Source organism: Bos grunniens, chromosome 12 (assembly GCF_055505025.1).
Source record: "Bos grunniens cultivar Pamir isolate PY7600 chromosome 12, Bosgru_T2T1.0, whole genome shotgun sequence".
Taxonomy (NCBI): Eukaryota; Metazoa; Chordata; class Mammalia; order Artiodactyla; family Bovidae; genus Bos; species Bos grunniens.
Genome location: NC_141176.1, coordinates 16,114,719 through 16,258,897, shown reverse-complemented (window position 1 = coordinate 16,258,897; position 144,179 = coordinate 16,114,719). Strand labels below are relative to the sequence as shown.

Genomic DNA, 144,179 nt, shown 5'->3' with positions numbered 1-144,179 from the left:
TAGCTTCTCCATCAGGACTCCTCAGGCCATATTATCTGGCAGCTGAGGCCTCTGGGCACACTCCTGGCATGAAGTAGGATTGAAGAGAAGGTGAGGGCAATGGAGGTTCTCCTGAGTATCTCACTGAATAAATGTCCTTATCCTATAGAGCCCTTTGAATGTGAGCCCCAGTCAATGAACTGGAAACCCTTTCATTTCATTGCCACAAATAACATATTTTCTCAGTCTTTAGTGATCGGTCCTTCTTTTTGCCCCATCTTATCCATTTTCCTTATAAATGATCTTAGTTGTGACCCTGAGCTACTAATAAGTCAGTTAAACACTGTGAGTTTTCTGCCTCCAGTGGTGCTATAGAAATTGAGGGTTCTGCTGGTAAGTTACTAATCCATCAGAATATATTAATTACTGCATGAACTATTAAGAGCTTTGAGAACATCTTAAGAACATTCTAAGAATATCTTGATAATGAAACGTCTCTCCTCCATGATTCACCTCTGGGTAGTCAGGAGAGTGTCTCACACCAAGGGAAAAGCCTCCACCTGTGCTAGACATTCAAACAAGAACTCAAAACAAGCACTCAAAAATGGAGACCGTGTGAATGTGCTTGTATATTTTTATCCATGAGGACTGGTCAGGTTTACTGCAGTAAAACAGCTGCCCAACTCAGCAGCTAAAAACAACAAGTTTCTCTCTTGTTCATGCTGTTTATCCTACGGGCCATGTGCTGGGTCACCCTGGTATTGGGAGGAATGCACTGGCATGAATTATGCCTCCTTCAGTCACATCAGGGCAGCTGTGGATCAAGGTCATGTGCCAGTGAGGCAGAGGAGCACAGCCTGAAGCACTGGGAAGAAGACCTTGAGAGACAGACAGGTTTGGGTTCAAGCTCCAGCTCCAGCATGTCCCTGCACGTGACCTTGGGCATGTCCTCCATTTCCTCTGAACCTCAGTTCTCCTATCCAGTGAGATCAGTTGCATCTCCTAAGGCTGATGTGAAAATTTAGGAGATGATACTTGGAAAGCGGAAAAGCATTGAGTTCCATGCGTGGCAGGAGACAAGCACTCAGTCAACGTAAGCATCCTTTCTGCTGCTCCAATTTCCTCTGAGCCCATCTACACACACACAGCATCAATACCACCACCAGGCAATGAGACAATCCTGAGTTTTATTTTAAAAAAAATTACCTTAGGAGTCTTCATTTTTTTTACTTTACTTTTTAGTTGGAGTATAACTGCTTTACAAAGTTGTGTTAGTTTCTGCTGTACAACAATGTGGATCAGATATAAGTATACATAAATCCCCTCTCTCCTGTGCCTCCCTCCCTCCCACCTCCCATCCCGTCTCTCTAGGTCATCGCAGAGCACTGAGTTGAGCTCCCTGTGCTATACAGCACCTTCCTGCTAGCTATTTCATACATGGTGGTGTGTATATGTCAAGGCTACTCTCAATTTGTCCCAATGTCTCCTTCCTCTGCCCCTGACCTTAGAAGTCTTTAGGCTCATGCATTCCAACTCTTAAAAATCACAACACCCAATCAGAAAAATATTTGAATAAAATCATGTATGAGCTGGTAAGGGGAAATAGGTACAAGCCCTGAACTGCACCTCACCAGGTAGAACACGCAAGAATCACAAACCCAACACCTGTCTCTTGTGTAGCCAGAGAAACTCCTTTGCAAGTGTGCCAAGGAAATGAAGGAGAAGGTTCATACTAGCACTATTTGTGAACACCCAATCTGGAACCATCTCCATGTCCCCCAGTCCTGGGGCAGAACATGGATCATGATACAATCATAGGAAGAAAAGCACGCAGCACTGAAAACAAATGAACTCCACTTATGGGAATAAATCTCCCAAATATAACATGGGGTGAAAGAAGCAGATCAGGGAAAACTCTTATGAAGGGATCAGAGACAGACCAAACTAAACTGTTTTTCCTGATGTATAGATAGGTGCTGAAACTATAAAGAAAGCAAAGGGGTTATTATCATAAAAGTCAGGACAGGGGCTACCTCTTGGGACAGGGAGGGGAATGAAGAGAGGAGTCTCATTCAGATGTTTTCTAGAAGGTATTGGTTCTGTCCTAGTTCTTAACCAGAGTGATGGGAATTCAGGATTTGGCTTAGTCTTTAAAAAACACGAATTGTGTTTCAGGCGCTTCTGCACATGTCCTGAGGTGATCTGCTGCCTAGCTGGTTCATGCCAGGAACTCAGGTCTGAGGCGCCAGATGTGTGGCCTCTGCATGTGCCCCCTTAGGAACTAAGCACAAAGGAAAAGAGAAGAAAAAGGTGCTGGTGCGAATGGTCCTCCTGCCTGGCTGGAAAGTCCCCGGAGGGGGATTTGTGGCAGCAGAATTCTCACATTCTCTAGGTGCTGAGGGGGTGTGGAGCTCAGTACGTAGAAAGAAGAGTGCAACCAGATCAAGCACTGAGCCTCTGGAGTGGGAGCACAGACTCCAAGACCCAAGACCACCAGAGAACTAACCCTGCTGCTACTGCTGCTGCTAAGTCGCTTCAGTTGTGTCCGACTCTGTGCGACCCCATAGACGGCAGCCCACCAGGCCCCGCCGTCCCTGGGATTCTCCAGGCAAGAACACTGGAGTGGGTTGCCATTTCCTCCTCCAATGCATGAAAGTGAAAAGTCAAAGTGAAGTCGCTCAGTCGTGTCCAACTCTTAGTGACCCCATGGACTGCAGCCCACCAGGCTCCTCCGTCCATGGGATTTTCCAGGCAAGAGTACTGGAGTGGGATGCCACTGGGGTATCAAATAGTGAGAACTCACACTAAGAAAACCTCTGGAATACAAGACCCGGCATCACCCAACCACCAGTAGCACCCTGTGCACCCTCATCTAAACAACAAACAAAACAAAAATACAAACCCAGTCATTAGTAGACAGGATTACCACCTCACTCAGCCTCGCCCATCAGAGGAAAAACAAAGAAGCAAGCAAACAAACAAAAACCCAGCACAAATCTCACTCTATATGAGGCTTACACAAACCACTGAACCAACCTTAGGAGGGCAGAAACCAAAAGGAAGAAAGAATTCAACCTTGAAGTCTGGGAAAAGGAGACCTCAAACACAGTAAGTTTAAAAAAATAATGAAAAGGCAGAGAAATACTACACAAATGAAGGAACAAATTAGAAACATAGAAGTTCAAATAAATGAAGAGGAAATAGACAAACGACCTGAAAAAGAATTCAGAATAATGATAGTAAAGATGATCAAAAACCTTGAAAACAAAATGGAGAAAATGCAAGAATCAATTAACAAAGACCTGGAAAAATTAAAGAATAAACATATAGAGACAAACAATGCAATTACTGAAATTAAAAATACTCTGGAGGAATCAATAGCAGAATATCTGAAGCAGAAGAATGAATCAGTGACCTGGAAGATAAAGTGGTGGAAATACTTCTGAAGATCAGAATAAAGTAAAAAGAATGAAAAAAACTGAGGATCGTTTCAGAGACCTCTGGGACAATATCAAATGCACCAACATTCAAATGATAGGGGTCCCAGAAGATGAAGAGAAAAAGAAAGAGTATCAGAAAATTTTTGAAAGAGATTATAGTTGAAAATTTCCCCAACATGGAAAAGGAAATAGTCAATCAAGTCCAAGAGGTGCAGAGTCCCATACAGGATAAACTCAAGGACAAACAGCCCAGACACATACTAATCAAACTAACAAAGACTAAACACAAAGAAAGAATATTAAAAGCAGCAATGGAAAAGCAACAAGAAACATACAAGGGAAACCCCATACATTTAACAGCTGATCTTTCAGCAGAAACTCTGCAGGCCAGAAAGGAATGACAGGATATATTTAAAGTACTGAAAGGGAAACATCAACAACCAAGATTACTGTACCTGACAAGGATCTCATTCAAAATTGATGGAGAAATAAAAAGCTTTTCTGACAAGCAGAAGTTAGAACTCAGTACCACCACACCAGCTTAACAACAAATGTTAAAGGGACTTATATAGTCAAGAAATACAAGAGAAGGAGAAAGATCTATAAACTCAACCCCAAACAATTAAGAAAATGGCAACAGGAACATATATATCAATAATTAGTTTAAATGTAAATGGATTATATGCTCCAACCAAAAGACACAGACTGGCTGAATGGATACAAAAACAAGACCCATATATGTGCTGTCTACAAGAAACCCACTTCAGACCTAAAGACACATATAGACTGAAAGTGAGATGATGGAAAAATATATTCCATGCAAATGGGAAGCAAAAGAAAGCTAGAGTAGGAATTCTCATATCAGACAAAATATACCTTCAAATAAAGGATATTGCAAGAGATAAGGAAGGACACTACATAATGATCAAGGGATCAATCCAAGAGGAATACACAGCAATTGTAAATATCTGTGCACCCAACATAGGAGCACCTCCATACATAAGACAAACACTAACAGACATAAGAGGAGAAATTGACAGTGACACAATAATAGTAGGAGACTTAACACCCCACTCACCCACCAAGGGAAAGATCATCAAAACAGAAAATTAATAAGGAAACACAAGTCTTAAATGATACATTAGATGAGATGGATCTCATTGCTATCTTCAGGACATTCCATCCAAATGCAGACAAATATGCCTTCTTCTCAAGTGCACATGGAACATTCTCCAGGATAGACCACATCTTGGGTCACAAATCAAACCTCAATAAATTTAAGAAAGTTGAAATCATATCAAGCATCTTCTCCAACCACAACGCTATGAGACTAGATATCGATTACAAGAAAAAAACAGTAAGAAACACAAAAACATGGAGATTAAACAATACGTTTCTAAATAACCAACAGGTTACTGAAGAAATAAAAAGGGAAATAAAAAAATTTCTAGAAACAAATGACAATGAAAACATAACAACTCAAAACCTATGGGATGTAGCAAAAGCAGTTCTAAGAGGAAAGCTTATAGCAATACAATCCTACCTAAAGAAACAAGAAAAACATCAAATAGACAATGTAACTTTACACCTAAAACAACTGGAAAAAGAACCAAAAAGAAAAAAAAAAAACCCAAAATTAGTAGAAGGAAATAAATCATAAAGATCAGAGTGGAAACAAATGAAAAAGAAATGAAAGAAACAATAGTAAAGATTAATAAAACTAAAAGCTGTTTCTTTGAGAAGAGAAAAAATTGACAAGCCTTTGGGCAGACTCATCAAGAAAAAAACAGAGAAGAATCAAATCAACAAAATTAGAAATCAGAAAGGAGAGGTTACAACAGACAATGCAGAAATACAAAGGATTATAAGAGACTATTATGAACAACATATGGCAATAAAATGGATAACCTGGAAGAAATGGACAGATTCTTAGAAAAGTTCAATCTTCCAAGACTGAACAAGGAAGAAATAGAAATTATGAGCAACCCAATTACAAGCACTGAAATTGAAGCTGTGATCAAAAATCTCCCAAAAAACAAAAGCCCAGGACCAGATGGCTGCACAGGATGATTCTATCAAACATTTAGAGAAGAGCTAGTGCCTATCCTTCTAAAACTCTTGCAAAAAATTGCAGAGGAAGAAACACTTCAAAACTCATTCTATGAGGCCACCATCACCCTGATACCAAAACCAGACAAAAACAACACAAAAAAAGAAAACTATAGACCAATATCACTGATGAACATCAATGCAAAAATCCTCAACAAAATTTTAGCAAACAGAATTCAGCAACACATCAAAAAGCTCATACACCATGATCAAATTGGGTTTATTCCAGGAATGCAAGAATTCTTCAGTATACCCAAATCAATCAATGTGATATACCATATTAACAAATTGAAAAATAAAAACCATATGATAATCTCAATATATGCAGAAAAAGCCTTTGACAAAATTCAGCGCCCATTTATGATTAAAACTCTTCAAAAAATGGCCATAGAAGGACCCAACCTCAACATAGTAAAAGCCATATATGATAAGCCTACAGCAAACATTACTCTCAATGGTGAAAAACTGAAAATATTCCCCCTAAGATCAGGGTCAAGACAAGGGTGCCCACTTTCCCTACTATTATTCAATGCAGTTCTGGAAGTCCTAGCTTCAGCAATCAGAGAAGACAAAGAAATAAAAGGAATCCAGATCAGAAAAGAAGTAAAGCTCTCACTGTTTGCAGATGATATGATACTGTACATAGAAAACCCTAAAGATAGTATCAGAAAATTACTAGAGCTAATCAGTGAATTTAGCAAAGTTGCAGGATACAAAATCAATATATATTGATTTTGCATTTCTATATACTAACAATGAAAAATCAGAAAGAGAAATTAAGGAATCAACCCCATTCACCACTGTAACAAAAAGAATTAAATATCTAGGAATAAACTTACCTAAGGAGACAAAAGAACTGTACACAGAACATTATAAGACACTAATGAAAGAAATCAAAGATGACATAAACAGATGGGGAGATATTCCATGTTCCTGCATAGGAAGAATCAATATTGTGAAAATGACTATACTACCAAATGCAATCTACAGATTCACTGCAATTCCTATCAAATTACCAATAACATTTTTCACAGAACTAGAGCAAAAAATTCCACAATTCATATGGAAACACAAAAGACCCCAAATAGCCAAAGCAGTCTTGAGAAAGAAGAATGGAGCTGGAGGAATCAACCTTCCTGACTTCAGATTATATTACAAAGCTATAGTCATCAAGACAGTATGGTACTGGCACAAAAACAGAAATATAGACCAACGGAACAAGATAGAAAGCCCAGAAATAAACCCATGCACCTATGGGTGCCTTGTTTTTGACAAAGGAGGCAAGAATATACAATGGGGCAAAGACAGCATCTTCAATAAATGGTGCTCAGAAAAGTGGACAGCTACACGTAAAAGAAAGAAATTAGAACACTTCCTAACACCATACACAAAGATAAAGTCAAAATGGATTAAAGACCTAAATGTAAGACAGAAACTATACAACTCTTAGACGAAAACATAGAACACTTGATGACATAAATCAAAGCAAGATCGTCTATGACCCACCTCCTAAAGTAATGGAAATAAAAACAAAAGTAAACAAGTGGGACCTCATTAAACTTAAAAGCTTTTGCACAGCAAAGGAAACTATAAGCAAGATGAAAACACAACCCTCAGAGTGAGAGAAAATAATAGCAAATGAAACAACTGGCAAAGGATTAATTTCTAAAATATACAAGCAGCTCATACAACGCAATACTAGGAAAACAAACAACCCAATCAAAAAGTGGGGAAAAGACCTAAACAGACATTTCTCCAAAGAAGACATACAGATGGCTAACAAACACACGAAAAGATGCTCAACATCGCTCGTTATTAGAGAAATGCAAGTCAAAGCCACAATGAGGTATCACCTTACACCGGTCAGAATGGCTGTCATCAAAAAGTCTACAAACAATAAATGCTGGAAAGGGTGTGGAGAAAAGGGAACGCGCTTGCACTGTTGGTGGGAATGTAAATTGATACAGCCACTAGAGAAGACTGTATGAAGATTCCTTAAAAAACTAGGAATAAAACCACCATATGATCCAGGAATCCCACTCCTAGGGATTCCCCACTCCTGAGGAAACCAGGGTTGAAAAAGACACATGTATCCTATTGTTCATTGCAGCAATATGTACAATAGCTAGAACATGGAAGCAACCTAGATGTCCATCGACAGATGAATAGATAAAGAAGTTGTGGTACATATACACAATGGAATATTACTCAGCCATAAAAAGGAACACATTTGAGTCAGTTCTGATGAGGTGGATGAACCTAGAATCTATTATACAGACTGAAGTGAGTCAGAAAAAGAAAGATAAATATCATATTCTAATGCACAAATACGGAATCTAGAAAAAATGGTTCTGAAGATTTTATTTACAGGGCAGCAATGGAGAAACAGAGAATAGACTTATGGACATGGGGAGAGGGGAGGGGAGGGTGAGATGTGTGGAAAGAGTAACATGGAAACTTACATTATCATATGTAAATTAGATAGCCAACAGGAATTTGCTGTATGGCTCAGGAAACTCAAACAGGAGCTCTGTATCCACCTAGAGGGGTGGGATGGGGAGGGAGATGGGAGGGAGGTTCAAAAGGGAAGGGATATATGTATACCTGTGGCTGATTCAGGTTGAGGTTTGACAGAAAACAACAAAATTTTGTAAAGCAATTTTCCTTCAATAAAAAATAAATTAAAAAATATGAATTGCATATATGTAGCTGGGAGTTTTATATATTTCACAATAAAAATAAAGATTAAAAAAAAACCCCAGAAATAGGGGACTTCCCTGGTGGTTCAGTGGTTGAGAATCTGCCTTGCAACGCAGGGGACGCTAATTCGATCCCTGGTTGGGAAATGAAGATCCCACATGACTGGGAGAAACTAAACTTTCAAACCTCAACTAGAGAGTCTGTGCACTGCCAGTGAAGATTCCAAGTGCTACAACGAAGACCTGACACAGTCAAATAAAAAATAAAATAAATTAATTTTTTTTAAAAAAAAGGGAATACATTTTAGGTCCTACCTTAGGCTTCCCTGATAGCTCAGTTGGTAAAGAATCTGCCTGCTATACAGGAGATGCCAGTTCAATTCCTGGGTCAGGAAGATCCGCTGGAGAAGGGATAGGCTACCCACTCCAGTATTCTTGGGCTTCCCTTGTGGCTCAGCTGGTAAAGAATTTGCCTGCAATGCAGGAGATCTGTGTTCGATGATGGGTTGGGAAGATCCCCTGGAGAGGGGAAAGGCTACCCACTCTAGTATTGTGGCTATACTGCACCCCACTATACAGTCCATGGGGTTGCAAAGAGTTGGACACAACTGAGCGACTTTCACTTTGACTTTTCAGTACACACATTTATAGACCTAGGTGTGTATAAATACATACCAGAACAAAAACTTTCCAGAGAACTCTACTTTTATTACATATTACATGCTGCTGCTGCTGCTGCTGCTGCTGCATCGCTTCAGTCATGTCCGACTCTGTGCGACCCCATAGACGGCAGCCCAACAGGCTCTACCGTCCCTAGGATTCTCCAGGCAAGAACACTGGAGTGGGTTGCCATTTCCTTCTCCAAAGCATGAAAGTGAAAAGTGAAAGTGAAGTCGCTCAGTCGTGTCCGACTCTTAGTGACCCCATGGACTGCAGCCTACCAGGCTCCTTCATCCATGGGATTTTCCAGGCAAGAGTACTGGAGTGGGGTGCCATTGCCTGTCTTGAGGTGTATTCAAATGTTTATTTTATTCTACTTGATTCAATTCTTTCTCTCTCTCTCTCTTTTTTTTTTTTTTTTTGGTTGTACCACATGGCTTGAGAGATCTTAGTTCTCTGACCAGGGATCAACACATGCCCTCTGCAATGGAAGTGTGGAATAAACGCTATGGACCACCAGGGAATCCCCTCAATTTATTTTGTGATGCTGGTTGTAAAATGTTGCTGTTTAGTCACTAAATTGTGTCCGACTCTTTTGTGACTCCATGAACTTTAGCCTGCTGTCCATGGGATTTTCCAGGCAAGAATACTGGAGTGGGTTGCCACTGTAAGCCACTCAACTGATTTTAGATCCCCCTAGAGGATCATAGGGCTTCCCTGGTGGTTTAGTTGTAAAGAATTCACCTGCCAATGCAGGAGATGAGGGTTCAGTCCTTGGGTGGGGAAGATCTCCTGAAAGACTCCAGTACTCTTGCTTGGGAAATCCCATGGACAGAGGATCCTGGCAGGGACTGTAGGCAAAGAGTCATACATGACTGAAGTCACTGAGCATGCAGGAAGTGGATCAGGACCTATAGTTTAAGAACACTGCCTTCAACTAATGATAAACACCAACACCCCACCTTGCTTAGATCAGAAAGGCTATTTGAAATATTTGGCAAAGCCCAACATGGCAAAGCCAGACCCTGTTCTTGGAAAAGATTTACTGCTTTTGATCAGCCATTTGCAATTCAACGGGCAAAGCTTTTCTCCCAGGGAGCTAGTCCAATAAGTGATTGCTGGTTATTGTACCACAGCATCAGACGCCCTTGACCTCTGATTCAAACAGTGAAGGGGAAAAAAAAAAAAAGGCTGGATGCAAAAAAAGAATAAAAAAAGGACCAGATGCAACAGTTTGGGGGGCTGTATTTCTGGGGTGGAATAACAGTGTTTTTCAAGAGACAAACCTAAGTGCATCATCAGGAAATGGGCAATGGAAACTATTTAGAGAGGCAGGAGGGAGTGAGAATTGCTGTGGGCACCTCTAAAGGAAGAGGGATGCTGAGATGAAAATGACGCACTAACACAGCCTCCTGAGGAAGAGCATTTTGTTCAGGTGCTGTCCTGTTGAGCTTGGCAAATTATATGGAGGGAGGGTTTTGAGGGAGAAAGCGCTTCCGGCTCCCCAGATAACAGAGCAGCAGTAGGAAATCAATGGACAATCAGCAAACACTCTTTTAGTGTCTAAATACTCTGAATGTTCCTCTTCAGGGCTTCAGAGCTAGTGTTGCTTTTGCTAGCTGAGCAGGACCCCAGGCAGAACAAGCCAAACCCCCTAACTCAGATCCACGTGAATTGCACATTTGCTTTAAGGAGACCAGATGCCTCTGGGCTTATGGCTTTGGGGATCACTGGAGTGAAGGCCCTGCTGCCCTCTGACTTTCCTATAGCTCCAGGTTCAGACACAGTGACTCCCTCACAGGCCAGAATGGAAGCCTATGTAATGCTCTCTCTGGGGACTCCAGCCCATCCAGCCAAGTCCAACATATGGACTATTTCAGATGGCCTCTAGTTAAAGCAGAGACATCACTTGCCGACTAAGGTCTGTATACTCAAAGCTATGGTTTTTCCAGTAGTCATGTACAGATGTGCGAGTTGGACCGTAAAGAAGGCTGAGCACCAAAGAATTGATGCTTTTGAACTGTGGTGCTGGAGAAGACTCTTGAGAGTCCCTTGGACAGCAGGGAGATCAGACCAGTCAATCCAAAAGGAAATCAACCCTAAATATTCATTGGAAGGACTGATGTTGAATCTGAAGCTCCAATCCTTTGGCCACTTGATGCGAAAAGCCAACACACTGGAAAAAACTCTGATGCAGGGAAAGACTGAGGGCAGGAGGAGAAGGAAGTGACAGAGGATGAGATGGTTTGCTAGCATCACTGATTCAATGGACATGAGTTTGAGCAAACTCTGAGAGAGAGTGAAGGACAGGGAAGCCCGGTGTGCTGCAGACCATGGGATTGCAGAGTCAGACACAACTTAGTGACTGAACAACAACAGAAACTGCCTTGGCCAGTCCCAGGTTGTTCTCCAGAGAGTAACCAGAGCATGTCAGGCTCTGGTTGCTTATAAGTACTTTGGGACACATTCCTTTTGAGCCTTGAAACTCTGACTGGATAAAGCGTCCACATGTTATTGCCAGGAGAGATCAGAGCTACGTGCTGCCCTGGTCCCGCAGGGAACTTGAGAAGGTAGAGCACAAATTCTGGTAAATACCCAGTGGGGAGACAGGGTCTGGACCTGTGACATGAGCTGTCAGGAGGCAAAGACATCACGTGGGCTCCAGATGGTCCTGCAGTGATGCCAGGGCGCCGAGTCATAGGGGTGTGCTGCCTAACCATTGGGATGGACTAGCTACCCTAAGACAATGACATGAATGAGGGAAAGTGAGAAAGAAGGAACGACAGATCTCTCATGTTCCCTTGTGTTCTTGACAATCACTGAACATTTATAGCCAGAATAATAACTCTTGATTCCCAGGCCCCTTTCACTCGAGCATTCCTCTTCCACAGCAGGAAGCAGAAAGGGTCCGCACTCGGGCACGTGTGCTCAGCTGCTCAGTTGTGGCCGACTCTTCTGTGACGCCATGGACTGTAGCCTGCCAGGCTCCTCTGTCCATGGGATTCTCCAGGCAAGAATACTTGTGTGGGTTGCCCTTTCCTCTAAGGGGGTCTTCCCGACCCAGGGATCGAAACGGCGTCTCCTGCATTGGCAGGTGGAGTCTTTACCACTGAGCCACCTGGGAAGAAGCGGTCTGCATTCTTGGTGCTTTATGAATCTTTTATCATGTGCAGAGAAGCAGACCAGCCCTGGGTACAGTCCATGTATTCTTGGCCTTCCTTCTGCAAAAGGGTTTACAGGAAGAGAGAAAATTAGCAACCTTCTCTCCTCTGAAAGAATCCACAACGGACGTCTGTTATGATGACATGAAACGTGTCCCCACTGTCCCCAGAAAACTGTTGATACGTCTTTGTTTGTGTTGTGGATAGGAGGCTGCTGTGTGTGTGTGTGTGTGTGTGTGTACACGTGTGTGTGCACGTGCTTGTATGCACAGGTGTTTGTCCACACATCACAGAGAAGAGAGAGAACAAGCTTTGGAGAAAGACCAGAAAGGGATGGAAACACAGTCTGGGAAGCAAATGTGGACATGATCAAGAACCAGGTATCACCTTCAGGGAGCAGGTTTTAGCTCACAGGCTCCTCTCCCCAATAGCTGGGGCTCTTGGCTCTTTGCCCAGCTTGTTGATCAGTAGCACTTGCTTCTAACCTACTTTGTATGGAGAATACATATATACATTTTAGGTAGCCCCTAAAAGGAAAATCGAGGTTTGAGAAGATAAATATGCCATAAAAGCTTTATGACACGAAGATGAGGTTTCACAGTAAGTACAGGCTTCTTGGTAACAACAGAAATTAAACTGCAGTGGGTTTTTCCTATCCTACTTGTAAATGCACCCAGAGGGTAATAAGCCATGAGCACATCCAATAACTCTAATAATTGAATAATAAATAAGCGTTGAGTGAAGACAGACTGTGCAAGGGAGTGATGCCAACAGGCTGGAGGAGCCCCTCTGCAGGTGGTACAAAGGCAGATTGAAACAGATCAAAGAGGAAGTACGAGGAAAACCCTCTATAGACTTCCTGACCTTGGCGTTTATCCAAGACACGTGGCGAAAACTCCTAAACGCACACCCAGCACACACCTCCGACCTCCTTGCTGCTCTAAATGAGCCTGCTGAAACTGTGGTTGTTCTGGCACAGGCTGAGGACGGCCAGTGGCTGCTGCAGGGCAATTGTCTGGAGTACCAAGACCATCACAAAATTGGATGGATTGTGACTTCAGCATCAATCAGTGTCTTCCCTGGGGTGGGGGAGGAGAGGGAAATGTGTGCAGGGGCTGGGCAGGGGATGAGGCTATTGAGTTGGGAGAATTAACATAATGGAAGGAAATGAGGAGCTCCAGAAAGTGAATGAATTCCTTGCCAGATAGCACTCACTCCTGGAAACATTTTTTTAATGATTCCTGGAGGATTTGACCCAGTGATTTCGGGGCACTTGAGGCTCCATTATGGGCTTTTCAGGTGGCGCTAGTGGTAAAGAACCCACCTGCCAATTCAGGAGACATAAGAGACACAGGTTCAGTCCCTGGATTGGGAAGATGCCCTGGAGGAGGGCATGGCAACCCACTCGAGTTTTCTTGCCTGGAGAATCCCATGGACAGAGGAGCCTGGAGGGCTACAGCCCATAGGGTCCCAAAGAGTTGGGCATGACTGAAGTGACTTAGCAAGCAGCAAGCACAAGGCTCCATTTAACTCTGAGGTGAGGGAGAGTGGAGCTCCCTCACTGAATAAAGACCTACAGGTACCATAGGAGGAAGGAAGGAAGGGCTAATGCATATAATAACATTTGCAGCTCATATTTCTTGGAGGAGCTCACGTTGGGGCAGCTGCCTGATTACAGAGGCAGCCTCCCTCTCCCAGGAGCTCTCAGTGGGGAGGCTGTGGCCACCTTTAACAGAAACACCCAGAGTTAGCTTCTGGCCATGTGTCTGTGAACCTGGAGACAGGGAGAGGGGCATGGGGCCAGCAAATCACTGTACATGCTTATTACCATTATTAGCACCTCCTTCAAAGAAGTGACAGAATCCCAGGACACCATTAGAAAGGGAAGATGAAGTCTCTTTCAGTCCACCATGTAAAATGACACCATGAAACACTGTTCTACGGATGCATATATATATTGATCCAATGGTTCCCGGGCTTCATTTTCTGCACTGAGCATAATACTTAGTACACAGGGCCTTTGGTGATGGTTGTGGCTGATGATTGGAAGGGGAGGAGGAGGGGGAGGAGGGGAGGAGGAGGAATGGGAAGGAAGGGGGAGGGGAAGGGGGAGAAAGGAGAAGGAAGAAGAGGGGATGTTGGTGATGAGGATGCCTTGGAATGGTTTGGTACAGTTTTTTCTGTAACAGGGTTGGATTAAGTGGTTTAGACTACTCCATGTACTCTATGAAAAGCCACTTTACTTTCCTACTCAGTCCAAAAATCCTATAAATATGAGTATTGTACCTTTTCAGGGTTGTGCATGTAATGGCTGTTCAGTCGCTAAGTCATGTCCAACTCTTTGTGACCCCATGAACTGCAGCATACCAGTCTCCCTTGTCCTTCACTAACTCCTGAAGTTTGCTCAAATTTATGTCCATTGATTCAGAGATGCTATCCAACCATCTCATCCTCTGTTGTCACGCACCCCTCTCCCCTCGCCACTGTGGGTCGATGGGATGAAACCACCAGATGAACATTTTTATGGTATCTGCTTGTGCTGAAGGCATGTGCATCTGAGGACCTCTTGTCTTAAGGGTAGGGAAGGATAATGTGGGTGGAGGGGAGTAGGAAAAGCTTCCTGGTGTCTTTGGATAGTAAAAGTTGTAGTTCAGTTGCTAAGTCATGTCTGACTCTCTGTGATCCCATGGACTGCAGCACGCCAGGCTTCCTTGTCCTTCACTATCTCCCGGAATTTGCTCAAACTCATGTTCCCTGAGTCGGATATGCCATCCAACCATCTCATCCTTTGTTTCCCCCTTCTTCTCTTTCCCACAATCTTTCCCAGCATCAGGTTTTTTTCCCAATGAATCAGCTCTTCTCAAGAGGTGGCCAAGGGATTGGAGCTTCAACTTCAGTATCAGTCCTTCCAATGACTATTCAGGATTGATTTCCTTTAGGATTGACTGGTTTGATCTCCTTGCAGTCCAAGGGACTCTCAAGAGTCTTCTCCAACACCACAATTTGAAAGCATCAGTTCTTCTACACTCAGCATCCTTTATGGTCCCACTCTCACATTTGAACATGACCACTGGAAAAACCATAGCTTTGACTAGACAGACCTTTGTGGGCAAAGTGATGTCTCTGCTTTTTAGTATGCGGTCTAGGTTGGTCATAGCTTTTCTTCCAAGGAGCTATGTTTTTTAATTTCATGGCTGCAGTCACTGTCCACAGTGATTTTGGAGTCCAAGAAATAAAACCTGTCACTGTTTCCACCTTTTACCCAACTATTTGCCATGAAGTGCATGTAATAGTTAAATAATATATATCTATGGAGTAGTTTGATGAACCCACTTCCTAGACTGTAGGTGGAAAGACTAAGCCTGATCCACCATTGGACAGCTTGTCACCAGTGGCATTCAAAAAGAAAGTGACCAGGCTGAGTCCCAGATAAGAACAGGTCCTTGAATAATGAACCCCTTGGATTGCATTGCTATTAATAAATTCACCTTCTCTGCTGGAAGGGGAAGTGTAAGAAAGCATCAAAGTGGTGACGTCAGGGATATCAGAGCCAAGTCTTCTCTGAGAAGAAAGAATCACACACAACCACCGAACCATTAGGAGATTGAAAAGTCAGCTTTCGTTTTTCCTAAAGAGCATCAACTTTGTGTTCTTTCTGTCAATGGAAGTGAGTAAATTTTGAGGGCTACTATCTATTCATTCATTCATTCATTTTTTTTTTTTTTTTTACTGAGTTATCTGGACATCATCAGCAGTAAGCCAATGTAGAAACTGTCAGTGCTCTCAGGGAGCTTGCAATTTACTTAGAGTCTACGAAGTCTTCATATTTTACTATAACACAAGGCAGGATAAGGTACATACTCTGAGAGAAATGCAAATAAAGACTAGTTCTGAGGTGGTAGAGATGTGGCAAGAGAAGAATCTGTCATCTCTGTGGTTGCATGAGAATGGGGAGAAGCAAGAGGCCATTCAGAACACTGAGCACCTGCCTCCTGAGCTGATCTGATGCTGCAGATCCAAGGGTATACACTCATCTTCTTACCTGCAATCCTATTCTCTCTCCATCTTGACTCATGACTTGCTGCCTCTTTAAGAAATAGAATGATTTGAGCCTTCTGCTTGGTGTTTCAGGATCTCAAAGCCTGAAACTACTTCAAGTGTCCCAACATACATGCAGTCAGGAGACTAAATCTCTGATTACAGGTCAACAGTGTAAAAGGAGAACAGGGTAATATGATTATACACTGGCATTTCTGCAGTGTCCAATCTGAAGAGTGCTGGCTGTTTTCTGGGTTACCTGCATATCTCAAGGTAAAAGAGCACTCAGGGTGAAATGCCCCAGTGTTATCAAGAAATAGCATCATTTCAAGTCCTGCCATTACATACACTTAAAATATCAGCTCACATGGTTGGCCAAACAGAAGGAAGATTATCAACCCTGCTCACAGAAACACACACACACACACACACACACACACACACACACACACACACCTATCAAGGTTCCTCAGTGTCACCTTTGTTTATGTTCCTGACTTCTGGTTTTTACCATTAACCCCAGAAACTTCTTGATGAACTTTTGTTAACAACCTCAAGGAACTACAGTCTATGTGACAATATGGTGCTCTTATGGAATTAAACAACTGCTTTACCTTGAAATGGTCCGTGATCTAGACTTGGTAGAAAGAGCTATGCAGTGTTGGTGTCTGCTCGAATTTTCTTTTTGACAGCACAGAGAATATCAGTCTGAGAGCTTATTATCAACATTGATGTTAAAATGCCAGTGGAAGGTGAAAAATAACAAATAATGCCAAGAACAATTTTCCTCCCCAGATGTCCTAATGGGCCTAGAAATACACAGCACTCACCCTTCTAATCAAAGATGAGCAGACCAGAGGGCACATAGGAAAGGCATTTTCCCCCTTTATATTCTTAGTTATGTAAGTAACCATATACTCAATAGTTAGAAAAGGCAGAGGACCCAGAGCTCAAACTGCCAACAACATCTGTTAGATCATAGAAAAAGCAAGAGAATTCCAGAAAAACATCTAATTCTGCTTCATTGACTAGGCTAAAGACTTTGACTGTGTGGATCACAGCAAACTGTGGAAAATTCTTAAATAGATGGGATTACCAGACCACCTGACCTGTCTCCTGAGAAATCTGTATGTGGGTCAAGAAGCAACAGTTAGAACTGGACATGGAACAACAGACTGGTTCCAACTGGGAAAGCAGTACGTCAAGGCTGTATATTGTCACCCAGCTCATTTAACTTATATGCAGGGTACATCATGAGAAACGCTGGGCTGGATGAAGCACAAGCTGGAATCAAGATTTCTGGGAGAAGTATCAGTAATCTCAGATATGCAGATAACACCACCCTTACAGCAGAAAGCGAAGAGGAACTAAAGAGCCTCTTGATGAAAGTGGAAGAAGAGAGTGAAAAGGCTGACCTAAAAAAAACAAAGATCATGGCATCCAGTCCCATCACTTCATGGTAAATAGATGGGGAAACAATGGAAACAGTAACAGACTTTATTTTCTTGAGCTCCAAAATCACTGCAGATGGTGACTGCAACCATGAAGTTAAAAGACGCTTGCTCCTTGGAAGAAAAGTTATGACCAACCTAGACAGCATATTAAAAAGCAGAGATATTAGTTTGCCAACAAAGGTCCGTCTAGTGAAAGCTATGATTTCTCCAGTGGTCATGTATGGATGTAAGAGTTGGACCATAAAGAAAGCTGAATGCTGAAGAATGATGCTTTTGAACTGGAGAAGACTTGTGAGAGTCCCTTGGACTGCAAGGAGATCAAACTAGTCAATCCTAGAGGAAATCAACTCTGAATACTCATGGGAAGGGCTGATGCTGAAGCTGAACCTCCAATACTTTGGCCACCTGATGCAAAGAACTGACTCACTGGAAAAGACCCTGATGCTGGGAAAGATTGAAGGCAGGAGAAGAAGGGAACGACAGACAATGAGATGATTGCATGGCATCACTGACTCGATGGACATGAGTTTGAGCAAGCTCCGGGAGTTGTTGAAAGAGAAGGAAGCCTGGTGTGCTGCAGTCCATGAGGTTACAAAGAGTCAGACACAACTGAGCGACTAAACTGAACTGATACATTCAATATAGAAAATACAGATACTAAAAAGAGTTAATCAACCATTCTATTGGTTGAATTCTATTAATTCTACATTCTATTACTCAGAAAATGACAGTAAATATTTTGGTATATATCCATTGCTATAGATTGAATGTGTATGTCTCCCCCCAAATACATTGAAATGCTAACCTCCAATGTCATAGGATTAGGAGGCAGGACCTTTGGGAAGTGATTAGGTCATGAGGGTGGAGGCCTCATGAATGGGTTTAGTGTCATTATAAGAGAGACCTCACAGAGTTCCCTCCTCCCTTCCATCATGTGAGGAAACAGTATGTAAAAGACTTCCATCTTCAAATCAGGAAGTGGGTCTTTAGCAGACACTGAACATGCCCATGCCTTTAACTTGGACTTCCCAGCCTCCAGAACTATGAGAAAAAAAATTTCTGTTGCTATAAGCCACCTTGTCTATGGTATTTTATTATAGCAGCTGAAATGAACTAAGACATCATCAAAACTCTTTCATATATCTGTGTATATATTTTAATGGAATTAAATCTATAGTTAATATTTTATGACTTACTTTTCCCCTTAATGTATCATGAATATTTTTGTATACACATGCCCATGATCATTTTATTATTTTTAATGGTTAAATAATATTCTACTCTCAAAATGGATAATAATATGCAGTCCTAGATGGTGGTGTTCAGTCACTCAGCTGTGTCCAATTCTTTGTGATCCCCTGAACCATAGCCCACCAGGCTCCTCTGTCCATGGAATTTTCTAAGCAAGAATACTGGAGTGGGGTGTCATTTCCTACTCCAGGGGACTTTCCCAACTCAGGGATCGAACCCACATCTCTTGTGTGTCCTGCACTGGCAAGTGGATTCTTTACCACTAGTGCCTCCTGGGAACCCCTGGATATCACTGGATATTCAGGTTGCTTGCAGTATTTCACTTTTAAAACTAATGCTGCTGCTGCTGCTAAGTCGCTTCAGTCAAATGAGTATGATTCTAATGAGTATCCCTGTACTTATATTTGCATACTTGTCTGTTACATTCTTAAGGATAAAGTCCTTAGAATGGAATTACTAGGTGCATACACATTTTTGAGGCACTTGCTAGAAATTTCCAAACTGTACCCCAGGATTTGTACCAATTTACACTTTTAGCAAGTGTCTAAGAGTCTTTCCCCCTCAATGCATGAGAGGCACTTTGAAAATCCTGTTTAAAACCTTAGCCCTTTGAACTCCCAACTAGGACATGCGCCCTTCCCGACAGCAGCTTACAGAAAGAGCTCTGTACCACTCGTGGGCACCGAACAAAGAGAGGTGGGCCGGCAGCCACAAGAGGAACAGCTGAGACTGCTGTCAGGACATAGCGGGATTTCACTCGAGAGAAAAGAGTGAGGTGTCAGCCTCAGAGATAGGTGGCTTGCTTCCCTCTTCCCTTACTTGCAGTGTTAAAAGCAGCAATACTTTCTATTCATACAGCAAGGTTTCAGCTTTCAAGCCTTTCCAGACTCAAGTATAATTGATATCTGTGCACTTTGGTATAGATGATCGTGGTAAGGCCTCTCTGCTCCCTGATTTGGTGCAGGTGTAATTATCCACCTCACTGTGAATTAGGACATTTGCCTAAATGGTAGGGTAGAGTGTTGAATCTCTGGTCCCCAGTCTAGAGCTCCCTTTAAGTATTATCCTCTTTCCCTTAATGTTTACAATATTTGGAATAAATACATATTAACCCCAGGACCTGTGGTGAAAATTACCTTTTCGACATAATTCCTGCTATCAATTTTTGCTGTGTTTTGATTTTTTTTTTCTCTCCTAAAGAAGGGTATAGCACAAATAAAGAAAAAATAAAATAGCTGGTCCCAGCTCTTCTGCAGATGCCATGAAATTAGCTACCTTCATGGAACTTACTTATTGCATGAGTGACTCTTTGGGGTCATGCTTACTGGCTTGTGAGGAGGTACCTGTGTTTGGACAGGGCAAAAGGGGGTCCTTTCATGGTCAATTTTATCTGTCAACTTGGCTAGGTCATGGTACTCAGATATTTGGTCAAACATAGCTCTAGATAATTCTGTGAAAGTATTTTTTGATGAGTTTCACATTTAAATCAGCAGTCTTTGAGTAAAGCAAATTACCCTCTATAATGTGGGCAGGCTTCATCCAATTAGGTGAAGGCCTTAATAGAAAAAACTGATCTCCTTGACGAAGAGGAAATTCTGCCTGTGGACTTAAAATTGCAGCGTCGGCTCTTCCCTGGGTTCTAGTCTGCTGGCCTGCCTGAAGATTTTGAACTTGCCTGCATCCATTATGTATGAGCCAATTCTGTAAAATAAATTCCACCCCCGGCCCCTTGCTGTCTCTCTCTATATATAATACATAGAGATTATAGATACATATTATATAATTATAGCTATATATGAGATAGAATAAGTAATATATATATTATATTACATAATATATTATGTAATATATATTATATTATATATATACATATATATATATAAAATCTGATGATTCTGTTTCTCTAGAGAACTTAATACAAGTCCATTGCCAACTTGTAATAGAACTTTCTTTTTTTCCTTTTTTAAAATATTTATTTATTTGGCTGCATCAGGGCTTCCCCGGTAGCTCAGCTGGTAAAGAATCCACTCGCAATGCAGGAGTCCCTGGTTCAATTCCTGGGTCGGGCAGATCCCCTGGAGAAGGGAATGGCTACCCACTCCAGTATTCTGGCCTGGAGAATTCCATAGACTGTATAGTCCATGGGGTTGCAAAGAGTCGGACACGACTGAGCAACTTTCACTTTCACTTTTCGTCAGGTCTCGGTTGTGGCACAGGCTTCTCTCTAGTTGTGCTGTGCAGGCGTAGCTGCCCCGCAGCACATGGGATCTTAGTTCCCCACCAGGGATCGAACTCGTGTCCCTGCATTGGAAGGCAGATTCCTAACCACTTGACCACCAGGGAAGTCCCGGGACAGAACTTTCTGATCAGGGTTTCTACCTAATCTGGTGTCACTTTCAAATCCAAGAAGCAAACACAGGTGAACTCCATTCCTTCCCACTTTTCAAAGATATGTTCAAAGACAAATGAGAATGACAATACAGGAAAGTCCCAAGCACTGTGCCCCCAAATTCACAGCCTGCCACTAGGAAGTCGGCCCTCGTAGCCCACCAAAAGAGAGGAAGCTAAGGCCTGGGGAGGCTGGGTTACCTGCATTTCCCTTGTAAATGTGACTCCAGTGAAATAATGCGTAATGAGTAACGTATAAGCAGCTGAAAGCGGTGGGCCTGGAGGGTCAGATTCAGGTTCCCCTGATTTGCCTGACTCTCAAGTTCAGGCTTTTGACCTCTGGAACATCCTGCCATGTCGTAAAAGCAGTTGCATTTGAAAAAAAAATTCAGTCCCAACTGGGCACAGGCAGGGGTCCAAATTATCTTTGTTTCTGAGCCAGTGAGAGCTACCCAGAGACTGTTTGCTTCAGGTTCTAAACACATGAAATGAGGTTCAGGCAGGAAAGAGCATCCTTCCCTGAGCCGGGCAACCAAGCTGAGTGTTTCTCCAGTTTGAGAACAATTTTGATGCTCAACATATGCCACTGAGCTTCTCCAGAGCTCTGTCTTCGTCTCCAGCTCCTATCTCCCTCTAAGGCCATTAGATGCAGAGCTGGGCTCCAGCCCCGCTTACCTTGCCCCTGACTCAGCTCTTCCCAGGCTCCCGGTGTCCCCACGCGGGCTGCCTCGTGGCCAGATAGCCTGTTGTCTGTTTTGCCCTCAGCTAAAAATATCTCTAGCACACTTCCCAGACCTGCTGCTCCATTTCCCTCCTCACTGCCACGTTGTCCTTGCTTCATCCTCCTCCTTTACAGGTAGAAAGATCTGGAGGCAGGAGCCAAGGGGAGGAGAAGAGGAGGAGGCGAACCAAGGCCATTCCTTTCCTCTCTTCTTCCCTTGCAAATCCAGACACAGTTGAAATATAATAAGCATCTTTCAGCCGCGTGAACAGATGTTGCAGTAAATGTCACAAGAAAGCATCAATGTGCTTTCACACTCAAGGGGACAGAGCTGTAAGAAAGCCCTGTCCACTGCTGTTAGGAGTCACAGAAGGGAAAATGACAATATTACAAGAGGCACGGGGCTCCTATTTGGTTCAAGGCAGATTGTAATATGAAAAACACCATTTGCCTTTCCCTGATGACACTTTAAGCATTATGGAAGCACGTTCACCCAGAAAATAGTCAATATCTTACAGCCTTCTTTCCTGTTTTCCTAGGAAAGATGTACAGAATCATTCTGCCTCTTTATTGCTCCTCTTTGCTCCCTCCTCCCACCCTCGGCAGTGTCAGAAGCAGATGCTGTTGCCTTGGCAACATTACAGAATAAACTTGTTGCTTCTGAACCAGCTGTACCCAACCCGGGTTGTGTCAAGGCAGTTTGTTTCCTTTTCCTGTTCATCATCTGCTGAAAGTCAGGCTTCATAATTCAGATACTGACCTTCCTTAACTGTCCCATGAGGGCTTACTTCTCACACCCATCTCAGAGTTAGAAGGGCTGGTGGTTCATTTGAATTCAAGTCTTTCCTAAAGGACCCTTAATAAAATATATACCTGTTGCTGGTGAGAGGGGACCCACCAACACATTACAATCCAATGGGATATGCCAGTGTTCTTTCTTACAGAAGACAATCTCAATGGACAGCATAGGGCCACCACGTGAAAAAAACAAGTGTTAATACACTGTCCCCTTCCCTCTCTATAGACATGCATTTACTAATTTATCTATTTGTCCTTATTTCAAGAAGGACAGTGATTAGAACAGTTATACTTGTGTCTTAAAACAGATTGGAAAAATACAGAACAATATTCCAAAATTACCAATAATCCTGCTACAAAACACTTTGTTTATTGAACATTTTTTCTCTCATGCTGTATGTTTATTTAAAAATCAGATGGCTTTGTTTTATAATTTCATATCCTGATTTCCCAATTTAATATACATTGGGCATTTTTGCACATTTAAAAAACTATTTGAAACATGATGTCTCTCTCTCTCTCCTTTCTACCATCCTTCTCTCTCTAAGCACTGTTTTATTTATTAAATAAACTGGTCATTTTTCCTGTAGTTTCCAATGACCTGATTTTGCTAATAGGACCTCCCCATTTTGTCATTTATCATATTCTATTTTGTCATTGATCATGTTCCTCTGTCCCCTATATTCTCTAAAAAATGTTAGCTACATCTCAAAGTTTGATCAGATTCATGTTGTTCCTTTGGTAGGACTGCTTTTTTGACACTTCCCAGGAGGTACCCAATACCTGGTTGTCCTTCTGTGAAGAAGTCAAAGATGATCACTGCCCAGATTCATTATTTCATTAGGAATTTCAAACAGATGAATATTCTCACTTTACCACTATTTCTACATTCATTAACTGAAGTTATAAGGAGAAAGTTCTCTTCATTGACTCTAATTATATTGAGGCATAGCTCATAGAAGGCAGGATAAACGTGTAATTTATTCCCTTTATTTGCCAGTTATCAAAATAATGAATTAAGTGCCAAGCACCATGCAAATGGAACTAATTAGTTTTTCTAGCATCATTATGAATGCGTGGATTTAAACATATTTGATGTGTTTCAGTCCATTGCAGTTATTATTCTTAATCATGTGCCAACGGTCCCATCTTCAGCCAGTAGGAGCCTCTTCACTTTGCTTTCTAAATCCTTAAACAGATCCTAGCTTTTTTTTCCTAGTGCTTTTTAAAAACTACATCCTTACTTCCTGTTGTTATGGGATGTTCCAGGCTCATCTTAAACATTTTCTGTTCCAGATCTAGAGCTAGTCATTTCTTTAAACAGATCCAGTTTGTTTGCTTCTAAGTGGGAAATTTTATATAGAAGCTGGGTTTTAAGGTATTCATCTTCAAGGTCTTTTCTGTGGACAGAATTAAGCAACTTTGCTTTGGCTTTCCCCTCCCCCTCCTCGTCCTTCTCTCCTCCTCCTGCTCTGCCTGCTCCTTAACATAAAATACTCCCTTGCAATGATTGCCATTTGAATTCAAGATTACAGTATTTTTCAGACCTCATCAATCTTATACCTGTGGTTCCTTTCTCTTACATCAATGACACCACCATAATTAGTCATTTGCTTCATCAACAATACACACACATTGAATTACCCCAAAACGAATGGTTCAAAGCCGCAACAAACACAAATATGCATCACAGTACCTGTGGATCAGCAAATCATAAGTAGCTTAGCTGCAGGGTCTGGGTCTAAGATTCTCAGGGTCTGGAGGGTCCAGAAAGCATGATTTCTGGCTTCTCTCAAAGTGAGCTGGTAAAAAATGCAAGGTATGAATGGCAATGCCTTGGGTAATCAAGCCTCAAAAATCCTACAGAGTCATGGCTATCACTTTCTATGGTGAAAGTTCCTTGTCTAGGCCAGGTCTGAAAATGAGTCTCCACAACTTTCAACTCCAGCCTCTGAGCTCTTGTTTCTACCCTGGAGGTCATCTTTTCTTTTTCATAAAAGGTAGCCCAGGTTTTCTGCTCAAAAGTTTTCTCAGTTTGCTTCCTACCAATAGGAGCTCAGGGTCCAAAGGCTTCTTATCAATTTTATACTAATTTGGCCCCTTTCAATCCAACCATGTTCAGTTCAGCTGCTCAGTTGTGTCCAACTCTTTGCGACCCCGTGGACTGCAGCACACCAGGCTTCCTTGTCCATCACCAACTCTCGAAGTTTGTTCAAACTCATGTCCATTGAGTCGGTCATGCCATCTAACCATCCCATCCTCTGTCGTCATCTTCTCCTCCAACCTTCAGTCTTTCCCAGCATCAGGGTCTTTTTCATGAGTCAGTCCTTCACATCAGGTGGCCAAAGTATTGGAGTTTCAGCTTCAGCATTAGTCCTTCAGTGAATATTCAGGACTGATTTCCTTTAGGATGGACTGGTTGCATCTCCCTGCAAAAGGGACTCTCAAGAGTCTTCACCAACACCACAGTTCAAAAGCATCAGTTCTTCAGCACTCAGCTATTTTTATAGTCAAACTCTCACATCCATACATGACTACTGGAAAAACCATAGCTTTGACTAGATGGACCTTTGTTGGCAAAGTAATGTCTCTGCTTTGTAATATGCTGTCTAGGTTGGTCATAACTTTTCTTCCAAGGAGGAAGAGTCTTTTCATCTCACAGCTGCAGTCACCATATGCAGTGATTTTGGAGCCCAAAATAAAGTCTGTCGCTGTTTCCATTGTTTTCCCATCTATTTGCCATGAAGTGATGGAACCGGATGCCATGATCTTAGTTTTCTGCCAACTTTTTTTTTTTAAAACTTAGTTTTAAGCCAGCTTTTTCACTCTCCTCTTTCACTTTCATCAAGAGGCTCTTTAGTTCTTCTTTGCTTTCTGCCATAACATTGGTGTCATCTGCATGTCTGAGGTTATTGATATTTCTCCTGGCAATCTTGATTCTAGCTTGTACTTCATCCAGCCTGGCATTTCACATGATGTACTCTGCATATAAGTTAAATAAACAGGGTGACAATATACAGCCTTGACATACTCAGTCCCCAATTTGGAACCAGTCTGTTGTTCCATGTTCAGTTTGAACTGTTGCTTCTTGACCTGCATAAAGATTTCTCAGGAGGCAGGTCAGGTGGTCTGGTATTCCCATCTTTTAAGAATTTTCCACAGTTTGTTGTGATCCACACAAAGGATTGGCGTAGTCAATAAAGCAGAAATAGATGTTTTTCTGGAACTCTCTTGCTTTTTCGATGATCCAACAGATGTTGGCAATTTGATCTTTGGTTCTTCTGCCTTTTCTGAATCCAGTTTGAACATCTGGAAGTTCATGGTTCACATACTGTTGAAGCCCGGCTTAGAGAATTTTGAGCATTACTTTGTTAGCATGTGAGATGAATGCAATTGTGCGGTAGTTTGAACATTCTTTGGCATTGCCTTTCTTTGGGATTGGAATGAAAACTGACCTTTTCCAGCCCTGTGGCCACTGCTGAGTTTTCCAAATTTGCTGACATATTGAGTGCAGCACTTTCCCAGCATCATCTTTCAGGATTTGAAATAGCTCAACTGGAATTCCATCACGTCCACTAGCTTTGTTCATAGTGATGCTTCCTAAGGCCCACTTGACTTCACATTCCAAGATGTCTAGCTCTAGGTTGGTTCTTCTAGTTCTTCTGTGTATTCTTGCCACCTCTTCCTAATATCTTCTGCTTCTGTTAGGTCCATGCCATTTCTGTCCTTTATTGTGCCCATCTTTGCATGAAATGTTCTCTTGGTATCTCAAATTTTCTTGAAGAGATCTCTAGATTTTCCCATTCTATTGTTTTCCTCTATTTTTTTGCACTGATCACTGAGGAAGGCTTTCTTAGCTCTTCTTGCTATTCTTCGGAACTCTGCATTCAAATGGGTATACCTTTCCTTTTCTCCTTTGTTTTTCCCTTCTCTTCTTTTCTCAGCTATTTGTAAGGCCTCCTCAGACAACTATTTTGCTTTTTTGTATTTCTTTTTCTTGGGGATGGTCTTGATCCCTGCCTCCTGTACAATGTCAGGAACCTCCATCCATATTTCTTCAGGCACTCTGTCTATCAGATTTAATCCCTTGAATCTATTTGTCACTTCCACTGTATAATCATAAGGGATTTGATTTAGGTCATACCTGAATGGTCTGGTGGTTTTCCCTACTTTCTTCAATTTAAGTCTAAATTTGGCAATAAGGAGTTCATGATCTGAGCCAGTCAGCTCCTGGTCTTGTTTTTGCTGACTGTATAGAGCTTCTCCATCTTTGGCTGCAAAGAATATAATCCATCTGATTTCAGTATTGACCATCTGGTGATGTCCATGTGTAGAGTCTTCCCTTGTGTTTTTGGAAGAGGGTGTTTGCTATGACCAGTGTGTTCTCTTGGCAAAACTCTGTTAGCCTTTGCCCTGCTTCATTTTGTACTCAAGGCCAAATTTGCCTGTTTCTCTGGGTATCTCTTGACTTCCTACTTTTGCATTCCAGTCCCCTATGATGAAAAGGACATCTTTTTTGGTACTTCTGTGTGGTACTTCCGCCAATTTACTTCCTTTAAAAATATCTGATGGGGTTGTTGTGAAGAGGAAAATAAGATATTTCACTGTAGAAGTACTTGACCTCACAGGCCAACTATTTAGCATGCTGCCTGATATCTACCGAGCATTTAAATAGTTTTTAAACGTTTTATTTATTTAATTTTGGTTGTGCTGGGTCTTTGTTGCTGTGTGGGATTTTCTCTTGTTACAGCAGGTGGGTGCTACTCTTCGTTGCAGTGAGTGGGCTTCTCCCTCCGGTGACCCCTCTTGTTGCCGAGCACAGGCTCCAGGGCAAGCGGGCTTCAGTAGCTGCAGTGCCAGGGGTCTAGAACACAGGCTCAGAAGTTGTGGCGCACGCACTTAGCTGTTCCCTGGTATGTGGGATATGTGGGATCTTCCACAACTAGGGTTTGAACCCATGTCTCCCACCTTGGCAGGTGGGTTCTTTACCACTGAGCCACCAGGGAAGCCCTCTATTAAGAATTCAAATGTTTGTTATTATTAGTCTCATCAGCAGCAGAGGAGAATGTCAATCTCAGTTAAGATTTATCAGCCCTGAATATGATTGTTTAAAAATAAGAAGTGCCAATTTGACACATAAAAGATGCTATCTTGCTTCATGGACTTCTCTAATTTCTAGTTCTATTGAACATTTATCATTCATTTATGAATCTGTTGTTGTTATAACTGCTACAAATATATCCCTCAATATTTTGAGTTTTTTCAATGTTAGTTGTTAGACATTATTTTGATGTAGAGTTTAGCATTTTATGTAATCAGTATTTTCCTTTCTGATTACTTCAATAGTCTTTTAAAATATTTATGAATATTCCAGTACTTCAAAATTTGATTATTTGCTCATCCACACGTTATTTCAATATATTTGGGGCAAATATCTCACATACAGAAAAGTGCACTGATCATTAGTTCATAGCCAGACTTCCCTGGTGGTACAGTGGATAAGAATCTGCCTGCCAATGCCAGGGACATGAGTTCAATCCCTGGTCCTGGAAGATCCCACACGCTGTGGAGCAATGAAGCCCATGCACGACAACTACTGAGCCCACGGGTTGCAACTACTGAAGCCCGAGTGCCTAGAGCCCGAGCTCTGAAACAAGAGGAGCCACCGCAGTGAGAAGCCTGCACAACCCAACGGAGAGTGGTCCCCACTGGCCACAAATGGAGAAAAGCCACAACAAAGACCCAGAACCACCCAAAATAAATAAATAAAAACTTTTTTTTTTCCACAGCCTAAAGAATTTCCACCAAATGGATATACCCATTGTATTGTTCTCTTGGGCTGCCATAACAAAGTATCACAGTCTGACTGGCTTTCACGGCAGGCATCTATAGGACAGTTCTGGAAATGTCTGAGAAGTCTGAGGTCGACGTGCCCTCAGGGTCAGTTCCTCCTGGAGTCTGTGAGGGAGAATCTGTCCCACGCCTCTCCCTTGGCTTCTGGGGGTTTGCTGCTCGTCATCAGATTCCCTGGTGGCTCAGACGGTAGAGTCTGCCCACGATGCAGGAGACCTGGGTTTTATCCCTGGGTTAGGAAGAGCCCCTGGAGGAGGGCATGGCAGCCCACTCCAGTATTCTTTCCTGGAGAATCCCATGGACAGAGGAGCCCGGCAGGCTACAGTCCACGGGGTCACAAAGAGTCAGACCAACTCTTTTACTGAGCGACTAACCCTTTCACCTTTCAGGATTGTAGGGTAGCCATATGTTTGGCTTTACTAGATGGTTCCAAGCAGTTTTCCAAAGTGGTTTCCAGCAGGGCATGAGAATTTTGGTTGTTCCACATGCTCATCAGAACTTTGGGTTGACTTGGACAAAAATAATTTTGATGGGAAGATGATAATAATGATAATACCTTCTCACTAAAGTTATTATTAAAACCAGTCATTGGGCTGGCTATTTTACTTATATTATCTCATTTCATCTTTAAACTACTTTTCAAGGGAGTTGTTAGCTTCATTTTTACAGACAAACAAAACTAAGCATCAGTGAGATCACATAATTTGCCCAAAGTAGCAGTAAGTAGCGAAGTAGGTTTCCAAGTCAAATCTGTCCAATTACCTATCTCTGAGACTTTCTGGTCCAGGTAAAATGTAAATCTGGTTGCTAAGGAGGTGAAGGGGAAACCTTAGGCATTGCGGAACAGCAGGAGAGGGTTGGTGCGGCTGCTGCCAAGGGGCCAACTTAGTGGCAAGAGGCAAAACAGCTCTAAATCTTTATTTGAAAGCTTGTTTGTGCCACCATATTTTGGGTACATCAACCATGAGAATCTGTTACCAGGGTTAGCTTCAGACATTTCCCAATGGATGATTATTTTGAGGACTGATTCTGAGAACAGATGGATAAGCTTAATATTCAAAAATAGAGTGATGCAAACCAGTTTGAGGGTAGAGAGTTAGAACAAGAGGTCAGGTTAAGAAAAAGCATCCTTACTAGCAGATCTGTGGCACTGCCTAGTCAGTCACTGATGTCAATATGCACTCCTTAGCCCTTCAGGCCTCATTCCCAAGCCCAATGTCCAGTTGATACCAAGTAATACACTTAAGGGAGAAGGCAATGGCACCCCACTCCAGTACTCTTGCCTGGAAAATCCCATGGATGGAGGAGCCTGGTAGGCTGCAGTCCATGGGGTCGCTAAGAGTCAGATACGACTGAGCGACTTCACTTTCCCTTTTCACTTTCATGCTTTGGAGAAGGAGATGGCAACCCACTCCAGTGCTCTTGCCTGGAGAATCCCAGGGACGGGGGAGCCTGGTGGGCTGCCGGCTATAGGGTCACACAGAGTCGGACACGACTGAAGCGACTTAGCAGCAGCAATACACTTAAGAACGTAGCAAGGGCTTCCCTGGTGGTCCAGTGGTTAAGAATCTGTCTTGCAATGCAGGGAACACCAGTTTAATCCCTGATCTAGGAAGATCCCACCTGCCTCCGAGAAACCAAGTCCATGCTCCACAACAGCTAAGCCCGCCCTCTAGGGACTGTGCTGCACAATAAGAGAAGTCACAGCAATGGGAAGCCCACGCACCACAACTAGAGAGACCCCACTCACCACTACAGAAAGTCTGTGTGCAGCAACAAAGACCCAGCTAGAGAAAAAAAGAACATAGCGAGAGTCAAGTCTGTTCTTATCATGCCCAGTGCTCCCATGGGTAAACATCCATGGGGGAAAATAATTCACAGAGCAGAAAGGAAAAACATTATGGAAATAATCACTCTTCCACTAAAGACACTCAATAGGCTCAAGAATTGAGAGGCTGCTTTGAATCAGGCACTGGGATGGATTCTTCCAGATACATCATATCTTAGTCTTCCCAGTAACCTTGAGGGAGAAATAAGTTGCTATTATCTCTATGCTACAGGAGTGGGAACTGAGCCTCAGTGAGGTTTCAGGAAACCTGTCTGAGGTTACCCAAAGGGAGAAACAAACTGCATAATAGTTCCATTCTAACAAAGGATGTAGAAAGAGAAAGTTTGGACCTTCTGAATTACGAACTGCGTCTTTAAGGACTCTATGGGAGTATATGCTAATTTTTATTTTTATATTTTTAAGGAAGACAATAAAAGAATACTGAAGGTTTTCCTGCTAAAAGCTTGTTCTGGAAAATGAAAACCATAGAAAAAGAACTCCAGAAGTACAGACCAGCAACTCTTATTTATGAATCGTACAATGAACAGGGCTTCCCCTGTGGCTCAGCAGGAAAGAATTTGCCTGCAATGCAGGAGATGCAGGTTCAATCCCTGGGTCAGGAAGATTTCCTGGAAGAGGGCATGGCAAGCCACTCCAGTACTCTTGCCGGGAAAATCCCAGGGGCAGAGGAGTCTGGCAGGCTACAGTCCATGGAGTCGCAAAGAGTCAGACATGACTGAAGCCCCTGAGCACATAATGAACACGTTGGTCCAGGGACTCATATCCTATAAAAGTATCACATTGATGAGGTTCTAATCAGTTCAAATGTTGTCATCTTCTAACTTTGCGCCAGTGCAATTATTTTAGAAAGTACAGTTTCCATTTTAATGGGCGCTTGGCTTATTCATTTCTGAAAACATTGGTTTGGTTTCAAACTCAATTGAAAATGAACACCTGGGTTTTGTCCTGGTTTCAGGAAACCCACACATTTTTTTTTCTCTCTATACTTTAATCAGTAGCTGTTTTAATTGCCTTACCAGGTCACAGACGTCACTGTCCCAGCTGTGTGTAAGCTTTACCTACATCACAACCCAAGCACGGCAGCCCGAGTGGAGCGAGAGCCATTCAGGAAGAAGCAATGTGCTCTCACACTCTGGGTGTAATTCACACCCAAGCCTGATACTCACCCAGGCTCGCTGGGTGCAGGCTGACTTCCCACCGGAGAAACAGCCAAAGAGGATGGGAAACACAGCACACGCCACTCTGCTGCGTGAGCCCCAGAGAATGACCAAGTCATCAGAGCTTGTCCGCCCCAAACTCTAAGACTCCTCATGTACTACTCACAGCCTTTCTCCCCAAACAAGTAGGTGGGCTTAAGCACCCCCAGCAGCCCAGTTCTGAAGAGAGACAGAGTGCCGTTTGAGGACTGGAATGCCCTCTGCCTGCTCCAGCACAGAAATGTGCTGCTGGCATTCACAGAGACAAGCAAACGATGTGGTATTGTGGTATGTGTGCTCTTAATCTCTATTTTAATGTCTCCAACAATCTAGTGGTTAATTAGCAATTTGCTGCCCACCAATATGCAAATGAATGACAAGCAAAAGCCCTCCGCATCTGTAATTATTTTGCTGATTTACAAGCCTCTCTCCTCTCCCTGTAGCTTTTCCCTCTGTGTGTGCATTCATGCACCAGGGATTTCATTATTTTTAGAAGCATACACTGTACACTTTTAAGCTTTAATACTTTCAGGCTTCAATAATTACAGTATTACGGATATACATACACATTTCCCCCCCTCCAACTCCAAATGCATGTCAGGAATGCTTTTCTCTTTGATAAAGACTGGAGAGTAAGATTTATCAAGCGGCTGAAATCCAAATCGCAGAGAGAGTCAGAGCTCAAGATTGAAAGATGCATGATTCTGCCGCTGCCAAATCCTTATCTGGAATTGGAGGAGTCTTGTAATATTTGATTTTCTCCCAAGCAGCTCTGGTGAATCGGAGCCACGATCTGCCTTATCCATCTGCCTACTTTGGAGCTGGGTGTTTTACTATTTGGCGGTTTAAATGCTTCACGTTTTTGCCAGCGCATTAAGAAAGGCTCTCATGTTAAATTAAGTCAATTAATAAATGAGACACATTAAGCAATCAATTTTGTCAGCCTATCTCCCCGGCATTATGTATGGTTGGCTGTAATCACAAGATAAATGCAATGTGCTGATCTATGGTAATGTTCAATAATACATTCTCCGCCAGGCTCAATTCATCAGGGAGTTTCGGTAGAGGAGACATTTGTTATTGGCTGTCTCTGCACCTCAAGGATAACATTTCTGTCCTTTTGATTGGCCGCCTCACTGCTGCAAGATTCTAACCGTCTTATTTTGATGATGAATATGAAGGCATGCTAAGCCGGGCTGGAGCGAGTGTCTCAGAGGCTGCGCGCCTTCCAGAGCCCAAGGACTTAACGGCTTCCTCCGCCACCTTCCTGTGCCAATCATCACCCAAAAAAAGTTGTGATGCTTTTCTTCACCCAGTGCTTTGGGGCTGTGTTAGATCTCATTCACCTCCGCTTTCAGCACAACAAGGCTAAACGGGTGTTCTCCGCCGCCGGGCAACTTGTCTGCGTTGTAAACCCCACGCACGACCTAAAGGTGAGTGGCTGGCTACCGTTTGATGTTCCCGTGGCCCGTGGCTCGGGTTCAAGTCCTTCCTCTGCAGGGGAGGGGGGCGGGGGCGGGGGAGTGGCGTCAGGGACCCTCCCACGGAGCCCGGGGCGCTCCAGGCAAAGGTCATCCCTCTGCTACATAAGGCGGTGTTGGGCACCTGGAGCCCCGCGCTGGGCTCCTTCTCCCTCTCTGGGTGTGTGGATGCTCTCGCGACGGCGTGTTTCCCTGCCTGGCGGGGGAGACTAGAGTCAGCGTCTATTTCTTTTACCCCACGCTGTCAGCCTAGGAGTCGGAGGTGGGGGTGTGTGTGTGTCAGAAGTGAGGGTGTTGGAGGGAGTAGGGGGCGTCCCCCTCCCTCTCCCAAATACTTGTGGGCAAGTGTTTAGGAGAAGGTTTGAAAAGTTACCCACATTGCAGGCTGTCCCGTGTGCTGGAAAGGCAGGCAGGAAGCACACGGATTTCTGAAGCCCCCTCTGCTCCTGAAGTAGCTGGGCTGGGCGGTCGCGAGACGGGACCCAACCCTCCCACACCAGACAGGGGTCTGGGAGCTGGGGAGGGGGCGCTTTCTGCAAAGTGTGTTTTCCCTGTGCTCAGACTCAGCCTGGGGGGCGCGGGGCGGGGGTGTCGGTAGGAGCTCGTCTTCTTTGCATCCTGAGAGCTGGATGCGCGATGCGCCTGGTGTATAAAGACGGGAGCAGGCAGATTGTTTCAGTAGCATTGTAATGAACCCCGCTCAGAGCCGCCACTGCTGGGATCACTGCAGGCGCTGCAGCCCTCTCATCTCTTTAGGTCAGCGCCCTTTAAGAGGACAGCCTCAACACGGGCTCGAGGGACCGCTCTGCATCCCCCGCCAAGATGACGGGGAAATGAACCGAGAGCCGCTTGGCTAGGGGAGGAGGGAAGATGGGCAGTGGGGGCGGTAGGGGGCAGTGCGAGGATGCAGCTGAACTCCCCCGCACCCCAGTGTGAAAGTCGCAGCCGCCTGGGCTCCGTCCCAGAATAAACGATGGACTCGTTTGGGAGTTGCTCTCATTATCGGGGCTGAGAGAAGAAGGGGAGGTGGGGGGAAAGGGCATCTGTGCCGCTAAGCAAAGGAACAGTCTCTGCGAGCATAGATCTGTCATTCTGACCACTGCTGTGGGGCAGGTCTTATTGCTTGTTGCTCATCACTTTATATACTCCTGCAGTCAGACTCTCTTCAGCTAGAGCCCTGCAGGCCAGTGCTAATGGGTACCTCCTCGCACCCCTACCCCCAACAATTCCTGGAAGTCCTCAGGAGGGCCAGCGGCCTGGAGCCCCTGGGCCCATATGCCAAGGCCCTTCCTGGATGGAAGGGTGATGGCCTACCTTGAGAGCACTATGGTGCTCTGGACCTAGGAAGTGATTTTCTGCAGGATCCAAGCTGGGATGAACACCATCTCAACTGCTCTGCCTCTCTCCTGCTCTGTCTCTCCCATCTCTCGCTCCACCCTCCCCTCTCCCCCTCATTCCTCTGTTTCTTTTTCCCTTCATGGCTTACTTTTATAAATGGGAATTCACCCCCAGTCATCCTTGGCAAAGTGAGTGTATGATGTACGTATTAAAATATGATTCTGAATTCCATTTTATGACTACTTTTGAGACCGCCTTCAAACTCCCATTATTTTGTCACTTTACATTTGTTTCTTCCCTGTGGCAAGAAATTCTGTTTATTCCTGCTTTGCATTTTAAAACTTTTACAAATTGTTTATGAGACTTAGTGTTTCCAAAGTTTCGATTTATATGGTTCGTTGGCTACAGCTGATGATGGAGGGGAAACAGGGTGCTAAGATCTTGGTAGGGGGTGGACTGAAAGTCATCTGTGCTTGTTTCTGTGATGTCAGCCTGGATTTTGACAGGCAGTCCTGCTGCCCAAACCCAGGAGTCCAGAGTCAGGGTTGGAGACCTTAGGTCAGTGCTGACCAGCTCTGTGACCTTGAATGACTCAGTGTCTCTGAGCCTTCCCTTCTTCATCTTCAGAATGAACCAATGAATCTCTAGCCTGCCTCCTCCGTGGCTCTGTGAGGCTGTGAAGGGATACTCAGGGTAGATGGGCTTTATTAACACTCCCTTCCACCCCCCAAATTATATTATTGCACGTCATTTGTAGGGTTCCATTAGGAATTTCAAAAGTTATTACTTAAAGCCTTCAGCCAACTTAGAAACTATATAAGCATGAATATAAAAATAGGTGACACGTGCTTTTAGAGGCTGTTTTCCATGGCTCACTTTGTCATGTACATACTCATTTGACTTTTTATTTCCCATAAAAAGCCACTTAGAGATTCTGCTCAGATGAGTGTCCTCACAGATAAACAAATCAAACTGAGGGATGCTTATGTTACCAGGGGGTACGACAGGACACACAGCATTTACAGAGGCTGTGCCAGGTACAGACAGACCTCTGCAGCCCAGGATGCCTCTGTGAAAGTCTCATCCATGCTCCAGGTGGCCCAGCAGGTAAGTTCTACCTGCTTCTCCAACCTGAGAGCTAACAGCTTGGAGCTTTTTTTGGAGCTTTTAAAGGCACAATTCTCTAGGAACACTGCTGCTCCATCATGAATATTAAGAAGTGTATAAAACCTCAAAAGAAAGTGCTCCTTCCAACCATTCCTTTCCAAAGACAGGCCACGGAAATATGCCTTGGATGTAAAAAGCTGCAATCCACGTAGGAAGAAAAAGTCTTTTTTTAAAGAAAAAAAAAATAGTTGTGGCCATGTTAAACCAGGATGGCTATTGATCTGCGGTGCTTCCCTGCACTTTGTACAACAGGCCGGTACATGATGTGGTGACCACGGACACAGAGACCGCAATCCCGCTTTCAAGTTTCTAGGTTGTGTGTTGCTCCCAAGAGGAACTGGGAAGCCTGTGTTTTTCTTTGTGGAAGCATTTTTACACTTTGTCCTTTCCTGTTCTTTCCTGAGAATGCTAGCAGTACTTCAGGATCTGAGGCAAGTGCTGAGTTATAATCAAAAACCACTTACTGAGCAGAGAAAACCGTGTATTTACCATGCTTCTATAGGTCACCTTCATTCTCAATCTCATTATGGCGCTTTACTCAGCAACCTGGGATTCCTTCAAGCAAGCTTGTTCTAGAAGCTTGCTTCTAAGTGGAGGCAAAGGCCTTCCCAGGGAATGCAGACAACCCAGTTAAACCCATTACACTCCTTAAGTCCACCCTTCTTAAAAGGGGTGTTTAGAGTCGCTGGCCTGAAATAAGAGGTTCTCCTTCTTCAAGAAGAATCCACTGCAGAGCTGGCTCCATGGACTGCAGACGGCATCCTGTGTTGTCCTGTGTCTGTCTGTCTCTGCCTGTAGAAGTGGCTCCTTGAAGGGATCAGGCCCCCCAGTTCTCCGTCCCAGCCTGTGGAAAGCGACCGCCAAGGAGCTGGTGATCTTGCCTGGCTGCCGTCTGCTTCCTTGCTCATGGAAGTCACTGAAATGTGGCCCAGGGGCTGCACCGAGCAGGGTGCAGGCTCATGTCCTGATTTAGCACCACTTTCTCCCTCCTGTCCTTCGCTTGTTTACAAACCAAGAAAGCCTTTCTCTCCCGGCTCCTCTCCCATCCACACTCGCTGCTTGGACAATGACCTGCCCCGGCAGCCCTCTCTGCTCCTGCCCCATCTCCAGCGGTGCCCTTTGAAGAGTGGACTGGCCAGTCTATGCACCCCGGCCTCTCCAGGGAAGGGTCTGCAGTGTCCGCTGGAGCCCCTCTGGGGTCAGAGCTCAGCACTTCCCAAGCAGACTGGCACTGAGCCGGGGCTGGCTAGGAGACTTCCTCCCTGTAACCACAGCGCTTGATAAACCAGGTTCTGAAACAAGTCTTGCAAAAGGCTTTCTGGCAAACTTCCCAAAGGCCCTAACCTCCCTACCGCTCCTGGGAGGCCATTCATGCCTCCATCCAGTGGGTCCAATCCCCAGAGCCCTTTTCTGTTGTAACCCGTTAACCTTGAGTCTATAGACAGACACACACATACACACACTCAGAGCCATGCGCACACACACAGTGGGCGGGACATGCGGGACAGTGTGGGCTTTAAGTGCCCGTACATGCTAAGCTGCTTCAGTTGTGTCCGACTCTTTTGTGACCCCACCAGGCTCCTCTGCCCATGGAATTCTCCAGACAAGAATACTGGAGTGGGTTGCCATGCCCTCCTCCAGGGTCTCTTCCCGACCCAGGGATCAAACCCAGATCTCTTGCATCTCCTGCACAGGCAGGTGGATCCTTTACCACTGGCACCACCTGGGAAGCCTAGCAGACACTAAACCCAAAATGAGGGCATTTTAGTACCAGGACTTGCAGCATCCACCTGCCTCTCATTCTGAGACCAAGCCATCTGGATGGATGTGTGCTGAGTGACAGTGGGGATGGGGTAGGGGCTGCATGGAGTTGGGGGAGGGGATGATTAAGGGAGAACCAAGGCAAACCTCACCTCAAGCGCCTCCACTGTTCAGGAAACCTTTGGAAATCCCATTCCGGCCTCAGGGCTTTCACTAAGACCTGGATGTTGTTTTTAGAGATGTAAAGGCGGCCTTGGAGTGTTCAGCCTGAACGCCTAGTTTCCGGCAGTTCAAGATGGTTTAGTAGCCGGCGTGTGGGTTTCTCAGCTCTTCCTGACACAGCCACCTCTGAGGGTCCCATCCCCCATTCCCTGGACATGTCAGCATCTTCCTTTGCTGTCCAGGCTGGAGGCTCTATTAGCGCCTTAGATGGGGGTGGTAGGGAGGGAATGGGGGGGGGGATGGGGAGACCAGTGGAGGAGGATAAGGGGGGCTGAAGATGGTCCCTGAGTCACTCTCTGAGCTTCAGTCTAAAGGCTTTCCCGTGCCGCCACCTCCAGCCCTTTGGTTTCTGTGAATACTGTATGACACTTGGCTCTGCAGTCACAGAGCAGTCATGCGGCTTTTCTGGTTAATGGTGATTGTAAATGAGGCTCCCGAGTCACATAACTGGAGGCTCCGGGCGGCCATTCGGGTAGCGGTGTGCTGTGATGGGGAGGGCAGAGGAGGCTGAAGCCGGTGTGGAGGTGAGGTAAGCCCACGACCTCGGCACTGCCTTTCTCTGGTAGCCCCCTGAAGCAAATTTTGTGGCCCTCCCTTCACCACGGTCCCTCAAGCAGCAGGGACTGTTTGGAAGCAAGGAGAAAACAGGGACTGAACGCTTTCTTTGAAATCCACAGAGAGGTCAGAATTATTTTGATGGCTTCCCTGAGGTTAAGGCAGAATATTTTTCTAGCAATTGACAATAAGAGAAAAATGAACTGTCTTGGGGTGGTATTTGACTCTTGGCAAAGTCACAGAGGATGAGATGGTTGGATGGCATCACCGATTCAATGGGCATGAACTTGGGCAAAATTCCCAGAGATGGTGAGGGACTGGGAATGCTGCAGTCCTTGGGGTCGCAAAGAGTCGGACACGACTTGGCGGCTGAGCAACAACAAAAAAGTCATCTGGATTCAACCAGCTGTGCTCCCCAGAGGGGAAAGCCGGCCTGTTTAGACACAAAGTGTCACGTGGAAAGGGTCCCACCCCAGAGAATGGAGCCCCACCCTCCCACGGGGATCGCCAGCTCAGAGAATGATGGGGAGGATGTCAGAACTGGGAGGCTGAATCTTCTTAGTCTACAGTCAAGGAAACTGAGGTGAGAGAGGGAAATGACTTGTATTTCCTACAGCTGCTGTAACAAATTACCACAAATGGGGAGGCACAAAATCAGAGAAATCTATTTCTCAAAGAAATCAGGAGGCTGTAGGTCCAAAATCAAGGTGCCAGCAAGGCCAGGCTCCCTCCAAAGTTCCAGGGAAGAATCTGTTCCTTGCTCATCCAGCTTCTGAGGGTTCCCTGTGTTCCTTGGCTTGTGGCCTCATCTCTCCACCTCTGCCTCTGGGGTCACATGGCCTCCTTCTCACCTCTGTGTGTCCATATCATAAGGACACAGGTGACTGTATTGAGGGCCTACCTGGATTGTCCCTACCTGGACAATCCAGGATTAGTTTTCATTGCAAGATCCTTAATTTAATCACACTTTGAAAGCTTTAGTCCCTCAGTCATGTCCAACTCTGGAACCCCATGGACTATAGCCTGCCATGCTCCTCTGTCCATGGAATTCCCCAGGCAAGAATACTGAAATGGGTTGCCATTTCCTTCTTTAGGGAATCTTTCCTGACCCAGGGATCAAACCTGGGTCTCCTATATTGCAGGCGGATTCTTTGCCATCTGAGCCACAAGGCAAGGCTAATCACACCTTTGGTCATATAATATTCACTCTGTTGCTCTTTAAGGTAATTCAGAAGTTCCAGGCACTAAGATGTGAATATCTTTATTCAACCCACTACTTCCCTCTTGCAGACTCAATCTATTTTGTGACAGAATTGGAACTGGAAGTTAGGTCGCCAAAGGTCAGACCTAGATCCCCGGCTGCCCCAGGCTGCCTTCCAGTTAGTCCAAACTAAACACCCCTTGCTTGAGTGCATGCTGTGGGAGCAGGAAATTGCGGGGACCCCCTTCCTGCACCCCATCAGCCCTAGACCAGCCAGTGTGACCCCATGGGCTGCACCACACACCCTGTCATCTCTCCTTTATCAGAGCCACATTTCCTTAGCAAATCAGGCCCTCTTCATCACCGCACGGAGTGCTAAGTCAATTCATTTGTGTTTGACTCTCTGCAACCCCATGGACTGCAGCCCACCAGGCTCCTCTGTCCATAAGATTCTCCAGGCAAGAATACTGGAGAGGATTGCCATTCCGTTCCCTAGGAGATCTTCCTGACCCAGGGATCAAATCCACATCTCATTATGTTTCCTGCATCGGCAGGCAGGTTCTTTACCACTAGCACCAGCTGGGAAGTCCTCTTTATCACCATCCTTCCTTATTCTCCTATCCCTTCCATAAATTTTCTTTCCCGTTTCAAATTCTTTTAAAAATAATATAATCTATGTGGATGCCTGCACATCAGACTTTAAAAATCAAATGATAAAGAGATACACTGTCAGAAGCATAGAGCATTAGATCTTGCCCTTGGCACGCAGTTTGTAAATCTACCAGATCAATACGGGGGTGAAGCAGTGGGTGTAGCGAAAACACACAGGCTTTGGGGCAGAAAGAGCTGAGCTCAAATCCAGACTGTTCCAGTGGCCGATGGGTGACTTTGAACAAATGACTTCGCCTCTCAGAGGCTTCATTTCCTTCTCTATAAAAAGCAGGAAAGAACGCCCACCTTCGATGGGGCTGCAAGGAGTAAATGAGCTCACAGAAGGAAAACGTCTGCCGTGGAGGAGAGAGTCTGTAAACAGCAGCCGTTATTGTCAACCCGGGTCATTACGATAAAAGCTAAAAGCCGCTCCTCGGAAGCTGGAGTCAGTCTCCCCACCACTCCACCTTCTGTCTTCCTCCACCGCCCCTCCCTTCCTTCGAGCCTCGGGCCTGCTGTTCCTTAGTATTTGTGAATTGCCCTTGGCCTTCAAGAGAGTTTTGAATAGAACAATTTCTTGCCCTAGGTAAAAGTCAGATTTGTCCTTATTGCCTAACTTCATAGAAAACCCTGAGCCCTGCTTGAGTTCCGAGCCTGGAAGTGCAGTGGGCGAGGGGCTGGATTGGGGGAGGATGAGCGTGCCAGGTGGGACACGGGCTGGCATGTGTGCCCTGGTGCCCAACATCAGCAGAGCCAGGAGCCCTGCCACAAGGTCCCCTCTCCTCCTGCCAGAGAAGGGTCCTCATGATGTATGCATGCTTTCTTTTCATTAGCGGCAGCCGAGTAAGCACAAGGGCCAGCGGGTCTGTGAGGGACATCTGATCGGGGTGAGGGTGTGAGGCTGAGTGACACCATTGAGAGACGCAACAGGGTGGGGAGAGGTAAGCGGGCAAAACCTGCAGGCTCCCTGGGAAACTGGACATTCATTTTCTCTCTGCCTGCAGTTCATTTTGCCCTGAGGAAGTCCCTTGCCTCTGAGCTAGTTGGGATGGTTGATGCTTAACGGAAGCTTGGTGTTCTTATTGAGCTGCTAAGTCGTGTCCGGCTCTTTGAGACCCTGTGGACTTGTAGGCCGCCAGACTCCTCTGTCCATGGGGTTCTCCAGGCAAGGATACTGGAGTGGGTTGCCATTTCCTCCTCCAGGGGATCTTCCTGACCCAGGGATGGAAACTGAGTCTCCTGCATTGGCAGGCTGAGCCACCAGCCACCATAGAGCCACCACTGGCAAGCTGATTTACCACTGAGCCACCTGTAGCCCCTGAAATCAAGGGAGAGAGAGGCTCTGGCCTTTCTAAGCCAAGAAAGAATTTCCTGGATCCTATGTTCAGGCAAGTCTATAAAAAGCACCGAGAAAGGCCACAGGGCTGGGCTCTTCCTTACTCTACCTGAGTTTCTACACAGACACAAACACACACACAGACACAGACACACACACACACAGACACACACACATACACACACACACACAGGGTCCATGGCGATTCTGAGATGCCAGCCTTTTTGGACCCTGAGTGGTCTCTGAATAGCAGTGCAAGATCAGAGGGTGTAAAGCCCAGTGGATGGGGTCCCCAGCACCCCCGTGGAGGAAAGAAGGGATCTTTCTTCCCCACCCAAACTGTCACTGACCTCCAGCCTCAGGAAAGAGGTAAAGGGAGAGATGGGAGAGAAAAGAGGAACATTCTAGTTGAGGCTTTAGACTCAGACCTAGCTGGGTTTGGATCCAGTGATGTCAGTTCCCTTGAGTAACCTCTTTGACCTCCCAGAACCCGCATTTCCTCAACTATTAAAATGCTTGTCATGAAGGTGAAATATAATGTAGATAAACTGCTTAGTACAGCACCCAGCACCTTGTACATACTCCATAAATGGTAGCTGTCGTCACTAGCAAGTGGAGCTCCTTAGAGATGTTCCTGATGCGCAAGATGTACCAAGATTCTTCTGCCCAACTTGGACAAGTGATCAAACTTCTCAGACTGGATGTTGGGGGAGAGAGAGGGAAGGGTCAGCAGTAAAAGGACCTGACCAAGATTTTGAAGCATAGTAGGTTCAAGCTCGGGCTTCCCAGGTGGCTCAGTGGTAAAGAATCCGCCTGCCAATGCAGGAGACGTGGTTTGACCCCTGGGTTGGGAAGATACCCTGGAGAAGGGAATGGCAGCCCACCCCAGCATTCTTGCCTGGAGAATCCCATGGACAGAGGAGCCTGGTGGGCTACAGTCCATGGAGTCGAAGAGAGTCAGACACGACTTAGCGACTAAACGACAACAGGTTCAAGCTCAGGGAACCAGACAGAGTCCAGGTCCTGGTTCAAACAGATGAGACCCAAAGGGGTGATGCCCAGGGTCACAACTGAGGCAGGGCAGGGCCCACTGCTCTATCTATGCTACCACACTGCTGGGGGCTGGGGCGTTGGATAAAGATGCTGCCTCTCTAATGTGAGCCACACATGCTGGGCATCTTCCCAGGGGGTCCTTGTCCTTAGGACCTTGGCAAGGTAACAACTAGCCAGGAAAACATGGGGTGTTTAAAAAGGCAGTGTTCCTCGCATCTCTACTGTTGGCATAAATACATAGCAAAGGACTGGGATGAGGCTGCAAGTGAAATCACCCAAGACACAAAGCCATAACCCCAGACTTTCAGATAGCAGGGTGGGTCAAGTTCTGCTACAAAAGGTGACGTTTTCATCTTGACCTGGGGCCCGGGATGAAAGCACCATCAGAAACCAATCTGTGATCAGCCCGATGTTTTTAGCAGACGAATAGGGTCCCTGTGGATCATTTAGAATTGTGGTCTAACTGGAAATGTCAGTTTTACTTGCAAGACGCTGTATCTCTTAATCATTTCTCGGTCCTTTAATGTATTTTTAATCACGAACCTGTGATTAGGAGGGAGCTGTGTGCTGCAGGGCTGTCTCCAGGCGGTACCAGGAACTCCAGCTGGAAGAGACTGGACTGTGGAAGGGGCAGGGCCCCCCAGGACAAAACTGGAGAGTGTCCTCTATGGAGGGGAAAGGCCACTGCGACCATTTTGGGGAGGGTGAGCATGGCATTAGGAAGGCTCCACAGAGACTGAACCGAATCCAGATCAATACAAGATTTTACAAAAGATGGGCCAGCTAGTCTAGCCATCTGCCCAGCTTTGTAGCCAGACGCCACAGTCCCTCAGATCTAATTCCTACGACTTCGCCAAGGATGTACCAGGAAGTCCAAGGCAGAAAGCCACTGAGAACCTTGTGTTCCCTTTCTATAAATTACAGGTATATTGTGACTTAGGCTAAGCTGGCTGCATATCCTGAAACCCACAGGCTGTGCTTTTCTGCTGTCCCAGTTATGCATACAATAATAACAATAATGATCAGAACAACCACAAAATAGCTACCATTTATGGCAGGCATGCTATGTCCAGGAACTGTGTTAAATGCTATGCATTTAATTCTCCCTAGGAAATAGTATATTATTATCATTCCATCAAAGCAGAGGAAAGGAAAAAAGCTTGCTCAGTGATACACAACTCTGTGCAGTGAAACCATTTAAAATTAAAATCCTGTGCTTGGGGGCTTCCCTGGTGGTTCAGTGGCAAAGAATCCACCTGCCAAGGCAGGAGGCTCGGGTTTGATTCCTGATCAGGGAAGATCCGACATGTCATGGAGCAGCTAAGCCCGTGCACCACAGCTATTGATCCTGTGCTCTAGAGCCTGGGAGCCACAACCACTGAGCCCATGCGCTGCAGCTGCTGAAGCTGACGAGCCCCAGAGCCCATGCTCTGCAGCAAGAGAAGCCACCACGATGAGAACCCTCGCACGTCAACTAGAGAGTAACCCCCGGTCACTGCAACTGGAGAAAAGCCTGCGCGACAACTAAGACCCAGCTCAGTCCAAAATAAATTATAAAAAAAGGAATTCTTTAAAAAAATCCTGTGCTTTTAAAAATTTCTTCGTATGTCATCCCTCAGCATTCCTATTTCACAACAAACAACTGGCCATAAGACTAATGTTGAGTGTATTATATTTCATTTAAAAATACTGAGCTGAGATCCTGGCTCATTCACTCTGTATGTACAGACATTAAACACACACAGATGCCCCAGCTCTTGGGGGACGATCCTGGGAGGCTTGCTCTAGGATTCCCTAGGCTGCCTCATGGGATGGACCCTGTGGCCAATGGCAGTGACTTTGTCCCTTCCTCCTGCCTCCTGGAATCTCTTCCCAAAGAAACCACTGTATGAAGTCCTTCTCTCAGGCTCTTCTTTGGGGAACCCAAGTTAAAACTACATATGTGTGTAGTAGTAGTGTTAGTCGCTCAGTCATGTCCTACTCTTTGCGACCCCATGGACTGTAGCCTGCCAGGGTCCTCTGTCCATGGAATTCTCCAGCCAAGAATACTGCAGTGGGTTGCCATTCCCTTCTCCAGAGGATCTTCCCAACCCCACGGATCAAACCTGGGTCTCCGGCATTGCAGGCAGATTCTCTACTGTCTGAGCCACAGGGAAGTCCACATATGTGTATATGTTTCCTAATTAACATATATTTATTGAGCATTTCCTAAGTGCCAAGTGCCATGCTAAGTGATTTACCCAAATTGCCTTTTTAACAGTTCTCAAAACAATGCTGACAGTCTATCTCCAAATCACATGGGGGGAAGCTGAGGTACAGAGAAATTAAGTAACTTGTCCAAGGGTGCATCCAATGAGTGGTAGAGTTTAATTGGTGCTTTTAACCTCTGTGTTAAGCTGTCTCTTCCACTCAATCACAGACCACCTACTTGGAAGCTTCTACAAAGAGCCTAGCCTTCCAAATCAGGCTTGATAACAACTATGATTTTGGGGGACTTCCCTGGTGGCCCAGTGGTTAAGAATCTGCCTTCCAATGCAGGAGATGCAGGTTCGATCCCTAGTCAGGAAACTAAGATCCCGCATGCCGAGGAATAACTAAGCCCCAGCACCTTCAACTACTGAAGCCCGAGCACCACAACTAGAGAGCCCATGTGCTGCCTCAAAAGATTCCACATGACGCAGTGAAGATCCAGCACGCTGCAGCTAAGACTCCACGTGGCCAAATAAATAATAAATATACACAGATTTTAAAAAATTACGATTTGCATAAAATACTTGAAGGAAATCTTGGCAACAACTTTACCTGAGTGCTTGACTCAAAATTATCTGCAGAAAAGGAAGTTCGTGTCCCATGATCATTTTTTTCAAATGGATTACATGATTGGAGGAGGACAGAGTGTCTGAAACTGGCGTGCGTGCTCAGTGGCTCAGTCTTGTCCGACTCTTCCTGACCCCATGGACTGTCTGATATTAGGTCAGACAAACCAGGATAGCAATTTGAGTCTCACGAAACAATGACTATGCTTTCTTTGTTATGTGTGTGTGTGTGTGTGCTCAGTCACTAAGCCGTGTCCGACTCTGCAATCCCATAGACTGTAGCCCGCCAGGCTCCTCTGTCCATGGGACTTTCCAGGCAAGAATACTGGAGGCGATTGCCATTTCCTTCTCCAGGGGATCCTCTCCAACACAGGGACTGAACCCGTGTCTCTTACGTCTCCTGCACTGGCAGGCCCTAGCACTGACCCCTAAATCCGGGCCACGTGATTGTCTTGTCAATACCTCACTTGCTTCTCAATGACAATGGGAACTACTCGACCGTGTCAGAATGCAAACACTCCCTAAGCACTCGGATATCATTAAACAGGGCACTTTTTCTCTGAGAAGAAAGGAAAGAAAGCTTTTTATTCAAAATCAAAAACATACTTCAAGAGAATGAGGCTCTTACCCTGTCACACCTGCTGTCTCAGAGATCCACAGAACTTTGAAATGTTCTTTCCCATTAGCAGCCATACTTTATTATCAAATTTATTTTTTTAAACTCAAATCAAAGAGGAGCGAACTTTTAATGACCATTTTCTACCTAATTTAACTCAGCCTCTACCTTGACTTCTGGTCAGCCCTTTTCCTGATGCTCTTCAAATGTTTCTTCTTTCCAAAGCTGATGTGAGAAGAACTGAGTTGAGGGAGGCATCGGGTTAGAGGTGGGCTTATGGAAGAAGGGCGGAGTGGTGCTTGTGGTCTTTGTTCCCAGTACACAAGCTGGAGCCATGCAGGGCAGCGTCTATACTGACTTCTGAGGAAAACGCTCAGCCAGGCACCATGGAGGGAGGTCACCAAGGTAGTCAACCCCAGAGTCACCTCAAGCAGCAGCCCTGACATCTGGGGAAACTCACAGAGGCTGCAGAGGGCTCACGGGGGAAGCTGACATGAAGGAGCTAAAGGAATTCTGGGAGGAAAGTGCCTCAGACTGGAGCCATGTGCCATCACCGCCATTCCCAGCCCCCGTGATGCCTATGCATCTCTGTGGCCCTCGGGCTGACCACCTGGAGGACCACAGTGGGCAGGGGCCTGCCCTGAAGCACCACTGCTGCCCCCAGCCCTGCACACCCCCACCCCCACCCCCACCCCCCCACCCCCGTAAGCAGGAGGGCTGATGAGCACGTGAAGAAGCTGCCCCACTGAAAAGTCAGCTCTCTTCAAGACTTCCCCTGTGGTCCAGTGGTTACGACTCTCCACCTCTACTGCAGGGCACAGGTTTGATCCCTGGTCGGAGAACTGAGATCCCACAAGCTGCACAGTGGAGCCAAAAAAAAGACAGTCTCTTCACCAAGTGATGCTGGGAAACCTAGACAACCTCATGTAGCCCAATGAAGTTAGAATAACCCACATACTATACACACAAATAAACTCAACGTGGCTTACATTTAACCATGACATCTTAAAAACCCTAGAACACAAAGCTTTCTCTGACATAAATTGTACCAATATTTTCTTACATAAGTCTCTTTTTACTTGCAAAAGTAAAAGCAACAAATGAGACCTAATCACACTTAAAAGCTTTTGCATAGCAAAAGAAACCATCCACAAAACAAAAAGACAACTCATGGATGGGGAGAAAATATTTGCAAACAGTGTAACTGACAAGCGCTTAATTCCTAAAATATATGAACAGTTCATACAACTGTATCAAAAAAACAAACAACCCAATCAAAAAATAGGCAGATGACCTAAATAGACATTTCTCCAAAAAAGACATACAGACAGCCAAGAGGCACATGAAAAGATGGTCCACAATGCTAGTCATTAGAGAAACGGAAGTCAAAACTACCATGAGGTACGATGTCACACCAGTCAGAATGCCCATCATGGGAAAGTCTAGATCAATAAATACCAGATAGGGTGTGGAAAAAAGGGAACTCTCTTACACTGTTGGTAGGAATGTAAATTGGTACAACTACTATAGAAAATAGTATGGAAGTTCCTTAAAAAACTAAAACTAGAATTGCCATAGAATCCAGCAATCCCACTCCTGAATATATAGTATCTGGAAAAGATAAAAACCCTAATTTGAAAAGATATACGCACCCCAGTGTTCAGAGCAGCACTGTTTACAGGATCCAAGACATGTAAGCAACCTAAGTGTCCATCAACAGATGAGTGGATAAAGTAGATGTGGTATATATAGGCAATAGAATATTCAGTTAGTTCAGTTTCTCAGTCATGTCTGACTCTTTGTGACCCCATGAATCGCAGCACGCCAGGCTTCCCTGTCCATCACCAACTCCTGGAGTTCACTCAGACTCACGTCCATCGAGTCAGTGATGCCATCCAGCCATCTCATCCTCTGTTGTCCCCTTCTCCTCTTGCCCCCAATCCCTCCCAGCATCAGAGTCTTTTCCAATGAGTCAACTCTTCGCATGAGGTGGCCAAAGTACTGGAGTTTCAGCTTTAGCATCATTCCTTCCAAAGAACACCCAGGGCTGATCTCCTTTAGAATGGACTGGTTGGATCTCCTTGCAGTCCGTGGGACTCTCAAGACTCTTCTCCAACACCACAGCTCAAAAGCATCATTACTCAGCCATAAAAAAAAACAATGAAATACTACCATTTACAGCAACATGGATGAACCTAGAGGTGGTCATACTGAATGCCAAGTCAGACAAAGACAATATTACTATTATATGATATCATTTATGTGTGGGATCTAGCAAACACCCTGTTCCAACAAAACCAGAGAAGATTCTACACATGGACATCACCGATGGTCAATACCGAAATCAGATGGATTATATTCTTTGCAGCCAAAGATGGAGAAGCTCTACACAGTCAGCAAAAACAAGACTGGGAGCTGACAGTGGCTCAGATCATGAACTCCTTATTGCCAAATTCAGACTTAAATTGAAGAAAGTAGGGAAAACCACTAGACCATTCAGGTATGACCTAAATCAAATCCCTACGATTATAAAGTGGAAGTGGGAAATAGAGTCAAGGGATTAGACCTGATAGACAGAGTGCCAGAAGAACTATGGACAGAGGTTCATGACATTGTACAGGAGGCAGGGACCAAGACCATCCCCAAGACAAAGAAATGCAAAAAGGCAAAATGGTTGTCTGAGGAGGCCTTACAAATAGCTGTGAAAAGAAGAGAAGGGAAAAGCAAAGGAGAAAAGGAAAGGTATACCCATTTGAATGCAGAGTTCCAAAGAAGAGCAAGGAGAGATAAGAAAGCCTTCCTCAGTGATCAATGCAAAGAAATAGAGGAAAACAATAGAACGGGAAAAATAGAGATCTCTTCAAGAAAATTAGAGACACCAAGGGAAAATTTCATGTACAGATGGGCACAATAAAGGACAGAAATGGTATGGATCTAACAGAAGGAGAAGATATTAAGAGGAGGTGGCAAGAATACACAGAAGAACTATACAAAAAAGATCTTCACGACCCAGATAATCATGATGGTGTGATCATCAACCTAGAGCCAGACATTCTGGAATGCGAGGTCAAGTGGGCCTTAGGAAGCATCACTACGAACAAAGCTAGTGGAGGTGATGGAATTCCAGATGAGTTATTTCAAATCCTGAAAGATGATGCTGTGAAAGTGCTGCACTCAATACGCCAGCAAATGTGGAAAACTCAGCAGTGGCCACAGGGCTGGAAAAGGTCAGTTTTCATTCCAATCCCAAAGAAAGGCAATGCCAGAGAATGCTCAAACTACTGCACAATCGCACTCATCTCACACGCTAGTAAGGTAATGCTCAAAATTCTCCAAGCCAGGCTTCAGCAATACGTGAACCGTGAACTTCCAGATGTTCAAGCTGGTTTTAGAAAAGGCAGAGGAACCAGAGATCAAATTGCCAACATCTGTTGGATCATCAAAAAAGCAAAAGAGTTCCAGAAAAATATCTACTTCTGCTTTATTGACTATGCCAAAGCCTTTGATTGTGTGGACCACAACAAACTCTGGAAAATTCTTAAAGAGATAGGAATACCAGACCACCTGACCTGCACCTGTTCTTGAGAAATCTGTATGCAGGTCAGGAAGCAACAGTTAGAACTGGGCATGGAAAAACAAACTGGTTCCAAACAGGGAAAGGAGTACGTCAAGGCTGTATATTGTCACCCTGCTTATTTAACTTATATGCAGAGTACATCATGAGAAACACTGGGCTCAGATACGCAGGTGACACCACCCTTATGGCAGAAAGTGAAGAGGAACTAAAGAGCCTCTTGATAAAAGTGGAAGAGGAGAGTGAAAACTTGGCTTAACACTCAACATTCAGAAAACTAAGATCATGGCATCTTATCCCACCACTTCATGGCAAATAGATGGGGAAACAGTGGAAACAGTGGCTGACTTTATTTTGGGGGGCTCCAAAATCACTGCAGATGGTGATTGTAGCCATGAAATTAAAAGACGCTTGTTCCTTGGAAGAAAAGTTATGACCCACCTAGACAGCATATTAAAAAGCAGAGACATTGCTTTGCCAACAAAGGTCCATGTAATCAAAGCTAAGGTTTTTCCAGTAGTCACGTATGGATGTGAGAGTTGGACTATAAAGAAGGCTGAGCGCTGAAGATTTGATGCTTTTGAACTGTGGTGTTGGAGAAGACTCTTGAGACTCCCTTGGACTGCAAGGAGATCCAACCAGTCCATTCTGAAGGAGATCAGCCCTGGGATTTCTTTGGAAGGAATGATGCTAAAGCTGAAACTCCAGTACTTTGGCCACCTCATACGAAGAGTTGACTCATTGGAAAAGACTCTGATGCTGGGAGGGATTGGGGGCAGGAGGAGAAGGGGACGACAGAGGATGAGATGGCTGGATGGCATCACTGACTCAATGGACGTGAGTTTGAGTGAACTCCGGGAGTTAGTGATGGACAGGGAGGCCTGGTGTGCTGCAGTCCATGGGGTCACAAAGAGTCAGACACGACTGAGTGACTGAACTGAACTGATATGTGGAATCTAAAAAGTAATAGAAACAAATGTATTTATAAAATGGCAATAGACTCAGACATAGAAAGCAAGCAAATTTATGGTAACCAAAGGGGAAAGGAGATGGGTAGGGATAAATTAGGGGTATGGGAATAACAGGGCTCCCCAGGCAGCACCAGTGGTAAAGAACTTGTTTGCCAATGCAGGAGACATAAGAGACACAAACTGGATCCCTGGGTCAGGAATGTCCCCTGGAGGAGGGCATGGCAGCTCACCCCAGTATTCTTGCCTGGAGAATCCTCATGGACTGGATTCCTGGATTCCTTCCAGAGAAGCCTGGCAGGTTACAGTCCATGGGGTCGCAAAGAGTCAATCATGACTGAATGGACTTAGCACACAAGCATGCATGGGATTAACACAACTGTATATAAAATAGATAAAGAACAAGGATTTACTGTATAGCACAGGGAACTATACACATTACCTTGTAATAAGCTATAATTGAAAAAGAATTTGAAAAAGAATATATATATATATATATGTAACTGAGTCACTTTGCTGTATACCTGAAGCTAACACAATACTGTAAATCAACTACAGTTCAGTTAAAACAAACAAATAAATAATAAAAGACAAAAAAAAGCTAGAAGCTGCCTCTTGAGGCCCAAGTGCTACATCTGTTTATGGTAATTAAAGAAATGCCAATTGGACCCTTCTCGGTGCGCCTGCCGAAGCCAGTGCTAGACACCTGAGGCCCTCCAAGAACCCACAAGAAATGAGAGTACAAAGGGGCTCTCCCAGGCACTCACCAGGGCTCCTGAAAATGCTCAGCCGAGGAGGTTTCCTCAGAGCTGAGAAGCTGCGCCAGTGGTCGGGCTCCGTGCCCATGGGGTCTTGCGCGAGTCACTTAACCTTGGTGTTGCCATCTGGCAGGTGAGAGGTGACACTTGCCCAGTGCCTCCCTGCTGGGCGACCCTGGTGTGCAGAGACGGTTCTGTACCGCTGACCTCATCCACACGTGGCCTCTTTTCCAAGGGGTTTGAGACAGTTTAAGCCAAATGACGGCGTGAACAGGTGAATAAGACAGAAGTAGAATGGAGGATGTGAATAGTTAACCGTACAAGCTTAACCCATTTATCATGAGTGACGGAAATTTAGTAGAAAAGTGAAATTCTACCGATGTGTCTTAAGTACCTCTCAGTGTACTAGAAAGATCGTGGCCTTTGGACTCAGATATGGCTTCAAATTTAGTTCCAATATTCATACCTAAGTGACTCTAGGCAAGTGACTATTAGAAGACAAACAATGTGAAGCTGGTGGAGGATTAAATGTGTCGAAAACACGCAAAAGCACCTAGATCAGTGCCCAACACATAGGAGTATCCTCTTGGAGGTTGATTTCTTTTGCCTTCTTCCCTTCCTCTTTTCATGTTTTTCTATGTATTTAACATGGAAATAGTTCATATTTGAATAATAGGTTAGAGGGAACTCTCTAGGATTGAGAAAGAGCTTGAGATTATGAAAGGGAGAGACTTGTCCTGCAGGAAAGGCAGAAATTTTCAAGATGGGAATGACTCAGCTAACTTATCCAAAGTCAACGGATGAGTCCTTCACATTCTCTGCGTCTCCATTTTGTTATCTGGGTATGGAATTATTATGACGGGTTCTCTGACACCTGAGAGCTCCCAAGGGTTTGTGGGCACAGAACAGGGAATGCTGGGAGGATGTTTTTTGCACTTTGAAGCGAGAAGACCCCAGGCACAGCCACTATTAGGAGGGCAAGGGGCACAGCTCCACACAGACACGAAGCTTTGCAACATCAGGATGCCTGGGTGGTCCAGGGGGCACTAGAATCTGCTGTTCCTCTGTTCCTGAAGCAGGCATTGGGACAGCAGTGTGTGTGTGTGTGTGTGTGTGTGTGTGTGTGTGTGTGCGTGTGCTTAGTCATGTCTGGCTCTTTGTGACCCCACAGACTGTAGCCCACCAGGCTCCTCTGTCCACGGGATTTTCCAGGCAAGAATACTGGAGTGGGTTGCCATGCCCTTCTCCAGGGGATCTTCCCGACCCAGTGATCAAACCTGCATCTCTTGCATCTCCTGCATTGGCTGGCGGATTCTTTACCACTGTAGCAACTGGGAAGACCCTTGGAATAGCAGCTGTCTGCACATTTTCTACTAAACAATTAAAAAGGAAAGATGACAAATGCAATTTTTCCTTGCTCTCTGAGGTCATGTGGGTATATGCAGGCAGGCAAAGAGACAACCAGCAAAATTCCAGGCAACTGGCTGGTATCAGGGACACACAGCAGCAAGGAGCAGCCCACACCACCTCTCCCCAGGGAGAATCAAACCTGCCTCACCCACCTCACTGATATACAATGGAATATTACTCAGCCATACAAAGGAATGAAATTGGGTTAGTTGTAGAGATGTGGATGGACCTAGAGTCTGTCATACAGAGTGAAGTAAGTCAGGAAAAGAAAAGAAATACCGTGTATTAACGCATATATGTGGAATCTAGAAAAAAAAGGGTATAGATGAACCTATTTGCAGGGCAGGAATAGAGATGTAGATGCAGAAAAGAGACTTGTGGACATGGCAGGGAAGGGGAGGGTGGGACGGAGTGGGAGGGTATCACCGACATATATACATATCGTGTGTAAGACAGCTAGTGGGAGCCTGAGATACAGCACAGGGAGCGCAGCGCAGTGCTCTGTGAGGACCCAGATGGGTGGGGCAGGGAGGTCCCTGAGGGAGGGGATGTCTGTATACATATAACCGATGCACTTCGTTGTACAGCAGAAACTAATACAACTTTGTATTACACTCCAATTGAAAAAAAAAAAAGACCATAAGTTTAGGGTTGGTTTGTTGGTGCATTCAAATGCAACCAGTGGGCCTTGTGGTTTAGGCTGTCTGTCTTTATATTCTGTCTAAAGGGGACAAAAGAACATTAAAAATCTCCTTTAGATGTTAAAGGAAAATTCCTTTTTGTTTTTAAATGCACACTTAATAGCTATTTACTATGAGCCAGGCATGCTGTTCTAATGACAAATATTAACTCACTTAACCTGCAAAATTTCCCTGTGAAATACAGTGATAACCATCACTGCTTAACAGATGAGGAATGAGGCAGGGAGAGGGTAAGCAGTGTGCCCACAGTCACGCAGCAGTGAGGGGTAGAGCCAGGAGCATGACCTCAGGACCCGGCCCCAGGGCTGCCCCAGTGTCTCCCATCACGCCACTCTCCAGAAGACCTAAGTGTGGGTCTGTGCACAGGAAGGTAAACAGGCCTCTCCCAGTCCAGGGTGGGCTGAGCTCCCTGATGGTCCAGGTATAGCTCTGTCTGTCCTACTGGACAGGGGAATCCCACAGACCCTATCAGACTCCCAGGTTGACTCCAAGTGGCCCAGCTTTAGAAGGGAAGCTTCCTCAGAAAAGAATCTGAGAACCCAAGCAGACAGTCCCCATGAGCTCGAGGACACTGTCTACTGGCCATGGGCCCTGAGTTCCCACGTAACCTGAGAGCATAGCCCTGTAACCTGAGACCTCAGAGGTAGACCACCTCTCCCCCTTGGTTTTCTGTTACCTCTCAGATGGGCCCAGACTCAGGCACAGGGCCTAGGGCCTGAGGGGCTTCCTCCTGCATCTGAGCAAGTGAAGGGAGCTGCACAGATACCGGTAAACAGGTCTACGTGATTGCCAGACCTTCGTAACTGGACAGCCTTCCCTTTCCCCTGATAGAGATAAATGTTGATAACTCAATGATGATGAAAACATTGTAAAGTGCCAAGCACAGCATGTTTAGTTACAAAAGCCAGGAATAATTGCTTCTGCCTTGCTGCTAAGAAAACCAGTTGTTGAGTCCAGGATAATTCTAGTAAGAAATTGGCATTCAGGGATTAATTGTTTAGGATGTAATGACCACTACAACCCAAACTAATGAGAACAGAAGGCAGTTTCCAATTTGAATCTCAGAAATGAAATAGGCCTTGCCAGGCTGGCTGGTGCAGAAAAAGAGAATGGAAGGGCCTTTTTTTTTTAAAACCTCACTACTGATTGGGCGAAAAATCAGAAAGCATTTTGCGAGAACAGCTTCTGAGAAGACTAGCCAAAAGTCTGTGTGGATGCCTCAGGAAAACTCTTGATTGATTATTAAAAGCCTGGCTGAGCTTCTTCCTGAAGCCCTGAGCAGGTTGAGGGCAGCAAGGCAGGGGAGAGTCACCACCGTGTGGGGGAAGAAGGAGCGGGCGCCTGGCCTGGAGACAGGCCATCCCTGGTGCTTCAGCTTGACCTTCAGCGGGTCTCTTTTTTCTCAATCTGTCCCTTCCTGCAAATCTTGGGATGGACTGCAGTACTCACCCCGCCAAACTCAATGGCTTAGGTGAGGAGCAAACAAGAAAATACCTGGCAAAGGGTTTTTTGATCTTTAAATCACAATGTGGGTGGACAGTATTATTGGGATGAACTAGCCCCGTCCTCATCCTTTTATTTGTCTGCTTAGCTCTCTTTGTTTTAAACAGGACTCAAGGCAACCTACCTATCTTGTCCTAATTTCTTGCAGAGCTATAAGCACCCTGTAGAATCATGGTCATGGCAGGCAATGTTCAGTTCCAGAAAAGACCCAGGATGGTTTGCTGGACCCACTGGACAAGAGCCTGAGGGCCCTGGTGGGAGTGGAACCCTTGGCAGGTCTTCAGAGCCTCGAACGCACTCCCTACTCCCTCCTTCATCTCTAGCTCATGATTCATCATCCACAGCACTTAAGTCTGTCTGAAACAATTTGAAGTATTTATTTCTTTATGTATCTATGGTATCCATACCTTCTTGTTAGAATGTAAACCCCTTGAGAGCAGAGACTTTTTCTGCCTTGTCCACTGCTGTTGTGCTATGCTTAGTCCCTCAGTCATGTCCAACTCTTTGCGACCCCATGGACTGTAGCCTGCCAGGCTCCTCTGTCCATGAGGATTCTCCAGGCAAGAATACTAGAGTGGGTTGTCATGCCCTCCTCCAAGGGATTGTCCCAACCCAGGGATCGAACCCAGGTATCCTGCATTGCAAGTAGATTCTTTGCTGTCTGAGCCACCAGGGAAGCCCGAGAATACTGGAGTGGGTAGCCGATCCCTTCTCCAGGGGTTCTTCCCAACCCAGGAATCGAACTGGGGTCTCCTGCATTGCAGGCAGATTCTTTACCAGCTGAGCCACCAGGGAAGCCCTTGTCCACAGTGCCTGCTATCGATATCCATTTCAGGGACTTCCCTGGTGGTCCAGTGGCTAAAAACCCAACTATTCAGAGTGAATTTGAGAAGGATAAGAACTGTCTCTTGATTGAGACAAATGGCCTTAATTTTGTAGAACCACCCTGGGACTAGACAAAAGGGCATTTTAAGCTCTGAGTTCTGCAGGTTCCACCTGGCCCTCCCCAGGCTGTGTCCAGACCTGTGGGGGTGAGGGAGTTGCAGCCCCAAATGAATGCTCCTCCCTGAAGCTCGTATCTTCCCTTCCAGGCCTCTCTCTGGACGTCCAGAGCTGGTCTCTCACAGACTGTCTTTTCAAAGATGCCCCATGCCACCAGCATGCTTGAGGGTAGGCCGGGTGGCCCAGTCAAGGCTTCCTTTTTGTGGACAGAACTTAGATGGACCGGCTGGGTGGCCACATACATACATCAGATATGGGATAGAGCCAGAAATAGGAAAAGAGCTGGCAGGCTGCCCAGCCTAGTCACAGCTGACACTCTACTGCCACGTTTCAGAATTCCAAGGAGTCTGGGTGCTCTAAATTCAAGCCTGGTGTTATGAAAAGTTTTACTTATTAAGATGGGGGGAGGGGAGTACTCTAACAGGCTTAGCTGTAACTCTGAAACATCTAGTCAAATGACTGGGACTTCCCTGGTGGTGCAGTGGTTAAGAATCCACCTTGAAATGCAGGGGATTCGGGTTTGATCCCTGGTTGGAGAACTAGATGTCACATGCTGCAGGGCAACTAAGCCTGCACGCTGAAACTACCGAGCCCAAGCTGCAACTAAGCCCCAACACAGCTGAAAACGAAAGGTCTGGGGGCCTCTCCTTGACCCTTGCCCAGGGTCTCCCTGATGTCAAGGGTAGGCCTGTGCCTCAGCAAGACAGGAAGGAAGTCCTTACCACCGGGATATGGGCATCATGAAGTGCGGGGCTCTGACTTGGATACAGAAGCCTCCAGAAATACAAGGTACTTTTTTACTCTGGGGATTTTACATATAACTGAATACATGTGACCCTGAGTCAGGAAGATCCCCTGGAGAAGAGAATGGCAACCCACTCCAATATTCTTGCCTGGAGAATCCCATGGACAGAGGAATCTGGAGGGCTACAGTCCATAGGGTCGCAGAGTCAGACACGATTGAAGTGGCTTAGCACGAACACATATGATAACATATGGATTTTATTAGCAGGGCTAAGAGACAGAAGCACCTCTTGCTTCTCTGAGGACCAAATGCAGGCAAAGTAACCAGCAAGACTGTTTTGCCTCCAACTAATTTATGTCAGAGGAGGAATTACTGGGAGCAGTGGGGGTGAGGGGTATTGACAGAAGCTTCCAGAATGCTGGAAGTGTTCCACATCTTGATTAGAGTGGCGGTTACTGGGTCCTGCACATATTAACATTCCCCAAGCTTCGCACTTGAGATGAATGTACTTCACACAGGAGCAGTTGGGGAGTCAGGCAGCCTGGGGCTAGCCGGCTCCATGCCCTCCGGCAATTTACTTATCCTCTTAAATCTGAGTTTACTGGGGCTTCCCTGGTGGCTTAGATGGTAAAGCATCTGCCTACAATGCAGGAGACCCAGGTTCAATCCCTGGGTCGGGAAGATCCCCTGGAGAAGGAAATGGGAACCCACTCCAGTATTCTTGCCTGGAAAATCCCATGGATGGAAGAGCCTGGTAGGCTACAGTCCACGGGGTCGCAAAGAGTCAGACACGACTGAGTGACTTTTCTTTCTTTCCCTGGTAGTCCAGAGGTTAAGACTGTATGCCCCCACTGCAGGGGGCATGGGTTCGATCCCTGGTTGGGGAACTAAGATCCTGCTTGTTATGCAGCCAAAAGGAGGAAAAGAAAATTTATTGACTAAAAATCAAAATAAGGCATATCAACTTTCAAAAACTTAAATGGGAAAAGTAACACATACAAAAACAAAAACCTTAATTCACTCACTGCGTAGTGGGTAAGGTCAACTCCTTACCTCACGACGCTGCGGGGGAGGGTGGAGGTGCGCTTCAAGAGTGCTTCATCGCTGGTGGTTATCAAATTATATCAGCTCCATTAACTGCTTGTGCATCAGCTATGTCAGCTGGTGCTTATTAAAATGCTTAAAACTTTAAACAGATTTGTTGAAGGTATATTTTTTCTAAATGCAACAAAATGTGTTATCTCTGTCCAAAACTCTCCTTCGTCTAACTAGTCTGTCAATACCACTCATTTTCACTGACTGATTTCTTGGAAACCACGCTTGCGGCTAGGTGCCGACTCTTCTGCCTGGCAAGCAGGTTGCCCCTTGGCCATCAGGCATCTGGGACATGACTGGAATTCAATCCTCAGGGAAACTAGAGCCCGCTATGGAAATGGGCTTATTGACAAAGACCTTCATTGCTCTTCTGGTGGAATTCACCCCGGCCCGAAAGAGGCTGGTCCTGGCCGCATTTCATTCCTTGTGGTAATGTCTCAGCTCTGATCTAATTCCACTCCGAAGCTCAGAGGAGGTAGAGAGGAGATTCTGACTGTTTTATATTAGGTCAGCCAAGCGAGGACAGCAAGAGGAGTCTCACAAAGTATCAACTATGCCTTCTTTGTTATGTGTACGTGTGTGTGTGTGTGTGTGTGCGCTCAGTCACTAAGTCGTGTCCGACTCTGTGATCCCATAGACGGTAGCCCGCCAGGCTCCTCTGTCCCTGGAATTCCCCAAGCAAGAATACTGGAGTGGGTTGACATTTCCCTCTTCAGGGTATCTTCCCATCCCAGAGACTGAACCCACGTCTCCTCCATTGGCATGTGGGTTCTTTACCACTGAGCCACCAGAGAAGCCACTTCTTTGTAATACTGCTGTTAAATTCTGCTCTTCTCTAAATTCAACTTCTAAAGGAGAAGTAGGCTTCTCCTAGAGTTCTAGAAGCTTCCAGAACAGCACCTATACATCATCAAAACCTTACCAGGTGATGCCAAGGACAAGGAACCATCCCAGGTGCCATGGAGGAAATAAAGAGGGTCTCAACCCTCAAAGAGCTTACCTGGCATCAAACTCCTAAATGACGAACCCAGAAAGTGAACTTCAGCATTGGAGACGGACATGGGTGCAATCAACCCCAGTAGGAACTACAACCCCAGTAGTTCCTCAGGCAGACGAGGAACTAGAACGGGGCACTCGAGCAGGCCAGGCATGGTGGAGCTGCTCCACTAATGTCTCAAAAAGTCCACCAACAACCAGGCAAAGGAGTGAGGATTATTCTCATTGTACAGATGAGGAAAATGAGGCTCAGAGAGCTAAGACATGGCCCAAAGTCGAAGACTGTAAGTGGAGGCAGGACTGGTTACATCACGTTCGAGACACAGATCAAAGTCAAAATCTAGAACCCTATGTTAAAAACTTAAGAATTTCTATTTTTTACATTTTATTTTTGGAGTGTAGTTGCTTTACCATGTTCTGTTAGTTTCTGCTGTACAACAAAGTGAATCAGCTCTAGGTGTACATACAGTCCCTCTCTCCTGTGCCTCCCTCCCACACAAGCAACAAAGATTCATAAGAGGGGGAATTATAGCCATTATCTTGTAATAAATGTTAATCAAGTATAATCTGTAAATAAAAAAAATACTGGAGCACTATGCGCTACACCTGAAACCAATATTATATTGTAAATAAACCATACTTTAAAAATAAATATTAATAGAATAAAAAAATTTTAATTTAAGAATTCACAGCAGTGACAGTAGTGCATTAAATCAAGGCCGAGACCATTTTAAGTGCAGAGCCCTGTGTACCTGGACATTTCTGATGCCCATGAAGCCAGCCTTGAGTGAAGGGGTGGCAAAGAACTGTGGAAGGAAAGAGGGCTTTATCACGGTTGGGAAGACTGATAAAACAAAAAGTTGTATTTACAGAGGTGGCAATGAGTTGGAAGGGGAATATCACTTTGGTTTCATGTAGTCAGACCCGAGAGCACCCTACTGGTGCTTTTTAACCAGAGCAAGATGTAGCCAGGAGCTTAGGTATCTCCTGAAGCCGATGGGACTTGGGTATCTGTCCCAGGAGCAAGCTGCCAGTTCTTGGTTTCATCCTCTGCTGTCTAGTACTTTTCCCAATCCCTCTGAGAATTCCGTGACCTTCTGGATCAGCTCCAGGCCTGGACTAGACATGTCTGTATAGTTCCCTACCCATTAACAAATAACAGAATAATTAAACATCAGTAAGTAGCCTGACTGGTTTGATCATCTTGCTGTCCAGGGGACTCTCAAACCAGTCAATTGTAAAGGCAATCAGTCCTGAATATTCATTGGAAGGACTGATGCTGAAGCTGAAGCTCTAGTACTTTGGCCACCTGATGCGAAGAACTGACTCATTGGAAAAACCCTGATGCTGGGAAAGATTGAAGGCAGGAGGAGAAGCGGAGTGACAGAGGATGAGATGGTTGGATGGCATCACTGACTCGATGGACATGAGTTTGAGCAGGCTCCGGGAGTTGGTGATGGACAGGGAAGCCTGGTGTGCTGCAGCCCATGGGGTCACAAACAGTCAGACACGACTGAGCGACTGAACTGAACTGAAGTAGCTTGAAGAAATATAGATCTATTTTTCTCACACAACAAAGCCTAAGAGTAGGTAGTTTGCAGCATTAGTTTTGGTTCTCAAATGTCAGTTTTGGTCTCTCTGTGATTCTCTTGCCCTTTGTCTCAGGGTATCGCCTCATAGTTGCAATATGCTTGCTGTAGCTCCAGCCATCTTGACTTCACTCAAGACAAATAGAAGAAGGGGTGACAGTGCACCCAAAAGGGAAAGCGAAAGCTTTCTCAGAATGCCCCCCTCCAAACAGCGGCCCTTGAATTTCATTGACCAGAGCTGGTCACACAGCTGCCCAGAACAGCCAGGGCATGGAGACAAGAACAGTACTTGGCTCCGAGCTGTAAATGGCCATTCAGCTGCCATGAATTGCTATTAACCATGAAGAAAACAAACTAGTATTATGTCTGAAGGCTGCTGGTTACTCCATGGACAAATCTAGTGCCCGGAGTTCATTCCAGTCCACATGTATGTCTCCCAGAAACAGTTTGAGGGAACCTTGAGACTATGGTTGGCCTGGGTATCAATCTGGGGGCATCCGTTACCCCAGGACTGTGGGCAGCTAGACAGACTTTGAAGCCCAGGCATGGCCTGTGGCCCTGTGTCCCCTCACCTCTTCCCTTTAGGGCACTTACAACTCACACAGAGGACTGAGGTTGCCTCTCCCCTCCTGTGGGACGGTAAACTCCTGGAAGGCAAATCCATTGTTCCGATTTGAGCAAGTGTATTTAAGGATGTCAATGGCTAAGAACTCTGATTTTGGTACAGTCCACTAATGGCTAATAAAGGCTGCAACACAGACAGGAGGAGAGTGATAAGAGAAAGCATAGAGTTCCTGTAATAACACAACTTGGAGAGCCAAGGAGGGCTTGCAGAGAAGGTGGTTGATTGAGCCATCCATCCATCCATCCATTAAAATATTTATTTAACACATAGAATGTACCAAGCATTGTCCTAGGCTCTGGGGACATATTAATGAATAAGATAAACAGGTTCTTGATCTCATGGGGCTGATCTCAATCTAGTCCAGGGAGGAAGAAAAATAAAATTCAAGTAAATAAACAAATGTATTAACTTGAGCAGCAAGGAGATCAAACCAGTCCATCCTAGAGGAAATCAACTCTGAATATTCATTGGAAGGACTGATGCTGAAGCTGAAGCTCCAATACTTTAGCCACCTGATATGGAGAGTTGACTCATTGGAAAAGACCTTGATGCTGGGAAAGATTAAGGGCAAGAACAGAAGTGGGTGACAGAGGATAAGATGGTAGGATGGCATCATCAACTCAATGAACATGAGTCTGAACAAACTCCAGGAGAGATGAAGAACAGGGAAGCCTGGTGTGCCGCAGTCCATGGGGTCACAGAGTCAGACACGACTTAGGGATTGAACAACAACAATGAACTGAGTCACCCCTTCTTTAAACAAATAGCTGCTGCTGCTGCTGCTGCTAAGTCACTTCAGTCATGTCTGACTCTTAGCAACCCCATGGACTGTAGCCCACCAGGCTCCTCCATCCATGGGATTTTCCAGGCAAGAGTACTGGAGTCGGGTGCCATTGCCTTCTCCGAAACAAATAGCATGTGAGTTCAAATTTAAATGAAGAGCAAGTTTCCAGAACCAGCCCTGCAAGGCTTGGGGGAAAACATCTTTGGGGGAAAGGCTGAGATGAAACCAAGCAAGAAAGCTTCAGGGCTGGGGTGTTGGGAGCCTGAGCGAGGAAGGCAGGGACCCCTGAGTGTCCTGGGTCTTGTCTGCGTGCGTGGGGAGCCTCTGGAGGAAAGCTGGGTCTTAGAGGATAAGTCCAGAAGTGAGGAGGGAGCAGCAGGGGGGCCATCCTATGGACAAACCAGGATAATGACAAAGCCCAGAGGCTGTGTGGCTGGGGCAGGTGTGACCTGGGGGAAGAAGAAGGTTCTCCAATAACTGTCTCTGGGTGGGGGGCCAGGAGTGGAAAGAGATGTCTTCAACTCAGGAAAGAGAATGCTGGCAGAAGGCCCTCTAGAAGCATCAAAAATATCCAGAAAACAAATGTCGAGGATACACACTTGGGAGGGGGCTGGGTGGTGGGAAACTCAGTCTACCTGGGAGATAAGTAGGATCTTCAGATGCTCCGCAGGGTCTACCTGGCACTTAACCTGTGACAGGTGTGCATTGATGGTAGTGGAATGAATGGACAGGTGATGAGAGGCTGAGAAGCTCCAGAAAGCAGCGACAGGGAAAGTCATTGCCCCAACAGAAAGGGCTGCCTCCTAAGTCACTTACCAAGATGTTTCATAAAAGACACTGACTTTTTCTTTCCCCCTACCATTACCTTCCCAGGTGGTGCTAGTGATAAAGACCCTGCCTGACAATGCAGGAGACATCAGAGACTAGGGTTCGATGCCTGGGTTGGGAAGATCCCCTGGAAGAGGGCGTGGTAACCCACTCCAGTAGTCTTGCCTGGAAAATCCCATGGACAGAGGAGCCTGGTGGGCTACAGTCCATAGGGTTGCACAGAGTCGGACATAACTGAAGTGATTTAGCACGCACACACCATAACCTTCAGTAGGAAAGTGAACTGGGAGAAGCGAGTCAGCTAGAGCACTAATTTACAAAGGTGTGAAAAGGTCAGTTCAGATTTAGCGCTAAGCACATCACTGTGACTTGGCTGGGAGCGAGGCTACGGGCTTTGGTGAAATCAGTTCCCCTTCCTGTGTTTAATGATGAGCAGTGTGATGTGAGGCTCTGTTATGGAGGCTGCAATCCCTTCTCTGCCTTTCTCCATCATCTTCCTTCCCATTTATTAATGTGATGCTCCTAGAGTTGAGATAATGATTTAAAAGCTCTAATTTTGTTACATTCTGAAGCCTGTCTGCCATCAAGGCTGATTGTAATGAGATTTGGGAAGGAGCTGGGCTCTTAGCTGGGGTCAATTCATCTCTGGGAGAAAGTGCTACCATCAAAACGCCCAGGAATTATTAGCACTTAGACGACAGCAGAAGAGACCTATTAATGCGAGCTGCCTGGGGAGTCCTGAAGTGTGAGACGCAATTATATTTCTTATTTATTTCTCCTGGCTTCATCTTTAAGGGTGAAGAATAGATGGGTAGGCAAGATCTTGTGAAATCACTAAATATTTAGTGATGCTATCCTAGCGCCCAACCGGGTACCACATACTGGCACTCAAGGACGTGAGCACGCCTGCACGGGCTAAGTCTCCCAGTTTCTCAGCCCAGCCCTACAGACACGAGAGGACAGCCTGTTTTCTATTTTTGTTTTTTTTAATTGAGGAATCTGAGGCTCAGAGAGAGTAAGTCCTTTTCTCTAATAAGTGGTAGAGCAGGATTTAAAGCTGGATTTTCCAGTTCCAGTGTACTATTTTTACAAATCCACAACCCCACTTTCTTTACATTCCAGGCTCTGTGTGATGTAGTCTAGGGGTCCAGAGAGATTTTATCAAGTGGTTTCCAACCCTGCCTGCATGGTAGACTCAGCTAGCAACCTTTAAAAGAAGGGGGGAAACATGCCCAAACCTGGGCACCGCCCCCAGAGATTCTGCTTTAATTAGATGAGATCAGGCCCAGAACCTTTGACGATATAGAGATGAGAGAGAAGGAAGGTGTGGGAAAGACAATGCATGGCGTGGGGCCATGGTCACTGTTGATCTTTTTATTAATAACAATGCTTTAGTGACTGCAAGAAGGGCCAGGTGCCTTGCCTGCTCCTGGGTCTTATCACACTCAATCCCACTGATAACCCTCGGGGGCGGAGAACATAATTGACGTGTTCAGGGAACTTAATATGGCACAGTGAGATGAATTAAGGGCTTGGAACTAATAGGAATTGACTTCAAAACCAAGTTCTGCCGGTTTCTATTTGTGTGATTTTGAACAAGTCACTTAAACCTCTTTAAGTCAAATTTGCCTGGTTCGTAAAACGGGATGTAAAAATTGCCCTAAGTTACAGCAAGCAGAGATGAAACGGAAGAAAACGTGTCTTTGAACTTTGTAGGGTCTACTATGTAGGCCGGCAAAACAACATCCTGATGACATTTCAGAGGGATAGACTGAGGCTCAGAGCAGGAAGCGAGGCACCCAAGATGACAGGTGGGGCGGACACACTCCTGATACAAACCAGTGTCACACACCCCTCTCCCCTCGCCACTGTGGGTCGATGGGATTAAACCACCAGACGAACATTTTCATGGTATCTGCTTGTGCTGAAGGCATGTGCATCTGAGGACCTCTTGTCTTAAGGGTAGGGAAGGATAATGTGGGTGGAGGGGAGTAGGAAAAGCTTCCTGGTGTCTTTGGATAGTAAAAGTTGTAGTTCAGTTGCTTAGTCATGTCTGACTCTCTGTGATCCCATGGATTGCAGCATGCCAGGCTTCCTTGTCCTTCACTATCTCCCAGAGTTTGCTCAAATTCATGTTCACTGAGTTGGTGATGCCATCCAACCATGTCATCCTCTGTTGCCCCCTTCTCCTCCCTCCTTCAGTCTTTCCCAGCATCAGGGTCTTTTCCCGTGAGCCAGTTCTTCGCATCAGGTGGCCAAAGTTTTGGAGCTTCAACTTCAGCATCAGTCCTTCCAATGAATATTCAGGGTTGATTCCCTTTAGGATGGACTGGTTGGATCTCCTTGCAGTCCAAGGGACTCTCAAGAGTCTTCTCCAGCACCACAATTTGAAAACATCTTCACTCAGCCTTCTTTATAGTCCAACTCTAACATCTGTACATAACTATTGGAAAAACCACCTTTGTTGGCAAAGTGATGTCTCTGCTTTTGAATATGTTATCTAGGTTTGTCATAGCTTTTCTTCCAAGGAGCAAGCATCTTTTAATTTCATGGACAGTAAAAGACTGAGGCTAAATTCTTGCCAGTGCTTGAGGGGAATCACAGAACAGACCAAGCTCTCTAGAGCTGAGAGTTAACATTCAGGTAATTGGAGTATTTTAAAGCTGAAGGCATATCAGCCGTAGGTTTCACAAAAGAAAAAAAAAAAATTGGAAAAACTCCAGAGGTAGAACACGAGACTTAAGGTTTCTAAAGTAGTGGCTATAAAAAGACTTACCTCAGAAACTAGGGCAGACTTGCCTTGCCTCTAGCGGTTCTGAGGATCAGCTAAAATAGTAGACCAGTGTTTTAAAAACTTGGAGGCAGCACTTCTTAGCACTGGCTGTCTATCAGAATCACCTAGGGAGCCTTCACAAGCCTCCAGAAGTGGGGGGGCACCCCAGACTGATTAAGTCAGCAGGCGGGGGTGGGTGGGGCAGTAAAAGCTCCCCAGGCAAATCATCTGAGCAAAGAGAAACCGCCACTCAGAAGCTTCCTGCAAATATGAGTTGTGATTCTGTTATTATGCAAGTAGACCCAACACTATTACGGACTATGGTGCCCACCTTCAACTGAGGTTCAAAGAAGAGCTAATAGCTTGAAGCTACAGCAGCAGGGCTTCTTTGGTGGCTCAGTGGTAAAGAATCCACCCGCTGATGCAGGAGATGAGGGTTTAATCCCTGAGTCAGGAAGATCCCCTGGAAGAAGAAATGGCAGCCCAGTCCAGTATTCTTGCCTGGGGAATCCCATGGACAGAGGAGCCTGGTGGGCTACAGTCCATAGGGTCACAAAGAGTTGGACACAAGTCAGTGACTGAACATCAACAGCAGAAGGGACCAGTTAAACCAAAGGAGAAGCTGTCTGCCCTGAGGATTAAAAGAATCCCTCGGGCTTCTCGAGCATAGACGTCCACGAGGACCAGGTGACCTGCAGCCTCCATAAGCTCTTTAATAAAGCAAATAAACAGAACTGCACGGAGGTAATATTTAAGGCTGGGATAGAGGCTATGGGGGCAGGAGGTGGAGAGCACAGTAGCTTTCAGACCAGCTCCTCTTGTTTCAGAGTAAGGATGAGTGTCCATCCCCCATGTCTGTGCATACCCCGCTCTCACACAACAAATATGTGTCAACTGTACTGAGGATACTGACTCTTCTAAAAATAACATTTTCCTGATTGTATGAAAAATACACGTTCATTTTCAAAATCTGGCAATAAAAATATTAAAAATTTAAATGGCCCATAACCTTACATCCCAGAGGCAATTCTTATAAATATTAATTAATAAATTTTGCTCCCCCCATTCTCTCTCTTTCTTTCTGTGTGCACACTTGATAATGAAAACTTTAGCTCACTTTTCCATGGCATTAATCACTCTTGAGTAATAATTCAGATTTAAAGCTTAGATCAGAAAAGATTCAAGTTCAAATGCAGTTTATTTAGTTATAAAACAAACCCATTTAACTCAGGGTGTTTCCATGTGATCTAATATGCTGCCTACTATACAGGCATGCCTCGTTTTAGTATGCTGCACAAATATTGTGTTGTTTACAAATGGAAGGTTTGAAGCTTTGTGGCAACCCTGAATTATCAGAGGATGGTTGGTACTTTTTAGGCAATAAATCATTTTTAAATTAAGGTATGTACATTGCTTTTTTAGATATAATGCTAATGCACACTTAATAGACTACAGTATAGTGTAAACTTTTATGTGCACTAGGAAATTTAAAACTGTGTGTGACTTGCTTTATTGCAATATTCTCTTTATCATGCCTGCCTGGAACTGAACTTGCAATCTCTCTGAGGTCTGCCTACACTTTGAAAAAGTAATGAGTGATTATGGGGTAATATATTTAAAAAATCTCTGGGCTTCCCAGGTGGTGTTATTGGCAAAGAACCCATCTGCCAATGCAGGAGACTTAAGAGACGTGGGTTTGATCCCTGGGTTGGGAAGATCCCCCAGAGGAGGGCATGGCAACCCACTCCAGTAATCCTGCCTGGAGAATCCCAGGGACATAGGAGCCTGGTGGGCTACAGTCCATAGGGTTGCAAAGAGTCAGACATGACTGAAGCGACTTAGCACAAATACACATATTCCCCTCTAAGAAATTTACAACAGAGTTGAAAAACAAGTCCCCAAATCACATTCCGAAAAGACTGCAATTTTTCCGCCCACGGTTCCCCAATTACAGGAGCAGGATAATAGATCTGAGTCAAGACCTCAGTGTCTTCAGAAAGTAGTGAGTAGCTGGAAGGCTCTTAGGACTAACGCCGGGGAGCCTGGACTGGCAACTCCAGGACCCAGACTGCTCCAAGATGCCCTGGGTCCCACACGTCCCCTGTAGCTGGGGACAGATGCTCCAAGAGCAGAAGCAGGTAGTCCCAGCAAAGAGCACACAGGTATGATGCATTCCCTGTAACCACTGCTGATGGCCCCCATAAATCACTCTGCCCCCTCCCCAGGCCCTCAGCCCGGCATCCTGGAGGGTGGTGCTGAAAGATAAGAACCAGACATCAATCTAGCACGTGAAGAAGAACCTCCAGGCATCTCACAGGGCACATTTGTTCTGCTCTCTCTTCTACCCAGCTTGCTGAGCTGCAAATCCTCCCCTTCGTTGCCTTTCTGCCCCACTTCATTGATTATGAACCGAATCATCACAAACAGGTATTTCCTGGGGGTCCTATCTAGGTGATGATAAAATTAAGAGGGCTATGGAGCCACTAAAATAAGGCATGCTTGTAATTTGCATCTTTGTGTCATTAATTAGAGGGCTTCCCTGGTGGCTCATGGTAGAGAATCCGCCTGCCGATGCAGAAGAAGAGAGTTTGATCCCTGAGCCAGGAAAATCCCCTGGAGGAGGACAAGGCAACCCATTCCAGTATTCTTGCCTGGAGAAACCCCATGGACAGAGGAGCCTGGAGGGCTACAGTCCATGGGGTCACAAAGCGGTAGAATATGACTGAGCGACTGAACACGCATGCACGCATCTGTGTACAAGGCACAGAGGGGAACACACAGGAGGAGCAACAGAGCCTGGCTGGGAGAGTTTGGGGATGAGAGGACTTTCCAGGAAGACAGGATATGTGGTGCAAAGGCCCAGGGGGCAGGGATGGGCCCCCCAGGAAACAGGATAGGCAGCAGCATGTTAGGAGAAAGCCCCACAGATGGCTATTCCCCAGTGAGGCTGCTCTAAGGACCCCAGGATCTGGGAAAGAAGGGGAAAGAGAAGCTTCAGGGAACTCAGAGACTCACAGAAGCGGCCCTGGTGGAGAGTCTGTTCTCCCCAGGTTACTCAGGGAAAGAGGTGAGAAGTAGGGAAGTGGCTACGCGGAAGGACTTGAGAATCACTAGGCACCATCGCCATTGAGCAGACCTGCCCCTAATATCTGTGGGCCTGGGGCAGGTGGAAGCCCACATCCCATACCTCTATGCTTTGAGGAGAGCAGCCCCATGAGCCTTCAGCATCTCGGTGAGGCGAGGCAAGCAAAGGTGAGGAGGTGCTCCGTGACTGCTCAGAGCAAGAGTAATCAGAGGGTACACCCCAGAGGGCTGCTGTCCTGGGGGTTTTGTTGACACTTACATCGGATGAATGCTGTTCCTGCAGGGCTTTTATGACTCAGCTGTTCTAATTTATAACAACACTTAAAAAAAATAGACGCATACACATAATTTCCCACTCCACATGTTAGTGGAAATACGGGGCTCCCTTCCTTCTGCTGGGATATGAACACTAGATAAGCCTCACTTCACTGTCTTTATGCCAGTCTTGTCTGGTCACCAGGATCCTGAGATAAAGAGGCTGGTGGAACCAGGGGCCGGCAGGTTGCAAGACCTCAGAGCACCCTTCCCGTGTCCTTTCTTTCCCCTGGAGCAGAGTGATGGGACGGTGCAGAATAGACACAAACCAGGGGGGGCTTCCCAGGTGGTGTAGTGGTAAAGAACCCGCCAGCCAGTGCAGGAGACATAAGAGACTCGGGTTCGATTCCTGGGTCGGGAAGTTCCAATGGAGAAAGGATAGGCTACCCACTCCAGTATTCTCGGGTTTCCCTGGTGGCTCAGATGGCAAAGAATCCGGCTGCAGTGCGGGAGACCTGGGTTTGATCCCTGGGTTGGGAAGATCCCCTGGAAGAGGGCATGGCAACCCACTCCAGTATTCTGGCCTGGAGAATCCCATGGACAGAAGAGCCTGGCGGGCTATGATCCGTGACTGAAGTGACCTAACATGCACAGACGGGGTTCCAACCGCGGTCCTTGGTCTCAATGCAGGTCTAGCAGGAAGGTCTAGCCTGGGCTTCACTCCTGCCTCCAACCTCCTGTGTGAACCTGGGCAATGCAGCTACATTTCTCTGTGCCCCAGTTTCCTCATCTCTAGACGGGGTTGATGATGATTCCTAACCTGTGGCTTTGTTGTGAGAATGAAATGAGAGGATGCATATGGCATGCTTCATGGGAGGCCTGGCTCCTGGAAAGAGTTCTCTTAAGTAGTACCTGTTTTCGTTCTTATTATGAAACTTCCTGAGCTGCCATGGCACCTTAACTGCTGATGTCAGCTATGTGACAGATGAAGACACTGATTCCCAGGAAGTTAATTGACTTGTCTAGACTCTAGAAACTCAGCGGGCTGGGGCAGGCATGGAATTCAGGGCTGTACTTTTTTTTCCTACCAAGCCCTCTGGGATCATACTGTGAGCACCTGTGATCAACAGAAAAAGCCAGAACACATGGTGTTTCCTGGTAGATAAGATGTAACACTTTCAAATGAACCTAAAGATAATGATATTTTATCATTATAAAAATACACCACATATATTAATCAGGGTTCTCCAGAGAACAGAACCAATCAATTTCGTTCAGTTGCTCAGTCATGTCTGACTCTTTGCAACCCCATGGACTGCAGCATAGGCTTCCCTGTCCATCACCAAACTCATCTCCATCAAGTCAGTGATGCCATCCACCCATCTCATCCTCTGTCGTCCCCTTCTCCTCCCTCCTTCAATCTTTCCCAGCACTGGGGTCTTTTTCAGTCAGTCAGTTCTTTGCATCCAGTGACCAAAGTACTGGAGTTTCAGCTTCAGCATCAGTCCTTCCAATGAACATTCAGGACTGATTTCCTTTAGGATTGACTGGTTGGATCTCCTTGAAGAATCAACAGGACCTACCTATCTATGTATCGATACATCTATACATATACGGGGGCTTCCCAGGTGGCACCAGTGGTAAAGAACCTGCCTGCCAATGCAGGAGATGTAAGAGACACAGGCTCGATGCCCGGGTCGGGAAGATCCCCTGGAGGAGGGGAAGGCAACTCATTCCAGTCTTCTTGCCTGGAGAGTCCCATGGACAGAGGAGCCTGGACTGTATGGGCTACAGTCCATAGGGCCACAAAGAGTAGGATACAACTGAGCAGCTTAGCACGCACGCATGCATACATATACATACACACACTTGTGCCCCCAATATGTGCCACAGAAAAGTATGGCAGTAATGCCGCAGGTTCCCGGAGATTCTATGTCAGGATAATGATCATTATAATCATGTAATATTAGCCACCCACTGCTCCAGAATGACTGTGAAGAGTAATGGGATGCGGTTAACAAAGTCCTTGAGGAATTCATCAGCAGGCACTGTTTTTAACCTCTTTCAGGTGAAAAAAAAAAAAAAGGATGAACTAGGAATGGGACCATCACTCTGCCCTGTCCAGGTTGTGTAAAATGGGCTCGGGGATTGTCCGTCCTCTTTTCTGGGGTGTTACTGTTATTCAGTTGCTCAGTCATGTCTGACTCTTCACAACCCCTTGGGCTGCAGCATGCCAGGCTTCCTGGTCCTCCACTATCTCCCAGAATTTGCTCAAACTCATGTCCATTGAATCAACGATCCTGGGGCATAGGTGAGAACAAAAAGAGATCCTGAAAGTGAACGTCCTGGGAAAACTAGTGAGCTTGGGACCCATCTCCAGCCTGGCCTGCACGATCAACCTCAGGTCACGCTTCTGCACTGAGCAGCTTGGGAGCCCATTGGCAGCTCCTCCTCAAAGTCCTTGGTCTGCTCGATGTGGCCCACTTGCTTCTTCTCATCTCCACCTGTGCTGGGAGCTGTGCTCTGGTTGACTCCAGGCTAAAAAGAGCGCACAGCATGAGCCTGGCTCCTGTTCTCTGAATGTGTCCCTGGCATCCATACCCAGATGATCCATCTCTCCCAGGAGATCTAGCCCTTCCCAGGTGAGCTGTCCCTCTCCAAATGATCTCTCTCTCCCAAACTGACAGCTGAGGAATCTCTGAAAGTCCAGACAGAGCCTTCCCATAGGGTCCCAATGCAGAGCCATCCTCACAGCAGGACCAGCTTAGACCTTCCCTGGTTCCCCAGAGACAGAGCACCTTCCATTTGCATGATCTTCCCCTAAACGACCTCCGAGTCCTACGTGAGTAGAGGCTGATGGACATGAGAAACGGAAGTTAAACCAAGAATAGCAAGCTCGAGGATAGGATGGCCCAGGGAACCCTTGGAAGGAGAAATTGGAGCAGGTGACAACAGAAGCAGTTATTTCCTGTCTGCAAGGAACGTCAGGACAGGAAGTATGCCAGGACCACAGTTTCATAGCCCTAAGACTCTGATAGTGGTTTCCTGAAATTAAGAAAAGTCACCCATAGGAGGTGTCATTTAGAAGGCTCTAAAAATACTTCCAGAACATCTATTTGTCCTATAAACAAAGCACAATTACAGAGTTTTCAAAATCTAGTTAGGCTGAAAACATTAATTTCTCTCCTGTTCATTGCCTCCCTCCTGGCCAGAGTACCCCCTACCACCACCCTTCACCCCCTCCAATTAGTCCTGCCTTTAAGTTCCAAAAACCTTCACCACAAGCACCATCGCTATCATCATCACCACTACCAATACTGACTAGCAACTCTTCTGTCCCAGATAATGTGCTATGGTACAGGACTTTCTCTTTTTCTTAAAATCACCCTATGACAGAATTCTCTTACTGTCTTGGTTTTACATAGGAAGCTCAGAGAGGTTAAGTAACTTTCCCTAGGTTGCACAGCAAATGAACAGCTAAACCAGGACTCAAATCCGTGTCTCCAAAATTCATGCTTTTAACTTCCTTCCCTATTTTACTGCCCCTAAGCATAATAGAATAGTTCCTCACTGTATTCCTGCAAAAGCCAAGCAGAAAGATACGGACAAGTGAGCTGCTGGTTTTCTTTCTTTCTGACTCTGTGCCTGGTTTCCAGAGAGTCTATTCTAGGCTCTTTCAGGCTGTACATGCAGACCCTCACCTAAAGACAATGAACCAGGGAGCCCAGGGAAGTTTGTAAAGTTTGTTGCTTCACATCTCCAGAGATGCCTGTAAGTGATTCAGTAGTGACAACTCACAGTCAAATTTTAGCAGAAGAATCTGTTCAAAATAATCATTTTGGAAGAGCATCAACTCTAGATTTCTATCATCCACATGAATAGAGCAGCACACAGTTCTCTAAATGTTGGCCTCCGACTCTGAGCCTAGAAGTGAGAAATTGACAGGCTCCATGCAAACGCTGGGCTAAAATTCCAGTCCTTCATGGGTTTCAGTACTTTTCTATTTTCTGAGAGCGATTTACTCTGATTCCAGGACATATCAATACCCCGTGTCTGAGCCCCCAAATACCAGCCACTGGAAGCAGAGTTTGAAAAATGCCTCCTGGATTTTAAGTATCCAGAGTGGTTTGCAGCAGCAGTACATCAGCCCGACAACACGTGCAAGAGCCAAGATATATGTGCAATTCTGGTGCAAACCATTCCTCACCCACGCCCTGAGTGGAAGCAGTCTCCTCTCCTGTGCAAAACAGAAGTGCATCCACCCATTCAGCCAGCTAGCCTCGGCAGAGCATCCCTAATGGACATGGGACACGGCTGAAGCTGGTGGTCTCTTTCTTTCGTTGAAAGGAGGGTGTTGAGTTGAGCAACCGGAGGGGCTGGCATCTCTACCAGCTATTCTTGTAGAGCCTGGTCTCCTGGGAGGTCTAGAACGCTGGCTGTGGGCCACAGTGATGCAAGCTGATGGCTTCTTAGTCACCCTTGTGAATTGCGCCTTCAGTCGTCACCCCAGGACTTTGCAGTGGTTTAGGAACTTTGGGCTATGGGTCAGAACTGGCTCCAACAGGGGGCTCACAGCTAAGTGACTGCCCTGGACCTAGCTGCTGAAAGGAGTTCTAAATGGATGCGGGTTTGTTTTTTTTTTCCTGTTTATGTTTTGTTTCATTTCTCTCCCTCTTTTTCTCTTTCTCCTTCTTTCCCTGCGACATACATCTTTAAAAAAATAGCATTTATTTTTCTAATGACAAAACCAGCACATGCTCTGTAAGGATGCTTATAAAATATAGAAAACCACCAAGAGAAAAAAAATTGCCTATAGTCAATCCCACCCAGTGATCACCACAATTCTGTTATTTGTGCTTCCAGTAAAATATTAATGCAACATGTTTGACTGTATTTTTACAAGAAGAGCATTAAATAGCATTATCCATATATGGTCTTACCTTGCTTTTTAAAAAATTAATGTATTTTAAACATTTTACAAGGTCAGTATGAAGGTAGGACTCTTTCAGGGAAGCCCCTTGGGCACTTTTAAGTCCAGTGTCTCCCAACTTGAGTCTCACCCAGGGTAGAGGAACATGGCCCAAAAGGACTGATGCTCTTGGCTGAGACTTTCCTTGCAGTCTTGAAGCAGCTGAACTGCCCACAATCAGGAGTCATGCCTGGCAAAACCCCTGAGAGACATGGCTCTCCGTCTCTACTGGGCACATCTGATTTATCTAGGGCATTTGTTAGAACATTCAGAGATGTTCATTCCACTGATCTGCAGGCACAAAAAAACATGTCCAGTACTTGTAATGATTTCTAAACCATAGTCTATAAATTTCCAGGGCAGCCTTAAGTGTGGAATGGAAATTATGGAGTCCATTTAAAGGTCTCGGTTCTATAGAGCCCCCAGCATCCCCAATTCCCTCCACCCTCACTCCCGACAACTCAGCCAATTACTTTAAGGCAGCAGCTGCTGAAAGTTCAAGGGTTATATGAGGCAGCCTCGGGATTTATGTCCGCTTCAGGACTCACTGACCCTCATCGACTTCTCTTATGTATCAGGACCGAGAGTAGACCATCAATATTGTTCCAACGGGGTTGGAAGCCAGCTCATCCCCCGTGTGGGGACATGCCACTGAAGGCAGAAACTCAGGGCACTGCAGCCTCAGAAGCTTCTTAATCAACTAAGACCTTTGAGATGAGAAATAGGTCCAAATTGTAAACATGTTCATAATTTGAGAAGTGTAAGAAATACAACATTCTTTTCTCTATAACTGAATTTACGTCTTGGCTTCCCATTCCACCAAGAGTGGAAACAATCTTAGCCAAGTTGAAGATTCCCCACTTTTGCCCAGAGTTTTGTCCACATTTTGAGGGGCCTAAGAAATGGTGTCCTTTTTTTCTTTTTTGACCACATAGAATGGCTTGTAACATCTTAGATCCCTGACCAGGGATTGAACCATGCCCCCTGCAGGGGCTTCTAACCACTGGACTGCCATGGAATTCCCTGACATGATGTTCTGATCAAAGTTTAGCAATCAGCTCTCTGGGGTAAAAAGTATATATACACACATACATAAGTTTACTATAAACTTTACTGATATAAACTACCTGCGACCAGTCTAAAAAAATAGTAAAATACACAATATTCTTAATCTTAAATTCCATATAGCCACACAGAATGCCTTCATAGGTTTTGCTGGACTCTTGTACCCATAGCCAACCTATAGTTACAATTTGAGCATTACTTGAAAAGACCAGGTCATCATGAGACATCGCCACTGAGCTGATGAATGTGTGTGATTTCCCTGTGAGTGTTGGTCGAGAGTTTCTTTCATGTTAACAAGATAAAAGTGAACCAGCAAAGGTACATGTCAGAGTATCACTCACACTTCAGTGTGTGAATGACCCCTTGGCTTAATCAGATAACAATTTTAGAACACACTAAAAGAGTGTTTCCTCAATTTTTTGCACTATTTAACACAAACGAACAGCTCTATACCCAATGCATTTTTAAATGTAATTTGCCTTATTAACATTTTCTTGGGAAAGAAAGGATGGGACAAACTGAGAGAGTGGCATTAACATATATACAGTATCATGTATAAAATAGCCAGCTAGTGGAAAGCTGCTGTACAGCACAGGGAGCTCAGCTTGGTGCCCTGTGATGACCCAGGGGGGTGGGAGGGAGGCCCAAGAGAGAGGGGCTATATGGATACACAGAGCTGATTTATGTTATTGTATAGCAGGAACTAACACCACACTGTAAAGCAATTAGATTAATTTAAAAAGAAAAACAGGTTCTCCATTATTTTCTTCAATCTCCTCTAGACAATCAAAAAATTTGAAAAACCAAAACAGAGAATCAAACCCTGATTTCCAGTACTTGAGAATTTCCTAAATACTCCTACCACGTGTCCTGATTTGTCTACACACGCTGTCTTCTCCAGGTCCATAGCTCTCCGCTCACTCCTGTGCCTCTATGGATGAACGTAGATGCAGAGTCTAAAACTCAGGGGATTTCCCTGGTGGTCCAGTGGTTAAGAATCCACCTGCCAATGCAGGGGCCATGGGTTTGATTCCTGGTGAGGGAACTAAGATCCCACATGCCTCAGTGCAACTAAGCCTGCCCTTCATAACGCGACAGTCTGTGTGCCACCAACGAAGAGCCCACGTGCCACCAGATAAATAAATAACTCATTAGAAGAGTTGGGAGATCCTTATCTCTAAAGACACACAATGGTAACTTTCTGCTCAACTAAATCCACTAAAGCAATCCGTATGTGTTTGGGTCATGTGGTTATTGTACGTTTAACGCTCTGAGGAGCAGTCAGAATGTTTTCTGGCTGTACCATTCTACATTTCCACCCACAGTGTATGAGGATTCCAGTTTCTCCACATCCTCACCAATTCTTGTTACCTTTTTTGTTTGTTTTTTAATTTTAGCCATCTTAGGGGGTGTGAAGAGGTATCTCATTGTGGTTTAGAACTGTATTTCCCTAAAAGCTCATGACATTGAACATCTTTTTACTTGCTTGTTGGCTATATAACTTTTGAGAAATGCATCTTCAAAAGAAAGTGAAAGTGAAACATGCTAAGTTGTACCTGACTCTTTGCCACCCTATACAGTCCATGGAATTCTCCAGGCCAGAATACTGGAGTGGGTAGCCTTTATCTTTTCCAGGGGATCTTCCCAGGGATTGAACCCAACTCTTCCACATGGCAGGCGGATTCTTTACCAGCCGAGCCACAAGGGAACCCCTTCAAAGCCTTAACCCATTTCTTAGTTGGGTTACTTGTCTTCTTGTTACATTGTAAGAGTTCCTTATATATTCTGGATATAAGCCCCTTATTGGATATATGATTTGTAGATAGTGTCTCTCATTTTTTTTGCTTTATCAAATATCTTTACAACATCAAGGAATATAGTTACATGATTCCTTTTGATCTACTTATATGGTAAATCATATTAATGGCTTTCTAATATTACCATCAGTCTTGCATCCCTGGTATGAACCCTTCTTAGCCAAGGGTTATTATTCTTTCAATATGCTGCTGCCATACTCTAGTTGTATCATTTTATTACAATTTTACATCAGTATTCATAAGTGAGATTAGTCTAAGCTCTCTTTTTATGTTGTCTTAATTAAATTTTATAATTAGTATTTTGGTGGGCTTTTAAAAAAAATCAGATTTCTTTTTGGACTGCTTAACCATTTAGATATGCTGAGGATCATCTGTTTGGTACAGATTTGGCGGCAGTCGTGTGTGGAGCCGTCTGGGCCTGGGGGTTATATCTTCGGAGGATGTGAGAGAGGAGCAGCAGCTTCCTCTACTGCTTTTCAGATTTGCCATCTCTGAGGTTCACTTGTGTGAACTCATCTCTTCCAGGGAACATACACATACATCGCTCAGTTGTGTCCAACTCTCTGTGACCCCCCTTGGTATATCGCCCTCCAGGCTCCTCTGTCCATGGGATTTCCCAGGCAGAAATACTGGAGTGGGTTGCCGTTTCCTTCTCCAGGGGATCTTCCTGACCCAGGGATCAAACCTGAGTCTCCTGCTTGGCAGGCAGATTCTTAACCACGAACTCCCTTAACCTGGAACTCCCTTATATTTGCATAGACTGAAGTAATTTTATAATTTTTACAAATTTCCTTTCTGTCTGAGTTTATTCTCATTTCATATTTGTCCACAGTCCTTAGTAATGACTCAAGGTGTTCCTGGGAGAAAGGAGAGCCCTCTGTGTGTCTCACCTTTGGACTCTAGCCCTGGTGGATCAATTTGAATGTGAAACAAGAAGTTAGACCCTGCTCGCTCAATCCAGGGTCTCCACACAGGACACAATCCGTGTCCCATCAAGTCAAGAGCCGTTTTCCTCTCATTCTTGTGAACATTCTTCTCATTCCCTGTAAACAATTCCCTGTGAGTGATTCCCTGAACAAACACATGGCAATCAAGACTTAGGAAGTATTAATAACGTATTCCTAAATTTGAAAAAGATCTGTAAGTGGTTAAGAGTATTGCACCAATTTTATTTGCCTGATTTTGATCACTGCAAGATGGTTGTATGAGTTGTTAGCAATAGATGAAGCTGCATTCATGGTACGTGGGAAATCTCTGAAATTTTTTTGCAACTTGGTTCTCTACATCTAGAGAAATGGTACTGACGAACCTAGCGGAGAACGGACTTGGGGACGTGGCAGAGGAAGGTGAAGTTCGGTGAACTGAGAAAGTGGCATTGACATATACACACTACCATGTGTGAAAAAGATAACCAGTGGGAAGCTGCTATGCGGCACAGGGAGCTCAGCTCAGTGCTCCGTGATGACCTGTGCAGTGGGATGGCAGGACGGGAGGGGTTCAGGAGGGAAGGGATATATATATATATATATATATATATATATATATATATATATATATAATTATGACTGATTTACACTGTAGTATGGCAGGAACCAACACAAAATAATAAAGCAATTTTCCACCAATTGAAAAATAAAATTTTTAAAAATGAGTTTAAAAGAAAAAAATGCACCACCTGGGAAGCCCACAAAAAATATTTTAAAAAAATAAAATGAGATCAAAAGAAAACTATATTTGGCAAAACTAATACAATTTTGTAAAGTTTAAAAATAAAATAAAATTGTAGTTGGAAAAAAAAAATAAAATAAAATAAAACTTAAATGTATGACATCACAGCCTTAGAGTATATGCAGTGGAAAAGGAGTCTTGGCTTTTTAGAGATAGATTGGTTTTAATTCATATATACTTATAACAACATTAATATAGTAATATAGGAATGGTAATAATGAACTCACCTAAATAACATGTAAAGTGATTTTATTTTTAAAGATGTAATATGTAAAACCATTTTATTTGTAAAAGTTTCAATCACAGTTTACTTTATAGGAATCCATCTATTTTCAGTGTCCAACTATATGCATCTCTAAAAAGGAGTGTGTGTAATTGGATAAAAATAAACATTTTTAACTGCTACTATGAGAAATTTGTATGCAGGTCAGGAAGCAACAGTTAGAACTGGACATGGAACAACAGACTGCTTCCAAATAGGAAAAGGAGTACATCAAGGCTGTATATCGTCACTCTGCTTATTTAACTTCTATGCAGAGTACATCATGAGAAACGCTGGACTGGAAGAAACACAAGCTGGAATCAAGATTGCTGGGAGAAATATCAATAACCTCAGATATGCAGATGACACCACCCTTATGGCAGAAAGTGAAAAGGAACTCAAAAGCCTCTTGAAGAAAGTGAAAGTGGAGACTGAAAAAGTTGGCTTAAAGCTCAACATTCAGAAAATGAAGATCATGGCATCCGGTCCCATCACTTCATGGGGAAATAGATGGGGAAACAGTGGAAACAGTGTCAGACTTTATTTTTGGGGGCTCCAAAATCACTGCAGATGGTGACTGCAGCCATGAAATTAAAAGACGCTTACTCCTTGGAACGAAAGTTATGACCAACCTAGATAGCATATTCAAAAGCAGAGACATTACTTTGCCAACAAAGGTTCGTCTAGTCAAAGCTATGGTTTTTCCAGTGGTCATGTATGGATGTGAGAGTTGGACTGTGAAGAAGGCTGAGCGCCGAAGAATTGATGCTTTTGAGCTGTGGTGTTGGAGAAGACTCTTGAGAGTCCCTTGGACTGCAGGGAGATCCAACCAGTCCATTTTGAAGGAGATCAGCCCTGGGATTTCTTTGGAAGGAATGATGCTAAAGCTGAAACTCCAATACTTTGGCCACCTGATGTGAAGAGTTGACTCATTGGAAAAGACTCTGATGCTGGGAGGGATTGGGGGTAGGAGGAGAAGGGGATGACAGAGGATGAGATGGCTGGATGGCATCTCTGACTCGAGGGACGTGAGTCTGGGTGAACTCCAGGAGTTGGTGATGGACAGGGAGGCCTGGTGTGCTGCGCGGTTCATGGGGTCGCAAAGAGTCGGACACGACTGAGGGACTGAACTGAACTGAACTGGAAACTCAACATTCAGAAAACTAAGATCATGGCATCTGGTCCAATCACTTCATGGGAAATAGATGGGGAAACAATGGAAACAGCGACAGACTTTATTTTCTTGGGCTCCAAAATCACTGCAGATGGTGACTGCAACCATGAAATTAAAAGACGCTTGGTCCTTGGCAGAAAAGCTATGACCAACCTAGACAGCATATTACAAAGCAGAGACATTACTTTGCCAACAAAGGTCCATCTAGTCAAAGCTATGGTTTTTCCAGTAGTCATGCATGGAAAGAGAACTGGACCATAAAGAAAACTGAGTGCTGAAGAAATGATGCTTTTGAACTGTGGCGTTGGAGAAGACTCTTGAGAGTCCCTTGGACTGCAAGGAAATCAAACCTGTCAATCCTAAAGGAAATCAATCCTAAATATTCATTGGAAGGACTGATGCTGAAGCTGAAACTCCAATACTTTGGGCACCTGATGTGAAGAACTGAGTCATTTTAAAATACTCTGATGCTGGGAAAGATTGAAGGTGGGAGGAGAAGGGGATGACAGAGAATGAGATGGTTGGATGGCCTCATCAACTTGAGGGACATGAGTCTGAGTAAACTCTGGGAGTTGGTGATGGACAGGGAGGCCTGGCAGGCTGCAGTCCATGGGGTCGCAAAGAGTCTGAAACAACTGAGCGACTGAAATGAACCAAACCGAACATACCTATCAGTGACCCAAGCAAGTCAGAGTTGTATAAAGCACAGTCCCCACTTTCAAACTGCTTAGGAGAGTACATTACTGTGGCTCACACGCTAGTGAGCAAGCTTTCTGGTGCAAGGCTGCTTCAACCCAGAACTCCTGGTTCTGTCTTCTTCCTCTTGCTTCGATGCAAACAATTGGGGACAGCACGCATGCTCAGTCATGTCCGACTCTTTGGGACCCTATGGATTGTCACCCACCAGGAGCCTCTGTCCATGGGATTTTCCAGGCAAGAATACTAGAGTGGGTTGCCATGCCCTCTTCCAGGGGATCTTCCCAACCCGGGGATCGAACCCATGTCTCTCGCATCTCCTTCACTGCAGGTGGATTCTTTACCCACTGCACCATGTGGGACAGCATGTGTGAATGCACAACTAGAGCTAGCGTGGCACTTGCGTGAGGCTCACCGAGGCCACTGCTCTGTTCTAAAATAGTGCATCCTCCTAGAGCATCCCCACTCCCTCTCCTAAAGCACGAACGGTGGCAGCCAAAGTGACCCCTCAGTCTAGTGTATGGATATTTGGCTGAGAATTACCCTAATAATGCTGAAGATTTTCCCACCCTCCTTCTAGCTCAAGGACCATAATCCAAGAGGCAAAACTTCCTCAACAGTTCCTGCCCTGGCTCACCCCACTTCGCTCTGTACGCTCACCACCTGCGTCACTGGACCATGGGAAAAAACTATACCCCTGTCATTCTGCCACTTCATCGAACCTTAAACTCCTTGTTTTTTAAAACCCATTTTCTGGTTGATTCTTTTACATATCCCAATTTCCATTTAAAGCATCTTCCCCTCCCGCTCCCCGTCTCTTCCAGAGTCAGCATAAACTGGCAGAATCTCCACCAAAGCTCAGCCTCTCTGACACTTACTGTCGAGACCAATGCCTGGAACATACAGAATACCAGCAAATGTCATCAATGGGGTGACAAGTGCACCTGACCTTCCGTATATTCAGGACTGCATGAGACACTAAGTATGAAAACACTTTTAAAATGCGAAAGTGATGGTTCGGGGTGATAGTTCTTCACTGAAGAGACGGCAAAGCAATGCATAATGTAACACGTTATTAAATATCTGTTGAGCCCCTGCTGGGTGAAAAGCCCTACACACACAATTTATTTCCATCATGATTTCCAGTCACTTATAGTAGAAAGCATGGCACACTCAGTCTACCCTGTGTATCCTGATCATGTATCCAGGATACGGAACCAATCCAACGTGAACCCCCATGCCACCCCTCCCAACCCCCAACTTACTTCCAAAGCTCTTGGTAATGTTGTCACACCGTTATTTCTCATTATTCTGCTAAGGCCTCACCCGCCCATGAAAAGACTAGCTCCTCACTGAGCTCAAGCTGTTCCCTGGCCTCCGGGAGTTCTCTCTTCCCATCTCTCCACCACCCAGCTCTCACCTCTCATTTCTGGCCCATTTTAAGGGTCACCCCCTGCACAAGGCTTTTCCTACGACTCAAGCCATTTGATCCTGCAGGGAAGGCAGCCTGCATCACTCCACGCTGTCTTATATTGTAGAAACATATGGCTTCACATATGGCTTGTGCTGGCGAACCCCCTGATGGTTGAAACAGCAACATCTCTGTCTACGTTCCATTCAACTCATCACACCGTGTCTAGCACACCCTACCTGTGCTGGCTGATAAGGACCCTGGGGGGAAATGGCCCTGAGCCTAAAGGCAGAAGTGGGTACAGGCAGAGTCAGCCCTTCTCGTGGGATGGTTGCGGAAGCAAGGCCCGAGTTTCCCCACCCCACCCCCGCTGTGATCATGGCACTGGGAGAGGTCACCCACAAAGACAACGTTCTACCTCATTACCAATTCAGTCCCCGTGGAAACCCTTGCCAGGGCCCTTAATTTCTTGTGTTAAAACAACAAACGAGGTGACCCCAGCACAATCTCTAATAGGTAGCATGGGTCACCAATTATTCATTTTGTGCTGGAGCTTTTCGCATGACGGGCTGAGATGAAAATTTGTCCTCTTCCTGGCAAGAGCCATAAATTAGTTTTATGCTACTGTTAAACCCAGAGGCAAAAGGGGGGAAGGGAATGGAGTAGGGGGAAGGGCAGTGAATAAGGCCTGGCTGCTTCCAGGGACAGAGCTACTTCTTGGACTCTGTGGACAAGGACAGAGGGGACAACAGAGGACAAGCAGGTTGGGCCACAAAAGAGAAAGATCCAGAGACTCTGAGACAAGACAGTGAACTCTCAGAGGATCTGAACTGAATCTTAGTTTTCTTTTTATGCCAGGATCTGCCAGGTCTGCTGAATGAATGACTCAGTCACGACTGAATACATGCAACTGTGTCTCTCTTAGCCAGATCTGTATGAAACCAATTATGCCACCTCCACATGAGTTCTCCATGAGTTCTCTGAGATCACTGGAGCCAGTAAAAATGATGGTGTCAATCAGCATATTTTGACATGTATCGTTCCATAAGCTCTCAAATGGGAAAAAAAAAATGTGTACAAGATCATACACACAATACGTGCATGCTCTGTTGCTAAGTCATGTCCAACTCTTCAAGATCCAGTGAACTTTAGCCCACCAGGCATACATACAATGTTTAGGTATTTACGTTTAAAAGGCATTGAAAAAAAGCACCACCAAAATATTAATAGTGCTATTAACAGGACGGTGGTCTTCTGAGTTTTCTATTTTCTTCTTTATACTGTGCAGAATTTTCTGAAATTTCTTTGACCAGGATACATTTCCTTTTCATCAGAAAAAAAAAAATCCATTAAAAAAAAAAAGATCCATGATCAACGCATAGTTATCTGGGCTAGAAAAAGAGGACAGTGGTGAGCCGTGTAGATCATCTAGAAAATGGGGAAAAGCACCCAGGTTTGACTCTGGAATATGTTGCATACATTTTTTTCCCCAGAAGATTTATCTTCCTAATTAGGCTTTGCTCTTTACTTAATATTAGGATTACTTTTAAGTCCCTGAGCTCCCCTGCCAACTAATGAGCTGAACTGGATGGCGAGAAAGAGTCAGCTTGGAATAAAATGAAATATGAGCTGCAGATAATCCAGAGGCAGATAATTGAGCTTCAGTTGCACACCAAGCGGGCAGGAACCCCTGGGTGGGCTCAGTTCCCCTGCTCGGAAGCCGGATTCCCAAGGATCGAAACCCAGCTTCACTACTGCTAACCCCAGAGTCTTGAAAGATCCTTCTTTCTGCTGCTCTAGTTTCCCGGGATGCAAATTGCCATTGATAATGGTTCCCACGTCCTGGAGCCCAGAGGAGGATTCAGTGAGGTGATGCATGTAAGGCGCTTTACACAGGTCCTTGGCAGATGTCTGCCAGAATAATTAAGTGGGGGCACGCCCCTGCCTGATTTGCATTCATATAATACTTTCTTCCAAATGGATTTCAGTGTTTAAAACACATTCTAACATAACATCTCCTTCACATCCTCCAGTTAAGGGGCAGGTGCCAACTTTCTCATTTTACAGTCATGGAAATGAAGGCCTGGAAAAAAAAAACAAAAAGAGTTGCTTCTGGTTTCGGAAGGAGTGGAAGTGTTGGGACCACATCGCATTTCTGCGGGAGTCTTGATGGCTACCCGCTCCCCATCACACATGGTGGGCAGAGCGGGTGGGGTGGGGTTTCCACTCTACACCTCGGTTCCTTTCTAAGCCCTCACAAGGACATTTAAGTTTCACTTCAAGATCTGTCTGCAAAGATTTGTGACGATTAGCCAGGAAATTACTGTTAACTGCTTGGCCAAGTTCAAATGCTGTGGATATGCCAAGTTCCGGTAATGGGGAGAAACTGAAGAGACTTTCGCTCACTCCGACTCTTCATCACGAGGCTGGCACGTTGGCAGGGCTAGGATCGAGGACTTGTCATTCCTATGTTTTATGAAGGAAGGCCTTCCTGCCATCATCAACTTATCTCCCTTCTGAAATATTCTTGGATGTTAGATTCGTGGAAGAATTTTTTGGCCGTGGTGGTATAGGGAAAGGGCTGGGGAGGATAAAGTCCTTCCAAACCTGGCTTCCTGCAAGGAATTTATACAGAGATCAGACCTTAGAGTCTACATGGATTCTAGCTCCTTCCTCATCCCCACCCAAGCCACCTTCCTTGCCCTCTTCGCTTTTCTTCCCCCTGCCCCCCGCCATTCTCTCAGCGTGTGCATGCTCAATAGCTCAGTGGTGTCTGACTCTTTGCGACCCCATGGAATGTAGCCCGCCAGGCTTGTCTGTCCATGGGATTCTCCAGGCAAGAATACTGGAGTGGGTTGTCATGCCTTCCTCCAGGGAATCTTCCCCACCCAGGGATCGAACCCAAGTTTCTTGCATTTTCTGCATTGCAGGGAGATTCTTTACTGCTTGAGCCATCAGGGAAGCACCCCACCCCCACCATTGGGTTTGACATTAACAGAGGAGGACGCAGAAAGGACAGAGCAGTTTGCCCTCAGCTTCTGTCTACAAGACACCACACAGAGCACACCCTGATCATTCTACAAATCCCTGCCTGACACCTATGAGCACGTGGTCCCATTGCTCAGAAAGTCAGCTCTGAGAAGATGGGGACTCATTGCCCTGTGCACCTCCCACGGCACATACTAATTGCTTAATATAGATTTGCTGAATGACTGAGTGAATAAATGAATTCACTATGTGACAGCAGCAAGCTCTGGGAATTGGTGATGGACAGGGAAGCCTGGCGTGTTGCAGCTTATGAGGCTGCAAAGAGTCAGACACGACTTAGCAACTGAACAACAAGAAATGTGACAGCAGAACAGCATGGAAATCAACGGACGCTGCTGGAGAGGGTGATATTTGTTTGTTTATGTTTTACTACTTTAAACTCGGAGGAGGAAGCTGCTTCTAAATTCCGAACATGAAAACCCAATTAAATTAAATAGTGGGAAATTACAGGCAGCTATAAAAAAAATGAAGAATTTATTAATTAAAGCTAAACTCGCTCCTAAAAAATGAATTTAAATACTGTGAAAATAAAGAAGATAAACCAACTTCCCACTCTGTGCTTAAAAACTCCTTCAGTGCTCTGCCTTCCCTTCTTCCCCCTCTGCCCCTCCTGGGAAGCAAGTCCATGTTACCAGGCTCTGCCTGGATACCGGGGACCCCACATGACTGACAGATCAAGTCGTTATCCTGCAGAAGAGGGGAGCCTGTTATGAAGGTGCCCTCGAAGTTTGTTAAAGAACCAGAGAGTTAAGAGAAATGTCTGAGACCATTGAGAACCATCTATTTGAGTCCAGGAGATGCCCCGTAGGATCTAAGCTGACAGGAAGAGTGCGTCTAGCCCCTTGCTCCTCAAACTGTGGTCCATGACCCAGCAGCTTTGAAATCCAGGAATCTCAGTCCCACACATGCTGGCTGAGTCAGAGTCTGCTTTTTCACAAGATGCCCAGGTCATTCGCATGCACGCTGCGGTGTTTGAGCTAGACAGGTCTAGCCCCCTCTCAGTGGATTAGTGAAAGGGGAGTTTTTCTGCTGATGGAACTGCCGGGGATGCTATGGGAGATTCACATGAGTGCAGGGCATGCGCTTGCCCTTCTAGAATATCCCCTAAGAGCGAGGGGAATGATGGGGCGATAGAAAGCCAGCCTAGCCCCCTTCCTGGGGTGACCCTAGAGGGGACCCACACTGCAGGTGCTGTGCAGGGTTCAACCAGCATAGCCTGCAGAGGGCCCAGCTGGAGTCTGGGGCCCCATGATCATCTTCCCCTTAGGAGATGGAGTGTTTGGGACTCTGGGAGGAAGTGAAGGAAATGGGACCAAAACGGGACCAATGTTGAAATGCAGCCACAGTGAATTCTAGAAAGAAATACAATTATGGGGACGCTTTCAACCGCCTTGAAGTATATTGGACTAATTATCTTAGTGGACACTAATAATCATGTTCCTTAGAGACGCATGGTGACCGTAATAACTCAGAGATGAATATTGGATGAAGGAGTTATTAGGGACTGGCTGGACTGCTCACCCTCCAAGCCCAGCAGGCAGCAATTCTCCTTCCTGCCTTCCCAAGTCACCCCCTTAAGCCTGAAATTTTTATTAAATATGTACCCAGCGACTGGGAGAGCTTTAGAGTCAATAAAACACCTGCCCCTACCTTGCTCAAGGGGATTGAGTCTGAGCCGTCAGCAGGGGTGAGGGGGGCCTCGCCCCATAGAGAGGAGACACACAGCTCTCGGCCCACAGCTGGAGGCGGGTCTCCTCTAGTTCTCAGTCCTGCCCTGGTGTTAGTCTCAGTCCTTAGCCCCTCATCTAGACTCAAGAAAGTGTCTTCTGCTCCCACGACCAAAGGGCTGGCCCTGCCCCATTCCAGGCATGGCTGTGCATCCCTTCAATCCTTTCCTCAAATTTCCAGTCTCCCCGGAAGTGTCAGTCTGACCCCATCTTCCAAGCCCAAGGGACTCTCACTCCCCGTGGATGCCCAGTGCCTGGCCCTGCTCTAACTCCCACCCTTGTCCTCCAGTCACCCTAGTTACTAGCATCACAGGGCACCAAGATCCACAGAGGAGCAAATGAACACGTGGGAACATAAAAAAAAAAAGTTTTCTGCCTTAAGGACCGTACAGTATGCCCATTTAACAGTGACCTGGAGACAAGAGCCATCCACCCCCATTCCCCCAGTCTCCTTCTTTATTCTTTTTTAATACGGATTAAAAATCCATATTAAAAATCTTAACGGTAAGATTCTTTTTTTAAAAACTGTATTAATTTATTTATTTCTGGCTGAGCTGGGTCTTCATTGCTGCGCACGGGCTTTCTCTAGTGGCAGCGAGCGGGGGCTACTCTCCAGTTGCTGTGGGCGGGCTTCTCTTGCTGCAGAGCTTGGGCTCCAGGGCGCAGGCTCAGTAGTTGCGGCGCCACGGGCTTAGTTGCTCTGCAGCGTGTGGGATCTTCCTGGACCGGAGATGGAACCCATGGCCCCTGTGTTGGCAGGCGGATTCTCAACCACTGGACTACCAGGGAAGTCCTTCTTTCTTCTTTTCTATGTGTTGCTTGGTTTATGTTTTTTCATGTATACCGTGCAGTAAAGTACACAAATCTCTAGTACATAACAGATTTTGATCCACCTAACTACTAACGGAGAAGGCAATGGCACCCCACTCCAGTACTCTTGCCTGGAAAATCCCATGGGCGGAGGAGCCTGGTAGGCTGCAGTCCATGGGGTCACAAAGAGTCGGACACGAATGAGCGACTTCACTTTCACTTTCCTGCATTGGAGAAGGAAATGGCAACCCACTCTAGTGTTCTTGCCTGGAGAATCCCAGGGACAGAGGAGCCTGGTGGGCTGCCGTCTATGGGGTCGCACAGAGTCGGACACGACTGAAGCGACTTAGCAGCAGCAGCAGCAACTGCTGAAACATTTCCAGCCCCGCCCCCTCGCAGAGATTCCCTCACGTCTCTTCCTAGTCGATGCGCCCCCACACAAACCTCTCACCATAGGTCAACTGTACGTGTTTTTCAACTTCATACACATGGCATCGTTCAGGATGTACTCCGCTGTGTCTAGCTTCTGTTAACCAAGACGTTTCTGAAATGGATCCATATGTGTAGCAGTCTTTCACTGTCCTGTGACAGCCAGATAGCATCCCAGCTTAGACAGTAGTGTATCCATTGAAAGCACACTTAGTGGTTTTTAGATTTCTAGCTACTGTGAATTAATCCTTCTATAAATATCTGTGTGTATGTTTGCTGATCTTACTTTGCTCACTTCTGTCAGGGGCTCAATGTAACCAAAAGGAGTCTGAGATTTTACTCAACTGGTTGGCTCACAAAGTAGCCTACCTATTTCACTGAGGCTGGCAGAAGACACAACACTCCTGGGTCTGAGATGACAGGCAATTTCCCACTCACAGCAACAGCAGCAGCCAGAATATTTGCATTTTTGCACCAGTTCCTTGAGACTCAATCCTCAAAGAGTAATTAACACAGAGAAGGCCAAATGACACCCACCCACAGTAGGGTGCCTTACAAATGCTCGGGGAGTTCTAATTTTTAAAAAAAATAATTATTTTTATTGATTTATTTGGCTGTAGCAGGACTTTGTTGTGGCACGTGGGATCTCTGATTGTTGCAGATGCAAGATCTTTAGTTGCGGCACGTGAACTCTCAGTTGTGGCACGTGGGATCTAGTTCCCTGACCAGGGATCAAACCCAGGCCCCCTGCATTGGATGAGCACAGAGTCTTTCTGGACCACCAGGAAGTATTCCCAACCAATTTTTTATAATGGACAGTAAGTATGCTTGCCCTTAGTTCTAGAGGGAGATACAATATCTGAGTCCCAAAGAACGTGAAAGTTGCTCAGTGGTGTCTGACTTTTTGTGACCCCATATACTATACAGTCCATGGAATTCTCCAGGCCAGAATACTGGAGTGGGTAGCCTTTCCTTTTTCCAGGGAATCTTCCCAACCCAGGGATCGAACCCAGGTCTCCCACGTTGCAGGTGGATTCTTTACCAACTGAGCTATCAGGGAAGCCCCATCTGAGTCCCAAGGCTGTAAGCAAATCTTTCTTTTGCTCCAGAGTGAAACAGTATCTCTCTATCTCAAGGCTGTTCAATATGCAAACATCCTTGAAAACATAATCTGAAACAACGGACATTGAATGCCTGGCTTGCCAGGTGTACAGAAATGCAAGAGTTCAACAGAGAACTGTTTCCCAACAGATGAATGCTGAGGGATCAAGGTGCTGAGTCAAAGTGGCTGGCTTGTATTTAGCTGCAGCAGATATTGCCCCAAAAGTGGCCCAACATGACTGTACCAATTTATACTCCCATTAGCAGTGTCTGAGGTTTTACCCGCTCCACTTCCTTGCCCACACATGGTACTGTTGATCTGTTTCATTTAAGCCATCCCAGTGTGGGCATGCCTTTGTTTATTCAGGAACTCTTCCACATAGCAGATGCTTAGAGGTCATTTAAAATGATGGTTCAGATCAACATGAATATTATTGCCTTTACCAAATTTTCATTTGTCAACTATATATTAATAGCCATATACCAGGTAAGCCGTGGGTAGTGTAGGCATGAGGCTCCAGGAAGCAGACACACAGGGCAATCTTCTCTCAGGAAACATATTTTAAAGACGTAGAAAGGGACTTCCTTGGCAGTCCAGTAGTTAAGATTCCACGCTTCTGATGTAGGGGTTGTGGGTTTGATCCCTGGTCGAGGGACTAAGATCCCACATGCCTCATGGTGCAGCCAAAAAAAAAGACACAGAAAGGGCGGAAGAGGCTCTCTTAAGCAGGGAGAGCCTGTCTTAGGGGAGGGCACTGCATTACGTAATGCCACTTAGGCCTGGCCACCATGGGTGAGAGGCCCTAGGAGAAATGCTCGATCAATGGAGGAGAAAGGGATGAGCTTCTAAGAAGCTGGGGGGACCAATGCACACCTGCTCATAGAATTGCCTGAACTTTCCAGCAGCTTTGCACTGCCCAAAATGCTAGTAGATGATGATGTTCAGTCGCTCAGTCATGTCCAGCTCTTTGCAAACCCATGGACCAGAGCACACCAGGCTTCCCTGTCCTTCCCCATCTCCCAGAGTCTACTCAAACTCATGTCCACTGAGTCAGTGATGCCATCCAACCATCTCATCTTCTGTCGCCCCCTTCTCCTCCTACCCTCAATCTTTTCCAGCATCAGGGTCTTTTCCAATGAGTCAGCTCTTTGCATCAGGTGGCCAAAGTATTGGAGCTTCAGCTTCAGCATCAGGCCTTCTAATGAATATTCAGGGTGGATTTCCTTTAGGATGGACTGGTTTGATCTCCTTACTGTCCAAGTAGATGATGATAATGAAGATAGTAACGATCAGTTATTGAGTACCTCCTATGTTTCAGGCACTAAACTAGGCTCTCTACATGGATTAAGTTACTCTGTACCTTGCAGCCAGCATCCATTGGCTAGTGACGAGATGAAAATATTGAGTAAAAGGCTTTCTACGAGTGCAAACACTGGTCTGGAGTGAGAGCTGTCAGGGAGGTTTGAGGGGGTGTCTGGAAAGGTTTTGGTGTTTTTATGATTCCATCCAATTCAGTTATGAATCTAGAAATTATGTAGAGTGAATTTCCTTAGCTTATATCTTCAGCAGCTAGCTATTCAATAACCATGATAATAATAGTGATGATGGCAATAATGACAATAATATCTTCTTACTCTGGCTTAGGCACTATACAATGTGTTGAGTTGGCCAGAAAATTCACTTGGATTTTTCTGTAACAGCTTATGGAGAAAACCGAACGAACTTTTGGGCCAACCCAATATTTTGTATTTCATTCAGTCCTTACTCCAACCTTATGAGATATTACAATTCCCAACTTATAAAGGAAGAAACAAGAATGGAGAGGTTAATTAATGAGCCCACAGCCTCAGAGCTTTTAATAGCAAAGCCAGGATTCATACCCTGGCGGGTCTGCCTTCAAAAATGTTTTCTTTTTCCCCGCAGCACTATCTTCCCATCCACCCTTGGTCAAACGACACGCTTCCTATTTTAGGGGCAGGCTTATCGGAAGGCCCAATTTGCTAAAATGATTATTGGGAATTAAGTGTGCTGTTGGAAGATGGATTTTTTTTTTTTTTTTTTTTTTGTATGTGAAATGACCTGGTTCTCTGCTCTAGATTTATGCAGCTCTGGTGTTAGCCCAGGGATACTGAGCTGACAATCATTCTGGGAAAGACTGGCTACATCCACGTCTGGCTGTAGACGTTTCCTGACAGCGAGGCCATTCCCTGTCCCAGTCATCCTAAAGCAAGCCTCAGGGAGGAAACCAGAATTTTGAGCAGAGGTCCTAAGCAGACAGAGAGGAAACCCTTGCTTCTATCATCTTGGACCTGGAAGATTCAGAGGAATGCAGATGTGTAGGCATGAATTCCTCAGTGCTGGGAGATTTGGAGACGGACTGGGAGCCAGGATGAGACAGGCCTGAAAGTCATCATTGTTGTTGTTTAGCCGGTCAGTTGTGTCTGACTCTTTTGTGATCCCACGGACTGTACACACCACTCCCCCAGGCTCCTCTGTCCATGTGATTCCCCAGGCAAGAATACTGGAGTGGGTTGCCATTTCTCTCTCCAGGTGATCTTCCCAACCCAGATGGAAAAGTTTAAGACCCAAAGGAATGTAACCATTCATTCAAAAACAAACAAAAACAGTTATTGAGCTCTTTAAGGTACCTGATAATGTTCTAGAGATACAACAGTGAACACAGCCAAATTCCTAGTCCCAAGAAACTTACATTGCAGTAGGGAATACTGACAGTATACAAAAAAAATGTATGACCTACATATACTATAATGTATAGTTGTATAGAACTGAAAAATACTAGGAATTGAACTAAAGCAGAGTAAGGGGATTGAGAGGGTTTCTTTAACAGTTAAGTGAAGGACAGCCTTAGAGTAGAGGCAGTTGTGGGACAGAGATGTGAATGAAGTGTGACAGTGAGCCACGTGGGTATGTGGGATTGTTTCAAGTAAGGGGAATAGACACGTGGGAATAGACAAAAAACCCTGGGGCAAGTGTGTGGATAGCGTGTTCAAAAAAACAGTAAGAGGTCAATGTGCTTAGGCTGAGTAGCAAATAGGATGCAGAGAAAAAAAAGATGATGCAGAGAATGTGGGATTTTGTTCTTTGAAGTATAGTTGATTTACAATGTTGTGTTAGTTTTAGGTTTACAGCAAAGTGATTGTGTTATGCATATAAGAATATATATATATATATTCTTTTTCACATTCTTTTCCATTGTAGATTATTGTGAGTATTGAATATAGTTCCTGTGCTCTATAGCAGGTCCTGGGTGTTTATCTATTTTATATACAGTAGTGTGTATCTGTTACTCCCAAAGTCCCAGTTTATCCCTCCTCCTCTCTTTCCTCTTTGGTAACCATAAGTTTGTCTTCTATGTCTGTGAGTCTATTTCTGTTTTATAAATAAGTGCATTTGTATCACATTTTTAGATTGTATATATACGTGATATCATATATTTGTCTGACTTCCCTTGGTATGGTAATATCCGGCTCCATCTATGTTGTTGTAGATGGCATTATTTCACTTTTTATGACTGAGTAATATTCCCCTATATATTTAATGTGTTTATATATATACCACATCTTTTTTATCCACTCATCTGTCTATAGACATTTAAGTTGCTTCCATGTCATGGCTATTGTAAACAGTGATGCCATGAACATTGGGCTACAGGTGTGTTTTTGAATTAGAGTTTTCATCTTTTCTGGATATATGCCCTGGAGCAAGATTGCTGAATCCTATGGTAGCTCTATTTTTAGTTTTTAAAGGAATCTCCATACTGTTTCCATAGTGGCTGCACCAATTTAAATTCTAAGAATGTAGGAGGCTCCCTTTTCTCCACACCCTCTCCAACATTTATTATTTGTAGACTTTTTTGATGATGGCCATTCTGACCAATGTGATTTCACTGATTATCATTTCTCTAAGAATTCGTGAGGCTGAACATTTTTGCACGTGCTTACTGGCCACCTGTACATCTTCTAGAGTATGCTGGTTCTTGATGGCACACGTAGGAGTTTGTGTTTCATCCTGACAGTGATGGAAGACCATTAAAAGATTTTGTGACAAAAGTTACGGTCTGTATGAGGCCAAGAATGGATGCAGGAAGACTTGCGTATTCATTTCCTAGGGCTGCCCTGCAAATTACCACAAATTTGGTGGCTCAAAATACTAGAACTTTATTTTCAATGGTTCCAGAGGCCAAAATGCTAGAATCAAGTTGTCAACAGGTCCACGCTCCCTCTGCAGGCGCTAGGAGAGAACCTTTCCTTGCCTCTTCTGGTTCTGATGCTCCAGGTGTTCCCTGGCTTGTGGCAGCCCCACTCCAACCTCCACCTCCATTCTCACATGGCTTCCTCTTCTGTGTCTATGCCTTCTTCTCTTCTGTCTCTCCCAAGAACACTTATCATTGGATTTAGGGCCTCTCTGGATAATCCAGGGTGATCTCCTCTTGAAATCCTTCATTTATTTAGATCTGCAAAGACCCTTTTCTCACAGAAAGTCACATTTACAGTTCCAGGGGTTAGGATGTAGACCTATCTTTTGGGGGTCACCTTTCAACTCAATACAACTAGTTAAGAGGCTGCCACATTAGCCCAGAAAGGCAGTGAGGCTGACTTGCCTGAGATTGGCAGCAGCCAGATAGTGAGTGGCTGGACTGTATTAGGGTGAGAGCTCAATGGGGAAGAGTCACTCATTCAGCATCTCCAGGAATATTTCTTGGGTACCAACCATGTTCCAAGTTCTGCCAGCACTGAGGATATAGCAGGGAAGAAAAGATGCGATGTTCAGGAACCTGAGTTCACATCACAGTCCTGCAGCAAAATTGGATGTTCAGTGTATCCTGTGTCACAAAGGAACACAGGGCAGACAGACCTGCACTGGTCAGCAGAGAACACTGGAAGGAGGAATACAACTTAGCCAGGCCATAGCGTGTATTGTCGGAGAAGGCAATGGCAACCCACTCCAGTACTCTTGCCTGGAAAATCCCATGGACAGAGGAGCCTGGTAGGCTGCAGTCCATCGGGTTGCTAGGAGTCCGACACCACTGAGCGAATTCACTTTCACTTTTCGCTTTCAGGCATTGGAGAAGGAAATGGCAACCCACTCCAGTGTCCTTGCCTGGAGAATCCCAGGGACGGCAGAGCCTGGTGGGCTGCTGTCTGTGGGGTCGCACAGAATTGGACACGACTGAAGCGACTTAGTAGTAGTAGTAGCGTGTATTGTAGGTGGGCGATGGGGAGGGTAGCGAGTCCAGCTGGAGAGAGTTGAACTTACGGAATGTCTGGTCAAGATGTCTTTAAAGAACCACACAAACAAGGGTGGCATGAGGTCTTGGGGCAGCCTGGCCATCAGCATGTCTCAGGCCACCCAGGACTAACTGCCACCCACTCACAGCCTGCCAACACTGGTGCTGCTGAAGTTTGCTTTCGCATGTGTAACTGTTTTTAGCAACCCACCCCCAGCCCTGATCCTACCCATTGCAACACCAGGCACAGGAGCAAAACCATTGCCCACAACCTGCAGTTGTTCAGATTGGCTGAGACTGTGTTCCTAGCAGGCTAGGCCCTGCCCTTGAGTCACCCCGGGGTCCTGAAGTCATCCGATGCAGATGCTTACAGTCTTTAGGTAATTAAATCTTAACCTATCAACGGCTCCCTAGAGGCCCTGGGATTCACTTGCTGGCTGCAGATATAAAAGTCTGATGACTCAAAAAGTTGCTTTTAAGGAAAGGTCTTTCATCTGTAAGACTCATAAAACTCATTAGTATGCTCAAAAGCCCACGGATGAAAGGCGGAGTCGAGGAAGAAATAGTGATCCCTCCGCCACTGGTGCGGGATTCCTCCGCGGCGCGGTTTGACCGCAGACCCGCCCCTAACGTTCGCGGGGGGCTGGAGGCCAAAGAGCCGGCGGAGGCCCACACGCCGCCTATCTGGATACCTCGAGGCTAAAAATCAAGGGAAGCGACTCTTCGAATACGTCCTACCCTCCTGCTTTAATAATTAGCCCTTTGAGATGATCCGGAGACTGCAGTCACCGGCCAGCAGCCTGTCTCACTTTCTTTTTACTGAGGCTTCGTCTTGCATTGCGATGAGTCCCAAGGCAGAGGCAAGTGCACACCCGCGGCCCACCCATCCAAGCTCCAGCTAGTCCCCCACTGGCCACACCTCACGTCTGCCATTGCCCGCCTTCTGGGTACTGGGTCCTAGAAGTAGCTCAGGCTCCTGGAAGCTGAGGCAAGAGTCCTTGGGTAGGGAATTCTAGGACCCCTGTTATCTGGAGTGCGGCCTAGAAGGCCAGTTCAGGGTGCGAGGGTACAACCCAGTAGGCCCTCATCTTAAAGGGGAGGGAGCAGCGCGGGGCGGGCCTGTAATCTTGGGTTGAAGTTGCTTCCTGGTGATTGTTGACAGAAAACGAAGAGGCGGTATGGGGGCATCCAGCCTTCTGTTAGGTCACTGGTCCTAGTGGGGAAAGTGGGTCCAGATCAGTCTAACAGGTGGGCGTCGGTCCACCAGACCGTCCTTCCCAGATGGTAAGAAATCATCTGCTAAGAATAAAGAGGGTGCTGAGACTCGGGAAGTAATCGCTGTAAAAAGTAAAAGCAAAGAGAGTGCCTAACTGGCAGGAGAAGTTGCTTCTTTAACACTGTTATTGCACTTCCTGTAATGGCGGCTGGACACGAACCAGTGCCTGGATGTGAATCAGGTCTCAGTGTCCCGTCACTCTCGAATTCTGGGGGAGGAACCACCAGGAGACCACCATGGAACCACCATGAGCCCACAGCTATCAACTCATGCTCACCCATGTGCACACACATACACACCCACGTATTTCTACAGGAAGGAAGGGTAGAGGACAGAGCCTCTAACTGAAGGCCAGTGGCCTTTGCATGGATACGCTCCAGGACACCTGCTGGGCGGCCATGGGCCAGGATCCAGGAACTCAAGAAAGGCCCAGGGTGCTTGAGGACTGAATTATATTTTTGCTTTCACAGTGCTGTCCACATATTTCTTCCCAGCCTCTCACACAGCCAGGGTCTGGATTTATAAGACGATCAGCTTGGTCAGGAGATTTTTGAGACCATAGGAACAGTACCTGTATAGACACCTGTATGGATACCTTTCACCCCTTTTCACCCACAGACCTTGGGTTTTAAAATCGATCCACCCAAATTTTTATCTTCCTCTTTTCACAATAATAACTCTTTTCCCTCTTCTCTAATTAGTTATGGCATATATGGGGCTTCCTGGGTGGTACTAGTAGTAAAGAACCCATCTGCCGATGTAAGAGATGCAAGTTCAGTCCCTGGGTTGGGAAGATCCCCTGGAGAAGAGCATGGCAACCCACTCCACGATTCTTGCCTGGAGAATCCCATGGACAGAGGGCTGCAGTCTGTGGAGTTGCAAAGAGTCGGACATGACTGAAGTGACTTAGCACACACTCACACATGGCATATATAGCTCAGGACTCAAAGTTTCTGTGTATTTGCTAACCAATGTCTCCTTGCTCAATTTATATAATTTTGACTGCCAGCAAGAAAAGTTTGTATGTATGTAGTGATCTAACAAGAAAAAGATTCTGATATTCTTAGAGACGGCATCAGACCATGGGAAGTCCTTGACTCAGTGGCTAGATTCAGAAATGGTAATGGAACAAACTCCTGGGTTCATCCTTAAAGTACAGAATTATTCTGAAATGTTTGAAACAATCTTAGTACATCTATTATCTGATTAACAAACTACTAATTTCACCAATGGAAACCTCTGTGGAAATGTTAATTAGCAACATCTGGTGTAGATCAGAAATATGGATACTAAGCGAGGCAACTGTAGTCATTATCTCTGAAGTGTGGCCTTTCGGATAAAATGTTAGGTGATCACCTCGAAGTGTGAATTCCTGATTAGGGAATTGACAGCCCCTGGAGTGTAGGTTAAAAATGTACACATTTCTATCACAATCTCTCAACTGAAGCATTTTAAAGAAAATTACAGACATTATCATGCTGCCCACATGAAGATCTCATTCATTCAGTGTTCTAAGTACAACAGTCTGGGGAAAAGCAGCATAAGACACATTTTTGAAGGAAGACAGTCTAGTGGAAATAAAAGCCCCATCGTTGTTTTCTATCTCAGCGTAACTCATTTCTTGACTGTTTGGCAGAAGCTTTTCCAGAGTCCTCCTGGGTTTCGTGTGCACATGCACACTCATGTTAGGTTTTGAGGTGGGGGGGAGGTGAGAAAATGGAATGGGAAACACTAAACCTTCAGCCTTGACCATCCTTCCCAGAAACAGAGGGGATTTTTAAACACTGCAGAGTGGGACCTGAAGCAGATACAGTTACCCTTCCGTCTTTGCAGACCTGATGCCCGGCTAGGTTCTGGCCATGACTGTTTTCCAACGTTGTGGTTGTTGCTGTTGTTCAGTCTCGAGGTCATGTCCGACTCTGTGACCTGATGGACTGCAGCCCACCAGGCTTCTCTGTCCTCCACTATCTTCCGGAGTTTGCTTAAATTCATGTTCATTGAGCTGGCGATACTACCTAGCCATCTCATCCTCTGCCACCCCCTCCCTCCTTTTGCTTACACTCTTTCCCAGCATCAGGGTCTTTTCCAATGTTCTGATACCTGCCCTGAAATATAACTCCTCCCCATCTTCCCTCCTGTGTGTGAAATACATCGATAGCATTGCTGAAAGTACTAAAAGCTTCACTTCATTAACTCTCATAAATAAGGACATGAGCAAACTCAAAACCCATGACTGTCATTTGAAATTGGGTGCAAAACCCACCTTCAGCTGAAATGCCTCCATCAGCATGGCACTGTTCCTGGAATCAGGCAGAAGGACAGAGCAGTCCTCCAAATGAGCTCACAGATCAGAGGGAGCAGAGGCTGGAGAAAGGGTCACATGGTGTTTCCAGGGGCAGGTTTCCTCTTTGGACACCAGGATTTGGAGGGATAGCCATTACCAACCATGGGAGTGTGGCTGATGAAATTAAGGAAGATGTCTTTAAATTCAATTACACCCTCAGTGGAAATGGTCTCACTAATGCTTGCGGAGAGAATTATACCCAGTCCATAAAGCCTAACATTTCTAAACCCAATTTTGCGAATTATTCTAAAGGTTAATTCAAGATCTCTCTTCCAAATGGCAAGTTAAGGACAGCCAATGGAAGGAAGGCGATCTTGGACTGACTGAGAGGTTTATCAGCCTGGAAGAGTTCATTAGTTTTAATTAGTGTAATCACTAATGTTGCATTAACAGTTTAGTGAAGGAAAGTAATTACTCACACATCCACTGTATGAGATGGGAAGATTAGAATTCATTTTCCAAAACGATTAGCATTTTGCCAATTAAAAGAATCCCTTCTCCCAGCCAGCGGCCCTGTGACCTCGCTCACCCCAAAGATCGTGTATATAAATGAAACATATTTTGCATCAGGAGAAGGAGCATGAAGAAATAAAGGATTAAGGCTGTGTTTATTCTCAGCGCCTTCCCAGGGCAGAGCAAGCAAGCACAAGAGTCTCTGTGAGTTTACGATGTATTTGCATAGTCATTCACTCTGGAATACATCCCTGGCGGCTTTGTTACCCTGCAGCAATTAAACAATGGGAAGGCCAGGAGAAGATGAGGCCAGAAGGAAGGAAGGGGAGAGTCTCCCTGGAATGATCCTGGCTCGAGTCCAGGGGTTGGACCAGTGCCAGGACTCCACTGTGGTCCCATCTTGAGTGCGAGCTCTACTGCTGGGCTTGGGGCATCGCACTGCCTGAGGGGGTTCCCTAAAGCCCTTGGGCCCTCCTACCGATTGCCCCTAGGGCTGGGTGCTACCTCCGTGCCCACTCTTTGGCAACATGGTCCGACTGCTCTCTGGCCCTGCTCCTCGCCATCTCTGCCAGATCCCCTAGCAACAGCCACTTGGAACGTCTCATTTCTTAAACATCCCATGTTCTTTCAGATCCGGCTCCTTGGAACCTGTTACAAACCTTTTGCCCATTTTGTTAGAGCATCGCCCTTCCTGCTTCACCAAGGGTAGACAGCGCTTTGCATTGACCAGAACAGCTACCGCCCCTAATCTGCACGCTCAGAGTTCCTCCCGGCATCCTGCGTCCTTGCACTGTGTTATGTTACACTAATCACAGTGAGCCACTGAGACGGGAGCAGGAATGGTACCCTGTTCAGTATTCTCAGCCCATGCCCAGGCGGTGCATGTGTCAGCTGGTATATACATTTTCATCAGACGGCTTAATGATTGTGGACAGGTATCAGCCCTCCCTACCTCCCCCTCACCAGCCTTATCAAAGCCCAGCCGAGGAAGCCCAGCATGGTGGGATCAAGGAACATCACAAAGGAGAGAACTGAGACATCTGCATGCAGGTGGACATTCCCTCTTCACAAGCACATTTCCAAGGGGAGCTGACCCTGGCTGAGTGCATCTCCCGGGCTTCCTTCTGCTTGCATTCAGCCAACAGGAGGCACCGGCAGGAGGCTGGAGGGAGGGGAGAAAGGGAGGCTATGGTGTTTCTTCCTAACTCCCTCCTTCCTTTGATTTTATATCAATACTGCGTGTGTGCTTACTAAGTCGCTTCAGTCGTGTCCAACTCTTTGTAACCTTATGGACGGTAGCACACCAGGCTCTGTCCATGGGATTCTCCAGGCAAGAATACTGGAGTGGGTGGCCATGCCCTTCTCCAGGGGATCTTCCCCACCCAGTGATTGAATCTGCATCTCTTAACGTGTCCCTGCATCGGCAGGTGGGTTCTTTAGAAGCCTGGTGGTGAGCCCCTGGTAAGTTGTTCTTTAACAATGAGTCTAAAGCAGGTCAGAAGTGTGCCTGGTAGAGCCAAGTCCCAGGAGTCACAGCTGAGACTCCCGCCCTGGGGACCACAGTCCAGTGGCACACAGTCAGCTTTGCGTGCCATGGTTGTTTTACAACCCAGAAGGGCACCCCAGATAGTACCAATCCCTGGCAGCACTGGAAGGACAAACCGGTATTTACCGAAATTTTGTTCTAAAAATATCAGTAATGATAAAATGGGGGGGGGGGGGGGGATCCATTGACCTCCAGTCCCTGCACAAAAATATCAACAATATCAAAAAAGAACAGAAAAATTGATTTCTTTGTTACTTATGACCATCATAATGCATGCTATTCAAAGGGGAAAATTGCCTGTTTGAGTATCTTATTAAAGAATCAGAAAGGCATAAATATTGCATTTTCTTCGACTGAGTTTTCAGAATCTCAACCACCCAAGACATCCACCATGTCCCTCATTTTTTTTAAGGTTTTTTTGTGTTTTTTTTTGTAATACACTAATACATTTGGAAAGTCTCTTCTTGCAGGAGGAATCTTTTGAAGGAGGTTCTGTTTTCAATTGGGTAAATTTACATTCTCTCCTGAAATGACACGCAAATGTACAGATGTTTCAGCATCTAAATTTGGCAAAACATTCAAAACAATGAATTCGGTCTCATTAACCTATTTGTCAAAACACATAATAACAAGTGTTGACAAGGACATGGAGAAATCAGAACCCTCTTACTTGGCTGATGGGAATGTAAAATGTGCTGCCATTTCAGAAAACAGTCTAGAGGTTCTCTTTTTGTTTTTTCCACAAAATAAAGCTTTTGTCTACCTGTATCGGTTGGAGAGGGAAAGGGCAACCCACTCCAGTATTGTTGCCTGGAAAATCCCAGGGACATAGGAGCCTGGTGGGCTACAGTCCACGGGGTCTCAAAGAGTCAGACGGAGCAACTGCATGTCATCCCCTGTACTGGAGCGTTTGCTTTCCACACTCTGAACCTAGGGGTTGGTGGAGGGGGTGGCGGTAGGTGGTCCTCAGCCAGAGAGGCTGATCTCACAGCCACGAACCCACTAAGGCTCTTCTCCTTCTCTTACAGTATGTGTCCAGCAGACACGCCGTCACTCAGAGCGCCCCGGAGCCCAGCAGCTACCCGCCTCCGCACGCCCCCCACCACCACTGCCACCGCCACTGCCCCCTCCAGCCCCGTCACCGCCTCTGCCACCACGCCCGGCCCCACCACCTGCACCACCAGGAGGCGGGGCCGCCCGCCACGCAGGTGATGCCCTGCCTGTGCCCCTTGTTCTCCTGCCAGTGGGAGGGCCACCTGGAGGTGGTGGTGCCCCACCTACGGCAGATGCACAGGGTGGACATCCTCCAGGGGGCCGACATTGTCTTCCTGGCCACGGACATGCACCTCCCGGCGCCGGCCGACTGGCTCATCATCCACTCCTGCTTCGGCCACCACTTCCTGCTGGTGCTCAGGAAACAGGAGAGGCACGCAGGGCACCCCCAGTTCTTCGCCACCATGATGCTGATCGGGACCCCCACCCAGGCCGACAGCTTCACCTATCGCCTGGAGCTCAACAGAAACCACCGGTGTCTCAAGTGGGAGGCCACGCCCCGGTCTGTCCTGGAGTGCGTGGACTCGGTCATCACCAATGGGGACTGCCTCGTCATCAACACCTCGCTGGCCCAGCACTTCTCCGACAACGGCAGCCTGGCCATCGGGATTGCCATCTCTGCAGCCGCGGAGATCTGCTCTTCAGAGGCTGAGATGTGACACAGAGGCCGCCGGACACTCACGTGCGGCCACCCCTCTACCAAGAAACTGCCTGGGCCCTCAGATCTCTGCGTACCAGGACTCCAGGCTCCTTTCCATTCTTCTCCCTCCTCCCCTCCTTCCTTCCTTTCTGTTTTTTTGTCTCAGGTACTTTGTGGTATTTGGTATCTGTCTGCCATGGGCATTATATTATGTAAACATCCTGTGATGCAAGACCTTGGTGTGACGTTTGTCCTGATTTGTTGGTGTAGTTTTACAGAATGAGTTTTACATTCCATCAGAATGGTGATTGCTCGCCACCCGCAGTTCCCTTCCCTCCTGCTTCTCAAACGAGCAACAGTCACCGAGGTCACGAGGCAGACTCTTGGGGTTGAAAGGAGACTGAGTGTCCACATCATTTCCCCCTCCTCCTTTTAGTCTATTTCAGACTGAGCTAACTCCTAAGGGTGTGGAGACAGCAGATTACGGAAGGGGGCCTGGCCAGCTCGGGGGTGTGTATTGCAGACCAGCTAGACACAGCTCTGCCACTTTCCCAGGAACCTCTGGGGCCATGCTGCCTGGACACTAGACGGCGTCTCCTCCAGGGTGCGGGGCTGGAGGTACCATCATGCCGTGTGTCCTCTGGGTTGATCCTGGGGTTCAGGGGAGCAGGCAAGAGGTTGAACCCTCTTTTGGCAGGCTGCTGTGAGCTTGCCCTCAGCCCGGGCCATTTTTTTCGTGCTCTGAAGTCAAAGGCCTCAAGGGTTTGGTGCTTTCTAGAAAACCTCTTTGCCCTTCGTTGAGCAAGTCATAGAAAAGAATGGGTAAGACACAGGGGAAGAGAAGCAGCCAAAAAAAGCAAAAGATAAAATTAATCTCCTACCTCTGGGAGGGCATTCTCCCCGGAGAGAGCTTTATTATCAAGTTATAAAATCCATCAGTGTTTTCCCTCGGGGTGGAGTGCTTTTGTATCCAGCAAGGATTCCTCTGCTCTGGACAGTTCAGAACCATGATTCAGCAGCAGACACAAGAAACTCGGAGGGTGCAGCTGGCCCTCTGGCCCGGAGGCCTGGCCCCATCACTCAGACACCTGGGAGAGTCCTCCTTCCTTTCCTTACTTCTAAAATACCCCGGTGGTCCAGCGGTTAAGACTCTGTGCTTCCAATGCCAGAAGCATGGGTTCGATTCCTGCTCGGGAAACTAAGATGCCCACAAGCCACACGATGCAGCTGAAAAAATAAATACATAAAACATGCCGAGGGCCCCATTCAGCACACAGATGCTATCACTGGTCAGTCTGCATCCACCACTCTGCTGCAGGGTGAATGAAGGGGCCACAAAAATCCACACTGCCTGCGGGTACAGTGGCTTTCTCTTAATTTGGCCGTCAGAACAATATGCCAACGTCTTGTTGTGGAAGTCTCTCGGGTTTCTGAATAAAGTAAGCGTGTTTAGTCAATGTCGTCTCTTCTAACGAAAGCTGAACACCTGTAAGTCTTCCCAGGAGGTCCTCTCCTACCTCCTCCTGTCATTTTCGTTCTCTCCTTGGCCACTCCCCATCTGCACCAGAAGCGTGGGCCCCCCGAGCCCCACATGATGCTCACTCGTGGACCTTTCGCCAACCAGACATTGCTCTCAGCCCCGTTCCCTCACCTCGGCCATCTCGGCTGGGTCCTGGCAGGCCTCCCACTGAGGACAGTTTCAGGCAGCATGCCCTGGCTGGGCATCAGCCATCTTTTCTCAGCCAAAAATAACTGATCTTGAAACACAAGAGCAACCTTCCCCCAACAACCCTGTGGTCACCTGTGCTGTTAACCTCCAGCTCCAGCTCCAAAAGGGCGGTGCCAGTCCATAGAGGAGTGCATAACACAGCCCCCTCTACTTACACAGTAACTGCTGGGGCCTGGGAGCTGGAGTTTTATTCTCTAAGAGCCCTAAGGAGGCTAATAAACATCGTGTTACTGATGGAGGCAGACACCAGCTCTGCAGCCCCAAGGAAAGAGCCATTTTTCTCAGCACCGTCACAGCATCCTACAAGGCGCCAGCGTCTCCCGCCAAGAACAGAACAAGCCAAGACCGGTTGGCTCATGTGGGGAGAAACTGGCTCCTTCCTTTACCCCCAGGCCCTTCCCCAGAACCTAAGACCCTCCCCACTTGGCTGTAAGTCTGTTGCCTCCGGAAGTTGCATTCCTTCTCTGGCTCCTGGTCCTCTACCACTTTGAAACATTTGTGTAGCATCACAGGTGCCCAAGATAAACAAACCAAACCTCAGCAAGAGTCTAATTACTGTCCACAGGGCCTTAGGGCTCCTGCAGACATCATCTCTGCCTTCCTGTAGTGCCAAGTTACGTGAGCCAAACTGAGAATAACATTAGGTTACTATTAGTGCACACAAGACTGTATTATGAATAAGTGAGCCCAGACAGGAACTGATATTTTTGGTTCCCAGAAATGGTTTAGACTACAGGGTAGAGATGGGTTATTGTCACCCATCTACGATGGTCCCCAGAAGGCCTTTGTCTCGATAGCCATGTGTTAAGAATGGAAGAAAAAGGAGCAAACTAAAAACAACAGGGATTCCCACCGCATCTGTGGACTGTGGGCCCCAGGGTCCACTGGGTCTTGGTTCCAGGACCTGGGGGAGCAGGGACACAGAGTGTGAAGTGGCTTTGATTTTAGAGGCATCTCAGCTCAAAAAACTGGTCGACCTGGAAGTGTGGGGAGGGACATGGCAGGGATGGGGAACCAAAGAGTGGGGTCCTCAGTGATCTCAGGCCCTACTCCGTATCCCATCACCCACTTCAGGCTCCTCGTTTTTAGATTCCCAGGAGGCAGCTCAATGTAGAGCCCTGGGATCTGACTGCCACTCGCACATCTAGGTGCAAACTTATTACCCACTTTCTAAACAGTACAGTCAGCCCTCTATATCTTCAGGGGTCTGTGTCAGGATAAGCCCCCCACCCGCCACCAACCTCCAGATATCAAAATCAATGGATGCTCAAGTCCCTCATATAAAAAGGCTCAGTACAGTCAAGTCAGAAACCACAGATGTGGGGGACCAGTTTTATTTGCATTTTAAAGTAGGCCTAGGAAGACAGCAGCCCTTCACAGCAAGAAATGAGTTACCAGCATGTGATCTTCAAGCAGGAAGTGTGGTGAGAAGGACATCCCAGCCTAGAGGCTGAGCTTACATAAAAGGTCCGTGTACAATGGAATCAGACCATGCAAGGAAGAAGATTGCCTTAATTATCCTTCTCTGCATGAACTTGCATCTAGGGTAGATCCCATCACCACCTGTGGAGACTGTGGATCTTTTAGAAATTGATCAGGTTAATCACAATGGTACTCATGGCTACCACTTATTGAGGGTTTATTATGTAACTTAGTGGGCTAAGTACTTTGAGCATATTGCCTTATTTAATCTCCATTACAACTGTATGAGGGCTTCCCAGGTGGCACTATGGTAAAGAACCCGCCTGCCAATGCAGAAGATGTAAGAGATGCCAGTTTAATCCCTAGGTCAGGAAGATCCCCTGGAGAAGGAAATGGCAGCCCACTCCAGTATTCTTGTCTGGAGAAACCCATGGACAGAGGAGCCTAGCGTGCTACAGTCCGTAGGGTCGCAAAGGGTCAGACATGACTGAAGCGACTTAGCACGGACACGCACAACCTTATAAAGCAGGTACTATTATTTCACCCATGAGAAACCTAAGCAAAGAGGGGTTAGACACTGTTTAAGGTCACAGAGCTAGCAAATGGTACAGCAGAGACTGGAATTCAGTGTGTCTTGCTCCAAAGTCCCGGCTTCGGACCAATACCAACTATGTCATTTCTAGGAATTTATGGACCCGTGGCTCAGAAGGGCCATGCATAAAGTCTGAATGGCATGGAGGCCTTTTAGTACTTTAGTATTAAATACACCCTTTCATCTCTCCCTTTACTCCATCTTTTCCCAGACCAAGACAGAGTGGTATGTTAGAGCTGGCTTGTGTAACAGTTGTTAAATTTTTTAGGAATTTTACAAACTGTTAACCATAGCCATGATTAAAAATTAAATTATATAAATTTACAGTTAAGTTCTATTAAAACAAGAGTAATAAATACTCGAAACTCATCACTTCCTAATTATTTCACTACTCTTATTTTCCATGCTCTTGAGATTGTTTACCTTGATCACATACGTATGGTGAACATTCTATATAATGCTGTGCTACCATCCCCATGTTTGGTGATCTCACGGGAACAGCTTGAAACTGGCCGTGGTGGCAGCGTTTACACCATGGAAATTGGCAGTGCGATAAGCCAAGGTGTTTCCCATTTGAAGAACTAATCATTAAACATTTACTAGCATTATCACTGCATGGACAGTTCTGATGCATACATCAGGATGGGGAAAGGGGATTTTGGAAGGAGAAATAAGATCCCAGTGGCCACAGTGACAGGACAGAAATGACAGCCAAGCCAGCCAAATAGCAAATTATTGGGAAGGCGCAAATTGTTTTGGAGAAGGGAGTCTGAGGCTTTAAAGCAGCTTCCAGGGCATTCCTTTCCCTATTCCAGATCCTTCCCTATTGTAGTTAGTGTGGAAAGTTCTATCTGATGACTTTCATGGAAAAATTATGCCTCACAAAACCAGCCTGTTGGCAATTCCTGTCCAAAAGAGAAGACCAAACTCTACAAAAGTACAGCTTCTCGTTACTTGTTCTCATTGGTCATCTGTCTCACTCCACATGTAGACCAAACCCTAAAGAAATATTTCACTTTGCAACAAGAGACTGGAAATATCCAATAGTGGGCAGTGACTATAACATGGCATAACATGTGTGAATGCAAAAACAGGACCCTCATCCACGAAGCTGAGGGACTGAGAGGGAACAGGTCAGGGGATGTTACACGAAGAAAGTAGCCCAGCGCTAATCTAGCTTAATCTGGCTACTTCACTGCAACCCAACAAGGACCCCATTCACCCAGGCCAGCACACTTTTCACATTAAGGCCTGGTTCCCACAAGGATAAAAGTCACAGAGAAACTCCAGGCTGAGTACCTGGTAAGAGGCAGAATCTCCAAGGCCAATAGTGAATCAGTGACTCTGATCCCAGTGGCTTCAGTGTAAGGGAAAGAAGTGAGGCTTGTTGAAGCTTCCACTTGGATGCAGTTTCTGGTGGAAGGGGAAGGGATCATGGTTGCAACATCAAAGAATTACGCTTTGATTAAAGTTCAGCTACAAATAGCATCCAGAGCAGAGTCTCCCAGTAGATTGTTAGACCTTCAGATGATTTGTTCTGAAGATTTCCTTAAGAATTGCTGAGCTCTCTATTGTGTTAACCTGGAGAACAGCCAGCCAAGAAAAACTTCACTGTTACAAGACCCAAACAATCTGTTGTAGATAAGCATTTATTTTTCCCCCCAAATCAGATTACTACATAGGTTACCTACATGGCTTAGAGTTTGCCTTTTCTAATATAGTATAGTATATAGAATACTATACTATAAATATTCCTCTCCCCTTTTTAACCTCTTTTTGGGGTACTGAGATGAGAGAGACAGAAAGGAAATCAAGGATCATTTTACTTGACTTAAATTGATGTTTATGTTATTGTCTAGGCTTTCTTATGATGTTAGAAGAAGCAGGCTTAGAATATCACTTTATCTCTACCCTGTCTCCCATGAAAAATGTCATTAAATTGCATTTGATATTGTTTCCTTGAACCCTTCAGAGTTGCTTGTTGTTATTGTTTGTTGCTGGAGTTTTTTCCTCCCCACAGGGTTCTGTGCGACTTCAGGGAATAGAAATGAAATGCTATACGGGAAAGTGCAATTATCAGAAATTCACCAGCTGCCACATTTGACCTATGTTTCATTATCTTTCTCCCTGTTTCATTTTTCTGCCTCCATTTCAAAGTCATAGTTGGATGCAAGGAGGAAAGTATTTCTGAAGGTGAATAAAAGCCCTGGCAACTAATGTGCCCCCAGGACTATTTCAGCCTCTGGTGCTGCCTTGAGAAGAGGGACCACAGCCTTCCCCGATGGCCATCACTGCCCACCCCCTTGCTACCAGCACCCCTTATCTGAGATCTTCCCTGCCTCTGTCTGACAGCAGGGTCCCTGAAATTTACTTCTGGGCCTATCAGATCAGTTGTCAAGGGAGCCTTCATGGTTTAATTCTTTAATTTCAGGCCACTGTTAGTTACTCGCAAGATCAGGATTGAGCAAGAATTTTAATCCTATTGCCTGTCAATTCATCTTAACCTCCATCTTCTTCCTTATGTCCTTCTTCCCAGAACCTACTTCCTGCTCTCACAGAGGCTTATAGAGAGTGCCTTGAATTGAGCTGAGTGATCAAAACTGACCACAGGACCAGCATGAATATTCATGAACCAAGTTAGTTGTCAGGCCATGGCCTCTCTTGGAACAGTTCTGCACCCTGTGGTGTCCCAAATACTTTCCATTGCCCTCAAAATACGCTAAAGACGTGCAGTAAGGCTGCTGAGTGCCAGAGAGAGACTCCACTGAAAGAAGGGGGACACTCACCCGTCGAGAAATTCAGCCAGGGAGGGAGGTCCAGCCCAGAACCCTCCCTGGGATGCAGAGCTTTATTTCCCAAACTTCAGTGTGCTTAAGAATGTGCTTAAGAATGATCATCAGGGCTTCCTTGGTGGTATAGATTCCGCCTGGCCAGCACAGAACACGGTTTTGATCTCTGGTCTGTGAAGCTCCCACATGCTGCCGAACAACTAAGCCAGTGTGCCACAATTACCGAAACTTTCACGCCTGGAGCCCATGCTCCACAAAAGAGAAGCCACAGCAATGATAAGCCCATGAACCGCAACTAGAGAGAAGCCCCCGATCGCTGCAACTAGAGAAAAGCCTGAGCAGCAACGAAGACCTGACAGAGTCAAAAATAAGTAAATTAAGTGTATATGTGTGTGTGTGTGTGTGTGTGTGCGTGTGTATGTACATAAAGAGTGATCAACAGAACTTGATTTCTGAGATCCAGAAACCAGAGATTCTCATTCAGGAGACTCAGAGTGGAACCCAAGATTCTGATTTTAACACTCTTTCCCCCAGGATTCTGCAAGGGTTATGTGACCAATGATTGGATTCTCAAATCCAGAGCTGAGCACACTGGTGGTAACAGGGGCCACAGAAAACAAAGGCGCAGATAAAACCTCCTGAAGAAGCAAGCCGGTCCTTCCTCGAGAGGGAGGAAGGCAGGAAAGAAGCTGACGGGAAGGGACCGGTTACATTCGGATGGGGGAGCAGGAAACTAACAGAGTCCAGAGAGGAGAGGAGTCAGGCGGGGGTTCCCTAGAGCAACAGAGGAGGGAACTCTGTTCTCCTGTCCCTTGGAGGCAGAGGTGGTGGGTGACAGGCACAGAGGAGGGAGAGAAGAGAGCTGGGCAGGCAGGACACTGGAGGTCACCAGCCGTGATGCTGGAGCCGTGGCCGGGGCTGGCAGACGGAAGCCAGCATGGAAGGGCCCCCAGTGCCGAGTGCCACGTGGTCACAACTCTGGCAGCCTGGTGCCGATGAAGGGACTGTGTAAATCTTCCCCATGAGCACATAAGCGGCTCATCCTATAAACCCCTGCCAGGCTGGGATGGTAATTCATATTTAAATCTCTGCCCCTAGCCCTGACGGGGAGTTACCTCTCAAATCCCCAGGGAGTCATTTATTTATCCTGCAAATCTCCCCCAGGACGCATGAGCAGGTGTCACTGTTCCAGGGCCGTCCGTGGGGGATGTGAATTATCAGGCCACTTTCAGCAGCGGCTCAGAGCTAAGCCCCACATAAGTCTTGCCTATGGGGCGAGAGGAAAGGAAATCACTGAACTAGTTTCTTATTAGCCTAGAGGTAGACAAGGTATACTCTGTACACCCTCTGCAAGGGGGCCCATGGAAAAAGCATCTATTAAGGATCAAAGCTGGGGACGTGGATTATCACCCATCCAGGAGGTAATTCCATCTTCCCCTCTCTCTGCCTCTTCCTAGGTTCTGTATCAACTTTTGTTAACACACAGAGATAGACATTTCTTGATTTCTATAATCCTGGCAATTACAGATTTAAAAAACAAAACACAATCAACAGGAAATCAAGCACCTCAATACATTGAAATGTTAGAGAACTGTTGAGTGAAACTGGCCGCCTTGGCTGGGCATGAAAATAAACTGCTTGCCTGAGTTGTCTCACAACAGGAGGTCCCGATAAAGAATGCGATGCTACAGCCAAAACTCACCAGAGAACTGGAGAGGGTCGAAAGGAGAAGGGAGGAGATGGTACATCCTACCAACCTCCCAGAAACTCACACACTGGAATCCACCTTGGCTGAGAAGGACTCTGATTCAGACCACACATGGGCAATAAGCAAAATGATTGGCCAGAGACGACCCGGAAGCCAACTGCATTACCATAAAGCCCAAGACTGTGAGCCATGTGACAGCTGGATTCCCTTGCCCTGCTGCTCTCCACCGGGGCGCCCCTTCCCAATAAAGTCTTTTGCTTTGTCAGCACATGTGTCTCCTCTGATCATTCATTTCTGAGTGTTTGATCCCACCCTCAGGCCCTGGAAGGGGTCCCCCTTCCTGCAATGGAAACACTTCCAGATCATTCAAAAGCCAAGCCCACCACCTACCTGGTGATCCTGCTTCCTGCAAACAATGACAGAAGATCAAGGCAGCCAGCAAAACTCAGGGAAGGTCTCCTGGAAGTCTAGGTCCACCCTCTAAACATTCAGATCTACATCTTCACCAGCCCAGGTGCAAGGCTCTGTGAAAAATAAGAATCAGGAAAACCATTATCACTGGGTCTGCTTTAGTGATGTGGCCACACTCCGAGGGCAAGGCTCAGTTGGGGAATGGGCTCTAGAGGGGAGAGTGCAGAGAGTAGGACCACTTAGTAAAATCAAAGTATTAGGGTATTTGCTAAATCTGGCAAACCTAAGAGGAACAAGTCCATAAAGTGCGTTTGTCCTATTGTGGGTGCGGGTTACCAGCCACAGCAAGCCCTCATTGGCAGTGTCGCCCTTTGCTTATTCTGCTCCTAATCTGGGGAGCCATGCGTATGGCCAGCTCTCTGGCTGCAGGGCTGGTGGGGCTCTTCCCTAGACTCTGCTCTTGCATTCACGGTGGGCTGCCCTCTGCGTGGGTACTGATGGGACTGGAACTCACCTCCATTGTTTAACAAAGCCTGGGGTGTCTTGAGAGCCCAGAGTCTTGAGGCAACTGGGCACACGGAAACCATGGCAATTTAGAAACAGTCCCACATCTTCAGGCAGCCATCAAGAAGAGCACTTCAGGACAGGATGTATGAAAGCCTACAGCAAGCGCAACAAAATAGTAGTATTTACATGTGTTGGGCTTACTGGAGGATACAAAGGTAAGAACAGTTTGGTCCCTGCCCTCAGGAACCTCGTAGTGAACTCAACGAGACAAAATAAATACATTTACATGTGCATCAAGCAACTGTCTAATGGCCCAGCAGTTTCTAAGCAGCAGCCCAGTGGCATTTGGTTGGTTTAGATGACATGCATCCATAATTCTGGTCAGAAGAAGACAATGAGCCCAGATGGACTGGGACATTTTTCTTTGGCTGCATCGGGTCTTGGTTGCCACATGCGGGATCTTACGTTGCAGTGCGTGGGATCTTCTCTCTAGCTGTGGTGCACTGACTTAGTTGCCCCAAGGCAGGTGGGAGCTTAGTTCTCTGAAGAGGGATCAAACCTGTGTCCCTATCATTGGAAGGCAGATTCCTAACCACTGGACCACCAGGGAAGTCCCTAGACAATTTATTATTTACAGCAAGAATAATATTTGAGTCTAGGTTTCCTGAGCCCCAGTTCCAATAGGACGATGAACAGGTGCTACCTGAGCACAGAGTTGGGGAGCATTAGGGAGAGGGACCCTGAGATTAGGAGACTCTGATCTTAGGTAGGGTTGCTAGGAAGTCTGCCCATCTTCCTTTCTGAAGAGATTATTTTTTTATTACCCTGTGTGTTTCAGTCATGCCCAACTCTTTGCAAGCCTAAGAACTGTAGCCCCCAGCCTGGCACCTCTGTCTATGGGATTCTCCAGGCAAGAATACTGGAGTGGATTGAAATTCCCTTCTCCAGGGGATCTTTCCAATCCAGGGATTGAACCTGAGTCTCCCACATTGCAGAAAGATTCTTTACTATTTGAGCTACCAGGGAACCCTTATTACCCTGGAATATAAGCAAATCTCTCTAAGGAGGGAATGCTTCTACTTTTACTACCCAGGAACATAAATAAATTTGTTCTAGAAGGAGTCATTGTCTCCACATTTACATTAACATTCCTCAAAAGACAATTCTAGAGCAAATTGGCTCTTCATGCCTAGACATATAGAAACATGAGCAATTCATGGGCCATCCTCTCGCAACAGCCTTGAAGAATAAAGAGCTAACGAAATGATGAAGACTTTAACTGACATGGTTTGAGGAGGAACTTGATGGAAGCTATTATGATTAAAAAATGCTTCATGGAGAAATAACTTGGCATTGTCCCTGCAGAACTTGTAAATAATGTCCAAGATTCCAGCCCATTCTATCTGCTAGGACAAGAGCCAGATAGTAAATACTAGAGATTTTGCAGACCATATGCTCTCTCGGGCAACTATTTAGTTCTGCCGTTGTGGTGTGAAAGCTGCCTTAGACCTCACCTGAATGAATGAGCATGGCTGTCCTCCAATAAAACTCGATTTACAAAACAGGCAGCAGACTGGATTTGTCCGACGGGCTGTAGTTCATCAACTTCGGCACTAGAATACACAACAATTCACTTAAACACACATGCAATGGCATGATCAAATGGATGGGTCACTGACCATCAGAAATGGCAGAAGGGATTCATTCAACAGGAAGAGGGTTTGATGAAGAATCACTGAATAGGGACTTCCTTGGTGGTCCAGTGATTAAGAATCTACCTTCCAACGCAGGGGACATGGGTTCGATCCCTATGGGGAACTAAGATCCCCATGCCGTGGGGCAACTAAGCCTGTGAGCCACAACTAGTGAGTCTGTGTATCACCAGGAGCCCGCATGCCACAGTGAAAACCCAGTGCAGTCGAAAAATAAATAAGCAAGCACTGAATGATGAAGAGAGTCACAGAGGAGGAATCTAGGTAATTCCTAGGTTCCTTTATCACTCTAAGATTCTGTAATTGTTTAGAGACTTGGTAGAGTAACTATAAATTCTACAGGTGTTTTGAGCTTTCTTCCAGATGTGCAATCCTATTAGAGTCTTAATCTACACATTCACCTCCAAAATTCTAGAAGAGCTAGAGATTCTAGAAGGTCACAGAGAGCCTTACTCATGTTAGTTCTTAGGTTCTCTGAAATAAACGATAAGGGAGACTTCGCGTCTGATGGTCAGTGACTCAACAATGAGAGGGAATGCACTGATGGGGAATCCTTCATGTAACTTCGCTGAGACAGAAGACAATCAAAATACAAGGGTTCTGTCTTGAGGAGTCCAGTTCATCATAAGAAATAAAGACTTTGGAATATGATACTGTGCGTGTGGGCTCAGTCATGTCATACTCTTTGCAACGCTATGGACTGTAGCCCACCAGGCTCCTCTCTCTATGGAATTTTCCAGGCAAAAACACTGAAGTGGGGTGCCATTTCCTCCTCCAAGGGACCTTCCAGACCCAGGAATCGCACCCGTGTCTCTTTCATCTCAGCTTCCCTGATAGCTCAGTTGGTAAAGAATCCGCCTGCAATGCAGGAGACCCAGGTTCGATCCCTGGGTTGGGAAGATCCCCTGGAGAAGGGAAAGGCTACCCACGCCAGTCTTCTGGCCTGGAGAATTCCATGGACTGTACAGTCCACGGTGTCGCAAAGCGTCGGACACGACCGAGCGACGTTCAGTCACGCACTCTCGCCTCTCCTGATTGCAGATGGAGTCCTTCCCGCTGAGCCACTTGGGAAGCCTGTGATACTATGTAGCACTGCTCAAATAGTTTCTTTCCCAGTGGTTTCAATTGGCCAGGATTTGTTTTAATCAGATATGATAAGATGTAGACACAGGGACAAATACCTGTGAGTGAAAAGTTTATTATGTAAAAATTTCCAAGAGGAGGGGGGGTCCCCGTGCTACCCAGAGCCACACAAGGAAACATCAGGGCAGACAGGAGACAGGAATGAGGGTGAAGCAACATGGCAAAAGCCACTGTTGTGCTTTTCCTGAGAAGGGCTGGGTGAGGCGGAGGACGCAGCTGAGCGGGTTGAGGATTGGGTATTTGAATCTCAGTGGCCTCCTCAAGGTTATTGCCCCCTGAGGTGATTTAGGACAGGTGCCTGATAAAAGGAGGAAGGTTGTTGTTGTTCAGTCGCTCAGTCATGTTGGACTCTCTGCGGCCCCATGGACTGCAGCACGCCAGGCCTCCCTGTCCTTCACCATCTCCCAGAGTTTGCTCAAACTCATGTCCATCAAGTCAGTGATGCCATCCAACCATCTCATCCTCTGCTGCCCCCTCTCCTCCTGCCCTAAATCTTTCCCAGTGTCTAGTCCAATGAGTCAGCTCTTCACATCAGGTGGCCAAAGTATTGTGGATTCAGGATTGGTTGATTTACACATCAAAGGCATGCTCTCAGGGACGTTGTCTACTCTCTTGAGGAATGACTCATCTAACCTTCAGAGGGGCTGTCCCTCTCTGGGGTCCTCAAGTCCCCAACATGTCAAAACATCATAAAATATTGAAAATAAAACTCATGATTAATGCACCCAGCCCCTGGAATATTTTGTCCTAAGTGTCTGGACAGAAGAAACTATAGCCTTAAAGAGTTTTAATCCCTTGGAGAATGTCATGAGAGCTGATAGAGTTGTCATCTCTGTAGAAAATTTTCCCTTCATGCTTGGGTGGCTACAGTACAAGCCGTGGAGTGAGGCCCAAACTAAGGCAGCAGGAGCAGCAGAGCTGAGACACCGATGAGAGGCTTGCAAGACCAGAGCAGTTCATGAGGGAAAGGGTTCAGCCCATGTGAATGGTGTCCTCTGGAGCTGAGCAGTGCACCATAGCCCAGAGTGCGAACCACCCAGGACACACAGGAATCGGGGAGTGTGTCAGTAAAGCTTTCTGGTTGTGGCCAATAAATCTGCTGTAGCTAGTTTAAGCAGAAAATATATGAGGTAGTTCACAGGAGGGCCAGAGAGTCATAGAGTCGGGGACAGAGCAGACAACGAAAACTACCTAGCTATATATAGCACCAAATTCTTCTGGCAGAAATACCACTGTGTCGACTTCTGCTTCTCAACACCTTGATACCAGGACGCTGGATGCTGGGGTCAGAGACTTGGCCATGGCTGCCTCCAGGGTAGCAGAATATGGCTCCCCAAAACGTGACTGTGGGAGTTCAGGACGCAGCACCCCAAAACATGCCACTTTGACATATTGATTATATTGAGCCCTAGGCACTTGGAAAATAGCAAATACACGGAGAAGGCTTTTTCTGAACGCCCCATATCTACCAAAAGAGATTTTCCAGAAGGAAGTCCACTGTCATAAACCATCTCCCTAGGAATTTCACCAACCAGGGAAGATGGACTGTATCACAGGAGAGAAGAGAAGTCACTACCTCACTCAGACAAACTTCCTCACAAACTATCATCTCTCCTATCTGTTCTTCTAAGGGTCCATTCAACTTTCCTGGAAGTCAATTTTTCCTCCCATTAACAGGAGGACTTCATCCTCCTCTCCTGTCCTTGTTAAGATGATATTTAAGCCTGAATTCTTTTTTTAATTAATTAATTAATTTTTGGCTATGTTGGGTCTTCATTGCCACACGGGCTTTCTCTAGTTGCGGCGAACAGGGGCTCCTCTCTAGTTGCAGTGCGTGGGCCACTCTTGTCGTGGAGCATGGGCTTTGGGGCTTGAGGGCTTCGGGAGTTGCAGCGCATGGGCTCAGTTGCCCCCACAGCATGCGGAATCTTCCCGGACCAGGGATCGAACCCATGTCCCTGCATCGGCAGGCAGATTCTTAACTGCTGGATTAGCAGGGAAGTCCAAGCCTGAATTCTAAGCCACTTCTTTGAGTTACTCATTTTCCCCAGGTGTCTCTCACATATACATGAGGTAGACATGTTAATAAACTCCTGTTTGTTTCTTGTGTGCATCTGTGTTTTATTACAGGAGTCTTAGCCAAGAACTCAGAAGCCAAGAACTCAGTAGTTCTTGAGTTGCTAAGTTGTTTCCGACTCTTTGCAACCCTGTGGACTGCAGCACACCAGGCTTCCCTGTCCTTCACCATCTCCTAGAGTTTGCTCAAACTCACATCCATTGAGTCAGTGATGGTAGTGGGACAGTATTTTCCTCCCCTACTAGGGTCAGACATCCCTACTACTGTACTTGCCAGGAGATCTAATTCCTAAATCATAGGAGAAGGTCTTAACGCCAGGGAAACTGGGCAGAATTGGTCTTAGCTTTCAGAATCTCTAGCTCCACAAAGCAAACTAAAAGCAATTAGAATCTGTACTACATGAGCCAACTTATATGACCTGTCACCATAAAGGATGAGAGGCTTAGAGTTCTAGGATCAAACCTGTGGATTCAAAGCAGCTACCGCTAGGATGATCTCCTGAGTTCTGGCTTGTTCCGATGCTGCTGTGGGCTGGGAAGCAAGGGGTGAATCATCTTAAGTAAGAAACACCAAAATCCCAGAAGTAGAGTGCATTGTGCCAGTAGACCTCTTCCTGAAATGATGAACTAAATCACAAGCTAAGCACCCCATATAATATTTACAACTTAAAGAATTCCATTGTAGATCCTTCTGCAAAGTGAATAACCATCCTCCTATATTTCTCTCCAGTGAAGCTGGATTAATATACTGAGCTTTCTTAAATCAAGGTGTACTATCCCCTTGGAGCCTTTAAAAGAATGGAACGTCACAAATCTCATGAAAAGAGGCCATAAAGAGTCATGGTTTTGACATAACAGGCATGACATAACTGCAAGACGGAAACTGGCAACTGGCGTTAAGCCCCCTGCCTTCCATATTAAGAGCTGGAACTCATCAGTTTGGACACAGAGGGAAAGCTTGTGATCTGAATACCTGGCTGTGTCCACTTAGTAGCTAATGTCCTCAGAGTATCCCAACTCAAATGCAGATCATGGATCCCACGTTTGCATGTGAGCTATAAATACTCACTCAGGTGCTGGACAGGAGGCACGGGTACTTAACGCTCTCATAAAAAAGCAGCATGCAGATGGTAATTAACGCCTCACTGTCCCCAGCGCTCAGAGAGGATTTGCTACAGTGGCAGCAACTTTGATTTTTTTTTTTCTAATTTTTGCTCAGAGAGCCGGAGGCCAAAAGCTGTACATTATGAAAGATTTCTCTGCCCGTTCCCTCAAATCTCAGCGCATAATGGAGATTGGTTCCCCATAATAGATTCATGTACTTCTTCCCCGGTGCCTTGTCAAATAATAGCACAATCCAAGCAATAAGACAGGAGTCCAGGCACACACCCGGCTCACAAGGCCAACAGTGGGGAGGGGGCTTGTTTATTACCCTGTCTGGAGCAGAATCAAATTACTTATGGACCATTTAGATGCAAATGCATCATTCATTTAGCAAACATGCTGCATATGCAGACAATTTAGCCAAACAATGGATCTATAAGGACATCCCCTGCTCATCTTCGAATATCAACTGTGCGTTTTCAAAGGGGATTTGGATTTTCTCTGAATTGATCAAACTTGACAAGTAATTTCTACCTAATGTTCTGGCTAGCCTCGTCTCTCTTCTCCATCTGTAGGTGAGAAATCCTATTTTCTGCTAGTGACAGGGTAATGCAAAAGGCTACAGACGCAGGAAGAGGAGGCAATTCTTGTGCCCGGGACTAGCTTGCCACATTCTGAAGGATCTGTTTTGTTAGGTTGCCTTGAAATTACAAAACCTTTCCATTCGACACACGCCCCATCCCCCACCCCATTTACACTTTCTGAGCTGCCGCGGGAAAAGAAGCTGTGAAGAAATCTAAGCCATCTTTGTACAAAGGGAGACAGCGTTCTCACACGGCAGCTCCCAAGACCGTCTCAGTCCCTGCCTGGGAATTATAAACCAGCCACTGCTGTTCCAGCCACGCTCGGAATCAAAGAAAAGCACATTAGGGAAGAAGATACCAAATTTGAAAACTCGCCTCATCCTGGAGTTTACTGTCAAAAAGACAGCTTGATTCAGTTGTAGGAAACAATTGGGTGAATAGGAACCATTGGGAGAAAAGCCAGGGAATCAGCCCAGTAAGTCAGAGATGTCAAAGGGAGTTATAAGAATTTTCCTACCGAGGGGCTCACTGAACTCAAAGATCAGCCTCTACATATTCTAATCAAATGACTAAAACCTACACTGGCATTTTTCCTTGTACAAGGCAAATGACCTTTAAAAAAAAATCACTTTTTTTTCTTTTTGGTCCATGTCCAAATGGAAAATTACCTGTGATCTGCCTCCTTAAGGAGCCTTAGCCCAACAGATCTCCTACCAATTCCAGGAGGTGCCTTGGCCTGGTCATTTGCTATTGTTGTTTAGTCACTAAGTCATGTCCAACTCCGTGCCATCCCATGGACTGTAGCCCACCTGGCTCCTCTGTCCATGGAAATTTCCAGGCAAGAATACCGGAGTAGGTTGCCAATTCCTTCTCCAGGGGATCTTCCTGACCCAGGGACTGAACCCAAGCTTCCTGCATTGGCAGGCAGGTTCTTTACTGCTGAGCCACCAGGGTAGCACTTGGCCTGGTCATTAGAAAACCATAATTGAATTGCCAATGTGTTCTTTAACCAGGTACCTCTGTTTTACTGGAAAGCCAGTCAATGCCTAGATTTAACTGACAGTGATAAAGTGGCAATGATATGCACCAGAAACACTGGGCCAGATGCCTCTGAAATTTCTTAAGGGAAAAAAAGCTTTGATATTGTATTTTATTAATCCAACAAATTTTATAAAATGTTGGCTAGGGTATAATTCTCCACATGCTAAATATGACACATGCCAAATCAATAGTAAGTCACCTTATTTATCCCTATCTCTCTTTCCCCACCCATTTCTAAACTCCATACACACAACACATACATTCTGTATCCAAGCTACTTTCCCACTCTCCACTCGTCGCAACAGTTCTTAAAACCTGCAGCTGCTACTTCTTTAACCACTAATGTCATCCTTTCTGTGTGTTCTGGCTTCATCCCTCACTACTGTACTATCTCAGCTTGCTCTCATCACAAACTACCTCTATTGCCAAACGCAGCTGCCTCTTGTTTTATTCAAACTCTCTGCCACAGTTGGTGTCGTGGGTGGGTGGCTCGTGGATTTCTGGGAAATTCCTGAGCCCTACACAGAGAAATCCACTCAGCATCTCACACCTCGCTTTTACCCAACATCGATGCTGACCCGCTTTTTCTACCTGCACAGGAGCACGGTCATTGAACCTTCCATTCCCGAGTTTCTAACCTCTCTCTCTCGGTCACCTGACTAGAAACCCAGCGGCGTCTTCACAGCTTCCCTTATCCTCCCCTGACTTTTTCAGTCCACCTTGGTGTCCACTTGATTCTTCCCCTACATCACTGGCTCTCTAAGAACTGTCCTGCATTTCCTGCATTCCCTCAAGGGATTCAAATCACACATAAAGAGTCAAGGGATTCAAATCGCACATAAAGAGGTCCAACTTTATGTTGTATCTGCAATTGGCAATATCAGTTACCTCTGCAGTGATGTTAGTGTGGGTGAGAATATTGGACTACTTCACACTGAAATACATGTTATTTGATATAAATGACTATCGTGGTGTTTCTCCCATATATTACACTTGTGTGTGTGTGTGTGTGTTTAGCCAGTCTGTTGTCTCAGATTCTTTGCGACCCCATGGACTGTAGCCCGCCAGGCTCCTCTGTCAATGGGATTCTCCAGGCAAGAATACTGCAGTGGGTTGGCATTTCCTTCTCCAGGGGATCCTCCAGACCTAGGGATTGAACCCACATCTCTTGCGTCTCCGGCTCTGCAGGCAGATTCTTTACTTATGAGCCATCAGGGATGCTCATACTACTACACTTAGTGTATTAAAATTTCTGAAATTAAGAAAGTAGCTTGGTTAGACTATTTATGAGCTTCATTTCAGGTGGGTTGATAAACGCTGCTCTCTTGTAGAGCAAGTGTTTAATCTTTCCCTTCTAGTCCCACTGATCCTTTCCAATTGCCTACCTAAATAGCATATTCAAAAGCAGAGACATTACTTTGCCAACAAAGGTTCGTCTAGTCAAGGCTATGGTTTTTCCTGTGGTCATGTATGGATGTGAGAGTTGGACTGTGAAGAAGGCTGAGCGCCGAAGAATTGATGCGCTTTTGAACTGTGGTGTTGGAGAAAACTCTTGACAGTGCCTCAAAATAACCATCTTATGCTGGTCTGGATGCCAGGTTCTTTTATAGATCAGAGATGGGGGGAGGTTAGGAAGCAAAGTAGAAAGGTCATTAATCTAGCAAATATCTCCTAAAATGGCAGGGAGTGTGTTAATCTCTTCCTTCCTGCCATCTACAGGTGGACAGGGTTCTAAACAAAGGCACATTAGTTTACAGTCAGGCAGAGGGGCAGGGTTCGCTGAGGCAGGCCGTTATGTATGATTATAATAACAAAAGCAAAGAAAAGCAAATCCAAGAAGCAGTTCCAACATGGAGTCAGAATTGGCTTCTTCTCTGCAACAGGCTGACTCCTCTGGGCCTTCGCTTATGCGGTTCCCTCCGCTTCAACTGCCTGTCCCTCCCCCAAGCACCAGCGTGGGATTCACCCCTCAAGACATCCTTCCCTGCCCCCAGGCCCCCCCACTCCTTTAAGCACTTTATGCCAACCCATCAGAGCACCCAGTTCCTCCCCGCTGACCACAGTTCAAAGGTGTGGTCCCCTGGGCCAGGACAGTCTCATTTACTGATATGTTGGTATCCTCCCTTTGACATAGTGCGTGCTCGAGAACTCAAAACACTTCTTGAGTTCAGCTGAAATAGCCAAATCTTGCCAGAACTCAAAGCATTCCTGGACAAAGACCATCTGTTGGGAGAGACCCAAGGGAGAGAGGGACGTGTCCGTAGCCCTGTTAACAAGGCTAACTGCGGGGCTTAGCGAAAAGCCTCAGACATTTCTGTCCTGCTATTCTAACTGAAAGTAAAGGCAAATAGCAGTAAAACAAAGAGAAATAAATGCAGCACTTTCTTAAAAGGTTATGTTACCGAGTCCAAGAGCGCTCTGCTTGCCTCGCGAGAAAAGCCGATAAATCTGAGACAAAAGTGTCAGGATGAGGAAGGGACTTTATCTGGGAGCCGGCTGACCAAGAAGATGGCAGGCTAACGCCTCAAAATAACCATCTTGTCGGGGCCTGGTTGCCAGATTCTTTTATGGATCAGAATTGGAGGGAGTGGTGAGGGGAGGAAACAAAGTAAAAAGGCTTTCGATCCTTGCAAATGTCCCCTAGAACGGCAAGCCTCAGGCAGGGGGACGCGTTAGTTTCACAGGCCAGTGTGTATGCTCACAATAATAAAAGAGGAAAAGGAGGGTTAAAGTCCCAGTAGCAGGTTCAGCATAAATTCAAAATTAACCCTTCCCAGTTACAGGCAGACTGGCAGGCCGCTTCAGCTTGCAGGGCTCTGCTCCTCAGCGACCCACCACCACCACCGTTCCCGCCCCAGAAGCCCCTCCCGGTGGTGGTCCTGTGGAGTCAGGGTGATTCTCCCGTCAGGGCTCTTCCAGCCAAGTGGCCAAGCATGGAATCCACACTCGTCACTCCACGGTGAGCTTCAGGCCCCCCGGGGAAACACGCCTGCAGTCAGGTCTAAGCAACATTGCAACTCAAGCATCTGTAGTGCCCGGCACGCAGTGCCAGGTACGCCCAGGCGGGCCTCCGAGGTCACCCAGCCCTGGTCCCCACCCTTCCCCTGCCTGCTTTCCCCTCTGTCTCGGTCGGCTCTGTCCCCCTTGCCCCCCCTTGCCCCCTCCTCATGTCACCCCTCTCCCCCCACCCCCGCCGTCCTCCAGCAGCTCTGAGCATCTTCTCTGCTCTAGAACCTGCACGGTGCTCCCTCTCTTCTTAGTTTCCTCCCTGTCGCCTCTGCCTGGAAAGCTCTCCCTCCTGCCCACTCGTCTCCAGTTACCTGGGTAATTCTCACTCCTCTCGGAGCCTCAGGGACGCCTCCCCTGGCACCTCTGATGGAATGTAAGGCTCACACTACATCAAACTCCTCCGCTAGCACAGCCTGCGATCTGTCGCTCCCTAACCCTCACCACACTTGTGGTGCTTTGCTTTGTATTTGTCTTCCCCGGTCTGTGTCTGTTCACCAAAGCATCCCCAGGGACCCAACACGGGGTCTGGCACATAGCAGAAAATCCATACTTACTTACAGGAGTGAAACGAGCTGCCTGACCGCATGGATAGGTCTGCAGATTTCATGGGAATATCTACCATGGGAATATCTACCATGGAGAACAAGGTGGGCAGAATCTCTGTTGTCACAAGTCTTCCACTGCAGTGGGAGGAGATGGATTCTTTAAAGAGCTGAAGAAGGAATATGATTATTGCCAACAGTGATGATTCTGAACAAGTTAAAATCCTCCCTTTCCTATAACTTGCTCAGGTTGCCAGTTACCTAAGTTCCAACTCCCTTAAAGGCCATGATCACCCCATACCTGCACAATATTAGCATGATGTTAGCGGGGAAGAAGCAAGACAGATGGCCTAGGGGTTGAGAGCCAGGGTGTGGCCACCTTTCCCCACATCAGCCTCACTTCTCCTGTCGTCTCTGTGTCTACATCACAGCTCCAACTCAGGTCCTCTTTGATTCCAGCTATTCACAAATGTCTCTGTCTCCATTTGTGAACAGGAAGGCAAGGACTAACCTTTCCTCAAGTCTGCACATGGCTCAGCATATAGCAGGAGCTCAGTTAAGATGTGCTACCTTTGAAAAAGCTGGACCTAGAGACTGTCACACTGAGTGAAGTAAGTCATACAGAGAAAGAGAAATAATGTGTGATATCCTGTATATGTGGAATCCAAAAAGAAAAGATACAAATGAACTTATTTACAGAAACAGTCTCACAGAGAATTTATGGTTACCAGAGGGAAGGAAGAAGGGAAAAGACAGGGAGTTTTGGGTGGTCATGTACACACTGCTATATTTAAAATGGATAACCAACAGGTACTTACTGGATAGCACAGAAACTCTACTCAATGTTATGTGGTAGCCTGGATGGGAGGGGAGTTCAGAGGCTTACGTCATTTGCCCCAAGTCACTCACCTTGATGGAGAAGGAAACGGCAACCCGCTCCAGTACTCTTGCCTGGAAAATCCCATGGACAGAGGAGTCTGGTGGGCTCCAGTCCATGGGGTTGCAAAGAGTCAGACATGACTGAGCAACTGAGCACACACACACACACACATCCACTTTGAAAATGGCCAAATTAGATTTTAGATGCAGTAGGACTCAGTCCAGAACTACAATCACTATGATCTGCAATCACTTTGCCATAGTCAGGTGACACATTTAAGTGAGGACTCCATCTCCTCCTGGCTGCGTTCTCTTGAGTACACAGTAAGGGCTTGATAACAGTGTCTATTATTATCATTATCATACTTAGTGCATGTGCGCTCAGTTGCTCAGTTGTGACCAACGCTTTATGACCCCATGAACTGTCACCTGCCAGGCTCCTCTGTCCATTGGATTCTCCAGGTAAGAAAACTGAAGTGGGTCACCATTTCCTTCTCCAGGGGATCTTCCCTTCTCAGGAATTGAACTCACATCTCCTGCATTGACAGGCAAATTCTTTACCACTGAGCCAACGGGGGAGCCCACCATTAAATAATTGAGACTATGGGGCAGGATGCCTGAGGATTTAGAAAGCAGGGGAAGGAAGGGAGAATGACTGGAAAGCGTCTGAGCCTTCTGGCCAGCATTAAACCTCGGCTCACGGGAAGCCTGGAATGGAGAAGCATGGCTCTCGTTCTCTTGCCCTGAATCATTCTTCCTCCTGAACCAGCAGACACCCACGAGGGAAGCGTGGGTCAAAGATGACCTCAACCTTAGAGCCATCGTTTTCATCACCTCCATCCACGAGGGATGGGACACACTGACAGCTGCAGATAGAGACTCAGAGAGGCACAGCTAACTGCTCAGCTTGCTGGGCAGCTCACAGAGGACCGCACGATCAAGACCCTCCACTGCAGGCAGCAGTGTGTTAGAGAAGACCCTGAAAGCCGGCACAGGGGAGGAATAGGGTGAGGAGAGTGAGGCATTCACTGTGGGACCAAAACTCAAGGGAGTGCCAGAAATTAATAATCGAGATAATATTTTAATGCAATATTTTTTAAAAAAAATCAAAATTGAAGCCCCCAGATTCCATGCTGAAAAGTATCAATACCATAAATAAAGACCAAGTGTGATTTGACACTTTGTACAGCCCTGAGACTGAGTTCCTCACCTGGCCCAGCTTTGATTACCTAAACATGGACAAGAGACCTAGTCACCGCATCTGGTGTAAGGACCAAAGGAGGAGGTGTGGTTTCCACCCTTTAGGAACTTATAGGCTTATCCTGGTGAACTAGGGAGCAGTTGTAACCATACAACTGCTTACTAGGCCAAAGGAAATTCGAACAATATTTATGGAGAATGAAATGTCAATATTACTCAAAATTCTCCAAAATATGCACTTTAACTCAGCAATTCTGCTTCTAAGAAGTTACCTTAAGGAAATAATAATAGATTATTATTATTTATATATATAATATATATAATAATATATAACGTGCAAAGACATTCATCAGTGCACAGTTTATTATGAGAGAAATCTTAGAAGCCTCTAAAATGATTCAAAACATGGAACTGATTTTACTAATAAAACAGTAACAAGATATCCGTATAATAAAATACTATTCTGCCACTTTGGAGAAGGCAATGGCAACCCACTCCAGTACTCTCGCCTGGAGAATCCCATGGACGGAGGAGCTGCAGGAGTCTGGTGGGCTGCCGTCTATGGGGTTGCACAGAGTTGGACGCGACTGAAGCGACTTAGCAGCAGCATTCTGCCACTTAAAACAATGCTGTAGAAAAACTTAATGACGTGAAGAAAAGCTCATGGGACACTGTCAAGTGAGGAAAATAACTGAATATGTATATATGAAAATCTTTGCTTAAGGAGCTAAAAAAGATCAACTTTGAGGCCAGCGAGCTATATGGTGGATTATATTATATTCTATGTTATCGGCATTTTCTAAAATGAATTGGGATTCCCAGGTGGCTCAGAAGGTAAAGAATCTGCCTGCAATGCAGGAGACCAGAGTTTGATCCCTGGGTCAGGAAGATCCCCTGGAGAAGGAAATGGCAACCCACTCCAGTATTCTTGCCTGGAGGATCCCATGGACAGAGGAGCCTGGTGGGCTACAGTCCATGGGATCACAAAGAGTTGGACATGACTAAGCACACATATACACAAAATGAATTGCTCTTATAATCAGATCTCAACATACTCTACTTTTTTTAAGAAGCATGGATCTATTGACAGATTAATAGTAGCCTGACAGGGAGGAGATACATCACTGCAGGAAGAGGATGGACACAGGCGGTAAGGGCAGCCAGGCTGGCTGGAGCAGCTGAGGCACCCAGCTAAGTACGGTCTTCTCCGCCACACTCACGGAGGGACGCGGGGCACAGAACCTGGAGTGGAGGAAAGGTTCATTGGAACCAAGCCAGAAACAGCTGACCACAGGGCTGCCAATTCCAGAAAGCCCTTGATAATCCTAGATCCTGAGCACAAAAGATCCAGTGACCTGTTCCATCAAAGAGGGAAGGAGCCACAGGCATGTCTCAGAAACCGTGAGGAAAAGTTCCAGCAGCTCCTCTGATTAAAATTTCAAATCCACAACCCTGCCCCTAATCCCTTGGTGAAAAGGGAAGATTAGCACAAGTCTGCAGCCCTGACAACTCCCACCACCCTTTCAGTCCCATGTAAAATTTCAGGCATCTCCCTGGAGACCCCAAGCTGGGCTACTGCCGTTGCTTTCCCACTAATTGGAAAACTGTAATAAGAAAGTAAACAGTGCTGATTCCATAATAACCTGAAAATAGAGCAGCCTGCCTTGTGTTCCCTGATTACTCTATTCATTTACTAAATACACTAGCAGGAGGGCTTGAAAGGATGAAAGATGGGGGCTATTGTGAGCCCTTGATGTCACTGCATTTTTCATTGTATTAAAACAATAACCTCTGTACTGGGGGAGATCACTTGGTTAGGGAAAACCTCCGGACTCCCAAGGGCTGGGACAGAGGCTTTGCAAATTTGAATGACTCCGTTTGGGGACATAAAGAATGCCGCTTGCTCTGCCGGCCACTGCGGGAGGAGGAGGAGGAGGTAGGAGCACAGCTGACTCGGTGAGGCTGTCACGTCTTCCTCCCTTTTTGTTCCAAACCACTTCACACCTGGTGTCTTAAAGAAAGAGGAGGCAAGGGGGAGTCCAAGGGGCAGGGAGGGGATGGAGTGTAGGGGAGTGTATAACGTCCCCCCGGCTTCCAACCTGGTCACAGAGTCCTGAGAACTGCAGTGGCTGCAGCCCGCTTGCAGCTCCTGGGGAAGTAACCCATCCACCACCACGCCATCGAAGAAACTGCATCCCCAGCTCTGGGTGGTCCTTATCAGTCAGATGACAACCCAGGGGCCCAAGGACCCCTACTGCAGAATCCACTGACTTCCTATTTGCCCAGCATGTTCTCGAAGGCTGTCCTGCTTTTATTGCTGAGTTCTAGCCTGGAAAATCCCATAGATAGAAGAGCCCGGTGGACTGCAATCCATGGGGTCACTAGGAGTCGGACATGACTGAGCGACTTCACTTTCACTTTTCACTTTCATGCATTGGAGAAGGAAATGGCAACTCACTCCAGTGTTCTTGCCTGGAGAATCTCAGGGACAGGAGAACCTAGTGGGCTGCCGTCTATGGGGTCGCACAGAGTCGGACACGACTGAGGTGACTTAGCGGCAGCAGCAGAGAGTTAGGGCTTCCATGGTGGCTCACCTGGTAAAGACTCTGCCTGCAACGCAGGAGAACTGGATTTGATCCCTGGACAGGGAAGATCCCCTGGAGAAGGGAATGGCTGCTAGGGAAATTAAATAAATGACCTTGTTTAGGCTTCAGAGACAAAGCAGAGCAGCCTCTGGCCTTGCTTCTAACCTGTCTGGACGCTGCCCTGACTGCCTGTTGTGAGTGCAAGACTTGAAAGTGAAAGTGCAAGTCACTCAGTCGAGTGCCGACTCTTTGTGACCCCATGGACGATACAGTCCATGGAATTCTCCAGGCCAGAATACTGGAGTGAGTAGCCTTTCCTTTCTCCAGGGGATCTTCCCAACCCAGGGATCAAACCCAGGTCTCCCGCATTGCAGGCAGATTCTTTACCAGCTTAGCCACAAGGGCACCGCAAATAAGATAGGGGACAAATTTTGAAACTGTTGAGCCCCTGGAGGGGCCCTGGCCAACCAACCAAGCCCCGGGCTTAACAACATTCCAAGTTTTACAAGACAAAACAAACATCATTAACATGAAACCAGAGCTGCCATTTTCTCACAGATTGATAGGGATATCAGTTTAAATCCTGGGATTATACGCAGGAACCCGAACTGCCATCTCTGAAGTCTCACCCACAGAGCAAATACGTTGCCTGGGACCTTTCCCAACTGGGCCTCCAATGCGTGGTGTCACAGGATTCCCCAGGGCTGTCTGAGTCTAGATGTTGGTCAAAACCCAGTTTGGTGATATATCCTCTGCTGTTCCTATTTCTCTTTTCTTTTAATGTTAGTATATTGAAAGTAAACTAGATAATTCTCTAATAAATATTGATATTATTTATTTGTATAGAATGAGCAGCTTATTTTGTTAACAAATCCTTTGAACCTGAGACGAAAGAGAAAACTTTCAGCAAAACACTACCTACTCCAGTATTCTTGCCTGGAGAATTCCATGGACAGAGAAGCAGGGCTACAGTCCGTGAGATCACAAAGAGTTGGACATGACTGAGCAACTAACATAACAGAGAGTTAATGAAGTGTGGAAGTGGGACAAGGTGGTGCAAAATACGAGAATATTTACTCTCAGTCATTCAACATCAATGCTTTTTTTTCAATAATTTATCTGTTTCTTTGGCTGCTCCGGGTCTTCGTTTTGGCCTGAGATCTTCAGTCTTATTGTGGCACGCAGGATCTTTAGTTGCAGCACGTGGGATCTAGTTCTCCGACCAGGGATTGAACCCAGGCCCCCTGCATGGGGAGCGAGGAGTCCTAGCCGCTGGACTACCAGGGAAATCTCCATTGCTGCTTCTTGCATTCACTGCACAAAGGTATTACAACATTCCAGGGCAACTAAACTAGTAGACAATATTAATGGAAATACAATAGAGGATACGCTTTCAAAAGTATCCGATTCAACAGACTCACGAAAGGCATTAACCAAGTTTTAATGAGAAGTGAGCCTGCAGTAATTTTACAAGAAATGATTATCTTCATTCTAAAAAAAATTGTGTGAATAACTGTCTCCACGGCAATGCAGGTAGTCAGAGACATATGTGTTACTAAAAGAACCAGTTCACAAATAGGCCACGATCACTATTTTTGCCCAAGAGTGGCAGACATGTTAACTGCGAGACTGTCTAAAGTGAAAGTGAAGTCACTCAGCTGTGTCCGATTCTTTGCAACCCCATGGACTGCAGCCTGCCACGTTCCTCCATCCATGGAGTTTTCCAAGCAAGAGTACTGGAGTAGGTTGCCATTTCCTTCTCCAGAGGATCTTCCCGACTCAGGGAATCAAACCCAGGTCTCCTGCATTGTAGGCAGACTCTTTACCATCTGAGCCACCAGGGAAGCCTTGCCAGGAGGCTCCTGGTTTTTTCCTGGGTCTGATTCCTCTCTGAGGTTCAAGTGTGGTTCACTGACCAGCGCTTGTTCCAGGTAGAGGGAAATGGTGCCATGCGCCTTACGGCTTTACACAAAGGAATACATTTTTTAATGGGTTGCTGGTTTAAGATAAAATTATAGGTGCGCTTATGCTTGTAACATAAGACTTTGTAACATCATGCTCCGATACTTTGGCCACCTGATGTGAAGAACTGACTCCTTGGAAAAGACCCTGATGCTGGGAAAGATTGAAGGTGGGAGGAGAAGGGGATGACAGAGGATGAGATATTGGATGGCATCACCGACTTGATGGACATGAGTTTGAGCAAGCTCTAGGAGTTGGTGATGAACAGGGAAGCCTGGCATGCTGCGGTCCATGGGGTCTCAAAGAGTCGGACAATGACTGAGCAACTGAACTGAACTGAACTGATGCTTGTAACAAAGGAGGATACCTCTGACAGTGTAAATGTCCATGACATGTGATAAGGTGAGTGACACCATTTCCCTCTACCTGGAACAAGCACTGGGCAATGGACCACACTTGAACCTCAGAGAGGAATCAGACCCAGGAAGAAACCAGGAGCCACCTGGCAAGATGTGCACTGGCCTGGGAGCCAGAAGAGGAAATGCTGAAGGACGGAGCATAGCGGGAGGGGGCGGTGGAGAAGCCGCTGCTGAACCGGTGTGCGGCAGCCCTTGGCATTGCCCTACACCTGGTCTAATCCCCAGCGCCCTGCAGGTTGCGGCAGCCCACAGTTTTTAGGAAGATGGTTTCCCTATGCATGCCGATTCTTTTCCACACCACAATAATAGCTAACACTTACCCAAGCAGTCTTTCTCAAGTTTTAACAGGCACATGAATCATCGGGAGATTTTGTTAAAATGCAAATTCTGATTTGATTGGTCTGTGTGGAGGTCTGAGATTTCCACGTTTCTATTAATAACTAGCTCATAGATGTTGTGGATTTGCCTGGTCCATGGACTACATACTTTGTGACGATTACATTGTTACTGTGAGCCAGCCAGGCCTTGTGCACAGTATGTATTCACCATAGCAAACCTCCTAGGCAGGAAACCACTTTGCAGGTGGAGAAACGTAGGCACAGGGAGGTTCTGCAACTCAGCTAAGGTCACACAGCTAATGAGGAATAGAACCAGAATTTGTTCCCTGGCAGTCAAGTGCTAGAGTTTGACTTTTAAAAATCAGTTTTAATTCTTGGAATTATAATTCTTCATACACTTCCATCCTACATTGAAACCATATATAAAGGTTCTGCCTATATTTATTTCTTCAATACATTTACCTGCCAACATTTATGAGCAAGTGGGCTTCCCCGTTAGCTCAGTTGGTAAAGAATCTGCCTGCAATGCAGGAGACCCCCAGTTCGATTCCTGGGTCAGGAAGATCCCCTGGAGAAAGGAAAGGCTACCCACTACAGTCTTCTGGCCTGGAGAATTTCGTGGACCGTATAGTCCATGGGGTCACAAAGAGTCGGACACGACTGAGTGACTTTCACTTTCATGGAGCAAGTATGTGAGCCAAGCTCTGGGCTAGCTCATGTTCATAAAGAGCAAGCCCTGCCTAAAGGAGCTGGAGAAGGTAGACGGGGTGGGGGGACAAGTGATCTGACAGCTCTAATGCAGAGAGACCCACCCTGTATGACAATATGCATTGAATAACCTCGCATTGCCAACAGAGGCAAAGCTAGGTCTCACTGTTTCATTCTGCCCCTGGTGGAAGGGAAGGGAGAAGGAAACTAAGATTTTTTTTTTTTCCAAAAGCCTAATACATGAGAGGCATTATACATGTGTTACCTCATTTAATCCTCACATCAGCCTGAAATATAGGTGATCTTCTCCCCACTTTAAAACTGTGTCAAAGGGAGGTGGTCCCAGGGGATCCAGTGGCTAAGACTCTGAGCTCCCCGTGCAGGGGGACTCAGGTTCGCTCTCTTGTCGGGGAACTAGATCCCACATGCCATAACTAAGAGCTCCCAAGCCGCAACTAAAGATCCCGCATGCTGCAACTAAGACCCAGCAGAGCCAAAAAAATAAAGCTGTATCAGACCCTGCCCAAGGTCACAAAGCTAGGCGAGTAGGAGCGGGCATTTGAACTTACGTATAACTGACTCCAAAGCTGTTATTTCGCCCATATGCTGTTGTTCCTGTTATGTATGTATTGCTGTGAAACGATCCCCAAACTTTAAACATCATGTGATTACGCTCAAGGATTCTATACGACAGGAATTCAGAAAGGTCACAGCACAGAAGGTCCTCTGCAGCCTGATGTCTGGAGGACCCACTTTTGGGGGGCTTCTTGGCTCACAGGTCTGGGGCCTGGTCAGGAAGACCTGAGGACGAGTTTGTCCCCCGTGTGGCCGCTCCGGTGTGGCAGTCTCAGGCTAGCCAGACTCTACACAATGGCCCGGGCTTCCCAGGCTTCCCCGGTGGTGCAAGTGGTAAAAAATCCAGTTGCCAATGCTGGAGATAAACTAGTTTGATCCCTGGGTCAGGAAGATCCCCTGAAGAAGGAACTGGCAACTCACTCCAGTATTCTTCCCTGGGAAATCCCATGGACAGAGGAGCCTAGTGGGCTACAGTCCACTGGGTCCCAGAAGAGTCAGATACAACTGAGTGACTGAGCATGCACACACACACACACACACACACACACACACACACACACGTACACACACAGTGGCCCAGGGCTCCAAGAGTGAGTGTTTTCACGAACAAGGTGGAAGCTGCATGACAGTTAACAGTCTAACTCTGGAAGTCACGGGGCACGTCTTCACCTTTAGCTGCTAGTATGCTGCAGTCACAGAGCTCCCCCAGACTCAAGGGAGAGGACACAGACCCCCACCTCCCATTGGGGGACTCTATCGACCTGTGACTGTGCTGTGAAACCACCACAATCACTTTCAACCAGAGGGACCACCCTCACATGGGGCCCTTGCCTTTTGGAACCACACTGAAGACTTTTAGTAACTTTTATTAAAAGTCTTTTAATAACTTTTATCGGTCTTTTAAAAAGACTTTTAATAACTCAGCCCATTTGGATGTCATGGCTTCCAGCACCACATGGCTCTACTTGGACCCCAGCCAAAAGAGTGAGTTACTGATGGTGGAAGAGCTCAGTGGGATCTGTTCACCTTTAATCACCCTGTAAGAGACCTTGAAGGACCATTTTCATAGGACACCACGGGCCTGGTAATGACAGACTCTCCCCCATGAACACCCAGCACTGCTGTTGAATGCTAATACAGGACGTGGCTGATGAGCTGTGACAGCTTCCCAGCCACCCACATCTTCTTGAATCTGTCTCCTCACCACAGGCAGCAGTGACTCCCAGGTCAGGCATGATGGGTTAAAAGCTTCTGCATCGTGTTAGCATCATTCAGTACCTGTAAGAAGTCCTTGGCTTCCAGGGGACACTTACAGTGGGGACCCTTGGCCACCAGTAAGGAGACTGTCTCAACTTCTATAGGATACGGTCTTCCATCCTCCCTGGAACTCCACGTCCCCAGACCCATGGCTCTGAAAGCCTGACAAGCAGCCAGAGGGAGGGGTGTACCATTCACTATGGTGGACAGGCGAGAACACAGCAGGTAACTGATGGGGAGCTGATTGGACAGGAAGCCATTTAATCAATCTGAGCAGTCGCTGCAGACCGCTCATGCAGAGCTCAATCAGAAACAACCAGAGTGCGAGACATACCTCCTTTACCGATAACTTGGTGCTTCTCCCCACGCAATGTGGACTTATATTGATTTCGGCTTAACAACCCTGATCTAATATTTAGGCCTTCTAAGAAAATGGAATCTGTTCTTCTTTCCTTCCTTCCTTCCTCTCGTCCCTCCTCAACAATTTACTAGATAATCTAAGCACTATATCATTGACTGAAACAGACAAAAATCCCTGCCCAGCTTTCATTAATGGTGGAAAAAGGTAAGACCCACGAGTCCAAAAAAAAAAGTGAAAGTGATAATCGCTCAGCTGTGTCTGACTCTCTGAGACCCATGGACTGTAGCCTGCCAGGCTCCTCTGTCCGTGGACTTCTCCAGGTAAGAATACTGGGGTGAGTTGTCATTTCCTTTTCCAGTGGATATTCCCGACCCAGGGATCAAACCTGAGTCTCCCACACTGGCTTTACCAAGGCAGGTTCTTTACCACTGAGCCACCAGGGCAGCCCAGACAGTTTATAGATAATGCTAAAATGAGGTAAACACTATGGGAAAACTAAGATTGCAAGCAAGTGCTGGTGGGATGGTAAAGTGTTAGTTACCCTGAGGGGTGAGGGAGGGAATCACCGTGAAGATGAATGCGAAGGAAGCAAAGAAGTGATCCACGGGGCACAAAGGCACTCCAGGCAGAGAGAACCACCACCTCTGGGGTGGGGGGCCAGGGTAGGGGGCCGACATGACTGTAGAACAGCAAGGAGACCAGCGTCACGGGAGAAGATTGAGCAAGAACTGAAAATGGTCACCGAGGTGTAAAAGTGCCCACTTAGGGATTCTAGCTTTTATTCTGGGCAAAATAGGAAAGCAAGGAATTGTAGGGTTTTAGTAGCAGAGTCAGACAATTAACTTCAGTTGTCATACTGTCACCTTGGCCACTGTATCGAGAGTGGAGTACGGAGAATGGACTGGAGGGGGTGAGGGTGGAATCAAGGAAACCATTCATGAGGCCACTGCAGAGACAAGACAGTGGCCAAGACCAGAGTGCTTTCTGGGCAGGGGCTGAGATGCGGTCAGATTCTGGATGCATTTTGTTGAATGAACAGAATGTACTGCAGATGGGGAAGAGATACAAGAAGAGTGGCATAGAAGAGGGCTCCTAAATTCTGGACCGGAGCCTCTGGAAGCTTGGGGTTTTCATTACCCAAGACAGGGAGAACGAGAACGGAGCAGAATGGAGAGCAGATGAGGAGCTCTGTTTGGGGCATGTGGAGTTAGAGATGCCCACTGCACACCCAAGAGGAGGTGGCAGGTAGGCAGCCAGATGGTGTTAACATTAACTTTCAGAGGAACCACCTTGGACACAGCCATTCCTAAATGCCTGAATGTTCACAGGTGGCTGCCAGCAGGAGCAGCTTTTCCTAAAGATATGAAGGTACTGATCAAAACAAGATAGCAGGTCTAAAGTCAATCCATCAATCCATCAGCATGGCCGCCTGCCATGCAGCAGTTCTGTTTCAGGCACGGGATGGATGGAGCAGGAGACTCAGATGTGGATATTTCCTTCAAGGCATCCTTAACACCTTAGCCAACCCGACACCCGAGTTGAACCCCAATCAAGGAATTCATAGATCTCCGCAGAGTACAGATTATGTGCTGGGCAGTGGAGTAAACACCAAGAACTGCCAAGGCACAGCCAAGAGCATCAGTCATCCACAGTTAGGGGTAAAGACATAAGCCTATGAAAATTTAAGGAGAAATCTATGAAAAGTCACTCAAAAAGTAAATGAACTAATGTAACCTGAAGGTAGAAAATCCTTAACAAATGGCTTGTTATTCAGGATGCTTATTGGAGTTCTGAGCATAAATGAGGAGGAAGTGGGTACCAGCTGGAACTTCAGGAAGCTCTCTGTTCATGGTCAAGCTCTAGAACACTCCACCTCCGGTTTTCATAAGCCTTCAAAGGTGGCATGGTTCTCTTTGCTGAAAATGGAGTTTAGGAATGATTTCTTATGTGGACTCCATGTCAATGGTTTTCAAACATCAGTGCTTGGGGAACTTATAAAAATTCAGAGTCCCGGATCACATTTCCAGGGAGTTTGATTCATTGAGTTATCTTTAGTCAGGGAGTTCCAGACTCTAATAACTCATCACTGTAGCCACAGATGGGAATGAGCAGGGAAGCCACCAGGTCCCCAGGATTAGACATGGAGCAGTCAACAGAATTTAAGAGAAAGCCTTTGCTTTGATATTTGTTTATGATACTAGTGATTTGTGATCTACTCAGAACTCATGAGTTCTATTCCAACCACATATTGCTATACTTTTCACTCTAATGAAACAGAAAACAACAAACATGGTTTAAATTCATTTTCTGGAAAATGCAACAGAATATATTCACCTAGTACTGCATCAATAATGAAGGAATAAAAGCAGTCAATTTGGTTGGACTTTCCTACTTTTCCTACTTTTTCCCAGATGGGCTTCCCTTGTGGCTCAGCTGGTAAAGAATCCACCTGCAATGCAGGAGACCCGGGTTCAATCCCTGGGTTGGGAAGATCCCCTGGAGAAGGGAAAGGCTACCCACTTCAGTATTCTGGCCTGGAGAATTCCATGAACGGTACAGCCCATGGGGTCACAGAGTCGGACACGACTGAGTGACTTTCACTTTCACTACTCTTTTCTTTCCTACTTTTGATACATTCAGATGCTCTAAGTTTTTTAATCAGGCTGCTTATGCTTAATAACCTGATAAAATCAGTTCCCACCCCACCCCAGATGACTTTCACATATCTCTCCTAGAAAGATCTTTTTACTAGAGAGCTCTATTTTTCCTCACCTCCTAAATATGAACCATATGTTGAAATATGTTAACTATGGTTCTTTGAAGGGATGGGGTGACAATTTCATGTAAACTTATGTCTCCTGGACCTAGGCAGAACTCTATGACTGTAACAACCCTACAGTTCCTGAAAGTCAAAGTAGCTTAGTTGTGTCTGACTCTTTGCCACCCCATGGACTGTAGACCCTCAGGCTCCTCTGTTCATGGAGTTCTCCAGCCAAGAGTACTGGAGTGGGTTGCCATTTCCTTCTCCAGGGGATCTTCCTGATCCAGGGGTCAAACCCAGGTCTCCCACATTGCAGGTGGATCCTTTACCGTCTGAGCCACAACCCTATAGTCCCTAACGTGTCAGAATCAGAGACAAGGTCATAGCAGCCTCCTGCCTTCCTCCTTTCATGCCTGATTAAAGAGATTGGTTGACACTGAGTTTTTTTAAGGGTGAAGAAGCAAATCTGCCCGAGATCACAGACTAATAAGTGAAACCACTGAAATCTGAACCCAGGTTTGTGTGACTCCAAAATCCATCCCCTCTCTCCTCTCTTTCCTTGTGGAGAACACACCCAGATCAACCGCCTTTGCAACCAGTATTTCTCCCACAATCAGTCAAACTGAGAAGCCATGACAGGCCTCTCACTTCCTCTGCTCCAGGTCAATCCAGAATCAAATGTGATGGCAAGTTTCCATGTGCGGAAGCATGCTTATCTTACACACACCAAAAATAGTGCAGAAGAAATGAAATGACTCTATCTCATGAGGGGAAGGGAGGGAGCCCCACAGAGCTGCCTCTGGTGAGCGTTTAGTCAGCGGAGGGCACAGACAGCGTTTACAAATACATTCTTATTCTTCACCCTCTGCAATCATGGTTTCATGCAACCCTTTAAATCACTATGAATTAAATCTGCCCTGAAGCCTTGCCTCGGGCCAACTGGACAGCATCACTGGTATAATCTTGGAACCTGGCAGGTGGATGGGGGAGGAGGTGGGGAGGAAAGCAGAGAAAAAAGGATGGAACAGTCACGGAAGTCAAGAAAACAACTGGCTAAATTGAGTGCTTTCTAATCTAATGTATTTAAGTCAGACTCAGTAAAGCTTGGCACTGATCCCTGTTCACTGTGCTACGAAGATCTAGGCAGATTCTGATTAGGGTACGGGTGGCTTTCTGAAATCCTCTTTCTCACAGTGGTTGAGACCGAGCCTCATGGAGGTCATTAATGCTGTTTGCCAATGATAGCTTGCTCTCTGCGCCCTCCTTCAGCACATATAGGAATTGCACTGTCTGGTCTCCTGTGGTTGGTGGGGCCATGAGACCAGTTCCAGCCCATGAATATGTTTCTTCCAGGCAGAAACTGTAATTGCAGATGCAAGAACTTCCAGAGCATTCTTTTCCTCTGGTGTGGAAAAAGTGAAAGTGAAACTGTTGGTCACTCAATCGTATCGGACTCTGCAACCTCATGGACTGTAGCCCACCAGACTCTTCTGTCTATGTGATTCTCCAGGCAAGAACACTGGAGTGGTTGCCATTTCCTTCTCCTGGGGATCGAACCCAGGTCTCCTGCACTGCAGGCAGATTCTTTACTGCCTGAGGCACCAGGAAAGCATTCCTCCGGTGTGGCAACTGTCAACTTCAACTGCTCTTGACATCCTGAGTTCCTGAATAGCTGCAGAGACCCCTTGGCAACCTGCATTAGGCATTCGAGTATCTAACTACACGCCCATGCCCATAGGTCATGCATGAAAAATAAACCTTTATTGGTTAAAGCCACTGAGATTTGGAAGTTTTGTTACCTCAGCATACTCTAGCTTATTCTGATTAACTCAGCAACCAAGCTTTTGAGTCAGGAACAAGCAAGGGAACTGGGAACTTTGAGATGGTAGGAAAGCTTTGCTGGCATCGCCTTTAAGGAATTATGGACCCCTAAGACTTTTGGTGTCCCCAGATAAACCTCTATTCATGGAATGCTGAAATATGATGATCTTAAAGCCTTGCTGAAGCCTATTTGAGTTTACAGACCCTCTCAGGATTCTAGAAGGCATGACTTTCAATACGTGATATATACAACAGCTCTCTGCAGAGATACTCATTAAACATCAATTCAGACTGTGGGTCAAAGGTGGACCTGCCCTTCCCTCTGTGCCCCCTACTTTAACACAGGGTCAGGGCCACAAAAACGCACTCAGGATCGACTGCTTGGGTTCAGAGCCCAACCCCACCTCATTTACAGGCCGTGGGCAAATCGCGTAATCTTAGTTGTTTTCATCCACAAAGAGAAAATCATACTACTATCTACTAATAGGATTGGTGCAAGGAATTCATGAATCGGTAGAAGTGAAGGGTTTGGAAGAATAACTGGCACACAGTAAGTACCGTATCTACCTATCGATAATATATGTGTATTATACAGATAGACAATATATATATTATCAACTTGTTAATATTATCATTAGTCCATTTTTCCCTGCCATTAGTGAATATTTTATGAGAAAGATAAATCTGAGGAAGCATATAAAGGCTTTTTCCCAACTATAAAACACGTTTTTAAGCGAAAACACAGATTTTAAACATATTTTTTTCAGTCCCTAAGAATTTGCTAGCCATTCCGCTATAATCCTTTAGGTGGCAAGGCCTTGGCAGGCCTCCCTGTAAGCACTGTGCAACCATCAGCAATACACATGTACCAGCCTGGGGGTTTCCACGATTCACAATGTCGGTGTTCACTATTGGGCTGTTGGCCACAAGAGGCTATTGTTTTTGGCTCCAGTGACCATCATTTGAAGAGTTCTCCTTGCTGCCTAGCATTCACAGGCCCCCATGAATATTGGGACAGATTGAAAAGTTCAGACCCTTTGAGACGGAGGCTGCATGTTTAACTTCTAATTGGACTCAAGGCTCCATTTTGTTGAATGATAATGGGTTTAAGAGTTGTAGGGAAGGAAACTCAAGAGAGAAGCAAATGGTGCACTGACATTTTTCAGGTAATGCTCAGTCCCACTTGACTTTCCAAGTAGCTGTCACCAAACACCAAAGCATCTAATACGCTTGGAGGAACTCCCAGAGCTTGGTGTGCTCACCAACATAAGCGCTGGGAGAACACTGAGCTTCTCTCGCTGGCCCTCCAGCTGCTCTCGGAGGGGCTAAGGACCCATGACTCGGCTCTGAGCATGTGGAGGCCTGGCAGCCAGAACTGTGCCAAGGAAGCTTTGGCAGACAACCATGCCTGCACCCTCGGTTCCACTCAACTCCTCCAATCCTCTTGCCCAAATGTGAATCTGCTCTACAGTTACACTGAAAAAGGAAGAAAATACACTAACCTTTATTTTGTGCCTGGAAAGTCTGGAGGACTCTGCTTACTTATTTTAAGTCAGAGGGATTGAGGTGAAATGTACATTCAACAAGGCTTCCCAGGTGGCGCTAGTGGTAAGGAACCTGCTTGCCACCACAGGCGATGTAAGAGACGTGGGTTCAATCCCTGGGTCAGGAAGATCCCCTGGAGGAGGGCACAGCCATGCACTCCAGTATTCTAGTTTGGAGAATCTCATGGACAGAGGAGCCTGGTGGGCTACAATCCATAGGGTCGCAAAGAGTCGGACACGATCGCAGAGACTTAGCACACACCCACGTACATCCAATAACATTTCCCCTCTTCAGGGGAACACAACTCTGTTGCTTTTAATCCAAAGATTCAGAAAATTCTTCCCAAGATCCTCCTGGGAATGCCAGGGAATTCACTTCAGTGGCTCAGATGCACAAATACAGTTCAGGTCTCTCACCTCCAGACTCGCATTCTCACTCTTTAATCCCCCAGATGAGTGATAAAAACCACTTTTGAAAACTTACAAGGAAAGGGTATACAAGCTCCAGTTTTCTATTAGACCCTGAGAGACTGAAATGGCACTTTTCAACTCCACCGAATCATTTATGTATGTATTCATCGTGTCTTTTTATTTTCTGTATTTCTGATGCTTTGACATCTGGGGTCTTGCTGACCCTAAAGTGACCACCCATCCCAGGGCTAGTCAGTTCCCAGAGATAACAAAAACACTTGCTTGCAAGTGTGCCTTTTATATGCAAACCAGCGCATCCAGGGACTTCTCTGCTGGTCCAGTGGCTAAGACTCCGTGTTCCCCAATGCATGGGGCCTGAGTTCACTCCCTGGTCAAGGAACTAGATCCTACATGCCACAACTATAAATACAAGTTAGCCACAACTAAAGATCCCGCGGGCTGAGACAAAGATTGAAGATGTCGCAAGTCACAACTAAGACCCGGTGCGGCCAAATAACTATTTTAATATAAATGTTAAAATAGTAACAGTGGGGAAGAATCTGCCTTCAATGCAGGAGCCCCAGGTTCAATCCCTAGGTTGGGAAGATTCCCTGGAGAAGGGAATGGCAACCCACTCCAGTATTCTTGCCTGCAGAATCCCATGGACAGAGGACCCTGGAGGGCTACAGCCCATGGGATCACAAAGAGTCGGACATGACTGAGCGACTAACACACACATAATAACAAACTAACCAATCCAGAGCCCACACTCCCACCATCTCTATTGGGCTCTCACACACTAAGCCTTAACCCCCCGGGATTAGGTACCTGACAAATAAAGACAGTACTTGCCCGCCAGACTCAATGAAATCATCAGAACTAGCCAACACTAACCTGCTTACTCTGCCAGCATTTCCAGCAAAAACCCCAGTAAGGGCTCTTGCCCACATACCCCCTCACTCCTTCTGCTGTTTCCCCCGTCACCCTACATAGCATGGCAGGTCCCCCTCCTCCTGGGAACTGTGAGTAACCAGCTATCTTTTCACTAGTAACTGTCCCCCGAGCTGCTGGCCTCACCATACCTGAATAGTAATGAAAATCTACAATTAAAGTAATATACATCTTATTAATGCATGTATATATACGGCATCTATATAAATAGGTTCTGATGAACCTATTGACAGAGCAGGAATAGAATCACAGATGTAGAGAACAGGCAGGGAATGTGGGCATAGGCAGGGAATAAGGGGGTGGAACAAACTGAGAGAGTAGAATTGACCTAAACACACGACCGTGTGTAAGCGGGAAGCTGCCCGTGTGTGGCGGGAAGCTGCCGAACTGTGCAGGGCACTCAGCTTGGTGATCGGTGACGACCTAGATGGGTGGGATACGGGCGGAGGGAGGCTTAGGAGGGAAGGGGTGTATGTATATGTAGAGCTGATTCACACTGGTATACAGCAGAAACACAACATTGCAAAGCAATTATACTCCAATTTAAAAATAAACAAGTTTTTTTTAAATAAAGCAACATTGATCTACATATTATAGACATTTTACATGTTCATCTGCCTACTTGAAAGACTCTCGAGGAGAGGCCATGCCAATGACTACCTGCATGTTCTTCAATAACACCTGCACGGCTGACAGGAGGGCCAATTCTGCCTCCCGTTCACTTAATCTACTCCCATTCATTTAATGGTGCCATTAAAAATATAAACATCTCAGAAAATGGTTTTGTGAAAGTTAACATAAAATTCATTCATTCGGATATGTATTGAGCATCTATAATGTAGCACGCAGTACTAGAGATTCAATAATAAGTCATGGTCCAGACCTCTGAGAGCCTCTAGTATAAAAAAAAAAAATTGGTACCCATATATCACCCCATATTATGTAGAATATAGCAGGCAGTCAACCTGTTCCTGCCTCCTCCTTGTGGTGGGGGTGGGATGCTTGGGGGCACCAGCAACAATGTAGCCAAAAAGGAAGTTAAAGTACTGGCAAACTTAAAGGATGAAAAGATCCTTTTGGTCCATGAATACCTTCCCTTGCTTCATAAAACTCTGGCCTCTGGCCCGCCCAATTACCTCCATTTTTAGTATGCAGGTTAAGGTTGGCTAGTTGGGATGATTTCACTGGGTTCTAAGCTTCTAAGAATTTCTTACATTAAAAAAAAAAAAATTGTGATCCTGGTGATATCTTCTGGGTCATCTGCAAGATTTGGCATATCTGCCTTCCATTCCTTGGCCAAGCAAGAAATGGAGTCAAGCCAAAACAGAGTTCTGGCCCAGAAGACATTCATACCAGAGTAGGCACCACCCAGTGGGACGGCCCAGTGAAGGATGGTGGTGGCCGAGGTAGGCTTGCTGGTTATAACTGCTATGTCAAATATTCCCACTCCTTTGTGTTAAGGGGTAGGGAAGGCGTGTCACATGGAGCCATGTGACAAGTTTTACCCAATGGGTTAGAAGCAGAAGACTCTTGGTCACTTCTAGACCAAGAGTCTAATCACTAGAGTGAAACCCTGAAGCTGCACTGCCCAATATGGCAGCCACCAGCCAAGTGTGCTTACTGAGCACTGGAAATGTGGCTGGTCCCAACTGAGATGTGCTGTAAGCATAAAATACTTACAGGGAAATTATAACATGGGGCTAAATAAAAGACATTATCAAAATTAATTTCATCTGAATCACCTTCATTTTGCCTTTTTAATATGGCTTCTAAAAATATATATATATATCCAGCTCAAATTACGGAGAAGGGAATGGCACCCTACTCCAGTACTCTTGCCAGGAAACTCCCATGGACGGAGGAGCCTGGTGGGCTGCAGTCCATGGGGTCACGAAGAGTCGGACACGACTGAGCGACTTCACTTTCACTTTTTCACTTTCCTGCATTGGAGAAGGAAATGGCAACCCACTCCAGTGTTCTTGCCTGGAGAATCCCAGGGACGGGGAAGCCTGGTGGGTTGCCGTCTATGGGGTCACACAGAGTCGGACACAACTGAAGCGACTTAGCTTAGCTCGAATTATATTTCTCTTGGACAGCACCACCTTAGAGTTTTTCTCTCCTCTTCTATGGTGACTGGGACTTTGCCAGATAAGGTTACTCCTGATGACCAGGGTCCTGAGGTGGGAATGACAATGATGGCGAGAGAGCCCTCCAGCCACCCTCAAAGCACATGCAACATAAGCAAGAAATAAACCTTTTTTTAGTCTAAGCAACTAAGATTGGCTTTGCTCAGTACTGCAGCATGACCCAGTCTGTTCTGACGGATACAAGAAGGATGAAGATGCTGGGAGTCAGTTGGGGTGGAGGTGGGGTTAGGACAAGCCGTAGGAAAGGGACACAGGGGAGATGTTTCTCATGCCACATCTTGACTGTACTCATCTTTGCACATGTGTAAAAACATGTGCACGTGCACACACACACACCTGATTATTTTCTACAGAAGAGGAGTTAGGACATGAAACACTCGTTTTGCCCAGTGACACTTCAGACCCACCAGTGTCAGATGAGTTGCATGGATCTTATATGGGCTTCCCTGATAGCTCAGTTGATAAAGAATCTGCCTGCAATGCAGGAGACCCCAGTTCGATTCCTGGGTCAGGAAGATCCCCTGGAGAAGGGATAGGCTACCCACTCCAGTATTCTTGGGCTTTCCTTGTGGCTCAGCTGGTAAAGAATCCACCTGCAATGCAGGAGACCTGGGTTTGATCCCTGGGTTGGGAAGATCCCCTGGAGAAGGGAAAGGCTACCCACTCCAGTAATCTGGCCTAGAGAATATTATGGAATGTGCAGCCCATGGAGTCGCAGAGTCAGACTCAACTGAGCAACTTTCCCTTTCACTTTTCTGTAGGGATTGTTAACATTTGGGTTGTTGGCTTCTCTGTGTAGCATCCACCTGTGCTGGCATGCTTTTAGCTCCTCCCTGCCCATGGAACCACCCCTGATATTTTACTTCCAGGGCAGACCATCACCAGAAGGCCACATTCAACCTGTATCCTTGGTTCATTCAGGACCCACAGTGATAGTGCAGGGAAGCATGATCCTGAGATGAACAACTGAAGGGAATTCTGAGGAGGGCGCCATGCCACCTCAGGGTGAACTTCTGGTCTTCAGTGAACATGCAGAAGAGGGATCACAAAGTCCTGTTGTACAAAGACAAACCTGCCAAGAGTCAGAAGTCTAGATTCCCTTACCATTCACCTACCTGCTACTGCCCTCATTCCCTGCTTCCATGACAGCTGTCTTAGCTACAACAGAATATTTAATTAACAGTGCTTCAAAATAGGAAAGTTCTTTTTCACATAGAAAGAGGCTCAGGGATAGTGAGTCCAGGGCTAATATAGTGATTCAACAATGGCATTAAGGACCCGACCTCCACTCATCTCTCCTTTCACCTTCCAAAGCAAGTTGGCACACTGCCTCATGGTTGTAAGATGGCTGCTTTAGCTCCAGCATCACGTCTACCTTCAAGATGGGAAGAAGAAAAGGGTAGGAACTAGCTTCAGTTTCATCCCTGGGGTACAAAATGTGGAACAGATGCCCATTCCTCACACCTGGGGAAGAAGGGTCATATTTCAGAGAGGTGGGTACCTTCTCCTAAATCCACAGGCCTTGATTCAGGGCTTCATCAGCTGGGAACCTTTCTGAAATTTGTCTCTTCAGAGGGGTCTTTTTTGTAATATACACAAAAGCACTATTTATGCTGGTGGACTTGGACCTAGGAGCCTTGATTGAAGGACCTCTGCTTCACACCCTCCAAGGTGCCCCAGGCAGCTGTAATGCTTACTTTTCCTGTAAAAGTGACCAGCAATTTGGAAAACAGTGCCTTGGGGTTAGAGTGTGTAGCCCACAGTGGGTCATCCCCGCACATTTCCTAGCCCTATGCTCATCCTGATCCCTACCTCTTTCCCACAAACATCACCACCACCACCACCAGCAACATCCTGAAACACAACAGGTTCTTACTGATCCTTATGGCAGCAATTCATTCCCACCAAAATCTTAGCAGATAATGGCCAAGAATTATTGGAAGTCCCTGATACTAAGAGGCCACCATGGAAGTAGCAAAACTTTTCCTGGAGCTCCAGGGCCAAGGGCAGTGATGGGGCTGAGAGAAGAGGGTGGCTCTCTGGAGGCAGGCTGTCTCACTCCTGCTACCCCACTGCCAATTCTGGTTCGGTTCCAGAGGTCTGATGGGGTTTTCTGCCACCCGCCCCTCCCCCGCCCACTCTGAGCGGGAAGTGGGACCCATTCCATAAATACAACTCTCACAAATGGCATTTCTGGCTGGGAAAACTGCCCTGCAGCAAAAAGAGCCGGAGCTAATTTAGTGCTCACTTCTCATCAGCTGAAATGTTTTTATTTTGGGAGAGAATTGGTGAGCCATAATTATTATTGATCTCGGTGACAGCAATCAGAGAAAGCGTTCGTGTACCCTCGAAAGAGCAGGGCCAGAAATAGATGGAGTGTCTCTCTCAACCAGTTAGAGCTTCTACTTGCTCTAAATTGATTTTAGAGCTGACATGCCATTTAAAGAAAAATAATGATAATAAAGTTCTACAGAGTGAATCTGGACATCCTAATCCCTCCCCGTCAGTATTTATGGAGCACTCGCTGAGGTCCTAGCTATACAGTCTTAGAGAACGGTCTTACCTGACTTTCAACAGATGGATGTTAATGGGATATTTATTTACAGAGT

The 144,179-nt window shown here is 46.0% G+C and overlaps 1 protein-coding gene and 1 long non-coding RNA gene across 3 annotated transcripts; one reads left to right on the top strand and one right to left on the bottom strand.

The window, feature by feature from the left end:
* The first annotated feature begins 32,780 nt into the window (after positions 1 to 32,780).
* On the top strand, positions 32,781 to 101,515 carry SIAH3 (siah E3 ubiquitin protein ligase family member 3). Its single transcript, XM_086328915.1, has 2 exons — positions 32,781 to 33,029; positions 100,617 to 101,515. Exons 1-2 carry the CDS (start codon positions 32,895 to 32,897, stop codon positions 101,298 to 101,300), a joined length of 819 nt encoding a protein of 272 aa, XP_086185041.1. The 5' UTR covers positions 32,781 to 32,894; the 3' UTR covers positions 101,301 to 101,515.
* A 630-nt stretch (positions 101,516 to 102,145) lies between these two features.
* Positions 102,146 to 143,201, bottom strand: LOC147361420 (uncharacterized). Of its 2 annotated transcripts, none has more exons than XR_015137882.1 (5): positions 143,072 to 143,201; positions 111,954 to 112,052; positions 110,447 to 110,592; positions 109,912 to 110,045; positions 102,146 to 102,508 (listed from the first exon to the last, which is right to left on the bottom strand). It is a non-coding gene; the product is annotated as an uncharacterized LOC147361420 (long non-coding RNA). The 2 variants fall into 2 exon arrangements; XR_015137883.1 differs by lacking the exon at positions 143,072 to 143,201 and adding an exon at positions 115,834 to 115,852.
* Positions 143,202 to 144,179: the final 978 nt, after the last annotated feature.

Coding starts and splice junctions, on each gene's coding strand:
- SIAH3 (XM_086328915.1), top strand. CDS start 32,895: ATGCTTTTCTTCACCCAGTGCTTTGGGGCTGTGTTAGATCTCATTCAC. Junction 33,030..100,616: donor ACCCCACGCACGACCTAAAG/GTGAGTGGCTGG, acceptor CTTCTCTTACAG/TATGTGTCCAGCAGACACGC.